The 144,179-nt window shown below is 40.4% G+C and overlaps 5 protein-coding genes and 3 pseudogenes across 6 annotated transcripts; 5 read left to right on the forward strand and 3 right to left on the reverse strand.

Annotated features, from left to right (window-relative positions):
• Positions 1-388: 388 nt before the first annotated feature.
• LOC116194437 lies at positions 389-5,904 on the reverse strand. The gene is made up of 2 exons (XM_031523245.1): positions 4,219-5,904; positions 389-2,043 (listed from the first exon to the last, which is right to left on the reverse strand). Exon 2 carries the CDS (start codon positions 1,931-1,933, stop codon positions 716-718), a length of 1,218 nt encoding a protein of 405 aa, XP_031379105.1. The 5' UTR covers positions 1,934-2,043; positions 4,219-5,904; the 3' UTR covers positions 389-715.
• Positions 5,905-31,422: 25,518 nt separating this feature from the next.
• Positions 31,423-34,874, forward strand: LOC116194440 (rho GDP-dissociation inhibitor 1-like). 2 transcript variants are annotated; one of them, XM_031523247.1, is made up of 5 exons: positions 31,423-31,840; positions 32,487-32,556; positions 33,218-33,448; positions 33,583-33,707; positions 34,487-34,874. In XM_031523247.1, the coding sequence occupies exons 1-5, from the start codon at positions 31,580-31,582 to the stop codon at positions 34,556-34,558; spliced, it is 759 nt and encodes a 252-aa protein (XP_031379107.1). In that variant the 5' UTR covers positions 31,423-31,579; the 3' UTR covers positions 34,559-34,874. The 2 variants fall into 2 exon arrangements, with proteins under 2 accessions (XP_031379107.1, XP_031379108.1); XM_031523248.1 differs by having other exon boundaries at positions 31,428-31,840; positions 33,221-33,448.
• A 2,136-nt stretch (positions 34,875-37,010) lies between these two features.
• On the reverse strand, positions 37,011-41,682 carry LOC116194439 (MACPF domain-containing protein At1g14780-like). Its single transcript, XM_031523246.1, has 7 exons — positions 41,154-41,682; positions 39,922-40,160; positions 39,106-39,301; positions 38,946-39,023; positions 38,677-38,860; positions 38,157-38,323; positions 37,011-37,917 (listed from the first exon to the last, which is right to left on the reverse strand). Exons 1-7 carry the CDS (start codon positions 41,448-41,450, stop codon positions 37,195-37,197), a joined length of 1,884 nt encoding a protein of 627 aa, XP_031379106.1. The 5' UTR covers positions 41,451-41,682; the 3' UTR covers positions 37,011-37,194.
• A 9,916-nt stretch (positions 41,683-51,598) lies between these two features.
• On the forward strand, positions 51,599-53,317 carry LOC116193791 (probable LRR receptor-like serine/threonine-protein kinase At3g47570). Its single transcript, XM_031522540.1, has one exon. The coding sequence runs from the start codon at positions 51,599-51,601 to the stop codon at positions 53,315-53,317; it is 1,719 nt and encodes a 572-aa protein (XP_031378400.1).
• A 20-nt stretch (positions 53,318-53,337) lies between these two features.
• Positions 53,338-55,007, forward strand: LOC116194441 (probable LRR receptor-like serine/threonine-protein kinase At3g47570). The gene is made up of 2 exons (XM_031523250.1): positions 53,338-54,250; positions 54,355-55,007. The coding sequence occupies exons 1-2, from the start codon at positions 53,362-53,364 to the stop codon at positions 54,726-54,728; spliced, it is 1,263 nt and encodes a 420-aa protein (XP_031379110.1). The 5' UTR covers positions 53,338-53,361; the 3' UTR covers positions 54,729-55,007.
• LOC116193793 lies at positions 54,996-56,537 on the reverse strand (annotated as a pseudogene).
• A 28,905-nt stretch (positions 56,538-85,442) lies between these two features.
• Positions 85,443-87,981, forward strand: LOC116193796 (annotated as a pseudogene).
• A 5,116-nt stretch (positions 87,982-93,097) lies between these two features.
• Positions 93,098-98,148, forward strand: LOC116193797 (annotated as a pseudogene).
• Positions 98,149-144,179: the final 46,031 nt, after the last annotated feature.

Consider the following 144,179-nt stretch of genomic DNA (forward strand, 5'->3'; position numbering starts at 1 on the left):
TAGTATTCAGGCTGTCTTCTTGTTGAGAATTTCCTGCAATGGGAAAAAAAAAACAATGAAAGAGCATAAACTGTTTAGGATTTCAATGCAAGAGTGTAGGGAAGCGAACTAGCCTGGTGGGCGTCGTGCGAGCGCATCGAGGGACGTATGCTGAACATTCGGCATGGGCAGGGAGAGATGTGCTCGCACGACGCCTAGTGAAGCGCTCTGTTGCATTGAGGGAGGTGCACAGGACAGGCCAAGAAACGTGTTGGAACATGTGGAGGCGTAGAGGAATGGTGAAGACTGTAAGTTATCTACCAGCGAAATTTGGCACGACTCACTTGTCATGTGGGAATGCGTGGTAGCTGCAAAATAATAAATAAACAGAATACATGCGATGCATGAGTTTTGAAAATACTAATGCGGTCATTCATATTGACTAGGACGATTCAAAGTACAATGCAAGTTTTGAAATTGAAGTCCTAAGTCGATTTTCCACCGCGCTCGGGGAGCAAGCAACCATCGCCATGGAAAGTCCTAGTTCAAGGGTCTGGCAGGGGTGTCTATCCTAGGGTGTATATGGACCCCCGCGGGTCCTTTTCCTGGACCTCTCCAAAGCGGCGTTTGCTCGTGCCAATTCCTGATCGCGCCTCTGTAGCTCGACACGAGTCTGGGCGAGCTCTCTCTGTAGTTGGCGCTGGTCAACAAGCTGCTCGTCCTTCTCTGCGACTTCTCAACGAAGACGATCTCTTTCGGCTCTGAGATGAGTGAGCTCGGCTTGGATGGCCATATTCGGAGTGGGAGTTGCGCCGGGTGACCCGCCATCTCCGACTCGCGGAGAGTTGACGAGATCCTCGTGTGCTGCTGGACCCCATCGGTAGAAGCGAAGGATGTATTCTTCTGTAACTTGGAAATCCCGCTCATCAAGGGTCGGATGCTCGGGGAAGTATGGAAGCTCGGTAATCACAGTTCGCCATGCATCCAGTATCTGATCGACGTTACTTTGGCGATCTGCGGGTGTCTGATCCTCCCGCCAAGTATGTTCAAATCTAGTTCGCGTCGTATCCTCGGGGACCGTTTGTAAGCCACCGAGCTGCCTCACTACTCGCGCCGGAAAATAAGTGGTGGACCCCGCATGACTCATGAGTGGGACTCCATAAAAATCAGGACACCTAAGGGCCATGGGTCCGGGTGGCATCCACGCGGCACGCCACTTGAAGCCCCTTGGTGCTATTTCACGAAAAATTTTGCTCCACTCAGAGACCTTGCGTTCTTCCACACGCAGGAGGGGTAGCAATCGAGAAATAATTGACTCTGGACCATTAAAATACATAATCGAGCGCACCAAACGCAGAGGGTTTGCGTGACTTTGGAGCCAAATTTGTAAAAGCATAGGGGATCCTCTTATCCTTCGGTCGCATGTTCTCAAGACGCGGTCGAGGGACCGGATGGTCTCAGCCACGAGGGCTACCTCATAACCACGCCCTCCGACCATTTGGAGGACAACGCTGGCCAAGGCCGCATCGATGAGACTATGCGAGCGAGGGAATAAGAGGATCCCAAAAATTAGCAATAGAACAGCATGACATAAATCCTTTCGAAGAAAATTCCCCTGGACCTTATGCGCTCGGGACTCAATAAAAAAGAGGAGTTTCTCGATTGCAATCTCCGTGCTGCCGGAGTATGCGAGTTCAGCATTCAAACGAGTCGTGGGAACCCCGAGTAGGCGTGAGACTAGGGTTGATCGGGCGGTGTGGAAGTTGGGTTCTACAATGCCGTGGACAACTGCGGTTCGACCGATAAGTGTCCGGTACTCCTCGATGTTTGGCGTGAGCTCGGTACCCTGTATGTCGAAGACGGCGCGACTTGGGTTCCAGAATGCGATGGCGGCTTCGAGGAAATTCCAATCAACTTGCCGAGTAGCCAACAAAGGGATATCCCCTACGAACATAGAGATGCAACGGCGGTCGACTGGGCATAATGCTTTTCATATACGGGTAATCTCCTCGAGCGGTGGTGTGACTCTGTCGAGGCGCGGGCAGGAGACCGGGCGTGACATCCCTTACCAAGATCAAAGGAAAATCGACTTAAAACTAGTCAATACAAATGACACCCTAATTTTGAAATTGGATTATGCATGCATGCAGAAAATAAAAAATGCCCACGGCTTAATGAATAGTATACATCGCACATCTCTCTCAAGAGCAGAAAATATTCAAATTGGCGCGCAGGCCGACTCAAGGACTGTTGTTGGAGTCCGGTTGGAGGATGGCGTGGAGCTCCTGCAGAATGCATGGTTTTAGTACTACAGGGATCGTGCTACGTAAGGATGGGGGCTCCCGACTCAAGGGTGTCAATTCCTTGAAATCGAGCGGGGATCTTTGGGGGCCTAATCGACGGTCCAACCGTGCGACGTACCCTTACTCCGAACCCCTATCTAACCTGTGTTTCCTAAAATTGGTCGTAGGACGCGACCCGTAGGTATCTGAAGCTAGTATGATATGCAATGTGCATGCGAGAAATAAAAATGCGTAAAGTAGATAAGCGGAAACTTGCAGAAAACGATAAATAAACAAGCAAACAAAGCAAGCGAGAATGAGCCCGAACCCTCTAAGTGTCCCCAGTGAAGTCGCCAAGCTGTGCGCACCCGAATTTTGTCTCGTCGGGGCACGCATGCGCGCGCCTAAATGCAACGCGGCTTGGGAGTGTCCACCTTCCCGGGGACGTACGACGGACGCACGTGAGAAAGAGTCGCCACTTACCATTTTACGACCCGAAGGTCGAGGGCTGACAAGTTACCCAGGTCCAGGGATACAGGGTACACCTAAAATGTTAAGGCAATGGTCTGTACGGAACCGAAAATTCCAAATTCGGGGGTTCTATTACGTGTGGGCCTATATTCCACATGCCCTTTCGGTACTTTAGCTTGTCTAGGTTGCCATTTTAATTTAATTACCGCTTAATTAAGTTTCGCTCATCTTATGCGTTTTGACACCGTAAATTCAAAGAAACACTCTGACCGTCCACTCTCCGACCGGGATTTTACATGATATATGTATAATATAAAACCTTACATTGTTCTCTCAAATAAATAAAAGACAAGCTACAATGACTAAATCCCGGTCGGTTCGCATTCGGCCATGATTTCACTCACGCTCACCGTATAGTTTTGGAAAAGACCGAAAATTAAATTAAATGCGCACTCGGTGTATGGGGGTATTGGATCCCGTGATCGACGGTTATGGGCGTTGGACCCAGTGTGAATCGAGTCCTAAGGGATCAGGCTCGATCCGCATAACAATCCAGTGCCAAAGATGTAACAAGCAAGCTTAGATAAACAATCAATGGGGTTTTGTTATCGCCGAATTTACGTGAATTAACTGATTATTACCCGAGGTATCTTGGTATACAAATCCTACCTTAAAACAAGCAAAAAAGAGTGATGGATAGGGTATGTAGCATCCGGCATTATTTTAACGGACCCGACAGACGTGATGTCCATAGTTAAGTCTCGAATGTGTGGGTTGTTTTTAGATTATTCTGTATCGTGACAATATAGCTTTTACAGATTAAAAGTATTTTCACCTAAAACAAAAAACCTAACCCTCTAATTGACTATTGCCCATGTTTGATTTAAGCTGAGTTTGTGATTAATTTGTTTTCCCATGTTTTGACCAATTATATGCACAAACCTACGCTAGGATCACGGCAAAACAAGAACCGGTAATCATGCCCTTGAATCGGTAAATATGTGTGTGTGAAAATCAAGATTACGTTGTACGTATCTCGGTACTTTTGAAATTGTGAATTTTGAAAAGGGCATGACTAACAGTTCTTGAACTGTCTACACGATTACAAATTATTAATCAATTCGTGCAATCCAATTAAAGAAATCAAGTGATTTAATTTAGCCAAATTTAACGTCCCGATTATCCCGTGTGTAGAATTTTAGGTTAATTAAAAACTTGCCGAATGCTTTATTCTACGGATTTCGAGTCGTCGGATTAGCTATTAGTTGACCGCCCGGTAAACTCTAATTTCCAACTGTCCTGAAATTAAATTCAATTTTTAAACTTGGTTTATATGATTAATCCGAATTCGTATGAGATTTTAATTAAATTATCAAGGAAACATCCAGACACACAAATCACGGGCACACAATCATGTCAGGCTCATCGAATTCACTCGTCGAACATCGAAAGACCTATCGCATGTTACTAAGATGGAGATTTATACCTGATCCCAAGAGATTCTCAGGATGAGCTAGCTCGGAAGATCCTTGACTACCACGGACCGGGGCGGCCTTCAAGTCGGGACTCAGCCTAAGCCTAGGTGAGTCTCCACGTCGTCTTGGATCTCCATCGGCATTGGCCAAATATCTTCTTATATCTCGCCTTTCTTCTCCTCTCGTGAGACATGCAAGACAAGAAACAAACACGGGAGAAGCGGGACAAAAGCAAATATGCGAGCCATGAACAAGATCGAGAATAAGGCTAATGAAATGAGTTCCAAGACCACCATTGAAATCTTGTCACGACTTTAAAGTCCCAATGACTCGACTTCCTAGCACCCGGAATGACATAAAAGGTTAAGAAAGTCGATACTAAGACATATGGACACAATAACAACTCATGTAATGACTTGAAGGCGGCCAAAACAAGTCTCTAAGGATCAAAATCTAGGCAGACCAGCAAGCAATGAAGTTACAGCACGTCCATAATCGTTCAAGTCAGCCGCACAATTAATTTTAACGTATGGCCTTCAATATTATGTCGAATGTGCTTATACCGAACAGAGAACCATCAATCAATTCAGTCCGTACCATAATCCCATCACAAATCATCTAAATTATGCTAAAGGACCTCAACCTGATCAATAGAGCATCATCTCGTTCAGCCCATGCCTTAGACCCAACCAAAAGTCAATTGATTCATACCAAACGAGCTCGAAACCATGAAAAAAACTGTATCATAACTCGGCCACTATATCAAAACGAGGATTTAAGCTCTTAGAACCATGCAAACTTCCATAAAGCCGTCAAAGAAAAAGAAATACAGCTCAGCCCATACTCTTAACGTAATCTCTAAGCATTGAAATCAAGCTAGAACCATCTTAATCGAACCAACAATCGTTTCTCAGCTCAACCACTATCATAAACTCGACCTCAATCTAAGGAAATCATGCTAAATGACTCCAAATTAATCAAGAAATCATTGGGTAACTAAGCCTTCATCACAAACATGTCTTTTACTCATCAAAATCGAGCCAAATGTCCTCCAAATCAACCAAGAAATCATTGCATATTATAGCTATACAAAACCAGCCAAAATAGAGATCGAATAAGCTCACCGGAGTTGCGGAACAGCACAGCCCACGAGCTGGTTGCAGCTGCTGGTCGAAGAAGGTCCCAGCGGGTGTGAGCTCGAAGCTGAATCACATCAGGTGCTTGTACAAACGTATCTTTAAAGCTCGTAGTTGCTGCTGTTGTTCTTTTTTTTTTTCACTGGGAGTCACCGAGGGAAGGAAGAAGAAGCTAGGAATGGTGTTGGAAATGCTGAGGTTACTCTCTGTTTGTGTTTGTGCCGGAACTGAGAAGGGGCGAGAGAGAGAGACGATCAGAGAGGAGGAGACTAGGGTCGGGTCTGGTCTGCCTACCGTTATGGAGCCCAGAGGGAGTTCAGGGAGAATCAATGGGAGGATTCGGGATCAGCCCAGGGGAAGTTCGGCTAGGGTTTCCGAGAGAGTGCCTTAGGGTTTTTGTTTTCGGGAATGAGGTGAGGGTTGAGAGGAAAGGAGGCAGCTGGAGGAGAGAAGTCAAGGTGCTGTCACCAACCGTCCATCAGCTGACCTGAACATCCCGAATTTTCCTCTCTTTCTCATGAACCTTTCGGTCCATCTGATATTTTTCCTTGATTTCTACCTGAGTTGGGCACATCCTCGTAAAATTTGAAGATTGTTCCACCTCGGGAAGTTCCCGAAACAATTTGTTTTTGACAGCTGGCCCGAACCGGGAGATTTGGTTATGATCTGTGAGAACATATTCGATTCTGTACTAATCTAGCCAAAAATATCTCCTATTTCTTTTTATTTTTTGAATCTTCAGTGAATTATGAATCCAATGACGTTGGCCATACTTGAAAATACGAAGAATTGATTTTTTTATGGATTTTCTCCCTCGACTGACAGAGTCTGTCCCAGTTTAACAGTTTCGGGCATGGTGCGCTCAAAAATTCATAACTCTCTCTCCGTATTGAATCTTGGAATGAACGACCCGTCAAATTGAACCTAACTCGATTTCCTAGGTCAAGCATATAGAATTCACCCTTTTAGGTTCAGGATTGACCGTGATATGATGCGTCAAATCCCCTGCTCGAGCTGTTGTATTCACTGTTTGGGCACCCCAGCTCCCACGAATTTTATCTTTTTGCTCGAAAGGGCTCTCGACGTGATTTTTGCATTGAAATGTCCCTAACTCACCAAAACTTGATCTAAAAATATCGAACGTAGTTCTAGGATCCACAAAGATAGTCGTTCTCATTGAAGAAAATGATACAGAGACGTGATTTTCCCTTTGTCCATTGCCTTCGGTTCGAATATTGATAATTCGTGCCTTAATCTTCGGGATCAATTGTGTGTGCTACAAAATTCTATATGTTGCCCTCGCCATTTTTTTGTTAGAGTTGTGGAACCCTAGTCGGGAGCCTTGTTGATGTCATATCCTAGAGCCGGTGGACCAAAATGGGGTGCTGACAACATGTGTTCAAATATTTCCTTCATCGCCTGAAAGCCGTAATACTGGTAGAGAGGACCTTCTGGGTAATGGTGCGTCGCCAGCTGGAGCAAGTGGACCATATGATCCTTCCTTGCCTCCTACCAAGAAGCCCGGCTTGATTAAGGTTAATAATGCTTAATTAGTAATCTTATGTTCTTGAGCAGCTGAAGAAAATTGCTTCAAATAAAGAAAGATTTCAGGGAGTATAAAAACATAAGGTATAGGGACCTCATTTGAGTAGCTAAAGAAAAATGTTACTGGGACTTCGCTGCGACTCATGGTTTTGCAAAACCATTCTGTTTTTGGAAGATTCATGGGTCCCACTTCTCCAAAGCACTTTTTCCCCCCATTTGTAATTCTATTCCCAACTACTGTCTGAAAATGGTAGCATAAGTAATGCTGCCAAACTACCTGAGTCATGTAGAAACAGCTACTTATTTTATTGCAAACTTTCACATGGATGAAGAAATAATTGGATTTCAGGATACCTCTAGTGGCGGAGTTCTAATGCTTGCAGAGGCAGAGACACAAACATCTGGTGCTAAAGCTGCCGCCTGTGGTCAGTTAGCATCTTTGGCTGCAGCTTCTGATAAAGGTGAGTGATATTGTCGCTGCCCAACATGATCAATTTCCTGACACTAGAAGACGCCATAATCCGATAAACCTGAAATTAACTGATGCATTGTCTTTTGGACTTTACATACCCAAGTATTTTAGTATTTCGATGCACCAGTGCTATGCGGGGAAATCGTACAACAGGAAAAGTTAAAAAACCAAATGGATACTAGAGAATTATATATATGTTGGAAATATAACTTAATTAGTTTACAAACGAATATAACAAAATATTTTTTTCAAAAAATGAATGAATTGATATTGATACATTACAAATTTTACAAGGAAGAATAGGAAAAGAAAAACCAATCTCTGAGATAAGTGATGAGGAGAATGTGGACACATAAAATATGAATACTTAAACCAATATGGGTTGTTTCAAGTTGTTCGGCGCTTGTTCCCCTTAAATAAGGTTTCATGCTAAGAAAGCTTTACCCCCTTAGTAAGCCAATTTAGCTTGAATTGGATTAGTCGGGGTTCGCTGGGCTTCGTATACCCGGTGTATCATCAAAAAAAAGAAAAAAAAAGAACATTAAATCAATACAGGAAAATGTAAACATTAAATCAATACAGGAAAATGTAAACACTAAATCCCCCCTGGTACTTGGTGGATTTTCTGCTTTCTCATCCCTTTCTAAGATTGAATCTCTATTTACTGCAATAGTTTACTTGCTTGTGATTTGCTTTCCTGTTAGTGCATCCGTAATTTTGTAGTTGTACTCGCCTTTCTTTGTTACGAGTTTGTTGATCTTCTTCACGATGAGTTGCTACAACTTATGTTTTCTCTCTTGTGCAGTCTATAGTGAGGAAGGAGTGCCTGCTTTTTTAAGGTTCCATCAGGTGCAGTGATACCTTTCGGCTCCATGGAATTGGTTTTAGAATGGAGCAGCTCAATGCACACATTCCTCTCCCTTTTGGATGAGCTAGAAAACGCCAAACTCGAGGATGGACAACTGGACGCTCTCTGTCTTCGACTTAAACAAACGTCTTTGCAGCGGGCAGAATTATTCGTTAAATAATGTATAATCAATGCTGAATGACTGAATTCCACACGTGTAGTGTGAGGTTATTTACATTATAATATATAGTTGTATGCACGTTCTATCTATGAAAACTATCTATACATGCAAGATTGTCAAAATCGCGATTCTACTTAAAATCGGTCGAGGGTAGTAGAATCGTGAATCGTGAACCGTAAGATTCTTCCTGTAATTAAAAAAAAAACATATATACATATATGTAGCATACTTTCCTAAACAAAAAAAATCAATTCTTATTCATTCAAATAACAGTGATTAGATTGTAAAATAATTATACACTAGGACAAAAAAAAGATGTAAATTCTGATGCAAATTCAATCCCATAATCAAAGATACACTAGGGAATGGCATTTGATAAGTCACGGGTAGAGAATCAGAACTCTCTTCTGAATCTCACAACACACAACAATGGAAGAGAGTTTGGAATCTAAAGCTCCACTGATGGCTGCACCATTCCTCTTAGCCTTGAATAAATAATTCAATCCTCTCTCAGTGATGATCTCCCGGGGGATAGTTACTAGGATCCCTGGAGGATACGGACATATAAGCTCCCCGGATATCCTCCCTATGCACTCCACGATGCTCACTCTCCTTTTTCTCGCAAAGAATGCCTCTCGGGGACTCATCCTTGTGTTGGTCTCAGCAAATGGCTCGAAACGATCGTTATAACTCCCCTTATCATTGATCTTCCCAATAGAGGACCCCACAAACAACTGCTTGATTCCGAAAACCAACCTCTTGACATGTTTTCATAGGCTCCGAGATTCAATGCGAAAGTAACAAAATCTGTTAAACTGATTGATTCTCAACGAATTCACAGACAACCCTGTGATCTCCATACAACACATCATCCGTTTCATAACCAGACAGACCAAGTTGCAAAAAACTGACTATCATAATCAACTCTAATATGTACATAATCGACTCTAATCTGTACATTATCGACTCAATCGAGCAAGCATGAGTTTGGGAAAGGGAGAATTAGAGCTCAAAATCAAAGACCGTACCTGCCCTGCCCCCAGTTGAAGCTCGAAGTAGCCGAGAATGTACTCGCCAGTTTGCCACTTGGAGAAGGTGGATGGAAGTTCAAACGAGCTAGCTTGTCGGAAGAAGCGGGTGGACCGTGGATCGAAGCTCGGAGAAGCAAGTGGATGGAAGATTTCATCGAAGACTCAAAGATTTAGGGGCAATGGTCGAAGGCTCAAAGCTCAAATCTCAAAATGCTTGGCTCAGGCATGGATGACTGGATTTGTCGTGAGATAGGTAGCATAAACATTGTTAGAATCGCGATTCGAATCGTAGAATCGTACGATTCTATGATTCAAGGGGGGTCACTGATTCCGATTCAGCTAGGTGAGTCGGGATTGTAGAATCATTAATGAATCGCGCGCTAAATCGTAGAATCGCAGAATCGGGTCGATTCCGATTCTGCGATTCTACATTCAGGCCGGATTCGGCCCAAGCCCGGGCCCAATAAGTGGGCTGAAGCCCAGACTCGAAACCCCTCTCCTGCCCGCCCTTTCTTCCTTCTTTCAAGTCTTTTGAACCCTAATTTCTCCCCTGCTTCATCCTTCTCCTTCCAGTCCGACCTTCGACCATTGCCCCTAATCTTCGACGAAATCTTCAATCCACTTCTACGAGCTTCAATTGATGGTCCACCACCTGCTTCTTTCAAGAAGCTGGCTTGTCTGAGCTTCCATCCTTGCAGTTACTTTCTCTGCATTTTCTAGGTACGGGAGGGACCGATCCATATTTTTCCTTCGGTAAGGGCCATCCATCCCTTCCAATCTAATATATTTTTCCTTAGCATTTACTGGCCGGTTGTTGAATGTGAATGGCTCGGTGCGAATCTGCTGATTCGCATTTTCCAGAATTGATGTTTGCTTGGCTTGTTACATGAGTCTGAATTTCATATTTCTGTATGTGAAAAGAAGTATAAATATCTTCATATTTAGAGGTTGTATTGTATGAAATCTTCTCTTTCTGCTTTGGAGAGATTGTTTTGGTCTGTACATTTTAATTGAAACAGATGTAAAGGCTCCAGAAAACTTGGTCGATGTTGTAACCTGGTAACATACTCATATTCTCCTTTTCTTTTGCGCATGATTTCGATTTGTAAAATCCTAGTCAAATTCTTTACATTAGCTTTGCTGAAACAGGAAAAGCACTTATATTCGAGGTTCAAGTATTTGTATTGAGATTGATCCGATCATATCATCTTGACTAACTCTTTTAATTTCTTTTATGGAATATTTTTCTTTGTTTCCTACAAAAATCTAACAAATTGAATACACTACTGGAGTAGGTAAATCTACTCTGTTGCAACTATGAAATTTCTACAAACCTATCATCTTGATTAAACCCTAATCCAAGTTATTACTGCAGTTTCGTTTTTCATTATGCCCCTTTTATGTGATTATTTTGAGATCACATTGGCGATGCAGAAGCAGAGAATATGTGCACACAAGAGCATGGCCCGGTTGATGACTTGGAGCTTCCTGAAGAAGATGAGTTTGATACTTTGTATGGTGATTATGAAGATTTGGATGAGATTTGATATGTTCATTTTATGTTATAATTATGACATATGTTGTTAACTTTTTATTTTGGGAGTTCGAGTTATGATATGGATTTTGGACCTTGAATTTCGATAATTTGTGTTTTTATGACTTATAGTTGATTTGTTGGTTTGTGTTTTTATTTGAATGAACAAGAATTTTTTTTGCTCAGGAAAGTATGTTACATATATATATATATGTTGTTTTTTTAATTACAGGTAGAATCTTACGATTTACGATTTGAATCGCGATTTACAATTCTACGACCCTCGACTGATTATAGGTAGAATCGTGATTCTGACAACCTTCGTACTAGAGAGTGGGAGGATGTCATAGTTGAAAGCCCAGCTTTCGAAATAGTGACTGCAACCAAATGATATCAGCTGTGGTATTGGTGTGCGCACCCGAATTTCGTCTCGGCGGGGCACGCATGCTGGCGCTTATGCAATGCGGCTTGGGAGTGTCCACCTTCCTGGGGACGCGCGACGGACGCACGCGAGAAGAATTCGCCACTTGCCATTTTACAACCTCAAGGTTGAGAGCCGGCAAGTTACCCGGTTCTAGGGGTATGGGATACACCTAGTTTGCTAAGGCAATGGTCTATACGGAATTGAAAATTCCGAATTCAGGGGTTTTGTTACATGCGAGTCTATATCTCGCACTCTTTATCGGTACTCTAGCTTGTCTAGGCTTGCCATTTTAATTTAATTACCGCTTAATTAAGTTCCGCTCATCTTTCGCGTTTTGACACCGTAAATTCGAAGAAACACTCCGACCTCCACTCTCTGACCGGGATTCTTACATAAATAAATGTACAACATAAATAAAATACAAATTACAACCACTGAATCCCGGTCGGTTCGCGTAAGGTCATTATTCCATTCGTGCTCACCGTGTGGTTTGAAAAGACTGAAATTGAAATCAAGATGCGCGCTCAGTGTTTAAGGGATTTGACCCCGTATGAATCGTATCCTAAAGGATCGGGCTCAATTTGCGTAACAAACAAGTGCAAGAATGTAACAAATGGACACAAATAAACAAACAATGGGGTTTTGTTATTACCAAATTTACATGAATTAATCGATTATTAACCGGGGTATCTTGGCATGCAAATCCTACCCTAAAGCAGACAAAAGTGGGTGTAGGGTATGAATCGATCAGGGATCAACCCGGAAGGGTATATTGCATTTGGCGTTATTTTCCGAGGACCTAACAGACGTGACGTCTGTAGTCAAGTCTTGTGTTTGTGGGTTGCTTTTAGGATTGTTTTATATTGTGACACTAAGGTTATTACAAGTTATTACTGAACATGGATTCCGCCCGTAAATCCTGGAACCTAGTGCCTACCCCACTATTGCTTGTTTTTGTCTTAACCAAGTACACAATTAGTCTGGTATTTGTATTTTGAGCCAATCCACCCGAACTAACTACCCGAGACTATACTAGAATGACAAAAACTCATCGGTCGGATAGAGCGGGCTATGCAGATGAACCTGCGCTTGGACAGGTAGCCCATCCCTACCCTGATACCGTAGTATTTCTCTTATTCTAACCCTAGGGGTATCACTAAGCTACAAATATATTATTTTTCCCTCGAGATGAAAATTATTTTCGGAAAAGAGAGACTACACGGTGCAGGCCACCTCGGCCTGTAACCGGCGCCGACCGATCCCCTGGACCTTCCAGGATTGTCAAGAACCCTAAAAAAGCCAAAGGACTGGTTAATCTATCCGGAAGTTATCTAAGAAGAACTTCCACGCCCCGACCTGAGTTTCCTGAAATCAGGTGAGGCCTCGAGTCAAGACGCGCAAATCCTTCCTAGACATCCATGTCACATCGAGCCACGTGTCTCGGGTTTTATAAAATTTGCAAGTTTTAAGAAGGGCACCAACACATGTTTGCAACCTATCGATGCGTGTTACTGGTTTATTACCAATTCGTGCAAAATTATTAGGGCCAAGCGAGTTAATTAATCGAGTGAACGTCCCAATCACCCCGTTAGTGGAATCGTTGATTAAATTAATTAATGTTTTGCCAAATGCTTTAAATTTGCGGGTTTCAGACCGTCAAGCCGATCATTGATGGACCGTTCGATGCGGATCCTAATTCCCGACCACCTTGGAATTTAAAAATTAATTTTAGGCCGAGTTTGCATGATTAAACTGATTCATGTGAGGTTTCGATTAAAACGAGAAAATAAAGCGTTTAAACACGGATCAAGAGCACATTATCACGTCAAGTACGATAAACATACATATTTTACACAATCGGTGCCGCCATGATCACGATAAACACATACAAACATACACAAACATAATATTAACGGAATCGAGAAAACGATACCAATTCATGGAAGCGAGAAAACATAAAAGAACACACATTGTCATGTTATATACATATAATAACTAAAACAAAAATATTTAAACGGGGCGCATACGTTGTCGGTCGGGAATAAAAGTAGGAAAGGGGTTGGGTATCTTTAGAAAATGTCCAGTGACTAAATTGAACAAATTTGAAAGAATAGGGACTGATTTGAAAATTCTGATAAAATTTTAGGGGACTGATTTGAAAATTCTGGAAAAATTCAGGACTGTGTAAAAATTACTGAAAATGTCCCAGGACTTTTTGAAATGAATTTGAAAGTTCGGGCTGATCTGAAAAGTGAAAAATGCCCCAGGGACTGAACTGAAACAACGTAAAAAGTTCCCAGAATTGGTTTAGAAATTCTGAAAAATTCAGGAATTGATTGAAAAATGCTAAAAATGGCCGGGACTTGACTGAAACGAATTTTAAAATTCGGGGCAGATCTGAAAAGGGCGGAAAATAGCCTCGGGACTAAAATGAAACAACTTGAAAGGTTCCTTGGGACGATGGAAAAATTCCGAAAAATTCAAGGACCGATTGAATGATGTTAAAAATGGCCGGGACTCGACTGAAACGAATTTTAAAATTCGGGGCAGATCTAAAAAATAAAAATGCATCCTCAGGACTGAAATGGGACAAAATGGAAAGCTCATAAAATCGAGTTCGGGACAAATCCGATCACCCACGCAACCCAAGAATGCTCATTTCATGTCATATCCATCCAAGCAAACATTAATATTCAGAAATGGAGCCTTAAACATGCCACAAAGTCGGGGATTTACCTAGTTCGAGAAGAATGAGGGTAGTTCTGTAAATAAATAGATGTTCGATGAGTTGGGTTACTGGGCGGAACTGGGCCGAGTGGGCCGGGACGAGTTGGCTGTTTGGCCGCGGAGATCTGGACTGGGCTGCGCTGGGCTGGGCCGTTGGTGGACTGGGCTCAGCAGCGACCGGGCTGGGCCGTTGGACGCGGGCTGGACTGGACTGGACCGCTGCTACCTGTGTTGACTTGGAAAAAAGAACTGACCCGGTTAGCCAAACACGAAGCACAGAGGGAGAAGGGAGGCGGTTTGGGCGGCCGAGCGTCTGGCAGGGGGGCGATAGGTGAGCTGGAGGTCGGACTGGGAGCTGAGGGAGCCAAGAACTGTGGACGAGAATCTCGAGCTGAGGGAGTTGGGAGGTCTGAGGGAGCGTGGGAGTTGAGCTCCGGGAGCACGCAACCCGGTCTAGAGCTGAGGGAGTACGGGGTCTCAACGAGCTCCGTGGTTTTCGAGGGTTTGAACTGAGAGTTTCGGAGTTGAGGGCGAAAACAAACGTCCGAGCTGAGGGAGTCGTCCGAACGAGCTGGGGGGTCCTTTATGTCTGTGGACGAGCTGCCGGGTATTGGAGCGAGAGCGAGTTGTGGGCCAATGGGAGAGTTGCCGGTTTTTTTTTGACACTGAGAGAGAGAGAGCGAGAGAGAGAGTTGGCGTGCGTGAGCTGAGGGAGTTTGAGCCGAGAGACCTTTTTTTGAGTTCAAGCTGCCGGTTTCTTTTTTTCTCCATGAGCTGCGAGTTTTCGAACCGAGAGAGAAAGAGAGAGAGAGAGAGAGTTGGCGTGCATGGAAGCCGTTGGCGTGTGCAGAGGGGGGTCAGGCTCGGATCAGGAGGCGCAGCAGGCTTGGTCCGTCACGGCAGGGAGGAAGAGGAGAAGAAGAAGAAAAGAAAAAAGAAAAGAAAAGGAAAGAAAAGAAAAGAAAAGAGAAGAAGAAGAAGAAGAAGAAGAAGAAGAAGAGCAGGGAATGGGCGGGAGAAAGGCAAAGTCAAGCAACGGTCAGAAGTCGTCTGACTTCTGACCAGCTCTGATTTGATTTGATTTTTTTTTTTCGAAATTAACGCGCATAGAAATTGAAAATTACATCTTCTTGGTCGGACGTCGGAAAAATAATTCGAGATCGCCACCGTACTCAGAAAAATTCGTTGATCGATATTATGCAATGAAATTATTTTCAATCTCGAATTTTGTCTCGGATTTTGAAAATTGACGTCGATGTACGCGAAATTCGAAAACGTCCCAAATAGTATTATTTTCGAAAATCATAAAATTGGTGTTAAATTAAGAAAATGTGCTATTTTCGAAAAGTCGTGACTACTCTAGTAATTAATCTGAAATATTTCTCTCATGCGAGTGACAAAATGATGATTTTGCTCCTCTAGAGCCAATGGATCGGAATTTGGTGCTGACAATTGGCTAGGCTCTTGTATTCTAATTCCGTGCTGGATCTGGCCACAATTTGTTGTTTCTTGGATCTCCAAGAAACTGGATTAGAATCGACAAAGATAATAAAACCACTTACAGAACATTGATCATCAAGATTCCCAACCCAAACAGCACCGAAAAATCCATATAGAGATTAAATAGGACCAAGACGAAGATGAAGTTCATAAGTGATGGTGCCCTTCAGCCCGTGTGGGGAACCGGCCATCATGGCCCGAGGAATCATGACGCGATGATGACAAACTGAACCTTCGATGCAAGAGTCTACTCCTCTCTAGGGCTCTTAGCCCGAATCGATCATTTCTCAACAAATTTATGGTGTCAAACCGAGTAAGACGAGAGTTGCCTAATCCATGCGGTAAACAAACTAAAAACAGTAAACCTCGAACTCGGAACTTTTGGTTCCGCAAGACCATATGTCTTAGCAACTAGGTGTATTCCTTACCCCTAGACTAGGGCAACTCATCGTCTCTCGACCCTCGGGTCGTAAATAGGTAGCGGTCACTCATTCTCACGCTCGTCCCTACGCATCCCTTGGGAAAGTGGATATTCCCAAGCTGTCTAATCGTGTGCACGCATGCGAGCCCGACGAGACGAAATTCGGTCCGTACACCAATCATTGGACAAATATGGATTTGCAAATAAATAAAACTCTAGTGTTTCAAATTATGAAATCCAACCAAATATGCATTTCAGGGTATGAATAAGAAATGCACAAGAAATCAGAATTTCCAAATATCAAATTCATTTTCATTCAAATTCTTTTATTCTTTGCAAGAGATTCGGTATTCCAAGCCTTCCAACCGCTCGTCCATAAACTTCCATCTCGAATCCTTGACCGATGAAAGTAGAAGACGTGCATTGCGTAGGAATTCATGGCCTTCGGCACAAGCTATGGTCATGAAAAACTACATGACCATCGTGGCTCAAAATTTCAGATTGCCGAGAAGTTTGTTGTGCGAATAAAATATGTTTTCAAAATAATCACAAACATGTTTTCATAAAAAGCCATTTTTAAACGTGTTTTCAAACCAACATGAACATTGTTTCAAAAAACTGTTATACATGTGATTTCAATTGAATTTGGCAAATAAAGGCATTTGCATGAAAAAGGACTTTGGTCCTTGATTTCAAACTGTGAATATATGTCTAAATCGGCCAATTACAGGGGAAGGTGGTACCCCAAATAAAGAGAGAAGGCTCACAGCCTCGAGAGAATGTGAGGATATGCTCTATTGAGGGGATAATCAAGTATCATCGAGCAATAACCAAGTGAATTAGGACAAAAGGCCAACTGCTTTAGAGAGAGGAGGCCCACTACCTCAAAAGTGGAGAATAATCATAAATGAATAAATAGGTTTCCCTCCACCATGAGAACAATAGGGCATTTTACGTTCAGTCAACATAAAAGTTTTGGCATTTCAGTAAGCCTCTCAAGAAGGTGATAACACGACCAAAAGGATCAGAGGATCCTTCTCCAAGCTCAAACACCAATATCCTTGAGTCTTATCGAGTCTATCCCAATGTTTCCTTCCCAAATAGAAATCAAGGGGTCCAAGTACTCAGTCTGATTAGGATTAGATGTATTAGCAATTAGAATGGGTCATTAAGATAATAAATGACACTTCTTTCATTCTCCCATACAATCATATCCATAGTCAGCCCAGGTTTTAGATCAAAGAACATTTTTGTTAAACCTCGTCCGAGTGACCGTTCCCCACAATGGGGCAAGTCGCGGTTGCATGGAAGTATCAATGACATCAAAATGCGCAAGGAGCAAAAGCATCCCAGGGAGGAATTAAAAAAAAAAATAGAGACAGAAAGAGAGAATAAAGAGAGAAGCGCTACAAAGAAAAGCACAATAAATTGAAAGCCGATGTAAAAGGAAGCGACCCAAATGATAAAGCACAAACAAAAACGAAAATTCGCGAAAAAAATACAACTGAAGCGATTTATAAGCAAAAGACATAATCTTCAGATAGAGATGTCAGCAAAGTCCTCAAAGAAGAATGAAGTGAAGAAGACCGCATGAAGATGGTCACCGGCTCTCTACCCCGTAAAAAATATTCATTTAAGCCAATAAAACCAATGTCTCTTCATTACCCGTGGCCTACCCTATGTTACAACCTTAAGAAAGCCTATTTAGATTTTTTACGCCTTCTAGGGTTTCTAAGGCAATTGATCAAGAAATTCTATTGGTTCAAGTGGGAAATTCTAGTCATTTAGGAGGATGCACGTGTGAATCAATAGGCCAGACATGATAAATCTTATTACAAAGAAGCCTACTACCTGCCCACATATGATCCTCCCCTTCTCAACCAAACATCACAACCCACATTCCCAAAAGAGGACCTATGTGATTGGTTGTGCACATTTATGTTGAAATTCGTGCAAGAGCACTCATCGTTGAAAGTCCTTGAAATGCCCTAATTAACTTGTCGCTTGAGCAATGATTAGGACGAGAGATAACCCCGCTACAATAAGCACGAGAATGAGCGATCCTATCCACGATGAGAGAAACCACTCCAATTCCTTGTATCGCATGGTGAGCTAAATTATCCTCATATAATGAGCTTGTGCGAGAGTGAGATCAACCAAGTGATTTCCGTTTTTGGGAGAATATCGATCTTCTCCCACGATCCTTGCCTACTAGAACTGACCATGAGGCATCGATTTATAGTCTCATCTCATGGCTCAAGAGCCTTTACGAAAAAGAAAAATGCCTTGCCGTTTAGGAAAAAGAAAAATTAAAAGAGAAGTCCCACTAAAGTGGGGAATGATTTCGACATTCTATCTAGCCAATGAAAAGATTTTTCAAATGATTTTTCAAAAGGACTCAAGAATGCATATCCCTTGAGGAAAATAAATTTGACAGTGCCTATTGAAGGTCATCCAAAAGTTCAGGTCGATTGCAAGGGTCGCCAAAAGACAAATCTCTTGAACTCCCTGTCAACTCCAGCCAAGTATGGCATTTTAAACATACCGACTAATCTCCTTTTACTCCACAAGTTTTTCGAGCCATGGTGGGGCGACCGAGTCATGAAATCCAATGGGTCAGGAGAGACACTCGTCGAATCATCAATTAAACAAATCTCAGTCTTCAAGAGAAGAATGAATCGTAGTATCCCTAGTATGAAGCCAATGGAGTTGACAAGAATGAATTGCAAAGTTTGTCACGGAAGTATAAGCATTGACGGAAACGAATCGCAACATCTGTCCAAAGCCACAGAAGCTGACGAATTCCCAAGCAGGAGAGCGAGGGGAGTAGATGGAAATGAATTGCAATGTCTGTCATGGAAATACAAACATTGACGGAGAAAATCGTAGCATCGGTCTAAAGCCAAAGAAGCTGACAGATCATAGTCGTGTACCCGAGCATGAGAGCTAAGGGAGTAGACAGAAATGAATCGTAGAGTCTATCACAAGGATACATACATTGATGGAAAAAACCACGACATCTGTTCAAGAAGCACAAAGCTTAGAGAAATTAATCACTTTTCTCCAAAGCCGTTTCGCACGTGACCAACTTTTGAAAAAAAAAATCAATCTTTCAAAAACATGTCATTCAAAAAAACTTGATAAGGGGGTGGAAGTGGTTCCCACCCGCAAATTAAAACCTTACTAATGGACGAGATGTTGTTCATAAGTCAAATCTCAATCAATGGGTAGAAGTGTTTCCCACTCACAAATCGAGATCTCGACTAGTAGACGACATGCGTTTTCCTATTCACAAGTCAAAACTCGATCAGCAGGTGGAAGCATTTCCCATTCATAGATCAAAACTCCGACCAGTGGACGGTATGTGTTTCCTCGTTCACAAGTCAAAACTCGATCAGCGGGTGGAAGTATTTCCCATTCACCGATCAAAACTTCGACTAATGGACGGCATGTGTTTCCTCATTCACAAGTCAAAACTCGATTACCGAGTGCTAGTGTTTTCCACTCGCATATCAAAACTCCGACCGATGAACAACATGTGCTTCCCCGTTCATAAGTCATATCTCGATCAGCGGAAGGCAACATTTCCCCTACCACAGGTCAAAAGTTTTTAGCCCCCAGTGTGGCCAAATCAAATCTTTGATCTCCCAGTGTGGCCAAACCAAATTTTCAAGTCCCGAGTGTGGCCAAAATAAATTTTTGAGCCCCCAGTATGACCAAACTAAGTTTTTCGAGCCCCAGTATGGCCAAACCGATTTATTACCCTTGCATGTTTTCCTCCAAAAGCGTGTATGCACGTGACCCATTTTCACTTAAGCTTCCAAATCGTTTCAGCCGTGAACCATTTAATTTAGTCTCTTTTAAAATCACTATGCGTGCCTTGTTATTTTATTTTATTTTCAGAAGTCCATCAGGGATGACACCTCTATTCAAGGAAAAGGGACAAGGGAATAGTGAACAAATGAGCAGCTGAGCTTGACCCTGGAACATGTCCTTTTCGTCTTTGGCCCATCACTCTATGGACTATCAATCGAAAAGGGGCATTTGTAAGCACCTCGTTCCGGCCTGAGCTATGATCATTGTTCGAGGAGCACATCAAACTAGAGAATTGATAAAGCGTTTGAGGGTTGCCTGTATGTACTGAGAATAAATAGATAAGTTCTCAAGTGCTAAGTACTTAATTTTGACTACTCGTGCCTATTTTCAAAATTTATACCAGTTAATTGGCGATATTTCTTTCTCCGAGGACACATATGTGAAATGGATTTCGAGAACGTGACGCTTACTCTCCGGAGACCTTGTTTTAAACCTAATTACTCGTATTTTTCATCTAAAAAGGCACAATAAATCTTCTCTGATTAAAACCATTTGATTCATATATTTTATTCAACATGGCAACAGTTCGAGACGGAGGAAAACAATATTCTCACATAGCGAAAATATTCATGTTGGTATGGTTTCTAATTAAAATTTTTTTTATAAACCCGAGGATATTTTCTGATAATTTTTCTCCGTTCAAATGTGTTTTAAAATCCTGAAAAAGCTGAAAATGCATGCTCCGTTAGGTTTCGCAATCATGTTTTTAAAATTTTAACTCTAACTTTAACTCTACTCTCTACACAACAAAAATCAATAACACAATTATTACTTTTCCCTTTTTCTTCAATTTTTTTAACCATTCAATTCAATTTTTAATACTAAATTATCTCAACTATGCATTACCTTTTCTACAATTCAACAATACAATCATTCCTTTTTTTCAACTATTTATTACTTTTTCTCATAATTCAACAATACAATCGTTACAATCCAATTAAAATCAAAACTTAACTTTACTTAATTCTAAAACTAAACACAGCAGTAATGTTTTTGAAAGTTTGAAGGCAAATATGTAATTTTTGCCCGACCAAACTAGTTCGGTTCAATTGATTCAAGTCAGCTCCCACCACGCCTGTAGGCCAGTTGTCCTAACAGATAGGTTCAGACAATTAGACCCGTTCGAAGCTCTCAAATAGTAAAAATATCGTTCCTAAACCTTCCGTTTTTGCAAACGACCCCCGACTCTCTTATGCTTATAAATAGGGGTTCATTTTCAACAAGAAAGGACGTTTTGGCAATCATGTGCTAAAAATCTGCCAAAATAACCCTAGGAATCTCTAAATACACCTAAGTTTCCTTACATATATATAGTAGGATTTGGTGGCTTGAGGGTGATTTCCATCAACTCCGAGCTCGTTGGACCAAATCGTACCGAAGTAAGGCAAGAAGGGCAACCTTTTGCCTATGTTCAGAACCGGGATGGAGCTCTTTAGCTTCCATCTTGATCATTTTGTGCATAATTAGCCAAGATATGTGTAGATTAGATGACTAGGTCGGTAAATTGGGTGGATTAGAGCTCATTTAGGATAAAATGAGTAGTATCTTGCTTAATTAGGATTAAATTTGGCTAATTAATCTTGATTGTACTAGGGAAAAGACTAATTGCATGTTAATTGGACTTGATTTGGTGTTAATTGAGTCAATTTGTGCATAATTAGTTGCAATCAGTCTATGTTTGTGCTAATTAGGATCTAATTGGGTTTAATCTTGCTTAATTGCTCATGTTGACATCCTAGTCATGTAGCAACTATGTCCAATTTGGGGTTAATTAGGCGAAATTTATCTCAATTTATGTATAATCGGACTAATTATGAATTTGGCCACGTGCGATTATGCTTGAATTAACTTAATTAGGTGAAATTAGCATGAAATTGAAGTTCGTAACATTCTTGAAATTTTTGTAAAATAAGCTTAGGTAAGTCATTTTGATGATTTGTTGTTTGATTAGGCCAAATTGCGTATAATTGGCTTTCCATTGCTTGTAATCTTGCTTGATTGGGTCTAATTAGTCTTAATTAGCTCTAAATTGACCCTTTAAGCATGCTGAAAAATTTCTGCTGAATTGATCCGAGTCTTAATTGATAGAATTAGGGGTCAATTAGACCTAATTAGGTGCTAATTAGGTTGATTATTCATTCCTCCGGTGTAGTAAGACCTAATGGTGGCCAATTCTTTCAATTTATGCTTCAATTGACGAGTGGACTTCATGAATGTATGAATGATGTGTAGGGCCAAGTGGATTAGGGTCCTATTAAGTCTGATTTCATTTAATTAGAGTCTAATTATGAGTAATTAGATCAATTTAGATGAAATTGACTTAATTGTGGTTTCGGCCTTAGGAATCGGAGTCCAATTGAGTCTAATCAAGTGTCTTTAGGCTTGATTAATATGGATAACTACCTTTGTGAGTGTCAGTTGAACTTGTGTGTGAAGGATTGAGTCAAAATTGGTCAAACCGTGAAATTGAAATGTTAATTTATAATAATCATGTATATTTGACTTAATTACATGGGCCTAGGGCTCATTAGATATAATTAGGATGTCTTAGACTCTTAGGAAGGTCTTCGTGACCTTGACGGTGGGCCATTAGCACCTGGGGTTCTCTAATCCGAATTAAAGAGATCACTCGGTTTAATCGGATTAGTAATTCAATTTCTTGTGTGAAAATGAATAATCATGTACACTAAGGCATGGTTGGGGATTGAAAATGCTTAGGAGAAAGTCAATAATACTGTTATGCCAATAGAAAATACGAATATGACCAAAATCAAAATTATTTTGAATGATGAAAATCGAAGAGTCAAAAAATTAATGTGTGGCCCATTAATGAGTTTCTTTCGAAAATTATACATGTATGATTTAGATTCAACTTGTTTGTTATACTTTAAATGGGTTAGTTTTTTTTTTTTAACTTACTTGGCAAACATATATTCAGAGCGTTAAGACAATTATATTTTAACTTCTTAAAATATAAAAAGCACATGCAATATTGCAAAATGAATTTTCAGGAAAATGTGCTTGGAAGGGGAGGAGAAAACATATGAAGATTGTAATCAAATATATAAGAAAGGATTATATAAATTTACAGTAATTTTTAATATGCAAAGAAAAATTGAGAAATTAGAAAAGAAAGGAGACACACTTGTTCCCGTGATATTCGCATGGACTTGTTTCGATTGTTTTAAAGATAAAAATTCTAGGGCAAATTACAAAAAAAAACTCAAATTTTGTAAAATATCTCAGTTTTGTCCTAAATTTTGTTTTGTAACAAAAAAAACCATAAGTTTTCTAAAATGTCTCAAAAATGACCTCCGTTATAACTTCCGTCAATTTTTGCTTACGTGTGACCTACGTGGACTGTTAAAGGGACCCACTAGCCTACGTGTGACCTACGTGGACTGTTAAAGGGACCCACCATCAGCAGCAAAAATTGACGGAAGTTATAACGGAGGTCATTTTTGAGACATTTTAGAAAACTTATGGTTTTTTTTGTTACAAAACAAAATTTAGGACAAAATTGAAACATTTTACAAAACTTGGGTTTTTTTTTGTAATTTACCCTATAATACTAGAAAACCTAAAATATAATAAGGGGTTGAGAGAGTGTATGAAGGCCGCAGTTGCCAATTTAATCTTAACTTGGCTATCCATAAGTTATTTGAAGGGTATTAGCAAAATAATCATGTGCATTGCACGTGAAAATTGTATAATTTGATATTTTGTTTTTCGTAATTTTTAAGTAAGTATTAGTTATTATTTAAGTATAAAATTTATACATCTTTTATTTTCTAAATGACAATATATTTCTAAGAACTTCTTATCTTTTTTTTTAAGATTTAAAAGTATTTCATCGACTAATTTATATATTCAATTTAACAAATACAAGTAACAATATAAATAAATAAAAATATTAATATGTATAAATAAATATAAATTGATAGAAAATATTCTTACAAGTAGGTTTTTTTATAGATAGTAGGGAAAGATTTTGAATATACAACGAATAACAAAATCACCCATTAGATACATATGTGAGAGATTTTTCTCTTATTTTATTAAATTTGGGATGTTAATATAAGAGATGGAAAGAAAAAAGCTGAAAAGAAGATTGAATAATATATTTTAAGAATGCTTATATTTGTTACATATCTAAATATCTGTAATTTCTTATCTAATTAAAAGTTATTATACACTAATTGGTATATGAAACATTGATTAATTTATTAGATATGATTACTAGAGCAATTTGCGATATTTTGGTTTGGGATAACTTTGAACGATAGCAGCGGTTCGAGATGAATCTCTGGTATCAATTATCAAAGCAAGTTGTGGTATTCTGGTTTGGGATAATTGCAACTAATGATAGTGGTTTGAAACGAATTTATAACATCAAATTCAATTTACTAAGAATTGCGAAAAGGGTAAAAGTGAAATTATAAAAAGTCAAAATACAATCTATTGACTATTGTGCTTGTATATTAGTTATAGATTATAGATATAGATATTTGTTGAACTTACCCTTTAAAAACACATTAGATATTTGATGCACCCAGACTTTTGGAACCTTGACATTTTCTCTTCAAGATTTAATATTTGCCAAAAAGACGTTACAGTGTTGTCTTTTGGTCACTACAAAGTCAGAAGCAATCCTCCTCTTCTGCTTCTGCAAGTAATGAGCTAGAACTACTAAAGCAACCATAACTAAAATAAACTAGCTGCCTTTTCCACTCGAGCATTGCACGGATTATGATTTGTGATAAAAATTTATATATTTCAATAATTAATTGATTCTTAAAAAATACAAATTAGTTTATAATTGTAAATTTTAATATTTAATAATATTTAAGTTAATAATGAACAAAAAATGTTAAATTCATCATTTTCAATTAGATCATAGAGTTGATTCACTTAAAAATATTACTTTATATATCTTACAACTAAAATTGGTAAAATTGAATGAATAGAACTATTTTAATCAAAATTTAGGTAATTAATTGAAACTTTTAGTAAAATAAAAGTTTTTTTAATTCTTAATGTTGGAAGTTAGGGAAATACTTTGATTTTCTAATGTAACATCTATTATGCAATTTAAATCACTCCTATATTAAAATATTTAAACATAAAATATCATATGTTTAGTTTGTATTAAATTTCCTTACCTTTTTATCCCATACATGATGCAATTTACTTAATATTTTTATTTATGCATTTTGCTTTAAGCACTGACATTTGAAATTTTATTTCCAAATTCTTTTGCAACTTTCTGTCTCGTTATTTTTTTTACTAATATCTATTTAACTTTTTATTCAAGTAAATGTTTTTAATCAATCAAATTAACGCCGCTTACTCAATTGTAAAAAACTTATGAATTATGAATAACATATTAATTATTTGAAAATTTTAATTACCATAATTATGCCAATCAGATTTCATATGTAATTTATGCCTCACGAAATAGATTTTTATTCACTAAGGATTGACAAAATGACCTGTAGAGTCAAATTGAACATTAATCGAGGTCAATTAAATTGTTACACTTTCTATTTATTCAAATATTATTTACTTGAATAAAAACTTAATAAAAAATTTTAGTAAACAAATAAAATGACCAAATCTTGCAAAGAGCTTAGAAATAAAACTATAAATATAGGTTTGGCAGGAGTCTTCTTGAATTATAAACAACGTATTTTTTAAAACTTTTAATTATTATATTATTGCTAATCGGATATTACATGCAGTTTATAACTCATGGAATATATTTTTCGTAAGAGTTAAAAAAATTGACTCGTAGAATGAAATACGATATTAATCAAGCTCAATAAAATTGTTAAACCTTTTATTTTTCAAAGATTATTTGGTTGAATAAAAATTAAGTAAAAATGTTAGTAAACAAAATAGAAAGAAATTTTATTAAAATTCTAAAAATATTATTGAGTGATAAATGCTCATTGGCGACATGTGGCGGAGCCTGGACACCTGGACCACATATGGCATGGGACTCATTGGCGACACTTGGCACAACTTAGAGAACCTAAAATGAAATAGCAGAATTTCGTGAAGTATTTTATATATTATATATTATATATTATATATTATATATAGATATTGGGAGAAAATGAATTCCTATTTCTTTTATGTGTATAAGAAATCTACTGGGATTGTATTCATGTTTATTTAAGAGAATTATCTGAACTAATAATATCACAATTAATTAACACAAAATATTTATAGTATCTTTTCGCGATATAAGGGAAGTGCATGGATCTAATATGAGAAAATATCAATCTAGATATATATCAGGTACAATAGTCTCATTGGCGAATTGGTTATGAGGAGATGATTTGTGTCGCACTACACTACATCACATTTCTCTAATATTTATAATATTAGTCTGAATTTGAGGAACCCAGAGGAGCTATGGAGCTAGCACTATGGAAATTTGGAAACAAATTTTTTTCCAAACTTAAATATACTCATTCAATAAAAATATATTCACTTTATAAAAGCATATGTTTATTAAATAAGGGCAAGCTCCTTTAGCCACTAAGAGGAATGATTGTTAGTACAGCGCAGCTGCGGATTAAATGTTTGATTCCTATCAAATGTTTGAAGGACCACTGCAACGCCAATGATTTATAGTTTTAGCTTTCGGAATGTTTACTTTTTAATGATTCCGACATGCATATTCTCTTATTATTACTCATGTGAAGTAATGATTAAAGCAATTTTTAGAAAATTCACACACTCCCTTTTGATCTATCATCGATCGCCAAAAGCAATTTTAATAGCATCCAACTGGAAAAAAAATTCACCAAAAAAAAAGTCATGGAAAAGAATAGTTTCAATTGGGTTGTGTTTCTAAGAAAGTAAACTTTCTTGCTTAAATCACAAGAACAGATCCCAATGCAACCAAGTTATTTTTTTTAATATAACATGGTGATTGTAAATTTTAGGGCAAATTACAAAAGAAAATCCAAATTTTGTAAAAAGTCTCAGTTTTGTCCTAAATTTTGTTTTGTAACAAAAAAAATCATAAGTTTTTTAAAATGTCTAAAAAATGACCTCCGTTATAACTTCCGTCAATTTTTGCTGCTGATGGTGGGTCCCTTTAACAGTCCACGTAGGTCACACGTAGAAAAAAATTGACGGAAGTTATAATGGAGGTAATTTTTGAGACATTTTCGAAAACTTATGGTTTTTTCTGTTACAAAACAAAATTTAGAACAAAATTGAGATATTTTACAAAATTTGGGTTTTTTTTTGTAATTTACCCTAAATTTTATCTAACTAATTCTCACCGCCAACGTGAACATCCTACAAGTTTACACCATAGATAAGTCTGGACATACAAAGCGTACAATTTACCCAAATAATTTATAGCATATATATGTATATATATATATTCATTGTGATTCAAACGTAGGACTTCGTCAATAACTTCTATATCAAAAAATCGACCTATTTTAAGAATTTACCATTGCTTTAAGCTTAATTTCTTACTTTTGACTGCTTCTGATAGATGTCAATTTTCCGGCAAATGATAGATATCAATTTAGTTGTACCATTTAATCATAAATCTATTTGGAGTAACGGGAAAATCGTGACACCGCAAGTGTCTGATCTAATTCTTTCCTTTTCCTGTGGCAAATGAATTTAAGAAATGTACGGATCATACAGCTAACATTCAAGAGAATTAATACAGTCAGACTCCAACCACAGCAGTGCTTCTGAATACATAAGGAGAAATCTCCAAATCTTGATTAAAAGTTTCTAAAGGATACGATGTTAATTCACGAATGTCCTAGATCTATTTGGATGAGATTGATTATAGTTAAACATCATTTTTGCCCTTTTCTTAAGATGCTTCCAATGTATTTTAAATCCCTATACTATATAATAGAAATTCAATTTGTCGTTGTGCCACATTGTTGTTGTACTTCAATATGATGTGGATTATCACTAATGTCGAATCCGATGTTGATTTGACAATAGAGACATTCTCTCCTCTCTCTTTTTTTCTTCCTTCTTTTGAAGAAATATAATGGTGATTTGTTGTTCAAGCAATATAAGATAAGGTACACTTATCATTATATGACTTACATTTATTTAAACGGGCCAATGCGGAAACTTGGTGGGATCAGAGGGTCCATGAGCATGCAATAATTGCGCTAATTAGTAAAAACCATCAATTATATATATAATCGCATTTTCAGTCAGCAGTGTCTCTTTTTTGACTTTGAATGGAGCCAACAACTATGTCATGATCATTCCAAATCCCTCCTGGCTAGTAGCACGCATATGTGCTACATGTAACTGAGAAAAATCTCGATGGATTTCCCATTTCGCATATAGCTAGAAGGCCAGTCCTCGGGCCATGATTGACTTCTGGATCAATAAATTCGCTTTGCAAATGGAAGAACTAAATCGTAAATTTTGTTGTCGAGTTTGAAAACACTTTTAGTCTTTTTACTTCAGTTTGTCTAGTTTGGATGCAGATTCTCTTTAAGTTCGTTCAGTTTCCTTCAAGTTTTGTATATATTTAAGAATTTTTCTCATATATATGAGACACACACGAAATACGCAGGAACGTTTGCAACATGTCCTTAGTTAAATATTATTGGCAGAAACAAGTCTTTTTTCTTTCTAAATTTTTTTTTCTCTTTAAGCTTAAGAAGGATTTTCTCTTAAGTTTTCAGTTAACTAATGGAATTGTATTTAGATAGATTTGGCCTTTGCCCGATTCATTTGAATCACTACACTACTCGATTCAAATGTATCTCGATTGAGATTTTATTTCTTACTTTAGAGTCTTAGTTAATATATAATATTTAGTATTTGTAGAACATGCACATATAGGTATATATATATATATATATATGTATATATTCTATCTTTGCATTCATGAGGATCTAACAAAATCGTCAAATTTCTCGGTAGGAAAATTCGTGGAATTTCTAATTTGATCAAACAACCGTTCATGAAAGTTTGGTGGCAAAGGAAGAAGAAGAAATTGGCCTAAATAATGGAGTGGGACAACAGGGTTGGGGGGTATAATCGCAAAGGTAAAATATATGACTGAGAAATATTAAAAGAAAAAAAAAAGGTCTTTCTTCAATTGAAAAGAAATTTTAAGTTTTAGCATAGGATTTGGTTCAATTCATCGAAATTTTTATATTTTTTATTTGAATCACTACACTACTCGTTTCAAATGTATCTCGATTGAGATTTTATTTCTTACCTTATATTCTTAGTTAATATATAATATTTAGTATTTGTAGAACATGCACATATAGGTATATATATATATATATGTATATATTTTATCTTTGCATTCATGAGGATCTAACAAAATCGAAAAGAAATTTTAAGTTTTAGCATAGGGTTTGGTTCAATTCATCGAAATTTTTATTTTTTTTTATTTCTTTTTCCTGTTGTAAAAGCGAGGGGTTCATGGTCTAGTAAAGAAATAGAAGAATAAAGAAAATAAAGGAACATGAGAACTATCGATGAAATTCAAATTCAAAATCTCTTAGTTCTGAATAATGGTGCATACACTGCACTAATGCACTCTTTCTATTTGTGATTTTCCAATTTTAAAAACCTTAAACTGAACCTTGCAGATGAATATCTCTTTCAGTTAAATCTTATAAACCAAACTGAAGTTCAAGAAATGGATTTCCCCCATTAATTATGAAGAAAGGATGTAATATAAGTGGTTGATGAATATGCTGTTGTATACATCATGAAATAATTATGTTGTGTTAAACTTAAGCCCACTCATGATGTTGTAGGAATTACAATTAAATTGTCGTGTTCATAAAAAATATTACATCTACTCATTAAACTTGAACCCATTCCTAATTATAATATAATTCTGTCGTAGGAGTTGTCATTCCTATATCGTAGAAGTCTCAATTTCTACTAAAACCGGCACACATAGTATCAGTGAATAAGTGTATCATTCCCATATCTAACAATCACAACATGTGTATTTACCTTTTTTTCCATTTTTATAAATCTCTCTGTTCATTTACTAAATGTATATTGTATGAGATGGATCATTGAGAACTCGGGTTGATATGCTGGCAGCTGGACAACACGTTAAATGGATTAAACCTAACACTGGTCATAACTTCTTTTTTTTTTTTTGCCCCCCATTTTGCTAAATCTCTCTGTCCATTTAGGTTATAGTATCATCCAACCCCACGCGTAACAATTTACAGATTGGGACACTTATGGTTGGCAATATTTCACACGACACGATAACACGATACGGAGGGTTTGGGTTGGACATTTTTTATAATCGGTCTAAACGGGTCCAACCCGTTTAAACACTATTAATAAGCGTGTCTTACCGGATTGAACCCGTGTTATCCGATTATACACGATTAAACCTGTTTATTTAGACATGTTTAATTGTGTTATTATAATCATGTAACCCGTTAACCCATTTATGTATTTGGATTTACCAAAATATCATTATGTAATCCTAACTTCCTAAGTCCCTAACCTAATTTCCTTTCCTTTCTTTCACCCAATCTAACATAGCACAACCGCACTTCCACTTCTACTTCTACTTCTCTACTACCCTCCCTCAGATCTCATCTACGATTTGATTTCCTTCTTCTCATCCATCAATGGCAAAGTTCTGCTTCTTCGCTCTCATTGCTCTTATCTCCGTGCACCTCGCATTGTCCATAGATCCGCCTCAGATCTCACCCTCCCCTGCTCTCAAGCTCGCCGCCTACTCCACTCCCACCATGTCCCCTTCAAAGCCCACCGCTTCGCTGGCTCCCGCTCCAGCCAATGCGCCTCATGGCTCATTCTCATCCTCGTCGTCGCTGCCTCCCTCGGATGCGGCTCCTGCCTCTTCCCCGCCCACATCCCCTCACCTCCATCTCAATCTCCGTGTTAACATGTTAACATGTAAACATGTCGTGTTAACATGTTCGGGTAAACGAGTTAATCGGATAAACATGTCGTGTTAATGTATCCGAGTAACTGAGGTGATCGGATAAACAAGTTGTATTAAAGTGTCCGGATAACGTTTATAATCGTGTCGTGTATACATGTACCTATTATGACACGTTTCGACAAACGGGTTTAAACGTGTCTAAACGGGTTGACACGAATATAAGCGTCTCGGTATGGGTTTTCAAAACCTGACCCGTTTAATAATCGTGTCGTGTACGGGTTATGATTTCGATGACACGAACTCGTTTAGACACGACACGAATTGCCACTCCTAGGGACACACAGTCGATCGACTTACAAGCAAAAGAATCATGGGTATAGATAGCTAACATATAAGAGATACCCATACTTCAAGGCTTTTACATTCGTATTATGATGATGAAGATGACGTGCTGAGAATCATGATAATTACTTGTCAATTTTTGAAATGTGCCCTACAAAAAAGTTGGTCAGTTGGCTGACTTTATGGCACAGTTCTAAAGTAAGTGAAAAAAAAAAAGCCATTATTCCTCTTGTTCCTGCCCCCTTGTCCACTTCACTCTTCAAACACTCATCATCTCGTCAATATTGTTCCTTCTTCTTCACACCATCCTCCCTATATATGCCCACAACATACTCTTCTCTCCTTCTACTCATCATCCACGACACCACATTTGATTATAATTAGTAAGCCATTCCCGGCATTTCCCGTAATTTGCAGAATGTCTGCAGCAACGGCAACGTTTTCCTCAGCATCGAAGGATGAGCAGAATGTTAATACCCCGAGAAGGTTATCTGAATTAGAGGAATTGGAGTTCAAGGTCAAGGAAGACAGCCGAGCTACCGTTAAAGGGTCTGTTCGACAAGAAGAAACAGAAGACGATGGTAAAGAGGAGGGAAAGCTGAAATCTGCCCAGGGTAAAGGAATATTAGAAGTTGGTTCAAATAAATTCTCCCTTAAGGAGCACATTGAGAAGGAAAAGGTACTACACAAAGCCTTTCTTTCTTTTTTTTCCTTCTATCATTTCTCCAATTTCTTCTGCATGAATTATTTAGTGAAAAAGACAATTTTGGTTTTATAAGTTTAAAAAAAAAATCAAATCAGTCTTACATGTTTGGTCTGTTAGACAATTTGGGTCAATTTCGTGACTAAGAATTACGGACTTGCTAACGTGAACTTAACACTATTAATTTTGTCCAAGTGACAATTTGTCATTGGTTGCAAATATAAAATATTAAAATTATAACCGTCGGCCTGGATTTTTGCCCCAAGCGGAGCCCCCCGAATCTAGTTCACCACCCCCCTTCTTTTAATTTAATTTTATTTACATTTTTTTACTTTTCTTTAATTTTTAAATATTTTTTATATGCAACCAATAATAAATTGCCTCATCGATAAAATTAATTGTGTTAGATCCGGGTCAGCAGCTCCGTAATGCTCAGTCACAGAACGGACCAAAACTATCTAACGAACCCAACATACAAGACTGATTAGACTTTTTTCAAATTTATAAGACTAAAATTGATTGAAGATCAAACTTATAGGACCGAAATTGTCTTTTTTCCAAAGTTTTTATATCCCTTTTGAGCCTGTTGATTTAATTTGTGATATTTTGTCTTGGTTTTTAGGGTGATGAAGGTCATAGAGGATGGAAAAAAATGCTTCTTGGAAGTTTGAATAGCTCTGCTATTAATGGAGGTACGTACAACTCATAAATTTCCAATTGCCCCTCACACTTTTACTCCTCTCTCAGTTATCCTCTAGAGTGTTTGAAAATTTTCCTTCTTTTCATATCAAACGCTTGATTGGATGTATAAATCAATTGGAGAACTCATATATATGCTCGGGCTTTCACTTACACTCGCAGCGAAGAAAGCCCATAAGTCAAAATTTTAATTCGACCCTTTACTGAATAGAGCTCTTGTCAAGAATTTAAACATAGTTAAAATTGAATTTTGAGTTTAAAGGTATGGAATGGAGATTTGGTGGGCACATTCAGAATTAGTTAAAACTTGAGAAAACTTTTTTCCTGGGTGAATTAGGTAATGGATAATAGAGGATCCCATCCCGTTCTTCTAACTCTCTAAAATAACTTTTACAAATGGAAAAATCCAGATTTTAGCATTTTTCGTGAATTTAGTTAAGTATTTTTCGATTAAAATGAACTTATAAGTCTAATAAAATGATAGTAAATAAAAAATAAAGGACACTGGCGAGAACCAAATTAAAATCTGTTCCTGAACAAGTAGTGCGTGCAACATTGCACTCCGCCAACTCAATCCTAGCTAGTACAGAGAACGCAAACTAAATATATTCTCTTCTTTCAATTATTTTATTTTTTTTTAATTTCAAACATAAGCAGGAAAGAAAGAATCGGAAGTGCAGATACTAAGCCTAGCAATACAGTGCTCGGGCAGATCAGATCTCATACTCCCCATCCCCATTCTTTCTTCAAATTATACGTCCAAGCGCACTCTCTTCGTTCTCAAGGAAGGATGCCGTTGCCGCACCAAGTTCTCTTTCAACGTCCTCAACAACGTCGTCTCCGGTCTCCGTTACACCTATGCCGTTTGGAAAACCGGCGTCAGAGGTGCGAATTAAGTTAGTGATTCGCCGGATTTCTTTCACTAGATTGTCCGACTAATAGGGTCATAGGCCGGTCCCTTGTAATTTCATTATAATATTTACTTATATTTTGTGTAATTGGTTTTGTCATGTGTATAGTGGGGAATACGAAGATAATGGTGGGAACATTTAGTCCAAGGAAGGAGCCTTATTCGTATGAATTGGAGGAAGAGACCATCCCTACTGGAATATTTGCTAGGGGCTCCTACTTTGTCCGAACAAAGGTACAATTTCTTAAACTGCATTGATTCAATTATATGGAATTATTATATTTCCTAATTAATTAAAATGCTCTTAATTAATATGAATTTTAGATCAATTTTTTTCCTTAAGGTCCTACCAAAACAGATTAATAAAAACTCTTTTGGTGCACTTGATTTTGTACTATGTTGTTTTTGTTATTATTTTTAGTCCAATTGTTAAATTCATTCAATGTAGAATCTATTATTATTATTATATATATATATATATATAAAAAGCGAAAGCATTTAAAAATCCTATGATGAAAATAATTATGTATTTTCTCGTAAATAATTATGTTTTTTTCTTCTTTTCTTTTTTAACTTTACCTCATTTACTAGTTATGAAGTAAGTTTTACTTTTATTAATTATATGAAGTAACTATAAGATGAGTCAAATTTGAATTCTCAAGGTGGAAAACTTTGATCCATAAAATTTAAAAAGATTTAAAAAGAGGAGTATTGCTTTTGGATATGAAACATCCTGTAACCACAGGAATAAAATGATGATGTAACCTAAGTACGTATAACTTTATTCACTCTTATTCCGTAATAATATATGGAAAATATTCCCGTGCATGCACGTACGGTTTACCGACCAGCTATATGAAAACATCAGCATCATCATTATTTGAGATAAATTGTCCTGGCTGAATTTGTGTCCTAATTGCATCAGTATTAAATTGCACATTCTTTGTTGCCAACTGATGAATGACTTGTTTTCTAACAAATTTTGGCTAATTTCTTTATGTCTTATGATTCAGTTCGTAGATGATGACGGGAAATGCCACTTGGAGTTCAGTTACTACTTCGAGATTCGGAAGAACTGGCAGTGACGTTGTTTCCGTGTAGTTTAACGTACTCTTATCAGAAATGGATTTGAATGTCACAATGTGATGCAATTCGAAATCAAGTACATGTGATTTCCCCCTAAGTACGTATATATATATATATAAATATATATTGGTGATAATGCCTTTTTCTCAAAATAGAGAAAAGGATCATAATAAATTGAAAAAACAGGGAAACCACATGACAGAGATCAGTGGCAACGGGTGGATGTGTAACTTTAATTTAGCAAGTCATTTTTTTTTTCACCTTCCAATTTTAAATTTCAATAAAATTATCCGAAACCTTCATGATTTGGTCTCACCTCATGCCTCTACGCACTCTTATATAATTGTCTTGCGTGTCTATTATATTGTCGGCTACTTTATGACACATATACATCAATATAACATAGGATACTAAATTTAATTAATTATAGTAAACTTATCATGGATTTTGATATGTTCCTCTCCCTGAGCATATATTGTCACCAATATCTCTTATATCTATGTATCGATCTCAGAAATTGGAAACCCAGGACCATCTAGCGGAGATTTTTGACTATTAGCGTCGGGAAAAATTTGATCAAATCATCTAGGCCTGGATGATTCGATCAATCTACACTCAGTGATAGCGGTACATAACATCCGTATACCTTATGAATTGCATTCATGATATCTGAAAATGCAATGAACCTAGTTCTATGAAGACTTTATAGTCCAAATGGAATAGTATATTGAGATAGTATTAGCATTGCTTACTGGTTTTCAGGGATACTTTTTTGTTTAACAAATCAATATCATATACGATGTATGAATTTTACTTTGCTATCCTTTATCCACTAATATAAGTACAAATTTCCAAAGATTTAGATTTAAATTTTCATATTCTGTGATATCATTGGTTCTATAAGATAAGTCATTTCTTAATAACGGCTCCACTACTTGATATACATCAACACAGTACATTTGTTTTGTTGGGGGTGCCCCTGTCAACCTCTCAACCCGACAGAGGTCGGGGGCAGGGTTTCTACTCATCGGAAACCTTGGTTGGGCAATGGGGTGGCCTACCGAGCCACCCAAGAAGAAGAAGAAAATTTGGATTAATTACATTACTTGAAAATAGAATAACAGCCGTTTGGATTAATTACATTACTTGAAAATAGAATAACAGCAGATCGGAGAAGAGGGTGGGGGAGACCCTTGTGGACAGAGGTCAGTGGAAGTCTGAGCCCACCAGCGATCTCGGTTGGGGTTGGTAGCAAGGGGGGCGCCCTTACCCCCGATTTGAGAGATCTCTCGAATTAGGGGGTGGAGGCCGCCCACGGCCAACCACGCCACCAGTCAACATAGGTCAGCGGAGGAGGGGCGAGGTGGCCAGCGGGAGGTGTTTTTGCCTCCAATTTAGATCACTTAATATTTTTAATAAGTAAAAATTACTCTTTTGCCTTTTTAAAAAGTCATTGTGATGCACTTATTTTTATTTTTATTTTTTTTATGGAAGGGTTGCACGTAAATTTACTTTGGCCAAAAAATAGACTAGATTAGCCAAAATGCCTATTCTCAAATTTTTAAAGATTGGGAAGAGATATTGCCTACTCCCAATGACCGAGGTGTTATTCGAATTTTAAATGGGAGCATACTGATCCATAAATTTTTATTGGTATCAACTTTAGTATTCGGAAATTCAATGAGTCACAATTAATCCATTCCTACAGGGTCAAACCCTCTAAGGAGTAAAACTCTCCCAGCAAATTTTTTTTTTTCATAAATCAAAAACTGAGGTGGAGGGCTTCAATTTCAGGATTGTATTACTCAAAAAGAAAAAAAATTCGGAGTTGACATATTTTGACTGAGATATGCATGGGCACGTGTCCTTTCAAGCTTGCATGTAGAAGACAGATCCCATTGGCAAACTCATGTTGCTTCAAGGAGAATTTTTTTTTTTCTAAAATCCCATAATAGGCAGGCGGTCATGCCTGCAATTTGCTTAGTCCACAAGGGAAGAGAGGAGGGGCCTCGCGTCCCGTTACCTTCTTTTGTTCTGCTTCGCCATAGGATGCGCTCCATCAACCTCCTTTCTTTTTAACCGGCACGGGTCGCTGACGTTTCGTCTCAATAATCTTTTTTATGTTTATATATATGCCTCCAGTGTCACCTAGAAATTATAGGAGCAGAAAGAAAATGTAGGCTCAACTCGACAAAATCATATTGCTCAAAATATGAGCCGAGTCCTAGCAATGTTTAATCCAATGGCATCGATCTATCAATGTGCAATTTTTCTGAAAATGTTTTCATGAGATCATCTTTTTAAAATATCCGTTAACCATACTTGACAGAACAACTTCATTACGCCTCGTTTGTGGACAAACTCCAGTTACTGGCAATGGCATGCAGTGTGGATTTGAACAACACCGAGATAACCCAGGATGGGAGTGAAATTGTGCCGAACAGGTTGGTCTTCAAACCCGAAAATCCCTCCACTTTTCATTCTGTAATTTGAAATTTTTACAAACTGAGGTCGATATCAGGTCACAACTTATTCTCCATCAAAAATTGCAGAACCCTGCAAAAATGAATAAATTGGACAAACAGATCGCTGACCATCATCAAATTTTGCGCAGAACTATATATACATGGGAGACCTACAACCTCTCAGGATAATCCAACAATGCAAACTTAACTTGCAACCCAATCTTCCCACCATCGGCAGCTAGCCTAGCAGCTATAATCAACCAGTGCCCTGGTGCATCATGAGGGCCCCGTGCCACCTCAGCTGTGTCCACAAACTTGAGGAGCTTCCCCCTTCGGGCAGATGAGGGTGGGCCGTCCGGATACACGCCTGAGTTCAGAATCGTAGCCTGGGTCTGCTTCTCCAGGCCTGTAGAAGTCCGGGACTTGAATGTGAACGTTGTGCTTATATTTGAGAGGAAGCCCATCTTGTGGGAGGCTTCTGGTGCAGCAGCCCACTGGGTCTTCCGGATCGTGCAATTGGGTGCATACGAGAAAAGCAGGCGGAGGTGAAGCGCGGTCTTGGGCCAGTTCCCCTTGCTGATCAACTGAGCGCCAGTCACAATGAAGACACCAGCGGGCTCCCCCACAAGCCAGTTTGGATCGTACTTCACAGGGGAAGTGCATACTTTTGAGTACCTCTTCCACTTGATCGGCTCAAGGAACTGGTTGCTGAACTCAACCTCATCGGAGCCTCGCCACCAACTTTGTCTCTCCATCTCGAGGTTTGTTGGAGGTGATGAGGTCATAACATGAGGTGGACTCGAGAGATGCTGCAAATGCAATGCCAAACGGTTGCATTTCTTTCCTTCCAAGTATAGGCGTAAGCCCACCACAGGTTTCTGACTGCTCGAAACCTAATAGAAATGGCATCTAGATCAGATACAAAAAGTAATTCTTGATCCAGGGCCTGTGAAGACACTACCACAACTCGATTTTTTTTTCCCTCTTTTTGTTAACTTTGATTTGATATTATCTTGCACAAACAACAAATATCAGCAAATAAAGCGATAGCAGTATCTGCTGTAAATATAAGAAAAGAAATAAGCCAAAATTTTCAGCAGACTTAAGAGAGCAGCGGAAGTTTGTCCCAGACCTGGGTAGAACTGACGTGAAGCTTAGGACCCATGAAGCTGAACTGAAGGGCAGGGCAAGAGGTTTTCTTCCTTTGATGCCTGAGGGGCAACTCGCAGAACGTTGGAGACCACTGCCTTGGGACTTGAAACTCCAAAAAGTACTCTAAATCCACCGGATCAGGTTTATCTGATGACCAAAGATACGTAAAACGGATATAAGGACTGCTTATGATAAGATAAGAGAACAGAAGGCTCTTTCAAACATGATCACAATATTGGAGACATCAACTCATAGAAAAATGTCCAAAATTCCCCTCATCTTATTTGGAAAAGAAAGAAAACATGAAAAATGTAGGCATGGCGCTTTAAATAAGGGCCTGTTGATGAAAACATCAAAGGTTGTCCCAGTTTTCTAAGAATATTGAATAAAAGTTACATGTTAACGCATTTTTCATGTTGGAAGCAGAAAATTGAAATCACTCTCAGGAAGTGAACATTTGATCTCTAGTATGCATGTAGTTTAACATGTTAAGAACTTACAGCGTAGATAGAGATTGATCGCGTGACTCAAATAACCACTGCCAGAGACCCCAGAGAGAAGAGAAGTAATAGGGACAAACTTGAATAGAATTGCTTCGGGTTTGGTGGGTACTGTTTGTAGCCATTTCGAGTGGCTGTGCTGGAATACATCACCTCCTCTCTTCGAACAAATTATCGTGAGCCCCTGCTCCACGTCATACAATGGGTAAGACAAAAACATACTGCATCATAGGAAAGATATGCTGTCTCATAGTTTGTTGCTTGCTTACATCTTTGCTCGATGTTTCAGTTGTGCTGCTCAACTGCAAGGTGTTTGACTGCAGAATACGTTCAAAAACCTCAGGCACCTGTAGATGTTTGGCACTTTTAGTTATTTTTGCTTTGGTGAATAAATCATACATCACGTCTCAGTGCAGCAAAAATGACTACCTTGTGCTTGCTAGCTTTCCCAGGCAACAAAGAATGGCTTTTTCCGTCCGAGAACAAATAGTCACCAATATCCTGCAAGTGTCTCCTGAGATCGGTAGGGTGAATTTGCGAAGAAGGTCTCTGCCTTATGCAAATTAAGTCTTGACCCCCAATAGCCATACCAACGATTATGTGCGTTCCATATGTGTGTATGAATCTGCCCAATAATTTCCCATTAGCATCTGTGTTTCTAAATGAACTTAAGATTAGCTCTCTGCATTTTAAGACAAACAAGGTGTTATGTTGTTTAGACATTATTTATGGAAATCATTGATCTCTGCTAAACGACCAGCTACTCCATCACCACCACCAACCAACACTCAAAACTTCTCCTGGCTACTGATAGCATCTCCTAGTTGTCGACACTCTGCTGCTACTTGCCGGAATTGGTTGTCGGTATTGACTACCAGAAACTACTTCAGATATAGAATTTGGCACCACATGGTATGTCAAAATCACTTTTAAATAATTTTCAGTGATAACTGGACTTTTGAACCCAGAAAAATGAAAACAATAATTGAACTTTTGCAAGGATTTTTTTTAATACAATCTTCAACAATAAATGAAGTTTTCAACAGAAAAAATGAAAACAATAATTGAACTTTTGTGGAGATGTTTTTTTTTAACAAAAGCAAAATAATCTAAAGAAAAAGTATAATCAATAAGAGAAATGCTTCCCACAAAATGTCAAGCTAAATTTGGTTTTCTTTCCCTTCTCCTTATAAAATATTACACATATCAGTAGAAGATGACCATGAATTAGACCGTAGGATATACCTGGCTAAAGAGGCCGGGTCCCAAGTGGGTGGAACTGAATTCTTTACTCTCTCTTGCAGTACCAAAGGCGATGAAGTTAGGTGTAAATAATAGAGCGAAATAAAGTAGCCATCAAAAGCGAGATATTTGGTGTCCGCGGCATCATGCAACCAATCTCCACTCAATTCAAATATGGTGTTAAGGAATCCTGAAGGAACTTTTCCTTGCACGGAAGCTTTTTGGTTCAGTAACTCCGACATCTACAAGGAATGGAAAAATGTTGCAAATTCAGCAACAAGTCGTGATAATTATGATTTAGAAGCGTCCAAAGAGGCTCAGAGTTTGTTACTGGACTAATAATGCACATTAACACAGAAAACTATTTTGCCTTTCACAAATTCAACACTATTCAAATCATGGGTGGAGAGCTTCCCAACATGCTGAGATAGCAAGAGTCATTAAATTAAAATACAAGAGTGCCAGACGCTGACACAAAAATATTTTAAGCAGTATAAGGCTTAAGAATTATTAAAAAAATAAAATAAATTGCACTGAGAAACAGGGCTTCTCCGAAATCGAATCACCACATTCCCAAACCATCTCAAGATAACCAACCAGATGCATGAATGGAAAACCAGAACCAGAAAGCTATTATCGGATCAATGCCCAATGCTCGTATCTCCCGAAACTCTCTTACCTAGTTCATCTAAAAACCTGATTCCTTTAGACTCACTGTCAAAGATGAATCTAGCAAATTATGTTTCACCAGTTGTTAACCAATGACAAAGTTTCGAATAATGTAAAACTCCTTTGCCGCTCCTTTAAGAAACCCAAATTCCATTTTGGAACCCCGAGACTTTAAAGAACTCACATTTCACTACAATGGGAAGAAAAGCTTCTATGTGCTCGGCAGCCGGTGTCCATAACCCTGAATTCCTTTTCCTTTTCGGCATATCAATTTTTCCCGACCAACCTTAGCTGTATTGAAACTCCTCCTACTTCCTATGTAAGCAGAACTAAGTAGTCACATAGTATGTACAACTACGAGCACCAAGACAACGATGAAATTGATGAACCTGCTATTTCCATTGAAATCATGACCCGCCAAGCAAGCTAATCTATGAAATTGAATAACAATCCAAGTCTCTAAGTCTAAATTTAGGATCTTGTACGTATTTTCATCTCATAAGTTAATCAACCACCAATCAGCTAATATGAAACATCGAAGGGGCTTAAAGAGACAATGAGTTCACCTGATTGAATTCGAGAACATCGGACTTGAACCTGATCCTGTCGCCCTTATCGCACTGAATATCCTCGGGGACATCCCTTATGGTTCTCCCACCGCTCCCAGGGATCACAATGTCTTTCTTACTGCTCTCATCCACGACCACCAGCCTCTCCCCTGCCGCGGCTCCGAACCCTTTTGCGAACTTGAGCCGGAAATCGCACGTGAGGTCGAAGCCTCGTCCGAGAGCCCCCAGAGCCCTCACCTCGATGGGCTTCTCCGCCGGAACAGAGGCCGCGGGCCGTTCTTCCATCGCAATCATTGCAAGGACGGGTCTGGTTCCGATGCTATCGTTACGGGGCAAGAATGATGGAGGAGGATAAGGGGAAGGGGAGGGGGAGGGTCCATGGGTTTGAAAGTTGGACAAATCAAAGATGGAGGAGGAGGAGGAGGAGAAGGTTGAAATTCAACAGTCAAAGGGATCGCCGAATTCAATCAAAGGGGACGCATTCTTCTTCCAAAGTCAAAGTTCACATTTCATCGTGACGGATGAAAATGGACAGAACAATACAAAAGAAGATAGGGGGGGCGGCTGTAGGAGACAGACAGAGAACGACAATTCAAAGAGTGGGGCCAGCGTGCGCGTTGACTGGCGGGATTGCTGTGTCTCCCCAAGTCAACGATGCTAACCTACTACCAAGTACCAAAGTACCAGCCAGCCCCTTTACTCATGTCCTTTATAATTTGTTCGTCTTTAGTAATCTACTCCAATTGTTGTTCGTCTTACCAAAATGCTCCCGATAATATATTGATTACACTCTAATTGATATGGGTAAAACCATTGAATTACTCACTCAATTCTCATATCTTCATTCCTAAATCAAACACTCCACCTATTTCCATTTGTAAATTTTTCAATCTATTCTACGTATCCACCTACTCAAAATTATTATTAAAATGTTTCTTAACTCAATGCAATAAATACAAAATAAATTATAATCTTGTCCAAGAAAATCAAATCCCACTTGTCCAGTGTTTCATTTACACATCTATCCCTTGGTAAGTGCAGAGTGGACGGCGATAGTGGTGGTGCATGCCAATGGAGGGGGAGCGGGTAATGATTTGTTTACACTAATTTTCCGTATTTCGCTGATCATAGGTCATGAATGGATGGCTAGATAAAGAGAGAGGAGCGGCCCAATGATTTTCAATCATGGGCTTGGAGGTCCAGAATCTCAAGGCCCAGCAGCGGGCCTAGCGCATCAGAGGGAATCAGTGATCCAAAAGGCAGAGGAAAAATGGGCAGACTGGAACAGCCCAGACGAGTGGCCCATTTTGGCTCGGCAAGACTGATCAGGAAGACCAATCCGGGATTAAGGGAAGTCAGGCGTGAATGGTATATTTGGCGAGAATGACTTTCGGTGAGTTTTTAATAGTTTGTTTTGTAATAAATTCTAACTTAATTTAACTTAATTTAATTTAATTTTTTTCTCAATTCAATAATATAATTATTAATTTTTTTTTCAAATTTTCTTTCATACTTTTTCTTATCTATTATTTAAATTAATTTTTTAACACTAAATTCTTTCAACTATTTAACATTTTTTCCTTAATTCAACAACACAATTATTACTTTTTATTTTCTTCTTCAAATTTTCTCGTATACTTTCTCCAACTACTTTTTTCCCTCTTTAAATCAAACTAAATTAAATTAAATTAGACTTAAGTCGTCCCAAATGCAATGTTATTTTTTTTATTAATAGTATTAATTTGCCCATTTTATGTTTTTTTTATTATAAGTGAGGCTTATGGCCTAGTATAAGAATAGAAATAGAAAAACTAAATTAAGGGACAAGGAAGTCCCACTGACGAGAATCGAATCCGAGACCTCATTATTTTCGAAAGACGACTTGTGTCACTGCACCAAATCTTTCTTCACCCCCATTTTATACTTTTTTATCTTTCATGCAATGATGGAGGATTTGTCTCCATTTAATTCTCAATTATTAGTTTATTTTTATATTTTTATTCTTATTTGATACATCCAGGACATAGGAATAATCATTAGGAGTTGCCTACAAAATCGTGGGAGGAGTGGAATGGATGATATAAGGGCTATGACAATTCGACAATTTGGCAATTTACATTCCCTTTGCACTTTTGTTCCAAGTCATCTAACGACGAGCTATCTGGCTGCGAAGCGATAGGCTTCGCCCGATCCATGGTTGTCGGCTTTCTTACTACTAACTGGTCAGCCAGTCGTTTTATGATCAGCTAATTGATTGTCCATATCCACTTATTCAAAAATCACAAAAAGAGTGATAAAGAATATAAATGGCCAAATCCTCAAGTCATGATGTTTGACGGTTTTTAAATCTCGTAAATGCACTGGCCATAACAAGTAATATAATGATGAATAAAGTATCGTTTGCACGAGAACTTGACTGAAAGCTCTACTAGCAATCTAAATTATCACAGCCTAATTAAAATCAAGCAAATTAATATCGGTTTTGAAAATATAAAGCAAATTAAAGATAATCGAAAAATCAATTGGTGAGACGACCTAGAATTACAATTTTCCTCACACTACGCTAACTCGATCTACCCCCTTTCCCTAATTCGAAAAAAGACCCACTCTACTAACCTCAAATTCACAAGTATTTCCCAAGTATTTTCCGAATTGCTTAAGAAAAATATCTAACTCAACAAATCCCTTATATTCCTATGGGAATTGCAAGGAATCTAAACTCATTAAGTTCCAAGTTGAATTGGCTACCTAAGGTGTGTAAACCCACTAATCAACTCGATTCCTCGAGATTGAACTTAGGCTACTGTATCCCTATTCTAAACCTGAAATTTATTTTCCAAGTTCATTCAGATTAACAGATCAATACAACTATTGATCATGCAATTGCTAGCACTAACCACGAGATAGAATAAATAGAATAAGATAAAAAAACTAATTAGATCAATATTAAATAAAGGGTTAATTACCTAGAAAAGTACAACATTTGCCCTTTAGAAAATAGCATAAAAATGCACGATCTTTGCATTTTTGCTTAAATGTAGAATGATCTTTGGAAAGTAACATAGAAATACGCGACCTTTATACTTTTTTTTCTAAATATAGCATGACCTTTAAAAAATAACACAGAATTGCACGACTTTCGAGTTTAGTTGCGATTCTATTAAAAACAAGATCGTGCCTGTAGGTCGTGCCTTTTTGCGCTATTTTTTAAAGATCGTCTATATTTAGGAAAAAGTGCAAAGATTGTGCCTTTTTGTATTACTTTCAAAAGGTCATGATATATTTAGGAAAAAATGCAAAGATCGTTGTCTTTTGTGCTAATTTTCAAATATCGTGATATATTTGAAAAAAAGTGCAAATGTTGTACTTTTCCAGTTGATTAAGATGAAAATAAACAAATTAACTACATGCGGGTTCACTGCAATTCTAGCATATGAATTTAGCCCATAAGGATTAAAGAATAAGCATAAGAGTTCAATATAAACATTGAAATCGAAGAAGAAATAACAGGAGTAATAAAAAATTAGCACAATTGTACCATGAAAAACAAAAACTCAAGTCTCCTTCTTCACAAGTTGTTCTCAGCTCCTTAATGTTGTCCACAGCCGATACTCATGCCCTAACCTTGCCTTTTATAATTGAGAAAGGTATCAAAATACTAAAAATCTCACAAAAATCTAATTTCCTAATAATTGAAATTTGATTTCCTATCTTCTCTTAATTTTCTTCGCTAGATATGCTCAAGACCCGCGTAAAGTCTCGAAAAAGTCAATTTACGGCCGAATAAACTGATATAGAGTGGCCTAGGCTTCAATATTTGTGACCTAGGGATCTATAAAATAGCACAGTGCACCAAATTTCAACTTATCGTATCTTCTTTGCCCGACCTCCAAATCACAAACCGTCTAAATCGTTGCTCTCCCTATTTGATAAGCTTTATATCCATATGCAATCTGCACCAAAAACTCAATTTCAACAAGTCCAAAAACATCAAGAACTTAGAGGCTACAAAAGATCGATCGACTAAATGACTTAAAATAAATTAAAATAGCACAAGAACTTACTTGGATCCATGGGTTTGTGGAATGTTCATGGACCAGGGAGAATAAACTCCTCAATATTAAAAAAAAATCATTTAGCTTAACGGATTTTATCTAATTACTCATCCTCAACTCTCACCAATCATAGTAAATTAAAATCTTACATACAAGTAAAATTAAGCTACTCAAAGGAAAAAAAAAGCATGGCATTAATAATCTGTGAAAGAGGAAAGAAATTAACTCACGAAGTTGTGGCTTCTGTCCTCGTAGAGTATGATGGTGTCTCCTATTTTCAGTCTATTTTTCTTCACAAATTCTCTTATTAAATTAGAAAGAGACGATTGCATTGGCTATATACCAAATTTTTGGATATTTACAAATCTCTGGATCATTTTTAATATTCTAAATTAACATTTTCATTTGGGCGATTGATAAATAAGGATTATACATATCTTTTGAACTTCTGCTTAAGCACTGAGCGATACTATACTTAAGACTCCATTCCTGTCAGATGCGGCCTCTCTTGTTAGCAGGGATCAGCCCCTACCAATTACCGCACATCTAACTGAAAAGTGAATTTAACGGGTTAGTTTATAAATGAAGTTGGATTCTTTCACGCTCTATAATTAAAGGGCACGCATCAAGGGTTTTCCACGTCATTGTAAAGTGAAGTTAACGCATCAGTATAATAAAATAATTTGGATTCTTTCGCGATCTATAGAGAAAGGGCAAGCTTCCAGAGTTCTCTTAAGTATTGATAACTGGCATTATAGCGCATCCTCCCGGATCATTGTAGTGTCTATTATGTTCTATCTTTTCATTTATTTTTCTCTCTGTTTTTTTTTTCCCACTCCTATCTTCGTGATTAGAGGTCAGGTGAACGGAATGGAAAAGAATCAATATCTCTCCGTTCATTCCATTTCAGTATATTGTGATTGCATTTGTAAAAGTTGAAACGATCATCCCATTAAAAAGACTGTTTTTCTTCAAGTTGATGCAATATCAACATTCCTTCAAAAAAGTTGATAAATTTTATTTCATCAGTTCAATAAGTTTAAGTAACAAAATGGAAAAGACGAAAATGCATGTTTTATTGTTTAAAATAATATCTTACTAATATCTTGATCCAGTGGTACAACACGCCGATTCGGAGTTCAATCCTCATTAGTGGATTTACGTGACCTTTTGTTTTACATTATTTACTATCTCTATACTAAGTCCACTGTCCTCTTTTATGACAAAAAAAAAAGAAGTTTTATATTGCATCACGAGTCCTATATCAACCAAGAAATTACTATTTTCCTTCCATATATGTAATATTTCATTCTATAAAACTAACTAATTTTATTCCATTCCATTCCACCTGGAGCAAATTCCTTCTTTTCTTTTTCTCTGTTCAATGAAAAATAAGGTCATTATTTTCTGAAAGTATTGAAGTAGATCTCTCATTGCCAGTGTGAAACCATTGTAACACTTTCCTCGACATTATATGATTTATTCTCTGGAGGAGCCGACCCTTAGGAGAAAAAAAGGGTGGTCTTCTATTGAGGAATACTTCAATGCCGTTCCTTAAGGGAAAAAAAGAATAAAAGAAAAAGGACTTTTCCGTAAAGGCATCAATAATTCTTGCTTTTATATTGGGGAGATTTCGACTTAGGTCACCCCTTTAATGTTTTCCTTGTCTTTTCCTTGTTTTGCCAAAAGGTTGCTTGGTGTTTTTATTTTCGACAATATTTCCTTTTATAATATCTTGTTAATATCATGTTACAGTGGCACAAGATGCCGGTTTTGAAATAAAAGGGTGGTCTTGTATTGAGGAATACTTCAACCCCGTTCCCTAAGGGAAAAAAGAATAAAAGGATGAGGACTTTTCAGTGAAGGCATTAATAATTCCTTGCTTTTATATTGGGGAGATTTCGACTTAGGTCACCCCTTTAACGTTTTCCTTTGCTTTCCCCTTATTTTGCCCAAAGGTTGCTAGGTCGTTTTATTTTCGACAATATTTCTTATTATAATACATGAATGTATTGGAACATATTTTCATAAATGGCATATATAGTGATGAATCTTTAGCACATGTCACTATATTCAATCATTCTCCGAAAGCTTTAACTTCAGATTTGATGTAAATGAGTAAATATAGAGATGTAATTGTTAATTCACATTTTCAATGAAAAATAAAGATTTCTTTTCTTAATATCAAAATTACTTTTCAATCTCCATGGCATCAAAATTTTTGAGTCAATATATATATGTGGTCAATATTCTCTCCCAGAGCAAGTTAGAATTGACACTAATTACTAGTCCTAGCTACCTCGTAATGAGTTGGTGAGGAAAAATAATTATGACAATAACTTAAGTGATTAACACTCATTTACTGTTCGGTGCAATTTAATTAGTATTTTCTCATTCCAAAGAGCAAGATAGGATTTTCGAATAATTTCTCAAAAATCACTACCTTTACTAGGAAAATCCTATTCGCAACAGTCATACATGACAATTTACTTCCCTCCCTGGTCACTGTAAAATGACAACATTCCACATGAATAGTAATAGAACATAATTTATTAATAATGATAATAGAAGAAAATTTATTAATAATGAAAATTCAATGGACAACCTTTCCATGCCCTTCACTCACGTAACTCTCAAGGAAATGGACAACCTTCATTTTCTTAATAATTTATTTTCAAACTTTTCTAATGACAAATTTTTTGAGGTCGTGACTTGGAAGCTCGATTGGATTGACAGAATTAAGCAACAATTATAGTAACTACTGGCGTGAATAACTCTTAATGAGCCCGTTTATTATAATTTAATTTGTGCTTACTCATAACATATGACGAGATAGAATCACCGAGAAATTTCTGAAGGCTTTTATTTCCATTGAGCAAATGGAGCCTTTTAATTTGTCGGTAGAAGGTGCAAATAAATTGAGCTATTAACTGTATAGTCTACTTCGAAGACCTAATAAATTAAGTCAATCGAAAGCGACACATTATGAGGAGTCATGGTACAGAAATGTTGAGAACCGAAATCAAAATCTCGTAGTTGCGTTTTCAAGATTGATAATTTCGATAGAAGTTGGTATATTGGTCATCTAAATTGATACTAAGAAATACTAATAATCGATTTATGATTGTATAATTTATTCTTTGATAATCTGAAAGTTACGTATGAACAGAAAATATTGATTTCATCCTATTGAGTCACCGCCATTAAAATAATTTATTTACTTTTAAGGACACTATTCTTTATATAAAAATGCACTAATTTTATATATATATATATATATATATATTGGAAACAAAGTAAATTACATTAAGAAAAACTTAATTTTGCCCGAATTCTAGTTTTGGCCAAAATATTATTTTGCAACAAAAGCTACCAGTTTTCATTTTGTCTTGGAAATGACATGCCATCCTACTCCGTAAACGTTTTCTGTCCATTTTTCAACCTGGACTTAATGGAAGTTAATATGGATCCACTTCTGCACACGCGGCATCACTCATTGCATGTCACCTCATACAAATTTTAAAAAAATTTAAAAATAAAAGAAAATTCAAAAAATAATTACAAAAAATCTCAGAAAATACAAGAAATTTAGAAATTAAATAAAATTGAAAAAGCCTAAGAAAAATTCAGAAAGTGCAGAACAAATAGGGAAAATTCTAAAAGATAAAAAAGAAAACTCCGAAGAAGTTCAAAGTTTTTCAAAAAATATTCAGAAATTTTTTAAAAAAATCAAGAAGTATCAAGAAAAAAATTAAAGAAATTCAGAAACTGATAAAAAAATTAAATAAAAACTCATAAATAGTTCAAAAACAATTGAATAAATTTAGAAATAAAATTTTAAAATAAGAAATTAAATAAAATTACCAAAATATTTGGAAAAAATAGGCGGAAAAGTTATGAATTGAGAATATTAATTCAATTTCATCCAAAAAAACAATCATGAAATGTTGCAGACTGGGAAGTTTAGTCAACGGTCATGAACCTCAACATAGACAAATCCCTTGACACCATCGCGCCGGTCAGTAGCTCAGGTATTTTGGCGCCATGAACCGGTCCCATCATGTCTCCACTCTTATATATACATATATATATATATATATAGATTGCTCTCTCTCTCTCTCTCTACACACACACATATATATATATATATAATGTGAAACTTCTTTTTTTTTTCCACAAAGGGGTGCTTACTCATAACCCATCATTTCACTTTTTTCTCAAATCTATTTTATATTTTTAAAATTATTAAAAATATTTCATAATTTATATTTTTTTCAAGTATATTCCGACGTTATATTTTCCGTAACGTAAGTAAGTTACAAATATATTCAATAATTTTAATTTTTTCTCAAATTTATTCTATAATTTTAATTTTTTTCTCAAATCTATCTCATGATTTTAGTTTTTTTCTTAAATCTACTCCGGATAAAGGGCCACAATGAGAAGACCGTTAAATATTGATGGAAGAAATAACGACGTGATAGATTTGAAAAAAAAAGTAAATCATGAGATATTTTTGATAATTTTAAAAGTATATGATATATTTAAAAAAAATATGAAATTATCGGATATATGACGTAATTTATCCTTCCACAAATAAGGGATTCACGCCCTGTCCATGTTAAAGCTTGTGTACGTATTTTCATATGCATATACCAAAATTTTGTAAAATCTTCGTGCTTCTTACATGATGGGCTGCAAATTGTGTGTACTGAATCTGAAAAATACTCTTAAATAGCAAAGATAACTCTTCTCTGCCACTGCTCACGAGTGCAAAGGACTCTAAATTGATCCATATGTCCCTTTTCGAATTGAAAAGTCTTAGATGTGACTGGTATACGATGTGATATGCATTTATTATAAGTTAATAGTTGTTTGACACATTAGAACAAATGATTGCAAATCTCTTACATAAATATGTTAAAAAATATGCATAACTTCTTTTTTCTTTTTTTGGATTCTATCTCTTATTTCTCATCCCTGTACCCTCTCTACTCTTGTTGATTGCTCTATCGTCGGCTCCCGCGGCTCCGACTTCATCCCTCTCTTTCCTCGATTTCGAAGAGAGAGAGGGAGATTCCAAGCACCTTTCCCAGCCACCAATGTGGTGGCCGCCTAGCACCTCCCCCCTCCCATCGCCTTTCTTTTCTCTCTCTCCGGCTTTGGTGCAATTAGGACCATTTTGTAAATTTCAAACCATCAAGGGGCAAATGTTTTAAAAAATCTGGGGTTGCCGAGCTAAATCAGTCGAAAGTTAAGTAGATGTGGGATTACTTAATCATTAGTCACTTTTTTAAGTAACTCATTAACTTAAGTCAATTTCTTAAGTGATGAAAATTTAATTCCAACACATAATTTAAGTAATCAAACACATAGTAAGTTTCCCATCACAAACTTGCTTTGATCATTTTCATTCTTCTTGGTCTAATTACTCTAACAACCATGCTTTCCGAACAAATTGGTACTGAGCTCGATTCTTGGGCAAGGTTGAAGAGATGTCTGGAGCAACGTTTGAGATGGAGAAGTTCTATGGAACGAAGACTACAACACAAATGAGTTAAGACTAAAATTTTACCACGTCTTATTATCAATTATATTTAATTTCTAAATAAAATTTCATATAAAGCTTGAAAAATGAGAAACTATCATGCATGTAGATAATCGCATATTATTAGATTATATTTTCTTGAAGAATTCAAATTTTAAAAAATATTTGGAAGATTATCACATTTTATGGATTATACATATATATGTGAAAACTAAAATTTCAAATAATTGTAAATTGAAAAAAGGGAAAATTGCAAATAGCCATAAGGAATTCTGACGCCACAAGCCGGTCCCACCATGGTTTCACCGTCATATATATATATATATATATGACAATGCGTCCCAATTAACATTTTTGCATTCGTACTTAGGATGGGAATGCCTAAGTCATCCTTCGTTAAAAGACGGTGAATTCGCATGTAATTTTTTTGAAATATGAAGGAAATGAATGGAAACGGAGAAAAAGTTGTATGGTCTCTTATAGACTCCCCTCCGGTCTCTCCTCTTCCCTCCGTTTCCTTCGATCCAAACAAAGGGTCAGGAAGGCTATTTCTAGTCAAGTTGATGCTGACTCTTCGCCAAACATGACGAGTCAAGCACTCATACCATTTTCTAGTAAGAAAAATACTTCAAGTTCTGATTGAAAGCTCCACTACTGCCTGGAAGCCCATTAATTATATATATATAGAAGGGAATTCCTTTACAGCAAAGTGTATATAGGCATGTTCTACCTCTTTCCCTCTCATCTAATATTTGCTTAGCCATCCCTTCTCTGCAAACTTCCTCGACATCTTCTCAGCTTTCTGTCCGAGAATGCTTCCATCATCTTCTTCTCTTTATATGACGTTTGTCCTACTCTTTTCGTTCATTGGCCTCTCTACTTGCTTGATGAGAGGAAATGAGACCGACAGACTTTCCTTGCTTTCATTCAAATCCCTCATAAGTGATGACCCGTCCGGGGCCCTCCATTCCTGGAACAACACCCTTCACTTCTGCCAGTGGCAGGGGATCACTTGCAGCAGAAGGCACCAACGAGTCGCTGTTCTAGATCTTCCATCCCTCAAGCTCATCGGTTCAATTGCGCCTCACATTGGGAATTTAAGCTTCCTCAAGGAGCTTCATCTTCCAGGTAACAAGCTCAGTGGTGAAATCCCATCTGAAATCGGGTTTTTGAAGAGACTGCGGAAGTTAAGACTGCTAAACAACTCACTGAACGGTGAGATCCCTCCCAACTTATCCAACTGCTCTGCCCTTGTCATCATCGATATTAGAAATAACCAGCTTCTGGGAGAGATCCCAAACGAGTTTGGCTCTTTAACAAAGCTTAAACAGCTCTCCATATATAAGAACCATCTCACTGGACACATACCTGCTTCCATTGGCAATTTGTCTTCACTGATTATACTCTCGGCATCATATAATAGTCTGTATGGCAGTATCCCATTTTCCCTCGGTCAGCTTATGAATATCCAGTTCCTTTTCGTAGCTGTAAACAATTTGTCCGGCACAATTCCTTTGTCCATTTTCAATCTGTCGGCTCTGACCTATCTTGAGTTCACTGAAAACTTTGAACTCCAAGGAAGTCTTCCTCCTGACCTGTTCACCACCCTCCCAAATCTCCAGTGCTTAACGCTTGAATATAATCAATTTTCTGGGCCGATCCCAGTTTCAATAACAAACGCATCAAACCTTTTGTTTTTTGATGCTTCATTTAACCAGTTCTCGGGGTCCGTGCCTTCCTTAGCAAAGTTGCATAAGCTTCAGAGATGGGATATTGCGGGCAACCGTCTGGGAACAGGGGGAGCCGATGACCTATACTTTCTCTCTTCATTAGTCAACGTGACGGGACTAGAGGTTGTCAAAGCCAGTGGCAATTACTTTGGAGGACGACTACCAGAAACCATCAGCAACTTTTCAACGAATCTTAGAGTTTTTTATGCTGGGAGCAATCAGATATCTGGAGAGATCCCTCCTGGAGTTGGATATCTTGTCAATTTGGAAGAGTTCTCTGTGCAGAACAATCGAATTTCTGGTACAATTCCTAGGAGCATCGGAAAGCTCCCGAATCTCGTTCATGTGTACCTTGACCGAAATCAATTGACTGGTCAAATTCCATCCTCGATTGGAAATTGCACAAAATTGGTCCTTCTTGGTTTAGGTGCCAACTTCTTGCAGGGGAAAGTGCCCCAAAGTCTAGGCATGCTGCAAGAATTAGCTGGTCTGGATCTTAAGATTAACAACCTTACTGGTCCTGTACCCCTTGAGATTTTCGGCCTTACATCGCTGTCAATATCGTTGGACCTTTCTGCAAATAATTTTGTAGGCAGTCTGCCCAATGAAGTTGGAAACCTGAAAAATTTGGGTTACCTTGATTTCTCAAATAACCAGTTTTTGGGTAATATTCCAGCCACTTTAGGAACTTGCGTAAGATTGGAGCAGCTCCTTATGGGGGGAAATAAATTGCAAGGGTCGATTCCAGAGTCTTTAGGTTCTTTGAGGGGCTTAGAAGAATTAGATCTTTCCCGTAACAATCTATCAGGTGAGATCTCGAGATCCTGAAGTTGCTGCTTGTATTGAACCTGTCCTATAACCACTTCGAGGGTATGGTACCAGTCAATGGGGCTTTCAAGAATGCGAGCGCAATTTTTATCACTGGGAATGAGAAGCTTTGCGGGGGAACAGATGAGCTGCATCTCCCCAAATGCAGCTTGGAAGAGTCCAAGAAGCGAAATCCGAAAACCTGGAAACTAGTGGTCTCAATCGTATCTGCAATTTTAGGAGTGTCACTGTTGGCACTCCTTGTTTTCTTCTGCTGGTCCAAGAAGAAAGCCAGAAACCCTCCATCCAGTAGCTCTGGTGATGCGTCCCTTTTGTCCGTGTCATATCATAATCTTCTAAAAGCTACCGACGGCCTCTCAGAGACAAGGTTAATCGGAGTTGGTGCATTTGGTTCTGTTTATAAAGGAATTCTTGATGAGGGAGAGGACCAAAAGATTATTGCAGTGAAAGTGCTTAACTTGTTGAAGAGAGGAGCCATCAAGAGCTTCTTAGCTGAATGTGAGGTCCTCAAAAATATTCGACACCGTAATCTCGTCAAGGTACTCACTGCCGTTTCAGGGATTGATAGCAGTGGTAATGATTTCAAGGCTCTCGTTTACGAGTTCATGGTGAATGGTAGTCTTGAGAATTGGCTACATCCGACACATCTCGAAGAAAATGGGGCGCATGAGACACGGAGGAACCTAAGTCTGCTGCGAAGGCTGAATATTGCAATTGATACAGCTTGGTCTTTGGATTATCTTCATCATCAGTGTGAATGCCCAATAGTTCACTGTGATCTGAAGCCAAGCAACATTCTTCTCGATGAGGAAATGGTCGCACATGTCAGCGATTTTGGCCTCGCAAGGTTTATTCCAAGACCAGTTGATGAACCCCACACCAATCAATCAAGTTCTATTGGGGTTAGAGGTTCCACAGGTTACGTTGCACCAGGTAAAAAACTGTACACTCCACATATCTATGCATTCTCTTTTTGTTTTTGTCACTAATAGCCCATTTACAGTGCTCTATATTACCCCTAAAATCACGTGTTGCAGAGTATGGATTGGGAAGTGAAGTTTCGACATGGGGTGATGTCTACAGTTACGGTATCGTCTTGCTAGAGATGTTTACCGGGAAGAGTCCGACTAATGAGATGTTCAGTGAAAATTTGAACCTTCACGAGTATGTGGAGAAAGCTTTGCCTGGTGGAGTTGAAGATATTGTGGACCCGATCCTTCTTAAGGAAGGACAAGCAGTAGAGCAGAGGGTAAGGAACAATACCCGAGTCATTGAATGTTTGGTTTCCCTGCTTCGAGTTGGGGTAGCTTGCTCCGATGAACAGCCAAAGGCAAGAATAGATATTTGCAACGTGGTGGCTGAGCTGAACTCAATCAGAAAAAAGCTTGTGGGAAGAAGAGGCCGGGCTTGATTGAGAGAGATGTTTCTTTTTAGATGGAATTTGAATGATCCAGCATTGGCACTCTTCCTTAGCTGAATTCGTCTGGAGTGCGTAAGGATTTCATGGTTGAGGGTTTCTTAACAGTTTTCTTAATCCAGGGTCCGATGTTGGTGGTATGTAAGATTAGGCCAAATTTTCCTGAATGTAGAGGAAACCAGTTATGTAGCCCGCGCATTGCGCGGTCGTTTTTATTTTTCGTTTTTAGCTAATACAATTATACAAGGATATATTTTCATGCTTGGGTCGAAACATATGACTTCTTCTATCAAACGTACCACAAGCGAAGATGTAGGATAGGAATAAATTATTCACGAGATAATGAAAATCTTATAACGGAATGAAGGGATTGATTTTAAGTATTGGAACTGAGCCCAATCTTCCTTGAAGTCCCGAGAAGCAAACTAATGCATCTAGTCCCTCATCTGTCCCAGCAGATCCTGCGGCTGAGACCACTGCTCCGTTTCTGCCCAAACTTGCTCCACGATCCTTCGCACTACGGCCTTGCAGTGGCCCGACAAGTAGCAGCACCCTCCTTGCGACCTGACATCTCCTGTGATTCATAATACCTTATCAACTACCACCGTCACCATATGACGATTTTCTATAATTTACACGATATCGGGGAAGAGCTCACTTGGTTGGCCTGACAAATAAAGGAAACAGAGTGGCCTAGACATTCTACTCGCTTCAATGGAGAGGCAGAACTTGAAACCGAACTGTCTTCTGTAGAAACAAATGAACTGTATTCCTTCTCCATCTTCTCCAACAGCATGTCCTTTGATAATCCCTCCATTTTTCACCTGAGAACATCAACCTACGGATCAAATCAAACAGTCAAAAAATGTCATACTACGACCAAATTGGGCTGATATGAGTTTTGGCTACTTATAGAATCACCGTTCAGTACCATGTTCTTGCCTTTGACTTTGATTCGAGAACTTGTAGTAATCGACTGGCTCTCTTCCGCCATCTTACAGATCTTCTCCACGCGCTTTCCTTCTGACAAGCTACCAAGTTTGTCTAGCCCTCTTTGGAGAACCATCACCTGCAGATCAAAATTGCTGCAGTTCCATGGCCCGGCAGTATCCTTAGTGCTAGAGCCCTTTCCGAGCTCCTTTAGCTTATCACCCAGATTCTGTTTCTCCTCTTCCAAAACTGGGGCCATATTCTTCCCATCATCAATCTTCTTCCTTCCCTGCAAACATTCGATTATGGATTAACTCAAGATGAAATGAGAATACTGCTCAGATTATTCCATTGTATTTAACATGCCATCCAAGCCCGACTTCAGAGAAGAGCAAGAGACTTAACGGAGATCAAAGCTTCGATAGCGGACCTGAGAGTCCGTTCAAAGTAGACCCGACCCCGGTCCAACTTTCTCCCTGCAATCTCCTTCTCTATCCTCAGAAGGTTACACTCCACCCTCAGCACCTCCGTCTGAAACGGCCACTACTCCTCCTCCTCCACCGACGCCCCCTTCCCTCCATCGCCTTCTCTCCGCCTCATCTCACCATCGTCATAATTCTCGAACAGAATAACAGGGACTGAGCCGCCCCTTCCTTTACCCTCACCGCCCTTTAAGAACACGCGCTCCTCATCGAACAGCGTCTCTAGCTTCGTTTTATCCTACCTGTCTCTTCAGCAGTCACGAGAGCTGGGCCTCCACAGTTGTGAAGCTTCCCGCCGTGCCTTGTGGCCAGGGAGGTAAAGGGTCCTTGGGGTCAGCGGCTGTGGGTGCTGCCACTTCTGCCTCCTCGTCCCCGTCTCTGTCCCCGTCATCATCGACCAGTTTTACGTGCCGAAAGGAAGCGAGTTGAACTGTAGAGAGGCTTAACCAATCAAAAGGGATTGACACTTGAGATGAACATATTCAAATGAATGACTCTGCATTGCTTGTTTCTCTTTTGTTTTTCATGAGCAGAGACAGACACAAAGAGGGAGGGAGAGAAAGAACAGAGTAATCGATAAGAGAAGAAGAGGTGCGAACAGAGTAATCAAAAGATGTCAGTACAATTCAATACATTCCACATATTTTTATGGAATTTATTCATTTTCATAACATTTATTGAATCTTGAATTTTCAAGCTTTTATAATATTTTTTAATTAATCAAGAAACTTTTAAATTTTTTATTTTAAGAAAATATTTACGAAGTTTTCCATACACGTGCATTGCTTGGGCTTTTTATCTAGTAGTAATTCTTTTTGATCCCTTCTTGTTGACGGAACGTTACATAATATATAAAAGCGGAAGAGCGGAATCGTGGGACTTCAATTTGAGAATCCTCATGTCACGACTCAAAATTTCAACAATTTCTCCTAAAATTCTGAATATTCAATTTCAAACATCAACTTGTTATTTATATTATAAACTTCCAAATACATAATTTGACCATCCAACTCTATAAATATACATATACACACATCTCAAGAAACTTGTCCATCTTGAAAACGTCTAATATAATCTTCACAAGTCACGACTGACTAAACAAAAGTTTTCCGATCGCAACGTATTTTTAACATTATACATAAACTTACTACATGTACACTAACTAGATCTAGCTGCAAAATTTTTCATGCTGATCCTCGATATAAAAAAATCTCTCATATGCTACTAGTCTAGTCTCTAACTCATCTGTAAAAGGAAAATATGCAAGGGTAAGCTGCATCTCAGTAAGTACTAAATTTCACGATAAAATGAAGCATTAGATTTATTCACTTATCCAATTAATATTTGGGTTAATTACATGATGGACGCAAAAGTTTGTAAAATGTAATACTTTGGTACAAAATGAATTTTTGGTTAAGATTTGATGCAAAACATTTGAATTTGTTGCAATTAGGTGCACTCTATCATCTTTCGACTAATGCTGTCACCACTTGCTGACGTGGCATCCTGACGTGTCAAAGGGCCATCTGACATGGCCCAAAATTTAAAGTAAAAAATTAGTTTTTATATTTTAACTAAAATAAATAAAATTAAAATTAAAAAATTAAGAAAAAAGGCCTGTCTCCTCTAATCTCTCAAGAAGCAGAGGAGCACCTCCTTTTGATTTTGTTTAAGGAGTCGACTCTCTCTGAAGCATGGCTATCAGTTCCGCAAAACTTTCAAGTTCTCAGAGTGATAGAACCCAAAATTGGACGTTCTTCAGCACAACAACATGTGGAAAGCGAAACAAGGTTCCACAGGTCTGTTTTTTCCCGAGTTAGCAGAGAAGGTGAAGGCAGACATGCCCGGCGATGTACAATCTGCACTTGGAATAACTGAAGGATCCCCTCGGAGACCCTTTTACACTCGGCTCCAGCTATGGTAAGAAACAATGATTGATTGATTGATCCAAATCGACTACCACAAATTTCTCCAATTTCTACTAGGCAGCTCCACGTCTTCAACAGCTTGTGACGGGCTGGATCGATTCTGGTCGAGAGGCGGATTAGAGTTCATCCCGGCTCGAGAGGAGGTTGGCCGGGCTAGAATAAGATTACTTCTTATGCAAGAGAAGATCCAATTTTTTTCTCATATATTTCGTTAGAAATTTTGAGATATAAGTTTTCTTTAGGGGTTCAATTAGGACACCGATATCCATATTTCGTACAAAGTAATTACATTTTTGTGTAATTGTTGGCTTATTATTTATAAAAATTTCATGCCCAATGCACGGGTTTTCATCTAGTTCCATCTTGAATCGGGAAATGACTGAATTGACCATTCTGGGTCTAGGTGTCAACTTTTTGCAGGGGAATGTACCCCCAAATTCTAGGCAAGCTCTAGGTTTATTGGCTCGATCTTCAACAAAACAACCTTTCTAGTCTCATACCCATTAAGATCTTCGGCCTTTCATCGCAGCCAATTGCCTTGGACCTCTCTAGAAATAGTTTTGTGGGTATGCTGCCCAATGAAGTTGGAAATCTGAGGAACTTGGGCTACCTTGATGTCTCGGAGAACCAATTCTCGTGTGACATCCCCGTCACCCTAGGAACTTGTATAAGACTGAAGCAGCTCTATATGGGGGGAAATAAATTGCAAGGGGTCATTCCTCAATCTTTAGGTTCATTGTGAGGTTTACAAGAATTAGATCTTTCTTGTAACAATCTTTCCGGTGAGATCCGAGATCCTTAGAGAAACTGAACCTGAATTTGTCCTACAACCATTTTGAGGGCATACTACCAGTCAATGGGGTTTTCAAGAATGCAATTGTCATTTTCATCAAGGGGATTGAGTAGCTTTGCCGGTGAACTGATAGGCTGCATCTGCCCAAATGCAGCTTGGAGGAGTTGAACAAGCGGAACATGACCTCGAGATTAGTTGTCTCAATCGGATTTTGCACTCTTTGTTCAACAAGAAAAAGAGAGACCTTCATCCAGAAGCTCCATTGCTATAAGCCCCTTTTGTTTGTGTCATATCATGCCCTTTTGAGAGCTACCAATGGCTTCTCAGAGGCAAGGTTGATCGGCGTTGCGAGGATCAAAACATCATTGCAATAAAAGTGCTTAATAACATGTTGAAGAGAGGAGCAATCAAGAGCTTCTTGGCTGAATGTGAGGCTCTGAGAAGCATCAGACACTGCAATCTCATTTACAAGTTCACAATCAATGGTAGTCTAGAGAATTGGCTACATCCAACCCGTCTCAAAAAATAAAAAAAGGGCCAAACGAAACACAGATGCACTTAAGTTTATTGAAGAGGCTGAACATTGCAATTGATACTACTTGGTCTCTGGATTATCTTCCTCAATGTGAACACCCAATAGTTATCACGACCTGAAATTTCAGGAGAACCGAAATTTCGGCAGAGTTTCCCCTAAATTTTCTTAATATCCAACAACCTGCTTTCCATAAACTCCAAAATATATATAACCAATCGGCAAGCTCTAATATGTGTGTGTAAAAATATATATATATATATATATATATCTCAAGAGAGTACTTTTTCTTATCCTCATCACCAAACTAACTAAATAAAAGTTTTAGATCGTGACATATTTATAGCATTATACAAGAACATATTGCTTATACTATGAGTGGGTCTAACTACAAAAATCCTTCACACTGATCCCCGATGTCCAAAAAGTTCTCATATACTGCTAGTCTAACTCTTAGCTCATCTGAAAAATATATATGTAAGGGCAGTAAGCTGCATCTCAGTGAGTACTATATTTCAAAGTAAAATGATTTAATATTAAGTAATAAATATATTTTTAAACTACCAAGTATTCATATAGATAATATTGACATACCCAAGTCCGTCATTTAATTCACCAACACAACATGATATACATTATACACAAATAATTACTAAATTGATTTTTAAACAATCAATCATCCTTATAACCATATAATATTAGTAGATTTAACCATTAACTCAGCACCACTTAACATTCATACACTGACTATATCCAGCTCTAGTAAACAACACGGCTTTCATAGAACAACTTCAAAGAACCTCAACAATCATCACATTATAGCAATCAAATCAAACAAACCATATACAACACAATCAATCAATATAGCCATAGGATCGCATTTCCTTGTGACAAGTTAAAATGATACTGTAACCCTACACTTCTCACTCATATCATCCTCAACTCCCAATATCCATATCTCATAATCGAGGGCCGCCTATTAACCTCTGGTATTAAGAGTTGACCTCTATTTATATTCCGTCGGGTCTAGCGGCCGATTAGGCTCCTTTTTCTATTTTGTTGGGTCTAGGCCGTTCAAGCCCCTATTTATATTTCGCCGGGTCCAACAGCCGATCAGGCCCTATTTGTATTCCGCTGGATCTAGCGGCCGATCTGGCCCATTTTGTAATTCGCTAGGTCCAGTGGTCCCATGGTTATAGTCAAACAACAATCACAATCACAATCATAATCAACTGCAACCATGCCATCTCACATCATATACCCATATCCAATTCTTATTCCCAAATTATCACAATATCTCCTTAAATAATACTCCGTATAATTTGTATTCATAATATATATATATATATATATCATTTCACAAAGGAATAGGGTACTCACATACAACTTCAAGAAAGATAGCTCACTGGGTCGAGCCTTCAGAGTGCAAGAATTTAGTCTCCTCGATCCCTATGATTTGCAAACATAAATTTAGAGAATAATTAACATTGCACCATTATGGGGCTTCCAATACGTCCAACGAATTTCTTTACAGCCCATTGTCACAATACAATGCAAAATTATTTATATCATATTCATTTTTGTCCTATGACTCTCTCATCTTTGTCCGAACACCACTTAAAAATAATCTCCATTTGACACTTTGTTTAAGTAAATAAACATAGGATTTCAAATCGATCGTTAATAAGATAATTCAATCAATAAAGGACTAAATTCATCAGTAAAATTATATTAAAGACAACTTCTTTTCATTTGGAGCAAGAACCAAAAAATTTATACTTTTGAAATTATATAATATGTCTACCCCTGTTCCTTCGAATCATCTAACAAGGCAAACAATAAAAGAAAATTTCATTTTACCTTTTACAAACTTCTTCACAGTACACACTCTTATCCAATTCATGAGAAAGATATGAACAAACAAAGCAAAAGCTCAACAACACATTATGACTAAATTTCGCACTAAATCTTAATAAAATCAAATTCCCCTACTACACACAATTATCTCTCTAGAGATAAGATATTCATGTCACGTCTAAGTCTTCTTGTTGGAACTAATAGTGCACTAAACCTACAAGTTACGAGCTTCTAAACCCATACCACTGGCTAAGAATTGGCCTATGCACCAAACCAATCGAGAGGAGAATTCTATCATACGTAAGGGAGACTAACGAACAAACCAGAGCAGCCAATATAAATTTCAATCTACCCAGCACAAAAGGATTCGCTCAAGGTCTCCCATATTTATTCTTGCAAATCCTAGCGCTCTTCAACCATATCAATTAAACAATCCAATTAACTGTTAATTCTAGATTCACAACATAAACAACACAATTGAATGAAAGAAGGTGGAAGAAAAGAATCAAGTACCAATCTAAACATGCCTATACTCGGCTCCAACTTGAACTCTGGCATAATTCCCTAGTTCACTCCCAATTCATAATCTCACTAACCATATACTCTTACTTTCACAAGAACACGATCAGATAAATTAAGTTTAAGCAAGAAAAATCAACAATATCAATTCTTCCCAACTTAATTTGCCAACGATTAAGAAAATTCGTGGCCCCGAGCCGTGTCACTAAGTTATCTAATTCAATAAACTAACCCGACGCCACCAAGGTAACACGAATACAATCAAATGAAAGCTTAAACAATCAAAATCACCATCTAGAAGCTAGTCAAGAGCAACCAAACCTCTTCCTGGTGGATTCCGATTTCCCTATCTCAATCTAACATCAGTCTTCTCTGTTGCACTCCCCCCTCTGTTCGTATTGTCAGCCTCCAACCTGCTCCTTTCCATCTGTTGGGGTTAGGGATGTACTCAACCAAACAATAACGCAGCGATTAATCTTCCTCCCCTTCTAGTGTAATCGAGATAGGAACTAATCAAATCAACCAACAAGCAGTAAAGTAAAACAACACCAAGAATTTTACGTGGAAAACCCCAATGTGGGGAAAAACCACGGGACCAACTCCGAATCAACGATCCACTATGAAGGTTATACAATGTCTTTCATCAAGGGTAAACCCTTGGATCACCAAACTCAAGAGAAACACTCTCTTGGATCACCCAAATACTAAATTCGTCACCCACACCGGGTGGTTCACAAAATCAGCTGAAACAGCACCTACAGAGCTCGAATAGAAATTCTGACCGTTCAGAAGTTAGCCCCACGTGTTGTGAAGCTGCTGTCAAAATTTCGTCCCAATCGGAGTTCGTTTGATGTCCCGATCGAGGTTTGATCTCCAGCTGCGCGCTGCCCCTGTTGAGCAGAATTCGGCTCTGCTCTTCCTTTGTTCTTTGTGCTGTTTTGCTGCTTGCAGCTCTTCTGCCGCTGCTGTCTACTCTAATCTGCAGCTGTTCTGCTGCTATTTATACCTCAGCTGATTTGCTGAAACAAAAACCCTAATAAAATGGGTTCTTGGGCTTATTAAGGCCCGATAAAAGCCCAATACAATTTGAGCCCAACTTCCTCCAAATTGGAGGGATACCCAACAAACTCCCCCTCCCGACTATTTGGAGGCTTCAAGCATACCGGCTATACTTCGGCAAACATGAAGTTTCTCCCTAGCGAGAGGTTTTGTCATCATATCAGCTCCATTCTCATCGGTGTGCACTTTGTCTAGCTTCACCAGCTTGGACTCCAACACATCTCTAATCCAATGAAGCTTGATATCGATATGCTTCGACCTCGAATGGAAAGTGGGATTCTTGCAAAGATGAATTGCGCTTTGACTATCACAGTGTAGAACATACCTTTCTTGCTTCAAGCTCAACTCCTGCAAAAACTTTTGCAACCACAACATCTCCTTGCAACCTTCGGTCACCGCAATGTATTCGGCTTCCGTTGTAGACAAAGCGATGCACTTTTGAAGCCTTGACTGCCATGAGATAGCTCCCCCTGCAAAAGTCATCAAGTATCCCGAAGTGGATTTCCGGGAATCGATATCTCCTGCCATATCTGCATCCGTGTAGCCCACTAACTCCGGCTTACCAGTGCCAAAGTGTAAACACACCTTGGATGTTCCTCTGAGATACCTCAGAATCCACTTAACTGCATTCCAATGCTCTTTCCCCGGATTGGAGAGAAAACGACTAACCACACCAACAGAATGAGCGATATCTGGTCTTGTACAGACCATGGCATACATCAAACTTCCTACAGCTGATGAGTAAGGAACTTTCTTCATCTCTTCTTTCTCCTTCTCACTTGTAGGACATTGCTTCGAGCTAAGTTTGAAATGAGAAGCAAGTGGTGATGAAACTGGTTTAGCATTACCCATGTTGAACCGATCCAAAATCTTCTCGATGTACTTCTCTTGAGAAAGCCAAAGTTTTCCACTTGATCTGTCACGAGAAATATGCATCCCAAGGATCTGCTTTGCCGGTCCCAAATCCTTCATGGCAAAGGACTTGTTGAGCTCCTTCTTCAACTCTGTAATCTTGCTCATATCATGACCAACAAGTAGCATATCATTCACATATAACAGTAAAATGATAAAATCACCATTCGAGAATTGTTTCACGAACACACAATGATCTGAAGTTGTCCGTGTGTAGCCATGGCTCAACATGAAAGAGTCAAACTTTTTATACCACTGCCGAGGTGCTTGCTTAAGCCCATACAAGCTCTTTCTCAGCCTGCACACCAAATGCTCCTTACCTTTAACTCGGAATCCTTCAGGCTGCTCCATATATATTTCTTCCTCCAAGTCACCATGCAGGAAAGCTGTTTTTACATCGAGCTGCTCGATCTCCAAGTTCAGACTAGCTGCCAGTGCGAGAACAACTCGGATCGATGACATCTTGACAACGGGCGAGAAGATCTCCTCGAAGTCAACTCCTTTCTTCTGGTTGAAACCTTTCACTACCAGTCGAGCTTTGTATCGAGGTCGCGAGTTCTCTGTCTTCAACCTGTAGACCCATTTGTTCTTCAATGCTCTCTTACCTTGCGGTAGCTTCACTAGGTCATACGTGTGATTTTCGGACAAGGAGTTCATCTCCTCATTCATCGCCTTCAACCAGTGCTCCTTGTACTCATGTGCCACAGCTTCATCATAGCACTCAGGTTCTCCCCCGTCAGTCAGTAGCACATATTCATGAGGCGGATATCTTGTAGATGATCGTCTTATTCTATCAGATTGTCTAGGTAGATCTGCAGGCTCTAACTGTAACTGCGAGCCTGTATCATCCGTAGTCACATCATCATCTACCTGAGGAATCTCACCCCCAGTCGTGGTTTCTTCATACTCACCAGGTACCTCTTCCATTGGATGCTCTACATCAACCGGTACAGGAATAGAGATCTCGTGAGGATTGCCTACACTGGCCTTCTCTAACTTTTGCAAATCCTCGATTGTCTGGTCCTCAAAGAAGACAACATCCCTGCTCCTGATGATCTTCTTGCTATCAGGGTCCCAAAGCCTGTACCCGAACTCTTCATGTGCATAACCCAAGAAGATGCACTGTTTTGCCTTGGCATCAAGTTTTGATCTTTCATCTCGAGGAATGTGAACAGATGCCCTGCACCCGAATACTCTGAGATGCTTGTATGATACTTTCTTGCCGGTCCACACCTGCTGGGGTACATCTCCATCAAGTGCAACTGACGGTGTAAGATTAATAAGATCAACCGCTGACCTCATTGCCTCGCCCCAGAAAGGCTTAGACAGTTTCGCTTGAGAAAGCATACAACGAACTCTCTCAACAATTGTGCGGTTCATCCTCTCTGCAAGCCCGTTCTGTTGTGGTGTCTTCGGTACCGTCTTCTCAAGTTTGATACCGTGAGTCCTGCAATAGTTCTCGAAAGAACCTCTATACTCACCACCATTATCAGCTCTGACACATTTCAGCTTCATGCCTGTTTCTCTTTCCACTGCTACATGGAAGTTCTTGAAAATCTCAGTCACCTGATCTTTAGTTCTCATAGGGTAAGCCCAAACTTTCCTGGTGTGATCATCTATAAATGTCACAAAATAGAGAGCACCACCAAGAGATCTATCCGACATAAAACAAACATCTGTATGCACAAGATCAAGTATATGATGGCATCTAGAGGGACGACTTCTAACAAAAGAAACTCTCCTCTGCTTACCAGCTAAACAGTGATCACAGGTGCTCAAGTGCATACCTTTAATGGGCAAAGACTGCTTTCTAGCAAGAATTTGAATACCTTTCTCGCTGATATGTCCGAGTCTCCTGTGCCATAGCTCGATAGGATAATCCTCAACAACATTAACCTGACCGGAGTTGTGTCTGGCACGCAGCCTGTAGAGAGTGTCGGTCTTCTGACCCCGTGCCACAATCAACGAACCCTTGGAGAGCTTCCATCTCCCATTGCTGAATTCATTACTGTAGCCTTCATCATCAAGTTGACCCGTCGAGATTAGGTTAAGGCGAATTTCTGGAACATGCCTCACCTTCTTCAAAAACAACTTGCAGCCAAGCTCGGTCTCTAGACAGACATCACCAATACCGACAATCTTGCATGATTGTCCATTCCCCATTCTCACATAACCATAGTCCCCGGTAGTGTAAGATGAAAAGAAATCCCGATGAGGAGTGACATGAAACGAGGCACCTGTATCTGCAACCCAGGTAGAGTCCTGACATGTGAAATTCACATAGGCTTCATCACAAATGATGTAGGTCTCTCCATCAGATGCCACTGCTGTAGTACCTTCTTCCTTCTTGCTCTCACCGTTGCCATTCTGATTTTTCTTCAGAGCTCTACACTCCCTTTTGTAGTGTCTCTCCTTTCCACAGTGATAGCAAGTGACCACTTTCCTCGTCTTCGACTTTGATCTACCCCTCGATTTGCCACGTGAGTTACTATGCTTGGAAGAGAAATTTCTGCTTTGACTTCTCCCCCGTTGTTCAGTAACCAAAGCTTCAGACTGAATGAAAATTCCCGTGCCTTTCCTTCTAGTCTCCTCATTAAATAAACTGTCTGTCACCGTAGCCAACGATAGCTTCCCGTTTGGCGCAGAATTGCTTAATGCAACCACGAGTGTGTCCCAATTATCCGGTAGAGTCCCTAAAAGTAGACAAGCCTGCAACTCATCGGGTAATATTATCTCCAGGTTCGTCAACTGGTTAATAATATCCTGGAAATTACTCATGTGCGCAGCCATATCACCTCCATCCTGGAAACGAAGATGAACCAGCTTCTTCACGAGGAATGCCTTATTTTGTGGTGTCTTCCTCGCATAGAGATTTGTCAATTTATCCCACAAAGCTTTCGCATTTGTCTCCTGAGCAACATGATGATAAATACTATTGTCTATCCACTGCCGAATCAAACCAATAGTCTTCCGATTTGTGCGTTCCCAAGCCTTGTCATCCTTATCTTTGGGTTTCGCGGAATCCCTTTCAATAGGATCGTACAAATCCCTGCAAAATAGAAGATCCTCCATCCGAGACTTCCATATAGAGTAGTTGGTTGCATTCAACTTGAACATAGATCCTGTAGATTCCTCCATCTCGAAAACACCGAAAAAACTCAAACTTCTCTAACCCGAAGCTTTGATACCACTTGTTGGGGGGAGGGGATGCACTCAACCAAACAATAACGCAGCGATTAATCTTCCTCCCCTTCTAGTGTAATCGAGATAGGAACTAATCAAATCAACCAACAAGCAGTAAAGTAAAACAACACCAAGAATTTTACGTGGAAAACCCCAATGTGGGGAAAAACCACGGGACCAACTCCGAATCAACGATCCACTATGAAGGTTATACAATGTCTTTCATCAAGGGTAAACCCTTGGATCACCAAACTCAAGAGAAACACTCTCTTGGATCACCCAAATACTAAATTCGTCACCCACACCGGGTGGTTCACAAAATCAGCTGAAACAGCACCTACAGAGCTCGAATAGAAATTCTGACCGTTCAGAAGTTAGCCCCACGTGTTGTGAAGCTGCTGTCAAAATTTCGTCCCAATCGGAGTTCGTTTGATGTCCCGATCGAGGTTTGATCTCCAGCTGCGCGCTGCCCCTGTTGAGCAGAATTCGGCTCTGCTCTTCCTTTGTTCTTTGTGCTGTTTTGCTGCTTGCAGCTCTTCTGCCGCTGCTGTCTACTCTAATCTGCAGCTGTTCTGCTGCTATTTATACCTCAGCTGATTTGCTGAAACAAAAACCCTAATAAAATGGGTTCTTGGGCTTATTAAGGCCCGATAAAAGCCCAATACAATTTGAGCCCAACTTCCTCCAAATTGGAGGGATACCCAACACCATCTTCCTCCCCCTTGAACTCATGCATGCCGAGCTCTGTGCCTTGCTCGCGTGCTTCCTTGCTCTTGCTCTAGTCCTCCCTCTCAGTCTTTCCCTCTCAACGTCTCTCTCTCCCTCTCTCTGTCTCATGATACTTCTCTCTCTCTCTCTCTCTCTCTCTCTGTTTTCTTTCTTTCGGTTTCCCCCAAGTCCAGAAACAGAGTAAAGAAAGAAAGAAGAAAGAAACAAATGGAATGGAAAAGGATGGCGGTGGAAATGGGGTGGTCTCAAGGGGAAATGAGGGCAACGCGAGGCCCTTGCCAACCTTTCTATCTCTTTTTTTTATCAGCAACATGGATATAATATATATATATATATATATATATAGAAGCATGTAAGTATATGTATTTATGCTATTTGAAATTAAAAAAAAATGTGAGGTCTCACAATAATTCACTGTGATCTCAAGCCCAGCAACATTCTTCTCAATGAGGAAATGGTTGCACTTGTCGGCGATTTTGGCCTCGCAAGGTTTGGTCCAAGACCCATGGATGAACTATGCACCAATCAATCAAGTTCTACGGGGGTCAGAGGTTCCCCAGGTTCTGTTGCACCAGGTAACAAACTGTACACTGTCTATCTGTTCTCTTTTTGTTTGTTTTTCTCTTTTCACTATTTATCAGTCCATTTACTATGGTTATCTTTTCCCTCAGAATCTCGTGTTTCAGAGTATGGATGGGGAAGTGAAGTGTCGACATCAAGAGCTGTCTACAGTTATGGCATCGTCTTGCTAGAGATGTTTACCGGGAAGAGGCTGACTGATGAGATGCTCAGCTAAAATTTGATCCTTCACGAATATGTGAAGAAAGCTTTGTCTGGTGGAGTTGAAAAATTATAGACCTGAGCCAGCGGAAATGGCACAGTCATTGAGTGCCTGATTTCAGTATTTCGAGTTGGAGTAGCTTGTTCCAGTGAACAGCCAAAGGAAAGAACGGACATCAGTGATGTGGTGGCTGAGCTGAACTCAATCAGGAGCAAGCTTGTGGCAAGGAGAGGTTGTTCTTGATTGAGAGGTCAGATTTCTTTTAGATGAATTCATGTGGAGTGAATAAGAATTTCACGGTACTCTCCTCTGTCCCAATGTATTTTTCAAGTCAAATGTTCATGTTATATAATTCCAATATGGTTTACGGCTTTCTAATACGATGCACAAACTGTCACAATATTCTCTACAACACGAAGAAAACGAAGTCAGCTCTAAACGAAAAAGAAAAAAAGAAACTGACGTTGGTATCACTAAGAAAGCAAAATAATTCATTACAAAAGCAACTCATGGTCACTGCCAATAACTAGTCAACTACTATTTTAGTTTTCTCTTCATCTTAATGTGCAGCTTTTGCAGAAAATGGAATGGCAAAGTGTAGTGCATCTTAACCACTGTGAAAGCTGAGATCATGGGACTTCCTTCCAACTTTCTTGAGACAGCTTCATGTGTCAGATGGAGATGTATCGCAAACCTGATACAAGTTGTGGGTGTAAACCATAGACAGGCATGTTGAAAGGGGACATAGCAACTTTGTTAGCCGCATAATACTCTCTCCTTCTTGCAATTTCCATAGCACGCAATCGTCCGCTCTGAAATATTACGCCTACTAGAAGAAAGTGTGAAGATGTGCAGCATATCTGAGACCTCAGGAGACTCGAAGAATGCAGCAGAATAGAGAACAGAGCACAGAACTCTCTGCCGAAAAGCATTGAGAGCGAGAGGAAGACGAGAAGAAAATCTATGGTACTAGATTTGGGGCTTTGGTGATTCTTGGAGCAATTGATCGAAGTGTACGTGTAAAAGAATTAATATATATATTTAATATTTAAATAATTTTATGTATATCGCCCGACTCTGCCGTGTATGCGCATTCGGTGAAATGAGAATTCCTTCTGCATTGATAACTGTTAACTTGATCAATTATATATAGTTAACAATTAGTTACATTAATTGTACCTAGAAATCAAATAATATCATTTAATATAATTTCATGCTTAATCATATCACTCCTACATACATACTAAGCTAGTGAACCCCTGCATTTTACGGGTTTTGAGAAAAAAATTATGATGAAATGTGAGATATGAAGACAATTATTAACATTGATTTTATACTTTGTAAAATTTAGCACAATAAATTTCACACTCACGTTCTATAATATTAATATTAGAGCTTATAAGCAAATAATTCATGTAAAATATTTCATAGATATTATCTCAATTATCAATCTAATTTATAAGAAAATAATTATAAAATCTAGAAAATATAAAATTCCTAACTTTAATTAATGAAAGAGATATTAATAATCATAGAGTTTATAAAATTTTAACATTGTGTACTCGCAATTTCTTTTTCTCACTCATATTTCATATATTACGTTTTATAAATTTGTATAATTTTAGATAAAATGTTAATCACTTTATTTAATTTAACTTTTATAAGGCTACAAGTGATTATAAAAGCTAATTAACTTAAGTTTAATAATATTTAATAAAATTATTTATATTTATTAAATAAAAAATAAAAAATTTCTTATAAAATAACAATAAGTGATCAAAACCCATTTTTAATGTTTCTTCTGCATTTCATTTCTTTAATTATAATAATTCAATTTCTATATAACATACTAGTTTATTAATAAATTGACTATTCTACCTCTATTAAATATGAACATTTACTATTCTACTATTCTATCCGTATTTAATAGGGTGAAATACAACTATATATATATATATATAGATTTAGATTTATACGTATCAATCTCCAACTTTGCTGCATATAGTAAAATAATGAATTTTGACCAACGTGAGTTGGTTCAAACGGTTCGACACTTATTCTGTTTAAGTAAGGTCTCATGATCAAGTCCTGGTAAATATGGGAACCGTTTACTCAATTAACTTGTTTGGCAAATAGTTCGAGTCATTAGCGCATCATGGGATGGAGTTTCTAGTATACCAGTTTCCTTCAAATAAAATATTAGTCATACATAAATATTAGTCTCAATTTATTTGAAGGTGCAAAATCAATTTTGGTCTTACCTACATGAGATGATGTATTAACAATTCATATATATGCCATGCCTTTTGTTTAGTATACATATACATATTTATATGTTATGTATATACATATTTAACAAAAACGTGAATTGAATGAATCGTTTAGCTTGAATAATTAGAACCAGGACTGCAAATTTACTATATTAGAAATTGATCATTAACAAAGATTACGAATGGTTGTGCAAGAGAATGGTGGCCTAATTGGACATATGCATAAGCTTCCTAAAAGGTGTTGTATTCAACCTTTGTCCCATAACATTAATTTGCTTATCCAAAGAGAAAGAGGGCGATAAAGCGGTAATGTATATCCTCGCTTGTCAATTAAGGTCATAGGTTTCGATTCTTATTGTGAGATTATCTATATCCGTTTATTAGCTATTAGGGATTCAATTTTATTGTATTAGCTCTATGGTTATCATGTAAGCGATAAAAAAAAAGTGTCATGTCAACCAAAGAAATTGTTCTTATTATTATGCATCAAGAATCCATTCTCCAAATAAAGGGCTTTTGGCATTCATAAGGCCTTATTATTCTAATCAAATATCCTTCACGAGCGAGGGTAGGGACCAGTTGGGATTAGGATTAGGAACCAGAATAACGCAACATGCATTTTTACGAGGTCCTTATAATCTTGTCCTTGTATGCAGAGTAGGAAGAGAAGATAATGTGATTGTCGCGGAAGGACTTAATGCACTGAGGTCGGGGGTTCACAGCTTGCCGGCGACCTTTGCGTTTGATTCAAGCTGCCTTTGTAGCTGCCACGTTGTCTGTCATGGCAGCAGCGAGTGACTTCTCTGATGTCACGGCTTTTAGGTAATCTTATAATTGAATAGATTTGGCTTTGTTGCGTTGCAACTACCTTGTTTTCTAATAAACGTTTTGTCAATTTTCTTGTTGCAGCCGCCGGGTTGTAGATTATCTAGAGCCTCTCGATGGCTATATTCTACATACATGCCATTCGAGAGGGATATATTTTGCGGTTTGTTCACATGTTTGCCTTGCACACTATTGGTGACGGGGTAAAATAAACAGTTAATTTCATTGCAATTACAATTGACTTACATTTTTTTTATCGCAATTTAACTCTCTTTTTCCTTCTTTGTAGGTTACCTCCGCACTTATGATTACCGCTAGATCTGTAGCAGTACTTAATAAAACCTCATTAAAGAATTATGTTGCGTTTAGTTTCATAGTAAGATTTAAAATCAAATTTTGATTTAAAAAGAGTGGTATAAATAAGGCTCGCCTTTTGATTTTGTATGAATTATTTTGTTTTGTTGTTGAAAAAGAGTGATATAAATGAGACACATTCTTTAACTTTGTATGAGTTATTTTGTTTTGTTGTTGGTAGAATTAAGTTAGAGTTGTAATTTTAAAATTTCGTTGTGAAACCAAACAGGCCCTTAGATTTTAGAACCTTATTGTAAGGATTCATTTTTTATTTTTGTTTAGTATGTATAAACATTTTTATATGTTATGTATATACATATTTAACAAAAACGTGAATTCAATGAATGGTTTAGCTTGAATAATCAGAACCAGGACTGCAAATTTACTATATTAGAAGTTGAACATTAATAAAGATTATGAATTGTTGTGCCAAAGAATGGTGGCCTAATTGGACATAGCGTAAGCTTCCCAAAAGGTGTTGTATTCCACCTTTGTCCCATAGCATTATTTTGCTTGTCCAAAGAGAAAGAGGGTGATAGCGCAGTAATGTATGTCATCGCTTGTCAATTAAGGTCATAGGTTTAATTCTTATTGTGATATTATTCATGTCCCTTTATTATCGTTGGATTTGCAGCGAGCATATCACGGTTCACCTCACCGTCTATGGCTATATTCTACATATATGCCATGCGGGAGGGATATAATTTGCAGTCTGTTCACATGTTCTCCTTGCACACTATTAGTGACGGGGTAAGATAAACAGTTAATTTCATTGCAATTACAATTGAATTACTTTTTTTTAATGCAACTTAACTTTTTTTTTTCCTTCTTTGTAGGTTACCTCCACGCTTATGATTACCGCTGGATTTGCAGCAGACGCTATCACGGTTCACCTCGAACATGACGGTCCAACGTGTAGGGTGAACAAGTGTGTCCGGTTAGGTCCAGCAGCAACCCTAACACTCATGGGCTCGGCTGCCGCTATACCTTTTGTCGTGACCGCCACTAGTCGCTGCTATCTACTGTCTAGTTCCGACAGTCTATTTGGGTTTAGCTTAGCTTTTATTATATAGACTGATATTGCATGCAGAAAGGCAGCCTTAGCAAGTCAATCAAATATATATATATATATATATATATGTAAACTATCTTTTCTGTACATTATTATAAACAACACGCTCGAAATATCTTAATTATATATATATATATATGTAATTAACAATTAATTAGAATTTTCCTGTGCGGAACGGTATATATTGCATGTGACATTAAATTTGAAGAATAGTTAATTTTCCTTTTCGGTGAATAATCGGGGCAATGCCAAACAAGAAATTAGCGAAGAATATAGTTCATTATGATTTTGGTTGATTATATACATTCTTTTTCAAACTTTTTATTGGATATTTTAAGTGTCAAGCAGCAAAATTTGACGAAATGTGGCCTACTCAGTGGTTTATACAGCAGAAGAAAATGGAAGAGCACAGTAAGATAATGAAGCACCAGAAGAAAGTCCTTAATAAAACTGCATTGCAGAATTAGATTTTAGAACCTTATTGTATGGATTCATTTTTTGTTTTTGTTTAGTATGTATATACATATTTATATGATATGTATATGCATATTTAACAAAAACGTGAAGTGAATGAATGATTTAACTTAAATAATCAGATTTTTTTCCTTCTTTGCAAGTTACCTCCATGCTTATGATTACAGCTGGATTTGCAGCGGGTGCCATCACGGTTCACCTAGACCGTGACGGTGCAGCGTGTATGGTGAACGAGTGTGTCCGGTTTGGTACAGCGACAGCCCTAACACTCATGGGCTGGGCTGCCGCTGTACCTTTTGTCGCGACCAGCTACTGGATGCTGCTACCTATTGTCTAGTTCGGATAGTCTATTTGGGTTTAACTTAGCTATTATTATATGGACTGATATTGTATGCAGAAAGGCAGCTTTAGCTTGTCTATCTCATAGGTATATATAAACTATCTTTTCTGTACTTTATTATAAACAACATGCTCGAAATATCTCATATATATATATATATTTATATATGTAATTAAAAATTAATTAGAGTTTTTCTTGTGCGGAATGATATATATTGCGTGTGACATTAAATTTGAAGAATAGTTCATTTTCCTTTTCGGTGAATAATCGGGGCAATGCCCAAGAAGAAATTAGCGAATAATATAGTTCATTATAAATTTTTTTCATTATATACATTCTTTTTCAAACTTTTTATTGGATATTTTAAGTGTCAAGTAGCAAAAATAAATTATTGAATAACAAGAAATAACCCACCACAAAGAAATATACAGCAGCCGGACCTTGTAGGTCCCACTGCTTCCTCCACTCGAACGCGTCGAGGAGTGCGAGTGCAAAGTTCCAAACGATGATAGCCATCATGGCATGAAGTAGAAAGCTGTCAAAACATGTTATAGTCAATATTGGTATCTGAAAAGAGAAGTAAAGTTTTATTTTTTTATGTTTTTGTTCTGCTCGCCCAATCCCCCGATTCCAAAATCTGAAATTCTCCCTAGTTTTATACTAATGAGTTTGACATTGCTTTCTTGAATGTGTATGCATTGAATTTCATTTGATTTCAAACATTGTACTTGTTCAGACTCCTTGTATTTATTATTGGATGGATAACTGAGAGGAATTGATCTATTTTGTTATTTCGTATTGATCTATATTTTTATCTTCCCAAATTCAGGGACCAAAAAACTCCAATTAGTTAGTGGTAGGTTTTTCCTCATCTCAAATGGTTAAAATCCACCCGAAAAAAGCCTAAGTCCAAAAAATTTAGCCAAAAAACCGACTTATCCACCCATTTTTACCTCCTCTTTTTTTTTTTTTTTTTTAAAGATAAGAAGTGCCATATCGTTAATAAATAGATAAGAATACAACAATAACAAAACAAAACATCCCCACGCATCTTCACATCAACTGTCCTCACTAGGACTGACAAATCAGATCAAAACCAGCAAAAGAATGTCTTAAAAGGCAGAGTAATAAACTGCCTAACTAATCCTACAAAACACGATCAAAACCAGCATAAACTCCTTAAACTAAAAATCACTAATAAAAAGTCCATGAGCCTCCATTGTAACCAAAGAATAAAAAAATCATTAATAAAGATCTTTCATAGGAGGAGGCATCAATTCAACCATTTTTACCCCTAATTTTAAGTTTTAGTAGATAGTGTCATATGATAATTGCGATGGTTAGTTATAATATGTTTTGCATGCTAATTGTCTTTTCTTTTTTGATGCCAGTGTTGATATGCCTTAGCTGGATTCCTTTAGTTCTTCTTCTTTTTCATCTAAGACAATGCCTAATCTGAACTTGACAGAATATTTTGCAGGTTTTTGTTTTGAAAAGAAGTTCTTATGAATCATGACACGGTTGAAATCACGTCTCACCTGTAAGCTGTGATACCGTTGAAATCCGTGGCACTGTTCATAAGTAGAGTAAGCCAACAGCAAACACATACTGGCTGACCCTGAGTGCCAGCCCGATTTGCGTTGCAGACTGCTATTGAAGAAATTCACTATTCATCTGATATATGCTTCTTCAAGTAATTATAATTAAGAACCATAGACATCATCCTATTAATATAACTTCTGTGTTTTTATAAATGTGTTTGCGTTTCTTTATAATATTATTTTATTTTATTAGATATAATCTATATTTATTATTAAAACAACATTTTTGTTAACATGAATAATAATATCGTAAGTTTTCTTAGTTGAAAATCAAATTTTAACCAAATCATAATATAGCAGATGAGGGTTGATAAAATCCTATAATGACTTATTAACGAGGAATTTCTTATGAAAAGCCAATTATAGAACTCCGCGCGTTGTAGGCTAGTTATTAAGAAGTGTCGAGTCAACGATGATAATAAGTGTCCTATGTGGAAAAAAGAGGTTTGCCGTTGTTCTGTCGAAAGCTGTAGGATGGTTTAGCAGTTTTTTATTTAATTATATATCTATTTTTTCCTTAACTAAAGGACACGGCGTCGCTCAACGGGTCCTTGATTTTGTCGAGCATATTGACCCAGGAAGATCATTTTCGTAGGGAAAATGGAATGGAAGATCTCTCTCGCGTTTGGTACTGTATGGTTCAATTTTGGGGCATCAAGTACATATATTTTTACCAATTAACCAATTTCACGGTTTTCATGTTCCAATTAAACCCGACTACAATACATTACTCTCGACGGTTGTGGCTGAAAATCCTTTGGTTAGCTTGATTAGATGTTCAAAGTATACCGCACAATTATTGACTCAATTTGTACCCGTTAGACAAATTGAAGGCTCGTGGTGATCCTATCATTGGCCATGCATGTGTTGTGAGAAACGCAAGTTAATCTATATAATATATAAAGTTGACTCCAATGTAATAAATAGGGGCAAAAATGTAATGTCTTACTAATTCATTTGTTATATGTTAATATAACATAACGAAATTAAATGATAGTAATTTATTATTACAGGTAGTAATAATACAAGTGGAAAAGATAAATTAAAGATTTATTAGATAAATTATTAAAATTAATTACATTTATGCAATTTTACGAAAACTTAATATATAAGAAAATGCATAAGAGAATATAGAAGTTCAAAGATTTAATGGATTTATAATTACTATTCTTTTACCGAAATAAATTGAGAATTGTGACTTAGAATTTTTTTAAATTTTTTTATTAGAAATTCATTGGTAATTGAAACAACAAAAATGTAAACGACTCTTTGGTGATAATTATTGAGTTAATTTTTTACCACTGCAATATAAAATTTACCATATTTGAATTCGTAGGGTAAAAAAAGACAAAGAGAATTGTAATATAACATAATCTCTCTAATCCATAGCAATCATTATTTTCATAATTAGTTTCTTATTATGAAAAGTTTTGAACAAAATTCGTGCAACATGGGTCCAACAACCTAGTTGTAGTAAATGACTTAGTATTAATCACGTAATTAATATAATAGTTATTGCTGTACATTTACTCACTACATTATTATAAGTAAGCATTTAAAAACATTTTTTACAAAGTTCACCAACTTTCCATTGTTGTTTGGAATACAATATGATTAAGAGGTTCATTGTGGTCAATGAGGAGAGTCGGTTATGATCTCCATAATTGCCGAGTTCACTTGGAAGAGGTTTTCGAAAAAGTTAAACAGATCTTCGATCGAAGGAAATATAGGTGGATACTGGAGCTGTGATGCGAACCCCGTCGAACCCGTCGCAGAACCCAGCAACAATAATATGGAATCAAATTCGGACCGTCCAAGATAGAGATTTCGAATGGTGGAATATTGACCCCGTAGCTATGTAGAGCTAGAAACCAATATTATACGAAGCTTAAGAACCACAGGTAATCGACTTGCAACCCTTGAAGCATAAGTTCAACAAGAACAATTTGGAGAATATCTCTCATACAAGATAAACAATGGCAGAAAGTTATCAAAAAAAAATAACCTAAGGAAGAGCTTATAAAACAACTAAGGAAAGCACCAGAGCATATTCCAATCAGATTTGGTGGCCAACTTCTAGAAGCCATATCCCAACCAAATTCCAACCAGATTTGGTGGCCATCTTCTAGAAGGCATATCCCAACCAGATTTGAGGTAGTTGTAATCATCATTTAATGCCCCGATGTGTACTGATGAGGTCCAGCACTCTTGATGACGAAAATCAGCCCCAAGTCGACTTGTTCATCTCTCAAACTGCGTGCCTCTTCCCGAATACGCGTCCATAAATTCTGCAAGGCTTGCTCCAATTTCTTGGCACGTGCTCTGGTGACCGATCCGATAGAAATATGCAACTTGTCCTCATGCTCGGAGTCCGGCTCAACCCTATCATTCTCCCCTTCTTCAAAAGGATTCGTCCTCGAATCTACGCCCACATCAAAGGGAGAAAGATCAGAAACATTAAATGTAGAACTCACTTGATACTCTCCTGGCAAATCGAGCTTGTATGCATTGTCATTAATCTTTTCTAAGACTTGAAATGGTCCATCTCCTCGCGGATTCAGCTTTGATTTCCTTTGGGTTGAAAACCTCTCCTTCCTAAAATGAACCCAAACCCAATCTCTCGGTTCGAAAGTGACATGCTTTCTTCCCTTGTTGGCTCGAGTGGCAACTTGCTCATTCTTGTGTAAGATGTGGTTCCTCGCTTCTACATGGATCTTCTTCACCAATTCTGCCTTATGTTTTCCATCAAGGCTAACAATCTCACCAATAGGCAATGGAGTTAAATCCAATGGGGTTAGTGGATTAAAGCCATAAACAACCTCAAAGGGAGAAAACTTAGTAGAAGAATGCATCGCCCGATTATATGCAAACTCAATGAATAGAATGCAGTCTTCCCAACTTTTCAAGTTCTTTTTAATAACAGCTCGCAGCAAAGTACCTAAGGTTCGATTTACAACCTCTGTTTGCCCATCAGTTTGTGGGTGGCAAGTGGTAGAAAACAATAACTTTGTTCCCAATTTACCCCACAAAACACGCCAAAAGTGACTTAGGAACTTAACATCACGATCACTTACAATGGTTCTGGGAATGCCATGCAAACGCACTACTTCTTTAAAGAAAAGTTCCGCCACATGAGTAGCATCATCCGTCTTCTTACAAGGAATAAAATGAGCCATCTTTGAAAAACGATCCACTACTACAAAGATAGAATCCTTACCATTCTTAGTCCTAGGCAAACCCAAAACAAAATCCATTGATACATCAGTCCATGGATGACTAGGAATGGGCAAAGGCATGTAAAGTCCATGAGGTTGAATCTTAGACTTAGCTTTCTTACATGTGACACATCTAAACAGATCCTTTCAATGTCTCGCTTCATATGTGGCCAAAAGAAATGCTCTCTCAAAACATCTAAGGTCTTAGCCAGACCAAAATGCCCCATTAAACCTCCCCCATGGGCTTCCCTAACAAGCAACTCTCGCATGGAACTTTGAGGAATACATAGCTTGTTCTCATGAAACAAATACCCCTCATGCTTATAAAACTTGGCAAATGCCTCTCTTTTACATTTAGAAAAGACTTCCTTAAAATCACGATCATGCAAGTATAACTCTTTGATATATTTAAATCCCAAAAGCTTGGCATCAAGAGTTGAGATAAGAGTATACCTGCGGGATAAGGCATCAGCCACTACATTTTCTTTACCTTTCTTGTATTGGATTACATAGGGAAACATCTCGATGAACTCAATCCAACGCGTGTGCCTTCGATTCCGCTTGCTTTGACCCTTTAAATGCTTCAAGGACTTATGGTCAGTGTGAATGATGAACTCCTTGGACCACAAGTAATGTTGCCATGTCTCCAAAGCCCTCACCAAAGCATAGAGCTCCTTGTCGTATGTGGAGTAGTTCAACGCAGCCCCGTTGAGTTTCTCACTGAAGTAAGCAATAGGCCTCTTCTCTTGCATAAGGACGGCTCCTATACTAATACCGGAAGCATCACATTCGATTTCAAAAGGTTTAGAAAAGTCCAGTAAAATCAATAAATGAGCAGAACTTAGCTTTTCTTTCAATGTATTGAATGCCTTCTCTTGCTCCTTGCCCCATCTAAAGCCAACTTCCTTCTTGATGATCTTGGTCAAAGGAGCAGCTATGGTGCTAAAATTGCGCACAAATCTTCGATAGAATCCAGCAAGGCCATGGAAGCTTCGGACCTCAGCAATGGTAATGGGTGTAGGCCATTCCCGGATTGCTCTCACCTTCTCTTCATCCACTTCCAGACCCCTGGAACTTACAACAAAACCAAGAAAAACAACACTTTCCAAGAAAAATTCACACTTCTTAAGGTTAGCATACAACTTCTCATGCCTCAGCACCTCAAGAACACACCTCAAATGATCCATATGATCATTCTTAGTCTTGCTATAAATCAGAATATTATCAAAGTAAACAACAACAAATTGTCCAATGTAAGCACGCAAAACATGATTCATAAGGCACATAAATGTGCTGGGTGCATTAGTCAATCCAAATGACATCACTAACCACTCATACAATCCACTCCTGGTTTTAAATGTTGTTTTCCATTCATCTCCTTCTTTCATGCGAATTTGATGGTACCCACTCTTCAAATCAATCTTAGAAAATATAGTGGAACCATGCAATTCATCAAGCATATAATCCAATCGAGGAATAGGATAGCGATACTTTACCGTTATCTTATTCACAGCTCGACAATCCACACACATCCTCCATGTGCTATCTTTCTTGGGAACAAACAACACGGGCACAGAGCATGGACTCATACTTTCTCGAACATAGCCCTTGGTCAGCAGCTCATCAACTTGCTTTTGGAGTTCCTTTGCTTCTTCAGGAGAAACCTGCATGGCCAAGAAAACTTCGAATGTCTCGAATGCTAGATGGGTATGGCAGATTTAAAATTAGATCAACCTTGGATTTATCAACCTCAATGCCTCTAGAAGATATCACATGACCTAGAACTATACCGTGAGTCACCATAACATAGCATTTCTCATAGTTAAGTACTAGGTTCGACTCAATACAACGGTGCAAGACCTTGGACAGGTTAGCTAAATGACAATCAAAAGAATCACCATAGACTGTAAAATCATCCATGAACACTTCTATGCAGTTCTCTATCATATCAGAAAAGATACTCATCATGCAACGTTGAAATGTTCCAGGGGCATCACACAATCCAAAAGGCATACGACGATAAGCAAAAGTACCGAACAGACAGGTAAAAGTTGTTTTCTCTTGGTCTTCTGGTCCTACCACTATTTGGTAATATCCCGAATACCCATCGAGAAAACAGAAGTATGACTTACCAGCTAGTCTTTCAAGCATCTGATCGATAAAAGGCAAAGGAAAATGATCTTTCCTAGTAGCCGCATTAAGTTTTCGGTAGTCAATGCACACTCGCCACCCGTTTTGCACTCTTGTCGGAACCAACTCACCCCGCTCGTTTTTCACTAAGGTGAGTCCTGTTTTCTTAGGAACCACATGTATCGGACTTACCCATTGACTATCTGATATGGGGTAGATAATTCCTAAGTCCAGGAGCTTAAGTATTTCCTTCATAACTACTTCCTTCATTGTTGGATTAAGCTTCCTCTGTAGGTCTCGCTTCGGTTGTGCATCTTTCTCCAATAAGATTCGGTGCATACACACAGAGGGACTTATGCCTTTGATGTCTGCGAGCGTCCATTCAATGGCTGTTTGGTTTTCCTTCAAAACCTGAATTAGTTGTTCTTCTTGTACCTTTGTTAGTTCCTTTGAGATGATAACTGGTAAGGTCTCCTTTTCACCCAAGTAAACGTACTTCAAGTTCTCTAGAAGCTTCTTCAATTCTAACATGGGGACCTGCACAATAGAAGGGAGAATCCGATCAGTGGAAGTCGGTAATGGTAAAATTGAACTTTTAAACCTTCTCGACACATCTATAAGTGATTTTAAAGGCTGAATTGAATCCTTTGCTCTTCCATCTTCTTCCCATTGGGCATCATAATCCTTGATTTGTTGGATTGCCCAATCGACCTCATCCTGCACAAAAATATGTTCTGCCACATCTCGAACAAACAAATCAATTACATCAACACAAGATATAGATTCCAAAGTATCCGGATGTCTCATAGCATCGAAAATGTTGAATGTAATCGTTTCTTTATCAAATTCTAAAGAAAGTGTCCCATTATGCACATCGATTTTTGTTCGGGCCGTTTTCATGAATGGCCTTCCGAGCAAAATGTGTGACGAGTTAGAATTGTGTGTGTCACCCATGTCAATGATATAAAAGTCTACGGGAAAAATGAATTCCTTTACCTTAATTAACACATCTTCAACCATCCCCTCAGGATACGAATTAGATCTATCAGCAAGCTGAATGATGATTCTAGTGTCTTTCAAAGGCCCTAAATTCAAAGTCTTGTAAATGGATAAAGGCATGACATTTATGGATGCACCTAGATCTAGCATGGCCTTCTCAATTCTTTTCTCACCTATAGTGCATGGAATGGTAAACATACCTGGATCCTTGCACTTTTGTGGCAATTTCCTTTGGATGACGGCCGATGCATTCTCCCCCACACTTATTTTTTCGTCCTTGCTCAGCTTCCTCTTATTGGTGCATAGTTCCTTGAGGAACTTAGCATATCTGGGCACTTGTTTGATCGCGTCGAGTAGAGGAATGTTCACTTCTACCTTCCGGAAGGTCTCGAGAATTTCTTGCTCTGCTTCCTCTTTCTTAGCTCTCGCGAATCGACTCGGGAATGGTGGAGGAACGACTATCTTCTGAATGGGAGTGTTAATGCTGTCTTCCTTCATCCCGTCGGCTGACTTCTCTTTCCTTGTTTCGTTCTCATCAGTTTTGTCTTGTACTAGATTTTGAAAAGGACCTGCAGGTTCCAACACCTTCCCACTCCTTAGCGTGATTGCACTTGCATTCTCCCTTGGGTTTATTTCCGTTTGGGATGGTAGCTTCCCTTTCGCACCTTCTAGTTTGCTTACGGTAGTAGCGAGTTGAGACATTTGATTCTCCAGATTTTGAATGCTTGCCCTTGCTTCTTTTTGGAATGAAAGGGTACTAGTTGCTAAGCTCTTGACGAGGTCTTCCAATGTCGTTGAAGAGTCCGATTCCTGGTTATGTGGAGGATCGGGTTTCTTATATCTGAAAGCCTGGTGATGGCTGTTGATTTTGCTGTCCGTATCTCAAATTGGGATGATCTCTCCATCCCGAATTGTATTGATTGGACTATGGATCGTACTGCCTTTGCTGATTTGAGAACCCGCTGATGGCATTTGCTTGCGGATCGGGTTCATCTTGTAGCTGTGGGCAAGCGTCGGTAGTGTGGCCTTGGAGGAAGCATATGCCGCATGTCTTGGTGCTCTGTACTTGGCCCAATACCACTTGCTTCATCAGAGTTGTTAATTCGGATATCTGGCCCTCTAGGTTCGAGCTTCCCACCTCGTTCACTTTTCTAGGAACTAAATCTTGTCTACCTCCAAATTTTTGAGAATGAGCTGCCATTCTAGAGATTAAATCTCGAGCTTCACGCAACGTTTTATTCTCTAACGCTCCTCCACTTGCTGCCTCTAAGAAGGTTCTATCCATAGGGAGCAAACTCTCATAGAAATATTGGAGTAGGAGCTGGTATGAGATCTGATGATTAGGGCAGCTCTCGCAGAGTTGATTAAACCTCTCTCAATATTCATATAGAGTCTCCCCCGAGAATTATTGAATGGCACCGATTTGCTTTTTGATGGTGCCTAGCTTCGAAGCTAGGAAGAATTTCTCGATAAATTGTCGCTTCAGATCATTCCATGTAGCGATAGACCCCGGCGGTAAGTAATAGAGCCAATCGTTGGCCTTGTCAGCTAAGGAAAAAGGAAAAGCTCGCATCTTAATCTGCTCCTCTGTCACCCCTTGGGGTTTCATCGTGGAGCACACGGTGTGGAACTCCTTGAGATGCCTATGTGGGTCCTCTCCTGAAAGTCCGTGGAAGGTAGGTAGAAGGTGTATCAGCCCTGATTTCAGCTCGCAGGCGGCCTCTGTTTTTGGGTATGTAATACACAATGGTTGTTGGTTCAAGTCGGGAGCTGCTAGCTCCCTCCATGTTCATTCTCTAGCCATTGTGGTTGCAGTCAATTCTTGTTCTTCTTCACTCTCACTGTCGCTGAAAGAAGAGGTTGGCTCCACAAGCCCGTCGGCTAGCCTTTTGGCTCTTCGATTTGCCCTTGCGGTCTTCTCGATCTCTGGATCAAAGATAATTTCACCTGTACGAGAAGAATGGGGCATATATTAGCTCAACAATTAAGAGAATTAAATTGCCTCCCCGGCAACGACGCCAAATTTGGCAAGGCCTGTCGAAGCCCCCAAAATAAAATCGGTTTCCCCAAAACTTGTAGTAAGAAAAGGGTGAGAGCAGAGTCGAAATCCCAAAGGAGGCTAAAGGATTCTCTAAACCAATGAGCTAGCAAAGTAACGATAGGGGAATTTTGATAATCAAGAAACTAAATTGCAGCAAAAATAATTTAAAAGTGCAAGGGAGAGTGAGTAATCAATAATCGAGAGACGTATGACTTGAGTTCGAAAACCACCTAGCGTTTGGTTGATCATAGAAGCATCAGAATGTAAATTTCAGCAGATAAGATTCGATTCCCGCGACCACAAGAAATCAACTAACATCTAAATTCTAACTAGTCAAAACACCGTCTAACTAGTAAGTTTATCAACTAATTAACAAGGTATCAACCGATTCCCTAATTAACTAAGCGACAACTTTAAGTGCAAGGATGCCTTAACCCGAGCGATTAATCGATTCATCAATTAATTGACTCGTCCTATCATTCTCTAACGAATTAGGGCAGCAACTACCGTTTGTTCCTAATTAGTCTTGCTTCGAATCGATTTCTACAAACACCGTAGTAGTCGTCGATAAGCTAATTTACAAATATCCTATTCACAACCATGAGAGAATACTTGTAACGATGACATCCAAGAATAAATAAGTGCTGAAATCGAAATATTAAAACCTGCTCCTCACAACCAAACCGTGAGGTTTCCGTTCTCAAGTCAAACGAAACGAATTAGCCACGCATGGCTATTCAGGAATCCATGAAAACTAATGATCGTTGGAGGAACACTCCGCAGCCGCCAGCCTCCTCTCCAAGTTTCTCTCCACAGAAAACTAAACTTCAAAGAAAACCTAAACCTAGCTGATCCATAGGTTTTTGTATCTCCCTCAAAAATAGGAAACAAATAATGAACATATCTTAAAAGATTTCCTAAAAAACTCCCATTATAACTGAAAGGGAATCCTAAGATTTGCAAATAAATCGAGAATTGATTCTGAACTCCCTCTCGGATCGGTTGTGCATGTGGTGCACCACTAACTAGAAGTCCTTGTATCCTTGCAAGTTCCATCTTGATACTTCAATGGTCTCCAATTCATCCCGAACATGCATCAAATTGCCTTCAATTCTTTTCTTGCACAAGTTTTCCTAGAAACCGTCATCCAAACATCAGATACCATGAAAACAACATAATACCGAGTCTAAATTTTACCCATTTCATGGACAAATCCTCTCTTATCACCAACCTTCTGGGAACAAGGGGAGCTGATGATCTAAACTTTCTTTCTTCATTAGTTAATGCGACGGGACTGCTGGTCATTGAAGCGGGGTATAACTACTTAGGAGAACGACTACCAGAAACCATAGGCAACATCTCAACCAGTCTTGTATTTTTTGGTGTAGGAAGCAATCAGATATTTGGAGAAATCCTTTCCAGAATTAAAAACCTTGTCAATATGGAAGTGTTTTCTGTGCATATCAATCACATTTTGGGAATAATTCCTTTGAGCATTGGGAAGCTCCAAAAGCTCGTTTACTTGCACCTTGAACAAAATCAATTGACCGGGCTAATTCCATCGTCCTTTGGAAATTTGACCCAATTGATTAGTTTGCGTGTCAGTACAAACTTCTTGCAGGGGAAAGTACCCCCAAGTCTAGGAAAGATGCAAGGATTAGTCGAACTATACATTGGGAAAGATGCAAGGATTAGTCGAACTATACATTGCATTGAACAACCTTACTGGTCCCATGCCCATTGAGATTTTCGGCCTTACATTACTGTCAAAGGCCTTGGACCTTTCTGAAAATAATTTTGTAGGCATTCTTCCTAATGAAGTTGGAAATTTGAGAAATTTGGGCCACCTTAATTCTCAGACAACCAGTTCTCGGGTAATATTCCTGCCACTTTAGGAACTCGTGTAAGACTAGGGCAGCTCTACGTGGGGGAAAATAAATTGCTGGGAGCAATTCCACAATCTTTAGGTTCATTGAAGGGTTTAGAAAAGTTAGATCTTTCCAGCAACAATCTTTCAAGTGAGATTTCGAGATCCCTTGAGGGCATGTTACCAATCAATGGGGTTTTCAAGAATGCAAGTGCGGTTTTTCTCATGGGGAATAAGGAGCTCTGTGGGGGATTAGTTGAGCTGCACCTGGCCAAATGCGGCTCAAATGAGTCCAAGAGGCGAAATCTGAAAAACTTGACCTTGAGATTAGTCGTCTCAATCGTATCCATTCTATTGGGAATGTCGCTGTTGGCTTTCTTTGTTTTCCTCTGCTTTTTCAAGAAGAAAGAAAGAGTCCCTCCATCCAACAGCTCCATTGATCAATCCTTTTTGTGCGCGTCTTATCATAACCTTCTGAAAGCTACCGATGCCTTCTCAGAGGAAAGGTTAATTGGCGTTGGTGCATTTGGTTGTGTGTATAACGGAATTCTTGGTGAGGGTAATGATGAAATGATTGTCACAGTGAAAGTGCTACATCTCCAAGAGAAAAGCAATCAAGAGCTTCTTAGCTGAATGTGAAGCCCTTATAAACATCTGACACCACAATCTCGTCAAGGTTCTCAAAGCCTGTTCGGGAATCGACAACAATGGTTATGATTTCAAGGCCCTTGTTTACGAATTCATGGTCAATGGAAGTCTAGAGAATTGGCTTCATCCGACCCACCACAAAGAAAATGGGGCGAATGAAACACCGAGGAACCTAAGCCTGCTGCAGAGGCTGAACATTGCAATTGATACTACTTGGTCTTTGGATTATCTTCATCACCAGTGTGAATGCCCGATAGTTCACTGTGATCTAAAGCCGAGCAATACTCTTCTCGATGAGGAAATGGCTGCACATGTTGGTGATTTTGGTCTCGCAAGGTTCATTCCAAGACCCAACATGAACTCTGTACCAATAAATCAAGTTCTATGGGGGTTAGAGTGTCACGACTCGAAATTTCACTAGAGTTTCCCCTAAATTTTCTCGATATCCATTATCACATAACTATTTATAGTAAAACTTGCTTCTACAAACTTTGAAATATATATGTAATCAATCCAGCAAACTCCAATATATATAGTTATACTTCTCAAGACATTACTTTTTTTTTTCCATCCACATTACTAATCCAACTCAACAAAAGTTTCAAGTCGTAATATTTTTCAAATACATTCTACACAAAAAGAATACTCATCAAATAACTAAAATCTCCACATAGTCCTCCGAGCTGATCCCCGATGTCCAAAAAGTTCTCTTATGCTGCTAGGCTAGCTCCCAGCTCATCTGAAAAATATATACAGGGTGTAAACTGTATCTCAGTTAGTACTATATTCCAAAGTAAAATGAATTAATATTAAGTAATAAATATATTTTTAAACAACCTAGTGTTCATATAGATAATACTAGCATACCCAAATCAGTCATTTAATTCATCAACACAGCATATTATGCAATACATACAAATAATTACTAAATTCATTCTTAAACAATTAATTATCTTTATAACCATACAATAATATTAGAATTAACCATTAAGTCAGCACCACTTAACACTCATACACTGACTAAATCAATCTATAGCAAGAACACGGCTTTCACAAAACAACTTTGTGAGACATGGGTTGATTTTTTTTTCCGACATGCATATGTACATATACATATACATGCTTACGTAATATACATGTAAATTATACACCATAAATTTTTGTGGCTAGAAAAAAAATAAAATAAAAAGAGGGGTAGCAAGGGGCCCCACGTGTGCTTCATTCTCTCCCTCAGTAACCCCACCGCCATTGACCTTTTCTTTTCAATTTCTTGCTGTGTTCCCTGCTGAAATAGTTGAAGGAAGAAACAGAGCATTACGGAGTAGAGAGAGAGAGAGAGAGAAGGATAGAAAAGAGTGAATGAGCTTTGGGTCTAGCTTGTGAGGAAGGATATATAGATCAGGGAATATAACGAAGATTTCGGGTTGTTGGGTTACCATTAGTTGGGTATGTACTGAAGATTTTCTGATTTAATCTTGTGTTGAGTTTATGTGTTGAGTTGCATGCTTTCTTTGATGAATTGAGAAATAACGATGGTCCAGTTGAGTAGTTTATTATCTGTGCTGTTGGCTGTTACTGCTTGTTATTCTCTCCGAACACCTGGGGCTTGTTGTTATGCCCAAACACTACTGGCTCGCTTTGTTTCTCCGGCCAGGGATATTGGTGTAGCTCATGTTGAGGCCCTTGTTACTCAGCTTCAATTCTGAGTTCTTCGTATTATGAAAATCCAGAAATTTTTTTTGACAAAGCTTTAAAGAAGGACAAGGATAAGAAGATTTTCCTACCCATGCCGGCATGCGAATCGCAGGTTTCTGGAAGTGCTTCTCATTGGAATTGTTGTTCACAATCTTTGATAATATTTCGTTGATCCTATATAGTCCGACCGATAAAACGACTTCTCATTGCAATCGGAGGAATTTTTCCAATGGATTTGGTTTGTATATTTTTGGAAAAAAATTTCCCTACTCATTTTTCTTTTACTGCCTATGCTTGTTCCGAATCAAATTGGGTCTTTTGGCGTGGGGAGTGACCTCCTCCAGATTATAATCATTTCTTGGATAACTATTCCTCCATCGATGTCTTGCTTGCAGTCATTTGAAATCGTTTTGTCAATTGTTATTAATGGCTCAATGAAATTAAATTAGCTGACTCTCAAACTTCGTGAAAAATTGGTATTTGAATTTTAAGGTCATTATGATGGGTGAAGTGGAGGCTTTGGTTAGAAGAGTCATTTTACTACCTTCAAATATCATTAAGTGGATTTGAATTCTTTTATTTGGGTGTGATCACTTACTGATCTGCAATTGTGGGGGTGAATAATCTTATTAAAGTCAACTTTATTGCTAGGAACTCATTGACAGATTTAGTGGAAATACATAAACATATATACATATTTATACTTGATTTTCTAACCATATTTACAACTTAATAGGGGCTGAGGAGATCGAGACATTACACGCAGAAGGCTTGACTCATTAAGTCACCTTTTTGAGGGGTCTTGTGAGTACTTTCTTCTATCGTAAAATGATAGTAAATATTTATATGTATTGTTATAGAAGTGTAGGTGACTAAATGATTGAGGAATATAGTTGATATATGTGTTGAATATGTTAGTATTATTGTGTGATTATAGCCATGAGACCGCTGGACCCGGCGGAATAGAAAGTGGGGCACAAACGGCCGCTGGACTCGGCGGAATAGTAAAAGGGCACGAACGGCCGCTGGATCCGGCGGAATAGAAAAAGGGGCCCCCTTATGAGATATGATGATGAAGATAGGCGTATAATTTACTTGAGATTGTTTGTTGAGTTAGTTGTATGAAAGAATTAGGTTGGTACTAGACTCGATATTGCGGTAGAGTATATAGATACATATATATATATTTTGGATTGACATTCCGAATAAACAGACCCCAAACTCGAGATATGGCAACTCTTTTATTAAATAATAGTAATAATAACTGTGTCGTGTAACTTCATTCAAAAATGAAACTCCGAAAAAAGAAATTATTTTTTTAAATTGTATCGAATCCATTTTTCTATTTTGGAACGATATGGGGTGGTCCCCTATTCTAAAGTTGCACGATTGAAATGGACAGCTAAAAGGAAAAAGTAGGGCCATTTAGGAAAAAAATCCCGACTTTCCTCAAGCGGGCTGATGAGGCCTGCTATGACAAGGGATAGATAGGCATTACCTCTAACAAGGTACTCTTATGGCGATATAATGCCCTCTAGATACCGCCCAAGAATCAACCATTATCTATCTTCCTAGTACCTTTGTCTGAGCACAGGTGACTCTCTTAGTTATAGTACTTGTTCAATGTTGATATACATAGTAAAAAAAAGGGTATGGTCATTACGCAGCAATATATCCCCCCCCAGGGCGCGTATGGTAATATGAGATACATCCTCTGGGCCTAAGTCGATCCTAAAATAGTCTCTTCTATCGGGATTCAGAGGCTTCATCTAAGTAGAGTAAAAGATGGGCAGTCCCAGCGAGGGCAAGATGAAAGAGGTGGTGGCATCATATAGTTGATGAAAGTGTAACCGCTTCAACAAATGAGCTTAGCTAGCTCAATCCCCTTGCACTTACTCGTCCTCACCAGATGCCATGTACAGAGATAGACTTTGCCTGTTCTCTGCGGGTCTTTCCTCCGTTGGTAGTCGCTTAGTGCTATTTCCCTTGTTTACTGTACATTGAGTCCTAACCAGACTCTGTGTACATCTAGATAAAGATACTTGATTTATCATCATTGAGTCTAGCTAACTCTAACTCAGTATCAATCTTGAAGAGTTTGCTTTCTTCTTTATTAAGGCAAGTTCTCTTCTAGCTTCGGGGAATGGGAGGTCGATCGTATAGTAAGATCCTACGATTTGCTTCAATGAGTATTTCGTGTTCAATGAGTGTGGTATCAGCTCTTGGGCTTGGCTAGCAACATCCGATATGTTCCATGGAGGTGCGCGTAAACCAAGCGCCACTAAGCGTGCCGGACCTCGCAAAGGCCGTAACTCCCTCTTCGACCGATATGGGGATGATCAACTAGTTGGCCACCAGCCCCGAAGGTCAGGTGGAAATTCTTGATGTCCCTCAGAGTCCCACCAATCATGAACAAGAATCGTTAGAGCTCGACCTATCCAATGAATCGGACCCTTGGGTCATTGAATACAAATTCATCAAAAAATTGAAAATTGCACTTCTCACTCCTTTGATAAAGGAGAATGCGAAAGCCTTTCGATTTATCAGAGAAACTCCAACTGCTATTGAATTTGTCAAAATTCTCATTGAAAAAGTAGGTTCCGAGAAGTAAAAAAAAAAAGGGCTACAGTCCTTGTGTTTCATGCCCTGACCTGACCAATCTCAAGCGTCTCTTAACACGGGCATGTCTTTCAGCACGGGAAGATAGCAAAGGGTAGATGAGTATAAACAATGGTTTCAGGGAGATTTTTCAATCTCTCGCCGAAAGGGGCTAAAGTTGCCTTATCTGCTTGAGTGCTCCAGTCCAACGTTGGAGTTCCTTTATGCAGCTAGAGGGCTTACTGGCTTTAGTTTGAAGGGGGCTTTCGCTCGCAACAAGGTAGCCGCCTGGATTGAATCCTAGTCTTTCGCGAGACTTCCAAATCAAAAAAAGGCAACCTTAAGCTCATCGATGTGTATTCCTCGGCTGTGAAAGAGAGGGCGCTTCTGAGCTAAATCAATCCCACACAGGTGATTCCCCGGAACTAACCACTCAATGGAAAGTCAAAAGGAAGAATAAGTCCGCTTTGAAAGCGATTCCAGAGACCATAAGAACGACTGGGTGGCGGGCGAAAGTAGCGAAAGCATTTAGATTTGCTTGTTTAGAGATGCGTCAAAGTATACCTATGAAAGTTGATTGCAAGGGTAAGGCACCAATGCATTACTAAAGAATAACCAACCGAAATAACTTTTAAGGGAGCATGGAAAGGAGGATTGGTTCTACTATCTATGGGCAAGAAAATTGCCTCGGAAAACAATCCCAAGGGAAGCTTCTCACTAGTGCGCCCCTCCCCCCCCCACGAATCTAGGATTGGACCGGCTTTCCTTTCTTAACCAGGCTTCAGGGAAGTTAGGAGTTGTTGAAGCCTTAGTATTAATTCATTTTACTTTGGAATATCGTACTCACTGAGATGCAGCTCACCCCCTGTATATATTTTTCCAGATGAGCTACGAGCTAGACTAACCACACAGGATATCTTTTTGGACAACGGGGATCAGCGCGGAGGACCTTTTTACCGTAGGGCCCACTCCTAGTATAAGTAGTAAGTTCTTGTAGAATGTTATAGTTATGTTACGACCTGAAACTTTAATTTAGTTGGGCTAGTGATATGGTTGTGAAAAAGTAATCCCTTGAGAGTTATATGCATATCAGAACTTGCTGAATTGGTTATATGCCTTTGTATAGCTTGCTGAATTGGTTAAATGTTTTGGGAGGTGGAAAGCATGTTATAAATGAATGGTTTATGTGATAATGAATATCGAGAAAACATAGGGGAAACTCTGCTAAAATTTTGGGTTGTGACATTTTTGGTATCAGAGCCAAGGTTATAGGATTCTGTAGACTTAGTGTGCCTGATCCCCGTTATTTTTTATTAGTTGCGGTCCCAAGACAGGATATATCTTATAATTGTGTTTGTTAAATGCTTGATTAACTTATGTTTTGCTTAGGAAAAATTTGCAATGGGGCCCAAGTGTGCTGGTCGGGGTCGACATAGGTACTGTGCAGTCGAGGGTTTAGCTGATCCAAATGCACCTTAGCCTATGACAAAAGATCAAGTGTCTCAAGCTCCTCAAGAAGTTGTTGCAGCTCCCATCGAACAAGATCCGCCAATCCATCAAACATTAGCAGCGATGACTCGCCTAGTTGAGCAGCAAGTGCAGTTAATTGAGCAACAAACGGCTTTCTTTCAAAGGCAAGCAGCACAGGTGAGAGCATCCACATCTCAGCCAGAGCTACAATTGATGCTATATGAAAGGTTTAGGAAATAAGGTCCATCTAATTTTTCGGCAAGTGCTGATCCCATAGAAGTAGAGAATTGGATAGTTGGAATGGAGAGGATTTTCTCAATTATGGAGATTTCAGACACCCAACGTGTGGCACTTGCGTCATTTATGCTAGAAGGGGATGCTCAGTACTAGTGGGAGGCTACCCTGAGACGACTGGATCCGAACTCCTTACACATTATCACTTGGATGGAGTTTACACAAGCATTTTATAATAAGTACTTTCCAGCCTTTTTCGGTGTACCAAGCAGCGGGAATTTCTGAATTTGAAGCAAGGGGAACTCAGCGTAGCTAAATAAGAATTAAAATTCACCAAGTTGTCACGTTTCGCCCTTACATTGGTAAGTGATGAAACTTCCAAATGCAGTAGGTTCTTTGATGGAGTGAACCTCAACATTAGGTCGCGCCTTTCAGTTTTGGAGATCCCATTATTTTCTGACCTATATAATAAAGCTATCATCGCTGAAGAGGACTTACGAGAGGAAGTTTCTCAGAGGGAACAAAGCAGAACTCGGCCTAGTAGCTCAGTTGTAGCGGGTTTACTCAGAGTTTCAATAAATGGAAATCAACCGATCAGCAGGGTCCGCAACGGTCTCACCAAGTTAAGGGCATGACAAGTCAGAGTGAGCGAAGCTATGGAGGAGCCAATCTTTCGAGACGTCAGAATTGTCAGAACTGTGGTCGAATTCATTCTGGTGTTTGCCAAATACAATCGGAGGTTGTTTTCATTGTGGACGTCGTGATCACTTGAGAAACAATTGCCCACAATTAAAAAGTGAAAATGTTACTTGCTTTAGATGTGGCATGAAGGGACATGTGCAGAGGGACTGTAGGCAACCTACAATATCGACATCTAGTAGTACTAATGTGGGCAACAAGCCATCGACGATGAGAGACCGTGGACAGGTGAGCAGTAATAAGATTTCTCAAAGCCGAGGGGATAGATCAATGGTGAGCTTAGCAGGCCAGGCCAGTAGACTAATGACGCAGGGTAGAGTGTTCACCTTAACGAAGCTAGATGCAGATGCTACTCTTACTGCAGTAACGGGTACGTTAAATCTCTTTAATAAGCTCGCTCATGTACTTGTAGACCCAGGTTCCACTCATTCATACATCTCATTGTCATATGCTATGCATTCTGATAGACCACGAGGGTCATTAGATAGTCGTATGTCAATAGCTACACCGACTAGGGAGAGCGTAGTGCATGGTTGTCAGAATCATGATTCGAATCGTAGAATCGTTCTACGATTCGAGGGGGGATCACCGATTCCGATTCCACGGGATGAGTCGGAAGAGGTAGAATCGGTTGTGAATCGCGCTACGAATCGCAGAATCGTAGAATCGGGCTGATTATGCTACTCTAGGTTCGTGGCCCGAGTTGGGAAGAGGCCTAAAGCCCAGGCCCAGAAGCGTGCCGAAGCCCAGGCCCAACCCTCTTTCCCTCCCCACCCAACCCTCTTTCCCAACCCTCTTTCCCTCCCCACCTAACCCTTTCTTCTTTCTTTCCAGTTGTTTTCAATCTTCAAGTCTTCCAATCCTCTGCCCTAAATCTTCGAGTCTTCGACGAGTTCTGCCCTAAATCTTTCGTTCCGACCAACTAGCTTCTTCGAGCTTCCACGGCTTCTCGGCTTTTCTGAGCTTCCACCTGCGATTCTCAACTTCTCCGAGCTTCGACCAGGCCAAGTTTCGACCAAGTACGATACTTTCTCCGAGCCTCGATTCTGAGCTTTAACTACTGCAATTGAGCTTCTTACTGGATTTGTATATCTGATTAGACTGATTTCCTACTATAGATTTGAGTTCTCTGTTTGTTGAGTTTGTGTAGTCTCAAACTTTTTCTTTCAGTAACCACCAAAGCTTCAGTTCGGCTGAAACTTTTGTGTGTATATTGATTTGCAATGTATTGGTTTTGCTTATAATGATTTGTAAGTTTCGACTGAAATTTGCTTCCATCTAACCTCAGGGCTATTGATTCTTGGATTCTTCCTTCATCAACATTGAATGGGCGATGAGATGGAGATGGAGAAGGAGAATAGGCAACGGCGTGATTGAAGAAGGAGAGTCAGAGTATATTTGGGATTTGGGAGGAAGGATATAGGCGAGTTTGCACACAATTTTCAATAAATTTTCATAATTTTCTTTGGTAGTCAGAGTTCTACATTATAAATTTTAAAAAAGGCCAAAAATAAAAAGGAAGAAATTAGTCTAATCAGAGATACAAATCCATTAGCTCAGTTCGGCTGAAACTTTTTCTGAGTATGTTGATTTGTAATGTATGGGTTTTGCTTATAATGATTTGTAAGTTTCGACTGAAACTTGCTTCCATTTGATTTTAGTGGGATCCGATCCAAGTAGGAAGACGATGACTCAGTTTCATCCATTCATTCATGCACTTCTCTTTACTGTGTTCCTTTTTGCTGAGCTTCTTCATGGGATATTCAATGCCCTCCTTTTTTCTTGATTTCATACGGAGTGAATAACACCACCCATAAATAATAAAACAAAGTTAAAATCATAGCAATGATGTATAGTGAATAAGGATTGATTTTTTTTTCTCAGGAAAGTATGCTACATATATATATAGATATATATATATAATTTTTTAAATTACAGGTAGAATCTTACAATTCACAATTCTACGACCCTCGACCAATTCTAGGTAGAATCGCGATTCTGACAACCTTTGCGTAGTGGTTGGGGATGTGTATCGGAGTTGTATGCTACAATTAGAGGATAAAGAGATGTTAGTAGATTTAATACCCTTAAGTATTCAGGATTTTGATGTTATCCTCGGGATGGATTGGCTTGCTTCCCACCATGCTTTTGTGGAGTGTTACAAGAAAGAGGTTATCTTTAGAATACCGGATGAGCTCGAATTTAAGTTTCATGGAGATCAGTTGAGTGTTCCGTTTAAGTTCATATCCTTCCTCAAGGCAAGTAAGCTACTGAAAAAGGGGTGTTAAGTATACTTGGCACATGTAGTTGCTACTGAAGTTGATTCACTAAAGCTTAGTGAAATTCCAGTGGTTTGCAAGTTTCCGGATGTTTTTCTTGATGAGTTACCTGGTCTTCTACCTGATAGAGAGATTGAATTTACTATCGAGTTAGAGCCTGGCACTGCCCCGATTTCTCGCTCACCGTATCGTATAGCCCCGTCAAAACTCAAGGAATTGAAAGTCCAGCTGCAAGAATTATTAGAAAAGGGATTTATCAGGCCTACTGTATCTTCTTGGGGTGCTCCAGTTTTGTTTGTAAAGAAGAAGGATGGTTCGCTCAGATTGTGTATAGATTATTGATAGTTGAACCGGGTCACAGTGCACAATAAATATCCTTTGCTTGGATAGACGACTTGTTTGATTAGCTCCGAGGTGCCACTGTCTTCTCGAAGATCGACCTTCGATCGGGATACCACCAATTGAAAATAAGGGACTCTGATGTGCCCAAGACTGCTTTTCGTACTCGGTATGGACATTATGAATTTCTCGTGATGCCTTTTGGGTTAACGAATGCTCTTGCAGCTTTTATGGATTTAATGAATAGAGTCTTCCAGCCGTATCTTGATCACTTTGTGGTAGTTTTTATCGATGATATATTGGTATACTCGAGAACTAGGGATGACCATGAAGAACATCTTCGAGTCGTGTTGCAGATTTTGAGGGAGAGAAAACTTTATGCCAAGTTTAGTAAATGCGAGTTTTGGTTAGATCAGGTGGGATTCCTCGGGCATGTGATTTCAGGTGATGGTGTATCAGTGGATCCTACGAAGATTGAAGCTATTTTGAATTGGAGTCGTCCTACAAGTGTAACAAAGGTGAGAAGTTTTCTAGGGTTAGTTGGTTATTATCGAAGATTTGTGGAAAGATTTTCCCTTATTGCTGCTCCTCTAACTCGGTTAACACGAAAGAGTATGAAGTTTGAGTGGACATATGAGTGTGAGCAGAGTTTCTAGGAGTTGAAGAAAAGATTGACTACTGCCCCAGTGCTTATTATTTCGTCTACTAATGAGGGGTTTGTGATCTATAGTGATGCATCCCATCAAGGGTTAGGTTGCGTCTTAATGCAAAATGGCAAACTGGCGGCTTATGCATCTCGACAACTAAGGAACCATGAGAAGAATTATCCGACACATGATCTTGAATTGGCAGCAGTAGTGTTTGCTCTCAATCTCTGGAGACATTACCTGTATAGAGCAAGATGTGAGATTTATATAAACCACAAGAGTTTGAAGTATTTGTTTACTCAGAAAGAACTCAACTTGAGACAGCGGAGATGGATGGAATTAATTAAAAATTACGACTGCACGATCAATTATCATCCAGGGAAGGCAAATGTTGTAGCAGACGCACTGAGTTGGAAATCATCAGCAAGATTAGCAGGTATGTGGCGTGTTCACGACACACTTATTAATGAGTTTAGGTCATTGGAAGTTAAACTAGAGACGACTGGATCTGGAGCATTGATGGCTATCTATGATGTGAAACCAGTGTTAATTGATTGAATTCGAGCAGCACAACAAGGAGATCCATTTTTAGTAGAGATGAAAAACAAAATAAAGGAGGGCAAGGTAAAGGAAGGCAAGAAATTCGAATTTCTCTTGAAAGAAGATGACACACTTATGTTCGGGAATCGAATATGTGTACTTGACGACATTGAGTTAAAGAGGGAGATTCTTACACAGGCCCATAACTCGTCATATGCGGTGCATCTGGGAAGTACCAAAATGTACTATAATTTGAAGGGGAGTTATTGGTGGAATAACATGAAAAAGGAGATAGCTGAATTTGTTGCTAAATGTCTGGTGTGTCAGCAAGTTAAGGCAGAACATCAACACCCATCCGGGTTATTACAGCCTCTTCCAGTGCTTGAATGGAAATGGGAAAGGATCACCATGGATTTTTTTACAGGACTTCCTCGAACACAAAGGGGGCAAGATTCCATATGGGTGATAGTTGATACATTAACTAAATCTGCTCGCTTTTTACCGGTTAGAACGACATTTGGTGCTGATCAATTAGCACAATTGTTCATTAAAGAGATCATGAGATTGCATGGTGTGTCGGTATCTATAGTATCAGACAGAGGCTCCTATTTTACTTCCAAGTATTGGAACAGTTTTGTTACTGCTATGGGTATGAAGCTGAATTTGACCATTGCCTTTCATCCTGAATCAGACGGGCAGAGCGAAAGGATCATTCAGACATTGGAGGATATGTTAAGAGCGTGCGTTATAGAATTTCAGGGTAGTTGGGATGACTATTTACCTCTGATGGAATTCGCCTATAATAATAGTTACCAATCTAGTGTTGGAATGGCTTCTTACGAGTCGCTTTATGGTCGGGCTTGTCGTTTGCCTTTGTGTTGGAATGAGATTGGAGAAAGGTAATTAACTGGACCGGAAATAGTTGACTTAACAGCTAAAAAGGTCAAGGTTATCAGAGAAAGATTAAAGACTGCTCAAGGGCAACAGAAGAACTTTGTGGATAAACGAAGAAAGGACCTTGAGTTTCAGGAAGGGGATCGAGTTTTCTTAAAAGTATCACCATGGAAGGGTATTATGAGATTTGGTAAGAAAAGGGAAGCTTAGTCCCAGATATATCGGGCCATACGAGATTCGGGAGCGCATTGGGAAGGTGGCATATCAGTTAGCTTTACCCCCTGAGCTATCCCGTATTCATAACGTGTTTCATGTGTCAATGTTGCGTAAGTATATGCCAGACCTGTCCCATATTTTGAGTTATCAACCAATGGAGTTGAATGAGGACGTGACATACGAGGAAGAGCCAGTAGAGATATTAGATAAGAAAGAGCAGATTCTTCGAACCAAGAGAATCCCATTAGTGAAGGTGTGGTAGAGAAGTCATTCGAGAGAAGAAGTCACTTGGGAATCCGAGGATTCCATGAGAGTTAAATATCCATATCTTTTTCCGATATCAGGTAAATAATTTCGAGGATGAAATTTTTATTAGTGGGGGAGATTGCGAGACGTGGGTTGATTTTTTTTTTCCGACATGCATATGTACATATACATATACATGCTTAAGTAATATAAATGTAAATTATACACCATAAATTTTTGTGGCTGGGAAAAAAAATAATAAAAAGAGGGGTAGCAAGGGGCCCCACCTGTGCTTCATTCTTTCCCTCAGTAACCCCACCGCCATTGACCTTTTCTTTTCAATTTCTTGTTGTGTTCCCTGCTGAAATAGTCGAAGGAAGAAACAGAGCATTACGGAATAGGGAGAGAGAAAGAGAGAGAGAACATGCGTGAGAGAGAGAAGGATAGAAAAGAGTGAATGAGCTTTGGGTCTGGCTTGTGAGGAAGGATATACAGAGCAGGGAATATAGCGAAGATTTCGGGTTGTTGGGTTACCATTAGTTGGGTATGTGCTGAAGATTTTTTATTAAATCTTGTGTTGAGTTTATGTGTTGAGTTGCATGCTTTCTTTGATGAATTGAGAAATAGCGATGGTCTAGCTGAGTAGTTTATTATCTGTCCTGCTGGCTGTTACTGCTTGTTATTCTCTCCGAACACCTGGGGCTTGTTATTATGCCCAAACACTGCTGGCTTGCTTTGTTTCTCCGGCCAAGGATAATGGTGTAGTTCATGTTGAGGCCCTTGTTACTCAGCTTCAATTCTGAGTTCTTGGTATTCTGAAAATCCATAAAATTTTTATGACAAAGCTTTAAAGAAGGATAAGGATTAGAAGATTTTCCTACCCATGCTGGCATGCGAATCGCAGTTTTCTGGAAGTGCTTCTCATTGGAATTGTTGTTCACAGTCCTTGATAATATTTCATCGATCCTATATAGTCCAACCGATAAAACGACTTCTCATTGCAATCGGAGGAATTTTTCCAATGGATTTGGTTTGTATATTTTTGGAAAAAAAATTCCCTACTCATTTTTATTTTAATGCCTATGCTTGTTTCAAATCAAATTGGGTCTTTTGGTGTGGGGAGTGAGCTCCTCCAGATTATAATCATTTCTTGGAGAACTATTCCTCCATCTATGTCTTGCTTGTAATCATTTGAAATCGTTCTGTCAATAGTTATTAATGGCTCAATGAAATTAAATTAGCTGACTCTCAAACCTCATGAAAAATTGGTATTTGAATTTTAAGGTCATTGTGATGGGTGAAGTGGAGACTTTGGTTAAAAGAGTCATTTTGCTACCTTAAAATATCATTAAGTGGATTTGAATTCTTTTATTTGGGTGTGATCACTTACCGATCTGAAATTGTGGGGGTGAATAATCTTATTAAAGTCAACTTTATTGCTAGGAACTCATTGACAGATTTAGTGGAAATACATAAACATATATACATATTTATAATTGATTTTCTAACCATATTTATAACTTAATAGGGGCTGAGGAGACCGAGACATTACTTGCGAAAGGCTCGACTCATTGAATCACCTTTTGAGGGGTCTTGTGAGTACTTTATTCCATCGTAAAATGATAGTAAATATTTATATGTATTGTTATAGAAGTGTAGGTGACTAAATGATTGAGGAATATAGTTGATATATGTGTTGAGTATGTTAGTATTATTGTGTGATTGTAGGCATGAGACCGCTGGACCCGGCGAAATAGAAAGTGGGGCACAAACGGCCGCTGGACTCGACGGAATAGCAAAAGGGGCACGAACGACTGCTGAACCCGGCGGAATAGCAAAACGGGGCACGAATGGCCGCTGGACCAGGCGGAATAGAAAAAGGGGACCCCTTATGAGATATGATGATGAAGATAGGCGTATAATTTACTTGAGATTGTTTGCCGAGTTAGTTGTATGAAAGAATTAGGTTGGGACTAGACTCGATATTGCGGTTGAGTATATAGATACATATATATATATATTGGATTGATTGTGAATTATGAGTGTATTAATTCATTTTACTTTGAAATATCGTACTCACTGAGATGCAGCTCATCCTCTGCATATATTTTTTCAGATGAGCTAGGAGCTAGGCTAACCGCACAGGATATCTTTTTGGACAACATGGATCAGCGCGGAGGACCTTTTTGCAGTAGGGGCCACTCTTTGTATAAGTATTAAGTTCTTGTAGAATGTTATAGTTATGTTATGACTTGAAACTTTTGTTTAGTTGGGCTAGTGATATGATTGTGAAAAAGTACTCCCTTGAGAGTTATATGCATATCAGAACCTGCTGAATTGGTTATATGCTTTTGTATAGCTTGCTGAATTGGTTAAATATTTTGGGAGGTGGAAAGCATGTTATAAATGAATGGTTTATGTGATAATGGATATTGAGAAAACATAGGGGAAACTCTGCTGAAAATTCGGATCGTGACAAACTTCGGACAATTTCAACAATCATCACATCTCTAGCAATCTCAATGATCATCACATCTCCAGCAATCAGGTCAGACAAATAATATACAACACAACCAATCAATATAGTCATAGGGTTGCATTTGCTCGCAATAAAGTTGTGATGGTACCGTGACTCCGTGCATCTCAAATAATTTATTAACATATCCTCATAAACATATCTCATAAGCAGGGGCCGCCTATTAACCTATGGCGGTAAGAGTTGATTGGTATTTACATTCCACCGGGTCTAGCGGCTAATCAGACCCCAATTTATATTCCGCTGGATCCAGTGGTCGATCTGGCCTATTTTATAATCCGCTAGGTCCAGTGGTCCCATGGTTATATAGTCAAACAACATCGGTATACACAAACACAATTCCAATCACATTACAATATCATATTATCATCATGTATCTTATACACGACCAACATATACAATTATACTGCATATCTCAAGTCAAAATGAAACATAAAAGAGTAATATCTCTCAAATCCTTTCACACAACATAGCTAGATCAATTCCTTAACTTAACTATCAGAATATTCTTTTTAAATAATTTATATCACTATAATAGATCATTTCACAATGGAATATAGTACTCACAGACAATTCCCAAAAGAATAGTTCATTGGCTCGAGCCTTCAGAACCCAGATATTCAGTCTCCTCGATCCCTATCCATTACAATCATAAAATATCACCACATATGCAAAATAATATGATAATATACGTGTTGGTTCTGTCAAACTACTATTCCACTTTAAATAAAGCTGAAAGATACTTTAATGAATAAGTCCTCCATCAATTTACTAATGAGAACATTAAAAATAAAAGGGAAAAGTACAAAAATCCCCTTATAGTTTGAGCTTGAGACAAATTACATCATGTGAATTTTCTAGGGACAAATAACACATTGTAGTTTATTTCATGAGACATAATGAATCTCAAAGTTAAATTTTTAATCACTTTTGGTCCTCAAACTTATCTTTTTTATTAGTACTCTCAAACTTTCAACTTTTTGCAATTTGATCCTAAAATTCGAAAGAAAAGGGGGAAGGGGCTTGGGCCATCGATTGGTGACCCCGACCATACCACAGAGATTGCCGATAACCATAAAGGACGTTGGAAACCTAGAAGGTGGGGTTAGGGTCACCGATTGATGGCCCTAGCCCCCCTGTACGGACCCGAAAGTGTACTCTCGTCAGGGACCGCATGTGCACTTTTGGATCGCGCGGCTTGGGAGTGTCCACCTTCCCGGGGATGCGTGACGGACACACGTGAGAAGGAGTCGCAACTTATCATTTTACAACTTGAAGGTCGATGGCCGATAAGTTACCCAGTCTAAGGGTATGGAACACCTAGTTTTGCTAAGGCATTGATCTGTGCGGAACCGGAAGTTGAAGTTCGGGGGTTCATGTTACGTGCGGGCCTATATCTTGCATGCCCTTTCAGTACTCTAGTTTGTTAGGCTTGCTGTTTTATTTACCGCGTGAATTAGGCTGCGCTCGGCGCACACGTTTTGACATCAAAAATTTGGTGAGCTAAACGATGTCGGTGGAGAAGCCGAGAGAGAAGTAGACCCGTATGTCGGGGAATCGATTCACAATCTTGCATTACAGCTCATCGAACTATGATGTTTGAATTCCTGCATTAATCGGATTAGCAAAATCTTGGGATTACTCTTGTCTGGGCAAGCATTGGACCGATTCGATTAGTTCGACTCTCGGACCGTTCGCTCATAGATTGGGACTCTTATAAAATGAATGTACAAAGTAAAATCCTTACAATGCTCTCAGAAAAATAATAAATACAAATTACAAATGGTCGAACCCCAGTAAGTTCGCTTTCGGTTACTATTCCTCTCCAACTTGCCGTGAGTTCAAGGAAACACCGAAAAATTGAAATTCAAGCGCTATCATTGAATGGAGCGTTGGACCCCGTGAATGATGGTTAGGACGTTGAACCCTAAGTGCAATGCGTCCTATGGGCCGGGCTAGACTTGCATGGACAAACAAGAGTAGAAAAATAATAAACAGCAATGTGAATTGCAGACAATGTGTTTGTTATTGTCGAGTTTACGTGGATTAACAAGTCATTAATCCAGGGGTTGTACGGACCCGAATGTGGACTTTCGTTGGGGCTCGTATGCGCGCGACCTGGATCGCACGGCTTGGGAGTGTCCACCTTCCCGTGGGGACGCGTGACAGACACGCATGAGAAGGAGTCGCCACTTATCATTTTACGACCCGAAGGTCGAGGGCGGATAAGTTACCCGGGTTTAGGGGTATGGAACACCCAGTTGTTGTTAAGGCATTGATCTGTGTAGAACCGAAAAGTCCGAGTTTGGGGGTTCATGTTACATGCGGACCTATATCCCGCACGCTTTTTCGGTACTATTGTTTGTTAGGCTTGCATGTTTTATTATTTACCACGTGGATTAAGTTGCACTCGGCTCGCACTTTTTGACACCGTAAATTCGATGAATTAAACGATGTCGGTTGAGAAGTCGAGAGAGAAGTAAACCCGTATATCGGGGAGTTGTTCACAATCTTGCATTACAGTTCATCGAACCATGGAGGTTGAATCCTTGCGTGAACCAAAACCGCGAGATCTTGGATTTACTTTCCTTTGGGCAAGCATTGGACCGATTCGATTAATTCGACTCTCTTTTTAGATCTCCGGCTCCATAATTCAACTTTCTTTTTACAGAAAGTTGTTCTGTATAGAGCAGATGATTTGCGAAAAGCGCTTGAAAACATTTTTCATCTTTTTGGCATCGATGTCGATTTTTGAAGTCCAATATTGGTTATTTTCCAATGGACGAGCGAATTATCAGAAAATAGGATTGTCCATGTGGTACACTGGAGATGCCGGTTTTGGACATTGTTGAGCTCTCTAGTCACTTTGTTGCCTTTTGGTGACCCCTGGAGTCCTTTTGTCATATGCATATGTTATCTGCTCGATTTTGCCGACTTGAAGATGAATAGTGATTTCTTGCTCTATCGAGCCGTTTTCTGTGATGATGATCAAGTGTGACATGGGTCACTGTTGATAATGTAGTTCAACTTGGTGAGCCAAAATGGGGTGCTAACAGGGGTATTTTGCAAGCAAATGCAATATGCTAAACAAGCAAACGTGTGTAAAGCATTTTGCATTCGGCTTTGCTTTGAGAACTTGACAAATAGAGTCAAATCTCGTGTGTGTGGATTGCTTTTACAGTTGTTCTGTATTGTGATACTGAATCATTACTCAATTAGCCAAACTCATATTTTGACTCTAGATTTGGAACCCAGAGTTCCCCTAACCATTGTCTAATGTTTGGTTAGGTCGAGTGAATGATTAAGCATTTTGCATGTTTTGTGACAGAGATAACCGTTCTAGTTACCTTAGTCTATAATAGGAAAAGACATTGCAGATAAACCTGCACCTGAACATGTAACCTATTCTTATCTTGATACTGTAGTGTTTTTGTCAAGCTAACCTTAGGGGTATCAATTGTGAAAAGAGGATTCTGTCCTTTAATTGTAAATTATTTTCAGAAAAGGGAAACATCGTAGTGTGGGCCACCTCAGCTTGTAGCCGGTGTCGACCAATTCCGTGAATCTTCCAGGGTTGTGCAAGAACCCCGAAAAAGCCAAAGAACCGGTCGATCTAACCAGAAGTGATCTGAAAAGATCTTATGTATCTTGACCTGAGTTATTTGAAATCAAGTAAAACTCAAGTTGAGACACACAAGTTCTTCCTAGACGTCCATGCTACATCAGACCGCGCGTTTCGGGATTTTGGAAATGCGAGTTTTGAAAAGGGCATTAACGTCATTTGACAACTCATCGACACGAGTTATCAGTTAATTGCCAATTCATGCAAAAGTTATCAGTGTGAAATGTGTTTAATCATGTGAGTGTCCCGATTAACCTGTTTGTGGGATTACAGCTTAAAATTAAATGCGAAATGTAGTAAATGTGCGGGCTATAGACAATCAGACAGATCATGAATTAATCCCTGAATGAAGTTTGAATACCCGAAAAGCTTAATTTAATGAAAACAATTCATGATACGACGACCAAGACGGGTCCATGAAGGTCGAGGATAATTTGGTCAAAATGACCAAAATATCCTCGGAACCCAAATGGCCTCGAAAGAGTCATCGATACATGAATTAATGTATTTTTGCTTTAAAACAACATTTTAAAGACATTTTAATGCAGGATTTACGACGATATTAAAATTGTAATTTGCACAAAATTCGAGAAATGAATTTCATCGAGGTAAAGAGGCCGTTCTTAACCCAAATAAGGTCAAAGAACTCTCGGCTCTTTCCTCTTGGAAATAGCCGTGGGTTTCCTTGATCCGTTTTGGATTTCAAGCGTTCTCTTTAACCCAATTTCGACTATTTCTCGCATGCTCAAATGTTAAACACGGTAAATAACACGTATTTAACAAAGCCGGTATCGCCATGAGCTTGAAAAACACATTTAAACATACAAACATGCCCAAACACGTTATTTATGGAATCGATAAAACAATACTGGCTCCATGGATCCAGGAAAGCATAAAGATTCGAGAAACAATTTAAATCGGGGCAAGAAACCAGTTATGACCCGAAAAACCAACAAAGAGGTCACGATTACCTTTCCTCAAAGGAAACCTGTGAGCCTCTTTGATCGTACGGATTTAAATCGATCTCATCGATTTTGATTTAAACATTTCCCGACATGCTAGCACGTTAAACGATGATAAACATGAATGATATAACATGAAAATTGCATAAAGATTAAAACTTGGAAGTAAAACATGCATAAAACCCCTTATAACTCTATAAACGTATCGAAAATGTAAAAGTCCTAGCACCTCTAAGTCGGGAATGTAAGATTTATCTTTAATCTAATAGCAATAAATTACGCAATAGAATAAACTGACCTCCAGCCATTGCTTTGATGACGTTGATGATTTTCCACGTGTCACACGATAAACCTGTAAAACAGATAAAACTAAAAGTGTCTTCTAACTCCTAACCTCTCTGTATGGGATGTCTAGATGGAGACACATGCCCTTTAATTAGGCGGAGCTAGGGACCCCTCAGAATATTATTTCCTTATATATCCTCCCATCAAAAGGATATTATATGGAATATCTCACTCAAATTACATAATATATTGTATGACATGAGAGCCACCTAATTGAGATATTATCTTCTTAATTATGTAAATACATAATATTTCTTACATTCTCCCACTTGGCCCCATGATATAAATATTTATGAGTGATAAACTTTATTTGGCCAAACTTGATATTCCCTGAACTGTGGAAACCTCCCACTTACCTTGAGAATGCTATACACAAACCATGGCGGTGATAGGTAAGAGAGTACTTCCTATCCATGTGTCACGATGTACAACACTCCCAAAATAAGCACCAAAGGGAAAAATTTGTAACTTACAAAATAAGTTACATGGGTTCTACTTTATATCCCAATAAATTCAATACTTTATTTGTGCAACTGATGGGAAATAGAATTCAACTTTATTCTCTAAAATAACAAAAGTAATACATAATTGTTCAAAGTATATCAAGAAAAACTACATTGCGTATAGGCTCATACTTCCAACATGACCAATTAACCGTTTTACCGGCAAACCTTTGGTCATTGGATCCGCAATCATAGCATCTGTATTGGCGTGTTCAATAATCACCACATCTTTCTTGATATACTCCCTCACACTGAGTTACTTGATATTGATATGCTTACTTCTACTGCCATTTTTGTTATTCTTAGAGAAGAACACTGTAGCTGTGTTATCACAATAGATCTGGATTGGTCTCTGTATGGTATCGACAACTTGAAGACCACTTATGAAATTCTTCAACCATAGTGCCTGTGTCGTGGCTTCATAGCACACAATAAACTCTGCCTCCATAGTAGATGTAGCCACCATAGATTGCTTGATACTCCTCCAAGAAATGGCTCCTCCAGCAAGAAAAAACACATATCCTGAAGTAGATTTTTTGGAATCTACACATCCTGCAAAGTCTGCATCCGAATAACCAACCACCCTCAAATGGTCGATATGCCTGTAAATCAATCGGTAGTCCTTAGTTCCCTGAAGATACCTCATCACTTTCTTTGCAGCAACCCAATGTTGCATCCCAGGATTACTCTAGTAACGTCTCAGCAATCCAACTGTCAGACATATGTCAGGTCTCGTGCAGACCTAAGCATACATTAAACTCCCAACTGTGGATGCATATGGGATGTTCTTCACCTACTCAAGCTCCAACTCATCCTTAGGTGATTGGTCATTATTGAATTTATCCCCTTTGATTACAGGGGCTGGAGAGGGCCGACAGTCTTTCACACCGAATCTCTGCAATATCTTATTAATGTAGGCTTTCTGAGACAGTCTTAAAGTTCTTTGTTTCCTGTCTCTATGAATCTTTATGCCAATGACATAAGAGGCTTCACCCATATCCTTCATTTCAAAATTAGTAGAGAGAAACTACTTAGTCTCTTCCAGCATACCTAAGTCACTGCTTGCAAGGAGTATGTCATCTACATATAGGACTAAGAAAATAAACTTACTCCCACTGACCTTAAGATATATACATTGATCAACAAGGTTCTCAGAAAATCCGAACAAAGTGATAACCTTGTGAAACTATAAATACCATTGGCGGGATGCTTGTTTTAGTCCATACATAGATTTCTTCAACCTGCACACTTTATTACTATCATCATTAAATCCTTCAGGTTGCTTCATGTACACCTCCTCATCAAGATCCCCATTAAGAAAATCCGTTTTCACATCCATCTGGTGCAACTCTAAGTCCATATGAGCCACCAATGCCATAATTATCTTGAGCGAGTCCTTCTTAGAAACCGGAAAGAAGGTCTCGTGGTAATCTATACCTTCCTTTTGAGCAAAACCCTTGGCAACGAGTCTAGCCTTATATCGTTCGACATTACCAGAAGCATCTCTTTTGGTTTTATATACCCATTTGCAGCCAATTGCTACCGCCCCTTCTGGTAATTCGACGAGATCCCAGACTCCATTCTTAGCCATGGAATCTAACTCATCCTTCATGGCATCTAACCAAAATGAGGAGTTATCCTCACTCATGGCTTGTGAAAACGTTGTGGGGTCTTCCTTAGGCCCAACATCGAAGTCGGACTCCACAAGGTATACAAGATAGTCATCAAAAATAGCAGGTCTCCTAGTTCTTGAGGATCTCCTTAAATCAACTTGTCCAGTGCCCTGAATAGTACAAGTTGGTTCTTCTGGTTGAACCATAACATCAACAAGAGCAGTTTGTTCCTAATTTGATTGCTCTTAATGATCGACCGATCGATTATGCTTTAATGCAACCAAAGGTATTGTAGGTACCGAAACACCTTCTCGAGCTTCTTCAAACTCAATAGTTCAAGTACCATTACTCCTACTAGGTTCAACATCCTCTAGAAACCTTGCATTATTTGATTCGACAATTCGGGGACTGTGTGAAGGGCAATAGAATCTAAAACCCTTGGAATTTACGGAGTAGCCAATGAAAAAACCACTAATGGTCCTTGTTTCCAATTTCTTCATGTAAGGATTATACACCCTTACTTCAGCAGGACAACCCCATACGTGTAAATGATTTAGACTAGGTTTCCAACCGCACCAAATCTCAAACGGTGTTTTAGGCACTGCCTTGGTAGGAACTCTATTTAATATATACATAGCGGTCTTTAAAGCTTCACTTCATAATGACAGTGGCAACTCAGAATGGGCAATCATGCTTCTTACTATATCCATAAGCATTCTATTCCTCCTTTCAGCAACACCATTTTGTTATGATGTGCCAGGCATTGTGTATTGAGAAACTATACCTTCACTTTCGAGGAATTTTGCAAATGGACCACTCATTTGTCCATTCTCTGTGTACCGTCCGTAGTACTCCCCACCTCTATCAGATCTAACGATCTTAATTTTCTTGTCTTTCTATTTCTCTACTTCTGCCTTAAATGATTTGAAAGTATCAAGAGCTTCCGCCTTTTCATTTAGAAGATAGAGATACATATATCTGGAATGGTCATCAATGAAGGAGATAAAATATCTCTGACCATTAAAACAAGGAGTAGGAAATGGACCACAAATATCAGTATGTATGATTTCGAGAAGCTCAGAACTCCTTCGAGAACCCTTGGATGTCTTGTTGGTCTGCTTTCCCTTTATGCAGTCCACACAAGTCTTAAAATCGGCGTCGTCTAGAGTCTTTAGGACTCCTTCTTTTACCAATCTCTTAATCCTCTCTAAAGAGATATGTCCCAACCTCTTATGCCAAAGTAGAAAGGAATTTTCATCCACAGGATTTCTCTTAATACCAACAGTTGCATGCAAACATAAATAATTCTGCTCAAAGTCGGGATGTAAATCAACTTTAAAGAGATTATCAATTATGGTGCCACTACCAATCTCAAAATCATTTCTAAAAATTGTCAATTTATTCTCAAATAAAAACTTGTAGTCAAATACAACCAGTCTAGAAATAGAAATCAAGTTTTTAGAAAAGTCTGGAATGTAAAAGACATTATTCAAATCTAAAACATATCCCGAAGACAGAATTATCCTAAATGTCCCAACTCCAACGACTTGAGAGCGTCTCTTATTTCCTGAGTAGACGAACTTCTCACTTTCCATCGAATTCCTTAGGTTGAGAAAGCCCTGCATGGTATTCACAATATGGATTGAAGAACCGGAGTCAATCCACCATGTATTCTTAGGAGCCTCAACGAAAAATGATTCATGACATACTAAAGAAATTGAGATACCTATCTTTTCAAGCCACTTCTTATATTTGGGGCAATCTTTCTTTACATGTCCATCCTTCATGCAGAAGAAGCACTTTTCCTTACTGCCATCCGTCTTGGGTGGCACCTTATATGCCTCTTCCCATGATCTTTCTTGCCTTTACCCTTTGGACGGGTAGCCAGATGGGCAACTTCAGGCTTGTCATGTTTCATCCTCTCCTCCTCTTGAACACACATGGTCAAGAGTTCTGTAATGGACCACTCCTATTTATGTGTGTTGTAGAAGATTTTGAATGGTCCATACTCAGCTGGCAAGGAGTTGAGAATGAAGTGAACTAAGAATGGCACAGAGATATCAATCTTCAGTGTCTTGAGTTGAGCTGCCAAGTCTCTCATTTCCGTAATGTGTGCACGCACACCCTTTGAACTATCGAAAGTCTTGCTAGTCAGTTTCTTCATCAGGGTACTTGCCAAGGCCTTATTTGATTTAGCAAATTGTTCCTTAATTGACTTCAGAAAATCCTTAGCCTTGGTCACCTCACCAACAGCTCCTCGTATGCTTTTACTCATACGAGACTTCATGAGCATGAGGCTTAAGCGGTTGGATTTCTCCCACCACTCATACTTCTCCTTGACCTCAGGCGCATTTGTATCCGTGGGAGCAAGTGGTTCTTCCTCACGAAGCACATAGTACAGGTCCATGTACCCCAAAGTGAAAAGAACCGACTCTTTTCAGTTAGAAAAATTTTGTCCATCAAATATAGGAATATAAGCAATATTTTCAAGAACAGATTGAGGAAGTGCTGCAAAAAATCAAGGACATCAATTAAGTGCTATGCAAAATAAGAAATAACCATATATAGTAAATTCCTCCTTCATTTGGGGATAGGCCGCAAAAAATGCATGAATTTACTAGTGAGACAAGCGAATTTGATAATTGCGATGAAATTATTCCTTAATCCTTTGGGCATAGAACAATCCCACCATAATACCAAAATTTACCTTCTCAGACTAATCTAAGTCCCAAGACTAATAACTACCCTTTGGGACAAAGCGATTAATCTCACGACTCGATTATAATTTGAAGCTAATAACTATATTGTAGTTTAACTATACGTGATTTGCCTTATATAGGGTGCTTTGGCTACTCCTATATCCTTAAAAACACACTACATAGCATCAAAACCGGACAAAAAATAGCTGAACCAGTCAGAACCGGTCAGAGTTACCCAAACCAGTCAAACCAGGATCTGAACCAGTCAAACTTGTCACAAGGCTGGTCAACTGAGTCAATTGGGCAGAGTTTGACTTAATGGGCTTGAGCCCAAGCCCAGCCCAGAAGGACTGAAGTGGGTGGGACATTCAGTTGGGCCGAAACCCAAACACTAACTCGGGTCGGACTAAAACTGGAACGGGCCGAGATTGGATCGGGTGAAACTGAAATCGACCCGGTCGGGTCAACTTCACCTTCTCTTCCCGACTCCTCACACCAAGCCAGCAAACCCTAGTGCTGCCACCTCCCATAGAACCTGAGAGCCATCATGCCCGCCGATCACGGCCAGCTGGACAACGACGACGCACGCGCGCCGCTGGCCGCAACTTTCGTCGGCTAGGTTTGGGCTCGGGAGAGCGACATTGATCGAAAAGAGGGACAGGATCGAGGAGCACCGAGATGGCTCGGGATTAAGTTGGAGCCAAGAACGGTAACCACGAACTGGGGAAGCTGTATCCCATAATCATGATCCCGACTCGGACGGACTGGAAGCGAAAGCTAGAGGCCAAGGTTTCGACATCCCATGACCGCTTGTACAACCCACGACCCTCAGCTATCCACAATCGCGCCGCCATGGCTAGGACTCAATGGCAGACCAAATAATCGAGGTTCTAGTACCACGATCGGTCTGATCTGAGTTGCTGGCGCCCGATATTGGGCTTGCAACTGCAGGCCAGCGTTCGTGGTCCCACTGGAGCGACCCTCTCTTGCCATAGGCAAGGCTGAAGTGCTCTGCGGCCGCTTCCTTTGGCCGCCAAAGGGTTGACCGCGACCATAGACGCCCATTGAAACCCTAATCCGACCCAATTAACTTTAATTAACCTTAATTCGACCCGATTAAGGCTAAATTCACATCATTCACAGAATACAAGCAACAATTGCAATAATTGAAAACCCTAATTGCATGAATCAAATTTAATCAACCTTAATCGACAAGTAAATCGCAAACCCTAATCGCATGATACTATAAAACCATCAAGCACAATTATAGCATCAAAGCATGGCATGAAGGTTGGCTCTGATACCAACTATAAGATTAATCTTTAATCTAATAGCAATAAATTACGCAGCGGAATAGACTGACCTCCAGCCATTGCTTTGATGACGTTGATGATTTTTCACGTGTCACACGATGAACCTGTAAAACAGATAAAACTGAAAGTGTCTTCTAACTCCTAACCTCTCTGTATGAGACGTCTAGATGGAAACACATCAAAATTGTGCTGGAGTTAGGGACCCCTCAGAATATTATTTCCTTATATATCCTCCCATCAAAAGGATATTAACTGTAATCCACAAGATCTGGAACATGGTTGTCAGAATCGCGATTCGAATCGTAGAATCGTACGATTCTACGATTCATGAAGGGTCACCGATTCCGATTGTAGGGGGTGAGTCGGAATTTGTGGAATCGGGCCTGAATCGCGCGCTGAACCGTAGAATCGCAGAATCGGGCCGATTCTGCGATTCTACGTTCAAGGCCGAGTCAGCCCAAGTCTGGGCCCAGAAGGGGCCGAAGCCCAGGCCCAAAGCCATTTCTCTTTTCTTTTCCCCCTCCTCCTCTCCCGCCCACCCTTTCTTCCTCCTTTCCAGTCATTTAACCCTAATTTCTCCTTCTTTCCAGTCCGAGCTTTGAGCTTTCGAGTCGAAATCTTCCATCCACCTGCTTCTTCGAGGTTCGATTAACGGTCTACCCGCTTTTCCGAGCTTCCGTTCATCTTCTCCAGGTGACAGAGTGGCGGGTACGTTCTTGGGTCTGGCGGCTACTTCGAGCTTCGACTGAGGGCAAGGCAGGTACAATCTTCGAGTCTGACCTCTCATTCTCCCTTCCCCAAACTCATGCTTGCTCGATTAAGTCGATTATGTACTAGGTCTGAACATTTGATGTGGTAATAGTCCACTAGGGTAACTCTGGTCTTGACTTGCAGTCTGGATGAGACTGGACTGTTTATACTTTCCAGTCTAAAGAATTTCCTTCTCGTGTTGTTTAAATTAAGTTATGTCCAGCTTCATTAGCTAATAATCTACCTGCACATCCACAGGCTGTGAAGTGTATAACCTTGGGACAGGGAAGGGAACATCAGTCCTCGAGATGGTTACAGCATTTGAAAAGGCATTTGAGAAGGTACTTCTTTCATTGTTTGAAGACACCAAATTTCTAACCTTGAGTCAGAATCATTGATCTTGTCAGCATGCTTATTACCTGTAATTATGATTAAGTAATTCAATGATACTGATGTTTTTTGTCCAATTGACATATATTAACTTTTAACGCAATTACTGATTGTATCGGAAACACATAGATTAAGCCCTGTATACTGGTGATAGTACTTCTTCGAGTTGACCGAAGTTTGTGCATATTCTTTTTGATTGCTCCCCAGACATGTATCGAACACTTTGTTCTGTACGCGGTATGGGCTCGAATTTCAGTCGGATACTGTTGGAAACTTTCAGAGTTTACCCGAGAAAATTTCACGAGTTCTTCGTTGTTGCATTGTTCTTTGATGGAAACTAGGTATATTGTCTTATGGAATTTCGTCATTCCTTGTGATGTTGGGATTGCAGATCTTAGGCCGGCTCCTTACATAGAAAACATGGTTGCCATATATAAGAGGATGGATATGACTTTTCATGCTAGCCTCTCATGGAATTCTTCAATTGGTAAATTTGCTTAAACTTCCATTTGAAAGCTATTTCTATAAGGGATCGATGTTTTCTTACAGTTTCTATCGATAATCACTATTCAAACTTCCTGCTTCTGTGTGCTGTTTAGGTGTTGCAAGTGTTCCTGACAACTGTATGAGTTCAGCTAATCAGGAAGTTTCAGAAGGGCCAGTTAAAATTGCTCGAGATTGTAATCTGAGTTGTAAACTCTGGCTTCAACGGCTTCTTCTAGTCATGTTGTAGAGAACAGGATTTTCATAAAATAACAACTTGGAGATTGGAATCGGGGATGTTCATATGTTAACATATCACTTATCAGAATTCAATTTACATCTTTTTTTTGTCATGATATTTTGTGTTTTATGACTTATTATTGATTTGTTGGTTTGTGGTCTTTATTTGAATGAACAATGATTGATTTTTTTTGGCTTAGGAAAGTATGCTATATATGCTGTTTTTTTTTAATTATAGGTAGAATCTTACGATTCACGATTCGAATCGCGATTCATGATTCTACAACCCTCAACCGATTCTAGGTAGAATCGCGATTCTGACAACCTTGATCTGAAATATCTCACTCAAATTACATAATATATTGTATGCATAAAGCCCCTTATAACTCTATAAACGTAATGAAAATGTAAAAGTCCTAGCACCTCTAAGTCGGGAATGGTTATACCTAGTCTTGGGATGCAGGATGAGACTGTAAAAAAGTCGAGTTGGACTGTTGGTGGGTCGGTTTTGGGCTGTTTTGGCTTGAACAGACCCGAATGGCAACAACAGACCCGGCTGGAAGCTGTCTCGACCTGACTGAGCAGTTTTCGGGTCGGACGTCACCATGGTGGCTCCCGACTTCTAAGAGACCCCGGAGATGGCGGTGGCAGTCGTTTGGTTCCAGACCTATCGGGTTGATCCGTATAGCCCTGTAAAAATCACGAATAATAGAGTACGTCTGGAAAACGGACCCAACTGGGAAGTTTTCGGTTCGGACGTCACCACGGTGTCTCCCAATGGAATTTTTAGGGTAAGGCCAGTGGCTCCAGACTCCTCACTGACCCTCGGAGGTGGCTGCAGTGGTAGTTTTGCGAAAGAGTCTCGGATCGATCCGATCTGTAAGAAAACTGCAAGAACAGTAAGAAAATTCGACCCGACTGAGCAGTCGGGCTGTTTCTTCGTGCTGGGCTAAAACCAACGGGTTGTTTTTGGATTTCTTCACTCCTTGACACCCTAGGGTTGTGTAGGGAGGTGTTTGATGGGTTTTGACAACTCAAACTGGTCCAAAAATGCTTGAAACCCGGGTTGCCATTTTCGACCCGAGAAGAGCAATTTTCTAGTTCGGTTCTGTGGTGGGTTGGATCTATGGCTTAGAGGCTTCAAACTTAAAATCTAAACTCGAAAATGGATAGAGGGGGTTGAAAACCTGTGGGATATGAAGTTTGGTGAAGTTTGGATTTAAGCTGGGATGGTGAATACCATGATTCCGACTTAAGTCTTTGGTGTTCTTGCTTGGTGTTGGCTGTTAGATTGAGCTGAGCTGCGGTTTGCTTAAGTTCTTCAGAGCATGTCAAGAGTGAGAAAGCTAGAGAGATAGCATGAAGTAAGTTGTGATTAAGTTAATGACTTAAAGAATATTTATAGGTAAAGATTAAGTTTAATTAAGTGAGAAAAAGCTTGATTAATGGCATGGAATAAGGGGGATCCGAATTTTTAATGAAGATGGGGATGAAGAATTCTTGAAATGCATTAATGAAGAAAAGTCGAATGCATTGATGGTGAAGTGAAGTTGGAGTGTTGAAGTAAGATTGTAGTCTTGATATTTTTGAAGAAGGATAAGGGCAAGTTGCATGGAGAGGAAAACAATGAGACATGCAGGCATTCATGAGGGTTACGGTTGGTCATGGAGGAGCCGTGGGCCCCACGGTCATTGAGGGAAGTTCAGGGCAAAGTTTGGGTCTAGATTGATTGCGTGTTCGATGTTTGTGCCTCAAACGAACGTCGAATTATCATTGTGCACGCGAAAACGGTTCAAACGAGCCTAAGATTGCCCATTTTGCCCGAAAGAATATTCTTGTGGTTTTTGGGCTAGGAAGCCGGCTTTGCCCGTTTTAGAGCAAAATTAGCCATTTCTGAATACATATCTTGTATTTGCATTCCGTATTGGTCATTTTGACGTGCATTGTCAATCATATCGAATAATTGACCCTTAAACCAGTATTGCAAATGTGAAGCCGGAGACGTCCTAGGAGTCCGAAGCTGGATTTCTCAGAATGTTTTCTGAGTTGCTTGGATGATCCGAAGATCACTGTGATCTTTGTTCGTTGAGAACAGACCCCGAAGAATTGAAAAAGTGCATATGAAACCCTAAAATAACTGTTTTGAGGGCCTAGATGGATTGTGAGGTTCCGTCTGAGGATTTCACATTGAGCGTTGAGATGAGTAGCACTGTATTGGCCAACCATCTGACATCAAGTTCTTGCCAAAAGAACCTCCGGTTATGAATTTCCGTTGAAAACGGTCTTTTCTGCCATTCAAAGGTCATTCGGGAAACTAAAAGGGATATTGCAGTCTGATTTGTCCAATTGCATCTGTCCGCTGTAGTTTTTGAGGCAATGCATGGCTAACTTGGATTGCCGATATTCTGTCAGAGCAGTTTCTGGATATGGTTTTCCTTTGAAGGGTATGCTTGTTCAGCTTCTTAGGAGTCATTCGAGGAGTTTGTGTGATTTCTGAAGAGCAACTGATGCGATGCTCATGCTCTGTATAATTGTTGGATGTGACTGCATTTGACATCGGGCATTAAGGGTGCGTTTGGATTCAGAGGTAAAGTAACTTTAATTTTGATTGTGGAAAATAACAAATGAGATGTGATTATAAATTTGACTTGGGAAACGTATTTTTTTTGTAGTGTGTTGAGTTAAATTTAAAGTTAAAATTTTTTACTTGGGAAATGTGTATTTTTGTTGTGTAGTGTGTTGAGTTAAAGTTAAAGTTAAAGTTAAAGTTAAAATTTAGTGTTTGGGAATCCAAACAGGCCCTAACTTTTCTCTAGTGAACCAGTATTTTTGGACTCCCACTGAAAAGTTATCTGTATATAGAAAATTGCTCTGTATAGAGCAGATGATCTGCGAAATGTGTTTGAAAACACTTTTCATCTATTTGGCACCGCAAGGGATTTTTGGAGTCCAATATTGATTATCTTATGATGGTTGAGCGAACCAACAGAAAATAGCATTGTAGGCGATGGGTTTTGAAAACATTGGTTTGGATGTTTTCTGGGCTCCATGTTTGCTCTGTATGTTACTGGATGATTTTGTATGCTCTTCTGTCGTGTGCTTGAATCATCAGTCTATCTCTGTTGACTTGAGAAAGAATAGCAATTTGCTGCTCTGTCGTGCTTTTTTTTTTTTTGCATGAATGCTCAAGTTGTAGTCTGGATTGCTGTTGATAGGCATCGCTTGAATTGGTTAGCCAAAATGGAGTGCTGACAGCTTGCCCTTCTTTGACTGCGTGCTCGAGTGAAGGATACAGCCAAAGACTTTCAGAAGCACCCCAATTTGATCGCAATGACCAACATGACAACTCTACTGACCGTCTTGTTCCTCTTGCTTTGGATGCGTAGGGATGTAGTGGCTGACATAGAAATAAAAGAAGGAAAAACAGATGTCAATAAGCTTTGCAACAAACAAGTAGGGTGCATGTGTAAAGAAAAGTGCTCAGTTGATCAAAAATGCCTTGTTTAATCGAAAATGTAGTGTTTAATGAAAGTGCAGTGCTGTGCTTAAAACATAGCGTGGTGTTTAATGAAAGTGCTATGCATTGTTTAAAGAAAAGTGCATTGTTTAATCGAAGATGTAGTGTTTAATGAAAAACGCATTGCGTAACGAAAGTGTGGAGCTTAATGAAAAGTGTGGTGCATTGTTTAATTGAAAGTGCGGTGTTTAATGAAAAAAAATGCATCGCTTAAAGAAAATGTGTTCGCAAGAGGCATGGGCGTCTACCCGGCGAGTTGCGTGATGCACGGGTGCATTGCCCCATGGATTACGGGGTGCACAGACACTTTCTCGGTGAGTTTTGCAATTTGCACGGGCGCATTGCCTTGTGGATTGGGAGGTGCACGGACGCTTGCCCGGCGGGTTTGCAATATACACAGGCGCATACTTAATGGACTTGCAAAGATCACGGACACTTGCCCAATGAATTTGCAATGTGCATAGACGCCTACCCCATGGACTTATAGGATGCACGGGCGCTTGCCCGGCGGATCTGCAGTATGCACGGGTGCATACCTAATGGACTTGCAAAGATCACGGGCACTTGCCCGGCGAATTTGCAATTTGCACAGGCGCTTACCCTATAGACTTGCATGATGCACGGGTGCTTGCCCGACGGAGTGCATTGCTTAAAGAAAGATGCCTTGCATTGTTTAATGAAAAAATGCTTTGTTTAATGACAAGTGCATTGCTTAATGAAAAAGTGTTTGCTTAATGAAAATATGCATTGTTTAATTAAAATGTGCTTGCTTAATGAAAATGAGCTCGCTTTATAAAAATGTGCATGCAAAAAGTAAATGCAAATGCTGGGGGTTTTCGAGAGGTGTGGAAGGAATCATTGTGCTTCATCCATCCATAAGCCCGTCTGTGTTGTAAATAATGCTGTCACAAAATGCTTCATTGTTTGTCATCTGATTGTGATGTAACTGAGTGCATCGAGTGCTATCCTACAGATTTCTCATCGGATTAAGGCTGTAGTGATGTGAGTGTGAAACCCCACTGCCGTGAAGCGGCTGTGAAACCCTGATTGCGATGGAGTGGGTGTGAAACTCAAATGCAGTGGAGTGGGGCGGATGCTGCCCTGAGAATTTTGATTCATCGGAGACCGACATTGTTGCTGGAGCGGTTGCACTTTTTCAGATGCTGGATTTGCTGTTGGGCCATTGTGCTTTCGTTGGCAATGCCCCGGCCGTGTGATGAGGATTTTACTTTTCGGGATGCTGTGTGCTGAAGGACTCGAGCTCTAGGGTGGAGCGCCTACGTATCCCGAGTGGTCGGGAATCAGAGTCTGCCGTAGTTCTTGCCATTTGTTGTACCAGTGATCCTGGCATTACTAGTAAATCACATGAAAAATACTAACACGAGATAGACACAAGTAAGCACGAAAATGTCGTTGCAACACACAGATCTTCAGTTTCAGGTCACCTAAGTGACCCATGAAGAATTTTGCTTTGACAGTGCAAGTGGGTCCCATTCTCAAAGGTCTAGATACGAGGTCTCCAGGGACACCCATTAGCCATGCATGGGCATATCGAGACTTCCCTGACGATGCCCTAGCAATTCTATCGTTTGTTCGACACGCCCGTCGGCTTTGGACACTTATCATCTGATTGTCGTAGGGCGACTGCATTTGTAACCCACATGGGAATTTCTGTTTAGAGTTGGTTAGACGTCGAACTGATCATTTCCAGAATACCATGACTAGACCCCGAAAAGGAATGTTTGGGATTTCGGCTTTGTGGTAGCCTGTTGAAGGGTGGCTATGATCCATTTGGAGTTATGCAAAGACAAAGACAAAAGAGAAAGCCTGGGAAACACGTTGCCCACCTGCAGCGAAATGTACGCCCCATTTTCTGTCCTGCTATGGTGTTGGCTCTCCCAAACTGCTTGGATGGCATGCTTGGTTACCCACTGCGCTTAAGAAAGGTTCCCTCTTGGACGGTTGAATGGTATTAGAGAGCCGATCGGGGATCGTGTTGGAATAGATATCCCTTGTCCGCACGATGTGTGAGAGACTAGGGGGTCAATTTTATCTATATCTCGTTTTGCTCTCATTTTGTTACGGTCACCCACCTGGGGACCACACCTCTCAATCTAAATGGGATAAGCTCTCCTTTTGCCGCGACCGCCCGCCTCGAGATTTTCGGTCGTACTTCTATTTTGCCCCAATTTTTGCCTAGGCCACCCTAAAAGGAGTTTTCGACCTAGCGGGCTTGATTATTTTATCTCTCGAGCTTGTAAAGGCAAAAGGGTTCGAAGGATTCGACCTCGGAGTACATTTTGTTATGTTTTCGTCGAGGAGTTGTGTCTGCTGCTCCCATTTTTTTAGGGGTTTGTTCATTTTTTTGAATTGGCGGTGTCAGAGTTTTAAACCTCAGCGGTGCCTTGTTTTGTTTGTTTGTTGGTGGGTTTTTCCTGCTTTTTTTTTCTCTCTCTCTTCATAGGCAGGTTTTTCCCGCTTCTTTTCGATTTGTTTTTTTTCTTGAAATCGGGATTTGTTTTGTGCCCCGTGTATTTGCTTGAGACTCCTCGACTTTGCATTGCCGAGGTCGCTTTGTGAGTTTCGCCTCTTAGAGACTTGTTGCGTGTTGTTAGCCCCATTTTGTGAGGGCTGACTTTCTTGGAAGTTTGACTCTTGTGCACTTGGAAGTCGAATTTCGTATCATTTTCCCTTGTAAGCTTTGCTGGTGAATTCCCCTATTGTCTAGAAAGAAAATACCAAATTGCCGCAATGTGGAATAGGGAACCGAGGTTGCCCCGGTGCGAATGTTGAACGGGGATGCCCCGGTCTTCATTTGTTGAAGTGGCCCGTGGTAGGCATCTTGTGCGATCGTTGTCCCCAATCGTATCTTGCTATTTCCGCAATACATGCCTCTTGGATGGTGCACGCTTCTGAAGCAACTGAATGTTCGAGGAAGATAGTTGTGTCGATGTTGGGCAATTTGCTCGATTGTTTGCGTCTTCAGCTTCGTAGGGGGTATCTCATCGTCAGACACCTCCCTTGTTGAAGTATGAGGAAAGGGTCGGAGACAAGTTATTGAGAAGCGCGAACTCGTGCATCACTCTTCACCTGTGACTGACGTGTCCTTGTGAAGAATGACAAAGAAGATGGTGCATTAGGTGATTATGCGGTGGAATATGCGATATGAAATATGGGGTGGACCCATGGGAAAATCCTTTTTTGCCCCGCTCGCTATCCATAGAGTGTTGCGTGTGGATGACATTTATTTCCGGGAATCTGGTTATCATTACTTTGGAGTGGTTAGACCATGACTGGGGTCACATAAGCATGTTTTCCCTAGTTGCGACTAGGTATGCGTAGCCGTCCTAGGGAAAGCTCAAGGAGCCGGGTCCCTTGATGACAAGTGAGTCGAACAGGTCCGATAGAACTAATAGGGCATTGCTGGGACTGTCCTAATGTCCTCTTTGAAGGGCTTGTTCTAGTCGGGAGCCCATTTGTGGGAATGCATTTGAATGAAAGCAACAGAGAGTTTAAATAAAACTGTGCGTGTTGCCTCAGTATTCAGTCAGTGACGACGGCGAGGGCGAGTGAGACCCATTCTTTGGTCGGAAGTGCGATGGTGCTGGTGCCTACTGTGGTGGGCGGGTGGGACATGCTCTGTTTTGTTGGAATAGTTGCTTGCAACCTTTGCGGAGGAAGAATTAGATTCGCTCCTAGGAGTATCGTTCGGATGGATTTAAATCCAAATCCATTTCAGAATTATGATGAGCCTGAAACGCAGTAAATGTGGGGTGTCAAAACCTGAAAGTAGTAAATGTGGGGCCGAGGCCTGATACAGGACCAAAGCCCAAAAGCAGTAAATGTAGGGTCGAAGCCCCATGCGGGGCCGAAGTCCAATGTGGAGCTGAAGCCAAAAAGTAGTAAATGCAGGGCCGAAGCATGATGCGAGACTAAAGCCCCATGCGCCGAAGCCCAATGCAGTAAATGCGGGGCCGAAACCTAAAAGCAGTAAATACAAGGCCGAAGCTCGATGCGGGGCCAAAACCAAAAAGCAGTAAATGCAGGGCTGAAGCCCGATGCGAGGTCGAAGCCCAACACAATAAAATGCGGGGCTGAAGCCAAAAAGGAGTAAATACAAAGCCGAAGCCCGATGCAGTAATGCGGGGCCGAAGCTCGATGCAATAAATGCGGGGCCGGTACCCGATGTAGTAAATGCAGGGTCCGTGCCCGATGCAGTAAATGCGAGGCCGAAACCCGATGCGGGGCCGAAGCTTGATGCGAGACTGAAGCCCAATGCAGTAAATGTGGTGCCTAAGCCCAAAAGCAGTAAATGCAAGGCCAAAGCCCCATGCAGAGCTGAAGCCTGATGTGGGGCCGAATCCCAAAAACAGTAAATGTAGGGCCGAAGCCAAAAAGCAGTAAATGCAGGGCCGAAACTCGATGCGGGCCGAAGTCCAATGCAGTACAATGCGAGGCTGAAACCCAAAAGCAGTAAATGCAGGGCCAAAGCCCGATACAGGGCTAAAGCCCGATGCGAGGCTGAAGGCCAATGCAGTAAATGCGGGGCCAAAGCCCAATGCAGGGCTGAAGCCCAAAAGCAGTAAATGCGGGGCCAAAACCCCATGTAGAGCCAAAACCCGATGCGGGGCTGTAGCCCCAAGTAGTAAATGAGAGGCCGAAACTTGATGCGGGCCAAAGCCCCAAAGCAGTAAATGCAGGGTCAAAGCCCAATGCGGGGCCAAAGTCCGATGCAATAAATGTGCTGCCGAAGCCTAAAAGCAGTAAATGCAGGCTCGATAGGAAAGTGCCAGACATGCAAAAGTAAAAGTCAATGATGGGGAATAGCGCAGGGCGCTGCAAAGCGGTGACTCTAATTTGCTTGCGATCTTTGTGGAGGGAGGGTGGGAACTCAGTGTCGAAATTCCAAGGAGTTTGACGAGAGACGTTTGCTGTCTCAATTGTGGTTGTTCAGTGTTCAGGCTACCTTCTTGTTGGGGATTTCCTGCAATGCAAGAAGGAAACAATGAAGGAGCATGAACTTTTCACAATTTCAATGCAAGGGTGTAGGGAAGCGAACTAGCCTGGTAGGCGTCGTACGAGCTCGTTGAGGGACATGCACAGGGTTCGTCGAGTGCATGTGCATAAGCGAGGTGGAGACGTGCTCGCACGACGCAGAAGGATGCGCTCAGTTGAGTTGGTAGACGTGTGTGCTCAGTCACGTGGTGACATGCTTGGTTGTAATGCGGGTTGGGTGGCCGGGATGAACGGCTTTTGGTCACAGCACGTCTCGTCATGAAGAGGTGAAGATCGCAGGTGGTCTACCCGCAAAGGTGGGCACAACTCGCCTATCGTGCAAAAGTGTTAGCTTTTATGGAAAACAATAAATGAATAGGATGCATGCGATGCGTGTGGTTTCAAAAGCTAATGTTGTCATTTACATTGACTTGAAAGGTTCAAAATACAATGTAAATTTTGTAAAATAAAGCCCTAAGTGGTTCTTCCACCACACTCGGAGTTTGAGCGAGCACAGCTTAGGAAAGCACCGGTTCTAGGCGAGGGCCTTGCAGAGACATCTATACTAAAATGCATGTGTAGGCCCCTGCGAGCCCTCTTCCTAGATCTCTCTAGGGTGGCGTTCGTTCAAGCGAGCTCCTGATCGCATCTCTGTAGTTCGGCACGGGTCTGAGTGAGCTCCCTCTAGGGTTATGGTTGGCCGACGATTTCCTCATTCTATGGCAGGTCGGTGAGGTCTTCGTGAGCTGACGAACTCTATCGAGGCGCGAGCAGGAGGCTGAGCAAGGCGTCCCTTACCAAGACGGCAGGAAAATCCGCTTAGGACTCATCAAAGTGAATGACATCCTAGTTTTTTTTTTTAAATTGCATTATGCATGTGTGCGAAGAAAGTAAATGCCCACGGCGTAATAGAAATTACAAGGTACATGTACACCGCTCTTGAAATGGAAAAGACTCAAGTGGCTCGCAGGCTAACTCGATGGACTGTTGTCGTTGTCGGGTAGAAGACTTGCATGGAAGCATAGCACGATGCATGATTTGGTGCTACAGGGACCATGCTTTCTAGGGATGGGAGCCCCCGACTCAAGGGTGTCAATTCCTTGAAATCTAGCGGGATTCTTTTCAAGGCTTAAGCGACAGTCGAACGGTGCACTGTACCCCTACTTCAAACCCTCGTCTAACCTGGATTGCCTAAAACCGATCTTGGGATGCGACCCATAGGTACCTAGTGCTAGCGTTATATGCAATGTAAGTGCTTTAAATAAAAGTGCGTGAAGTAGATAAGCGGGACAATTGCAGAAAGTGGTAAATGAACATGAAAGCAAGCAAGCAGAAACGAGCCCGAACCCACTAAGTATGTTCGCAGCGGAGTCGCCAAGCTGTACGGACCCGAATGTGGACTCTCGTCAGGGACCGCATGCACGCTTTTGGATCGCACGGCTTGGGAGTGTTCACCTTCCTGGGGATGCATGATGGACAAGCGTGAGAAGGAGTCGCTGTGCGCGCCCAAATTTCGTCTCGTCGGGGCACGCATGCGCGCGCCTAAATGCAATGCGGCTTGGGAGTGTCCACCTTCCCGGGAACGCGCGACGGACGTACGTGAGAAGGAGTCGCCACTACCTATTTAAGACCCGAGGGTCGAGGGGTATGGATACACCTAATATGCTAAGGCAATGGTCTTGTACGGAACCGGAAATTCCGAATTCGGGAGTTCTATTACGTGTGGGCCTATATCCCACACGCCCTTTCGGTACTCTAGCTTGCTAGGCTTACCATTTTATTTATTTACCGCATGATTTAGGGTCGCACTCGACTCGCCTGTTTTGACATCGTAAATTCGAAGAGACACTTGAACCGACCACTCTCCGACCGGGATTATTACATGAATAAACATACATCATAAACCATTACATTGTTCTCTCAAATAAATAAAAGACAAGCTAAAATGACTAAATCCCGGTCGGTTCGCATTCGGCCATTATTTCACTCATGCTCACCGTATGTTTTGGAAAAGATCGAAAATTAAATTAAATGCGCACTCGGTGTATGGGGGCATTTGACCCCGTGATCGACGGTTATGGGTATTGGACCCAGTGTGAATCGAGTCCTAAAGGATTGGGCTCGATTCGCATAACAAACAAGTGCAAAAATGTAATAAGCAAGCTCAAATAAATAAACAATGGGTTTTTTTGTTATCGCCGAATTTACGTGAATTAACTGATTATTAACCGGGGTATCTTGGCATACAAATCCTACCTTAAAACAAACAAAAGGATTAATGGATAGGGCATGTAGCATTCGGCGTTATTTTATCGGACCCAACAGACATGATATCTGTAGTCAAGTCCTGAATGTGTGGGTTATTTTTAGATTATTTTGTATCGTGACAATATGACTTTTACAGATTAAGAGTATTTTCACCTAAAACCCAAACCCAAACCCTCTGCTTGACTATTTACCCATGTTTGATTAAGCCGAGTTTGTGATTAATTTGTTTTCCCGTGTTTTTACCCATTCTATGCACAACCTTCGCTAGGATGACGGCGAGATAAGAACCGATAGTCATGCCCTTGAATCAAGAAATGTGTGTGTGCATACAAAAACAAGATTACGTTGTAGGTATCTCGGTGCTTTTGAAATTTTGAATTTTTTTAAAAGGGCATGGCTAACAGTTCTTGAATTGTCGACGCGATTATAGATTATTAATCGGTTCGTGCAATTCATTTAAAGGAGTCAAGTGGTTTAATTTAGCCAAATTTAGTGTCCCGATTATCCCATGTGTGGACTTTTATGTTAATTAGAAATTTACCGAATGCTTTAGTCTACGGATTTCGAGCCGTTGGAATGGCCATTGGTGGGCCGCCCAATAAACTCTAATTTCCGACCGCCTTGGGGTTAAATCCAATTTTTAGTCAACTTTACGTAGTTAAACCGATTCATGTAAGGTTTTAATCAAAGACACATTCAAACATCCCAATCACACGAATATGGACAAAATAATCACAAGTAAATTAATTCGTCGGTTTTAAGTCCAAGTGATTAATTATACCATTTTGATGTATCATTTGCCTTAGAAATTAGGAATTTATGATGTGATTTATTTAAATCTAACACATTTAACCTACGATTTATCGTTCGATCAAAACTAAACATGAAATACGGCTGCATGCAAACATATATCAATCACGACCATAACACGCATTTTATAAATTCCTCAAGGATCGAATTAAAATAATTTTGAAAGAACAGAGACTGATTTGAAAATTCGGTTAAAAATCCCTGGGACTGATTTGAGACAACTTGAAAAGTTCCCTGGACTAATTTGGAACGTTTGAAAAGTTTTGTGGCTGAATGGGAATTAAAAATGATCCGAGACCTGATTGAAACAGATTTGAAAGTTTGGGACTGATCTGGAAAAAGAAAAAAAAGAATCACAGGGACTTAACTGAAACGAATTAAAAAGTTCCCGGGCTTATTTGAATTTTCTGGGAAGTTCACTGGCTGAATTGAAAAATGCTGAAAATGGCTAGAGTTCAACTGAAACAAATCTGAAAATTTCGGGCTGATCTGCAAACGGTGAAAAAGAGCTGCAAGGACTGAGCTGAAACATTTTGAAAACTTATAAAACCAAACTTGAAAATGGTCCTGCTCATCATCACGGTTTGAAAGACTTACTTTATCTTTTGTTTCCTGGGTTATCGCGCAATCACATTAAGGGGGAGTCCTAGACATACCACTAGAATCGAAGAATTATACCTTATCCTAGGAGATTCCTGGGATCGATTAGCTTGGAAGATCCCACGACAACCATGGACCTAGGTGGCTTTCAAATCTAGTCTCAACCTAAGCCTAGGTAAGTCTCCCCGTCATCTTCGAGCCCCACTGATATTGGCCTAATATCTTCTTGTCTCGCCACCTTTCCTCTCGTGAGACATGCAAGAAAACAAGAAGAGAACGAGGAGGAAGAGAAAAAGAGGAAATACAACTCCGAAGGACTTGAGCCAACCTGAGACGAGCAAACATAAAAGAAAACAATAGACGATGATGAAACATGAAATTCGAAACAATCCCAAAACCCAAACAAGTTATCCAATATGATCTATTATATATTCATTGTACAGACCCGAATGTGGACTCTCGTCGGGGCCAGCATTGCGCGCTTTTGGATCGCGCGGCTTGGTCGGAACGTCCACCTTCCCGTGGGGACGCGCGTCGGACACGCGTGAGAGAAGGAGTCGCCACTTATCATTTTACGACCCGACGGTCGAGGGCGGATAAGTTACCCGGGTCTAGGGGTATGGAACACCTAGTTTGTTGTTAAGGCATTGGTCTGTGCGGAACCGGAAAGTCCGTGTTCGGGGGTTCATGTTACGTGCGGGCCTATATCCCGCACGCCCTTTCGGTACTCTGGTTTGCTAGGTTTGCATGTTTTATTATTTACCGCGTGAATTAAGCTGCACTCGGCTCGCACGTTTTGACACCGGAGATTCGATGAACCAAACGATGTCGGTTGAGAAGCCGAGAGAGAAGTAAATCTATATGTCAGGGAATTGGTTCACAATCTTGCGTTACAGTTCATCGAACCATGGAGGTTGAATCCCTGCGTGAACCAGAACCGCGAGATCTTGGATTTACTTGTGTCTGGGCAAGCACTAGACCGATTCGATTAATTCGACTCTCGGACCGTTCGCTCACCGACTGGAATTCTTACAGAATAAATGTACAAAATAAAATCCTTACAATACTCTCGAAAACAATAAATACAAATTACAAAAGGGTCGAATTCCAGTCGTTTCGCGTTCGGTTATTATTCCACTCTAACTCACAGTGAGCTTAGGGAAAAGACCGAAGAACTGAAATTCAATGGACGCTCTCACTGAATAGGGCGTTGGACCCTGTGAGTGTTGATTAGGGTGTTGAACCCCGTGCTCGATGATTAGGGTGTTGAACCCTAATATTATTCGGCCTAAGGATCAGGCTCGACCCGCATGGCAAACAGGTGCGGAAAGATAACACGCAGCAGGTTAATAACAGACAAGGTGTTTGTTATTTGTCGTGTTTACGTGTTTTAACAAGTTGTTAATCCGGGGTATTTTGGCATGCAAATCCTACCCTAGATAAACAAACACGTGCCAATGTTTTAGCATTCGGCTTTGTTTTGAGAACTTGACGAAGAGAGTCAAATCTCAGGTGTGTGGATTGCTTTTACAGTTGTTCTGTATTGTGACACTGAATCACCACTGAATTAACCAAACTCGTGTTTTGACTCTAGATTTGGAATCTAGAATTCCTCCTAACCCTTATCTAGTGTTAGGTTAGGTCGAGTGGAAGGTTAATCAACATTTTTTTGCATGTTTTCTGACAGAGATAACCATTCTAGTTGCCCGAGTCTATGTTAGGATAACAGAAACTCATCAGTTAGATAAGAAAGGGCTATGCAGATGAACCTGCGCCTGAATAGGTAGCCCATTCTTATCCCGTACTGTAGTGTTTCTGTCATGCTAACCCTAAAGGTGCCGCTGAATTGTGAAAAGACGATTTTGCCCTTTATTTGAAAATTGTTTTCAGAAAAGGGGAAAACATCGCAGTGCGGGCCGCCTCGGCCTGTAGCCGGTGTCAACCAAATCCCTGGATCATCCAGGGTTATGCAAGAACCCCGGAAAAGCCAAGGAACCGGTCGATCTGCCCGGAAGTGATCTAGAAAGATCTTCTGTATCGTGACCTAAGCTACCTGAAATCAGGTAAAAACTCAAGTTGAGACACAGAAGCCCTTTTTAGACGTCCATGCTACATCGGACCGCATGTTTCGGGTTTTGAAATTGATAAGTTTGAAAAGGGCACCAACGTCCTTTGACGACTCGTCGACGCGAGTTATCAGTTAATGTCCAATTCGGGTAAACTTTATCAGTGTGAAGTGGGTTTAATCATGTGAGCGTCCCGATTAACCCGTTTGTGGAATTAATGCTTAAGGGTTGTGCCGAATGCATTAATTATGAAAACGATTCGTGATTCGACGACCAAGACGATTCCATAAGGATCGAGGATAATTTGGTCCAATAACCGAAACTACCCTCGTAACCGAATGGACCCGAATGAGTCATCGATACTCAAATCCATGCATGTTATGTTCTGAAAAGACATTTTCATGCGATATCGTGACAATAATGTAAATTGTAAATTACACGAAAGCCGAGAACGGACTCAAAACGGGAAGAGGAAGCCTTATGCAACCCGTACGAGTCTAAGAGGCTCTCAGTTACTTCTCCTTGGAGATAGCCGAGAGGTCCCATGGCCCTAATGGGGTTCCACGAGGTTTCCCCGTCTCATTTCAAATCATTCCTCGCATGCTTAAACGTCAAACATAATAAATGACACGATTAAACGAAAGTCGGTATTGCCATGATTTGAATAACGCATTCGAACATGCAAACATGCACAAACAAGTTATTTAAGGAATCGATAAAACAATACCGACTTCATGTGCGTGAGAAAATACGATGAAACTCGGGAATCAAGCTTGGATCGGGTCAAGAAGATCGTTCCTTGCCCGAAAGGAGCAAGAGAGCATTCGGTCGCCTCCCTTGGAGGGAAATCCGTGAGCTCTTTGCCTTTCCCGGGTCGGGATGTTCTTCTCGACTACGATCCAAGTGTTTCCCGACATGCTAGCATATAAATCGAGGATAAATATGCATGGTATAACATGGAAAGTGCATAAAGATTAAAACTTGGAAATAAAACATACATAAAACCCCTTATAACTCCATAAACACAATGAGAATGTAAAAGTCCTAGCTCCTCTAAGTCGGGAATGGCCATACCTAGTCCCGAGATGCGGGATGGGACCTTCAAGAGTCGGGTTGGACCGTTGATGGGTCGGATTTGGGCTGTTTTCGTTGAACAGACCCGAATGGCATCAAACAGACCCGGCTGAAATACTGGACAGACCCGAGTGGCACAAGTCGGGTCGGACGTCGCCACGGAGGTTCCCGATGGAATTTTGAGGCAAGGTCAGTGTCTCCTGACTCCTAACTGACCCCCGGAGGTGACTGTGGTGGTCGTTTGGTCCCAGAGTTATCGGGTCGACCCGTATAGCCCTGCAAAGATCACGGAAAACCGAGCATGTCTGGAAATTCGGACCCGTCTGGCACCAGTCGGGTCGGACATCGCCACGGAGGCTCCCGATGGAATTTTTGAGCAAGGTCAACGGCTCCCGACTGCTAACTCACCTCTGGAGGTGGCCGTGATGGTCGTTTTCCGAAAAGAGTCTCGGATCGACCCGATCTGCAAGAAAACCGCACAAACAGTCAGAAATTTCGACCCGACTGGGCAGTCGGGCTGTTTCTTCTTCCTGGGGTTAAACCGACGGGTTTTGCTTGGATTTCTTGACTCCTTGACACCCTAGGGTTGTGTGGGGAGGTGATTGATGGGTTTTGGTAGCTCAAACCGACTTGGAAAGGCTTGAAACCCGGTTTGACAGTTTTTTACCCGTGAAGGACCAAATCTGTCCAGATTTTGTTCAAGGCTGGTTCTATGGCTTAGAGGCTTCAAACTTAAAATCTAAGTTCAGAAATGGATAGAGGGGGTCAAAAACATGTGGGATATGAAGTTTGGTAAAGTTTGGATTTAAGCCGGGATGGATTCCGACTTAAGACTTTGCCCGGTTTTGCTTGGTTTTGCTTGCTGGAAATAGCTGAAGATTGCTGCGGTTTGCTATGGAGTTTGAGAGCTTTTGGAGAGTGAGAAATGCTAGAGAGAGAGTCCTTGAAGGTCCCCCCCTAAGTTAATGACTTAGAAAGTATATATAGGCTATGCTTAAGTGCAATTAAGTGTGAAAAGTGCAATTAAGGGGCATGGATTAGGAGATCCGAATTTGTTTAATGAAGGAAGAAGATATTCTTGCAAGTGGCATTGATGGAGAAGAGATAAAACATTAATGAGCATTGATGGGGAGTTGGAGTGCAAGAATGAAACACTTAGATATTTTAGGGGATAAGTGTGCAAGTTGTCTTCTTATCTTCATGGAGATGAAGAAGACCAAGGAGAGGACACCTAGGGCAAGGATGGGGCGGCTAGGCCTAATCCGTGGGTCCCACGACCTAAGAGAAGAATCCGGGAGAAAGCTCGGGTCTCGATTGGTCGCGTATTCGAAGTTCGTGGTTCGTGATTGAACGTTGAATTGTCGATCTGCGCGAGAAAACGGGTTTAATGAGCCTTAGATTGGCATTTTTCATGGAGAAATGTCCCGAAAGCATATGAGGCTCGGAAGCCGGTTTTGCTCATTACAGATGACCAGAGCGAAGTCGTCCGCTTCTGACAGCATATCTTGTGTCTGCATCTCACGTTGGTCATTTTGACATCAATTGTCAGACAACGTGAACAATTATCCCTTAAGCCGGTAATGCTAACGTGGGGTCGGAGACGTCCTAGGAGGTCGAAACTGGATTTCTCAGGATGACTTCTGAGTTGCTTAGGCACTCCAGAGATTACTGTAATCTCTGTTTGTCAAGGTCAGACCTCCAAGGACTTGAAGAGTGTATCTGAGACCTCTAAAGCACTGTTCGAGAGATCTATATGAGTTGTGTGATTTATTCCGACGATTCCACATTGAGCCTTGAGAAGGCTAGCATTGTGTAACGTAAGCACTCGGCATCAAGTTTCCCCAAAGAGGACCTCCGGATATGGATTTCCGCTGAAAATGGTCATTTCCGCTCCTCGGAGGTTACTCGGGAAACCGTGAAGGGTTTTGCCGTCTGTTTTGCCCCATTGTGAATGTCTGCTAGAGTTTTCTGGGCAATGCGGTATGAACTTCATTTGCCGTAATTCCATCAGACCGTTCTCCGGCTATACTCTTCTGAAGAGGGGTATGCTTGTTTTGCCGTTCGGAAGTCATTAGAGGTATCTGTGTGACTTCCAAGAAACAATCTGAAGCATTATTCATGCTCTATGTGCTGATGGGGCATGGCCGCGTCTGATATTTGGCATTAACTTTTCTCCAGGAAACCGGCATTTTTGGACTTCCACTGAAAAGTTGTCTGTATACAGAAAGTTGTTCTGTATAGAGCAGATGATTTGCAAAATGCCTTTGGGGACACTTTTCATCTATTTGGCATTGAAGTGGATTTTTGGAGTCCAATATTGGCTATCTTCCGATGACCGAGCGAACTATCGGAAAATAGTACCGTCCATGTGATATACTGAAAATGCCGGTTTTGGACATTGTTGGATTCTTTGGTCGCTCTGTTGCCCTTTGGTGACCCCTAGAGTTCTTTTGTCATGTCCATGGGCCGTTTGCTCAATTTTGCCAACTTGAGGATGAATAGTGATTTCTCGCTCTGCCGAGCCGTTTTCTGTGTTCTGCTCAAGTCGTGGCTTGGATCATTGCTAATATCATTGTTTGGAATGGTGAGCCAAAATGGGGTGCTGACAGCTTGCCCCTCTTTGACTGCTTGCTCGAGTAGAGGATGCAATCAAAGATTTCAAAAGCACCCCAGTTTGATAGCAATGATCAAGGTGGAATTTCCTATATGTCCCTCTCCTTTTTGCTTTGGATATGTAGGATGTTGTACCTAATAAAAGGGAATACGGTGAGATGCGCACAATAGACATGTAGAGTTCGAAACAAAGCTGAAACAGGCAATTAAAGTCAGGACTGACCCGACGGGGATTGACCCCAATGCAAGAAAAGTAGTCGGGACTGACCCGAAGGGAACTGACCCCAATGCAAGAAAAGTAGTCGTGCAAGAAAAGTAGTCGGGACTGACCCCAATGCAAGAAAAGTAGTCGTGCAAGAAAAGTAGTCGTGCAAGAAAAGTAGTCGGGACTGACCCGAAGGGGACTAACCCCAATGCAAGAAAAGTGGTCGTGCAAGAAAAGTAGTCGTGCAAGAAAAATAGTCGGGACTGACTCGAAGGGGACTGACCCCAATGCAAGAAAAGTAGTCGGGACTGACCCGAAGGGGTTTGCAATATGCACGGGGCGCATACCGAATGAACTGCATAGTTCAAAGGCGCCTACCCGGTGGACTTGCGAGGTGCACGAGCGCTTGCTCGGCGGGTTTGCAATATGCACGGGGCGCATACCGAATGAACTGCATGGTTCAAAGGCGCCTACCCGGTGGACTTGCGATGTGCACTGCAATCCTGAGAGGGTGCACGCTAATTAAAGTGCATTGCGGAAATAAATGTGCACTGCAATCCTGAGAGGGTGCACGCTAATTAAAGTGCATTGCGGAAATAAATGTGCACTGCAGTCCTGAGAGGGTGCACGCTAATTAAAGTGCATTGCGGAAATAAATGTGCACTGCAGTCCTGAGAGGGTGCACGCTAATTAAAGTGCATTGCGGAAATAAATGTGCACTGCAGTCGTGAGAGGGTGCACGCTAATTAAAGTGCATTGCGGAAATAAATGTGCACTGCAGTCCTGAGAGGGTGCACGCTAATTAAAGTGCATTGCGGAAATAAATGTGCACTGCAATCCTGAGAGGGTGCACGCTAATTAAAGTGCATTGCGGAAATAAATGTGCACTGCAGTCCTGAGAGGGTGCACGCTAATGTGCACTGCAATCCTGAGAGGGTGCACGCTAATTAAAGTGCATTGCGGAAATAAATGTGCACTGCAGTCCTGAGAGGGTGCACGCTAATTAAAGTGCATTGCGGAAATAAATGTGCGCGAAGTAAACGCAAACACTGAGGAGTAGTGTGAGGTGTGGAAGGAATCATTGTGTTTCTTCCCTCGTTGATTTCGTCCATGTCGCAATCGATGCTGTGGTAGGACGTTTCATTGCTCGCCAACTGATTGCGATGTAACTGAGTGCCTGGAGTGTTATCCTGAAGGTCTCTCTTCGGATTTAGACTGTAGTCTTTGGCATAAGACAGACATGCATTCGTCGAAGAGAAACTCTTTTCGGGGTTCAAATCCTGCTTCCTGCATCTAGAATCAAAAGGGCTAATAGTGGTTGTCAATCCTACTCTATAGCCATAATGAAGATGTATAAAGAAGTCTGAATAATAATGCTTTGGGGATTTGAACATGATGACCATTTAAAGGGGTGGTCGTTTCCCGCTAAATTGTGACTCGACAGAAAGGCTTATGTTTACAGAACGGGCATGACCCGTAGAATTTGCATTAGGGAAAACGGAGGGATTTTGGGATCCTCCACATCAAGGATACGACGATTCGACTGCATGTCGAAACGTGTCTTGTGCTGTGAGAGTCAAAGAGAGTTTGCTTGCATCGGAGACCGCCAAACTACTACTTGTTGTCGCTTCACACTGAGTGTAGCTGTCATTTCATAGTCGAGCTGCCGAAGGCCCCTAACTTTTGCCTAGGTCGCAAGATGCGTGACGACCTAGCGGGGTATTCTTTTAGACTCTTCTCTCATTTAGAGCTCACCTTTTGCTATGACCGTCCCACTTGGATCTGGTCATACCTCTCGGTTCCTCTAATTTTTGCCTAGAGCACCCTTTCGGGTTTTCACTCTAGCGAGGATTTCGTTTTGTACTCTCCTTTTGCCACGGTCCCCCTTTGGCGGGATTTTAAACCGTGCCCCTCATTCCCTAATTTTTGCCCAGGCCGCCTCAAAGAGGTTTTCAACCTAGCGGGAGATTTATTATTTTTCTCTCAGGACAAGTTCAGAGAAAGGGGAAGAGCAGAAACGGGGAGTGTATTAATAAGCAAAAATGAAAGTGCTGGGAGATTGTACATGCGAAGAAAGTTAAAAAAATGTAATGTTCATTTGAGGAAAACGTCCACAGTGGAATGAGAGAAACACCATCACGGATAGTATTTCTTGAGTGTATCAGCGTTGACCGGAAGAGCGTTCTTGTTCCCGTCCATATCATTGAGAATGATTGCCCCCCCGTCAAAGACTTCTTTAACAATGAAGGGACCGTCGTATTTGTAAGCAAACTTGCCCCTGGAATCAGGGGCGATATGCAAAACTTTCCGCAGGACGAGGTCGCCGGGGCTGAACTCGCGGGGACGAACTTTCTTGTTAAAAGCTCGGGCCATTCTTTGCTGATAGCACTGACCGTGGCAAAGTGCTGTTAGCCGCCTCTCATCAATGAGATTGAGCTGTTCGTAGCGTTGCTTCGCCCACTCTGCTTCCTTGAGCTTGGACTCGGCAAGGATCCTCATAGAGGGGATCTCTACTTCGATTGGAAGAACTGCTTCCATGCCGTAGACCAAAGAATATGGGGTTGATCCAGTGGACGAGCGGATAGAGGTCCGATACGCCAAGAGTGCGAACGGGAGCATCTCGTGCCAGTCTCTGTAATTAACTGTCATCTTTTCAATGATTTTCTTTATGTTCTTATTTGCTGCCTCTACCGCGCCGTTCATTTGCGGACGATACGGAGAGGAGTTGCGGTGTAGAATCTTGAACTGTGCACAGAGCTCGTCAATGAGCTTATTATTCAAATTCTTGGCGTTGTCTGTCACAATTGTCGCAGGGACCCCATAACGTGCGATAATGTCGCGTCTGAGGAAACGTGCCACGGTTTTTGCAGTGACCGATGCAAGGGTGATAGCTTCGATCCATTTGGTGAAGTAATCGATAGCTACCAATATGTACAAGTGCCCATTGGATGCTTTGGGGTTAATAGGACCAATCACGTCCATGCCCCACATTGAAAAGGGCCACGGAGCAGCCATTGGATGCAGCTCGTTGGGTGGTGCTCTGATCTGATTTGCGTAAACTTGACACAAGTGACAATGCCTGACATGTTTGACGCAGTCAGTCTCCATGGTGGACCAGAAATACCCAAGTCGCATGAGCTTCTTTGCTAGCATGAGCCCGTTCATTTGAGGTCCGCAATTTCCCTCGTGCACTTCTTCCATGAGGCGTTGTGCCTCATTCTCATCAACACACCGAAGCAGTGTGGCATCGAATGAACGGCGGTAAAGGGTTTCACCACTCAGGAAAAAATTTGCCGCAATGCGCCGAAGAGTCCTCCGGTCATGTCGATCGGTGAATGCTGGGGATTGACCCGTTTGTAGCAAGTGTTTAATGTCTGCGTACCACGGTTTGCCGTCGACAGCATCGATTACATCGCAATGGGAAGGACCCTGAGCAATCTCAAACTCGAGGGGCTCGATGAGATTCTCTTTTGTGATGCTAACCATGGAAGCAAGTGTTGCGAGTGCATCGGCGAATTGGTTCTTCATGCGCGGTGTGTATGTAAATGAGATGTCCTTGAAGTTTTCTGTCAAGTCTTCAAGGTACTCATGATATGGCACCAGTTTTGGATCTTTCGCCTTCCACTGTTTGAGTGTCTGAAAGATTGTGAGCATGGAATCTCCAAACACTTCAAGCGCCTTGACTTTGAGGTCGATTGCAGCCTGCAAGCCGAGGATACATGCCTCATATTCGACTATGTTGTTGGTGCAGGGGAAATCAATCTTCGCTGCAACAGGAAAATGACGCCCTTCCGGGGATATCAGCACTGCGCCAATCCCTGATCCGGTGGAATTGACTGCCCCATCGAAATACATCTTCCATCTGGTTACTTCCTCCTCACCACTCATTTGGAGGATTTTTTCGTCTGGGAAGTCAGAGTCGATCGGTGTGTCATCGACAATCGGGAACTCTGCTAGATGATCTGCTATCGCTTGGCCCTTGATTGATGTGCGCGACACATATTCGATGTCGTACTCCGCCAGTTGGCAACGCCATTTTGCTATATTCCTCATGGAGGACGGAGTGCTAAGTAGATATTTCAAAGGGTTTGTCTTCGACAGCAGGCGAATAGTATGGTAGAGAGTGTATTGCCGGAGCCTCTGCATGACCCACACAAGTGCGCAACACATTTTCTCTATCTCAGGGTAGTTGGACTCCCCTTCAGTGAACTTTTTGCTTAAATAATAAATTGCTCGCTCTGCGTGAGATGACTCGTCCTTTTGCCCTAACATGCATCCGATGGATTGTCGGCGCACCGTCAAGTACAAAATGAGAGGACGATCAGGTGAAGGTGGAACTAACACCGGCGGCTGAATTAGATATGCCTTGATGGTATCAAAAGCTTTCTGACACTCATCATCCCATTCGACCGCTGCATTTTTGCGAAGCAGACGGAAGAGTGGTTGGCACTTGTTTGTCAAATTTGCAATGAAACGCGCGATGTAATTCAGTTGTCCTAAGAAGCTCCTCACTTCGCGCACTGTCGACGGAGGGGGTAATTCCATGATCGCTTTAACTTTGTCAGGATCGACCTTGATGCCTTCCTCACTAACTATAAACCCTAACAATTTCCCTGACTTGACGCCAAATGTGCATTTTGCTGGGTTAAGTCGGAGTTTGTATTTCTTGAGGCGGTTGAACAATCGTTTGAGGTTAACCAAATGATCTTCTCCTTCTTTGGACTTCGCGATCATGTCGTCGACATAGACCTCGATCCCTTTATGCATCATGTCATGAAAGAGAGTGACCATTGCCCGTTGATAGGTCGCCCCGGCATTTTTGAGACCGAAAGGCATGACCTTGTAGCAAAATGTACCCCACATCGTGATGAATGTGGTCTTGACTTTGTCTTCTTCGGCCATTTGAATCTGATTGTATCCAGAGAAACCGTCCATGAAGGAGAATTGTGTGTGGCGCGCTGTATTGTCCACCAAGACATCGATGTGTGGCAGCGAAAAATTATCCTTTGGGCTAGCCCTATTGAGATCTCGGTAGTCGATGCAGACTTTGACTTTCCCATTTTTCTTCTCCACTGGAACAATGTTCGCTACCCATTCAGAGTAATTGCATACCTCCAAGAATCCCGCATCTACTTGCTTGATGACTTCTTCCTTAATGCATAAGAGAAGGTCAGCTCGTTGACGTCGCAAGTGTTGGCGTTTGGGTGGGAATCTTTCAGTATCGAGTGGGAGGAAATGCCTCACGATTGAGGGGTCTAGGCCTGGCATATCGGCGTAGGACCAAGCAAAGACCTCCTGATACTCTGTCAAGAAGTCGATCATTCGGGCCCTCTGTGCAGGGTCGAGCCCCGTTCCGATTCTAAGGGTGCGTGGTTCGTCTGCCTTGCCTATGTTGATGTCTTCGGTTGGCTCGACGGAAGTGAGTTGATGGTTTTCGAGACGATGCAAACTCTCTTCTATCTCGGGCACGCGACCGTCCTCGTCAAGTCCTTCCCCGAAGTATATGGGTAGGGACTTTCCGAGATGTGTTTCGAGTGAATCCGAATCGTTATATCCATGATTTGGATTCGATTGGAGCACATCGGCAACTATGGCCGAGTAGAGCGGAATTGAAGTCCAGTTGGTAAGCTCCTCATCTTCCTGCACAGGGCGGATATGAACCTTAGAAGATGTCTCCTCAGTGACGGCATATATGGCTGGCAAAGCCAAAAACGCTTCAACTGCATCCGAAGAGAAGTCATCTGTTTCCGTGATCGAGTTCTCTGAGGTGCCTCTCATGATTTGTGGTGGTGTTGCAAAAAACTGTGAGAGTGGTGGAAACGGCATGCTCCTATAGAGCTTCTCATAATGTGCAACAAGGCGGTGTAGATGTTTTCCACGACGAGCTTGCATGATCTCATGGCAGGAGGGGCGAAAGCCCAGTCCCCTCCTATTGCGGTATTCCTCCATTTCAATCGGTCGAAGGATTCCCTGTGCACGTGCCCCGAGTCCAGTTCCAGGGACATAATTGTTCTTCAAGAGAACCTTTCCAATCATCCGATCAGTTCGTGATGGACTGACCTCTCCGTAATCTCGAATTACGGAGATCACGTCGAAAGAATGGAAGGGAAGATTCTGATCTTCTCCAATGCTAATATAAGGGATGGTCGTTTCTTTATAGACTGCATAATCTTCCTCGCCATTGACAGTGATGAGTTTGCCTTCGGCAAAGAATTTCAACTTCTGGTGCAATGATGAAGGAACGGCGCCGGCGCGTGAATCCATGGCCTTCCAAGTAGGAGACTAAAAGCATTGGGTATTTCCAGGATCTGGAAGGTAATAGAGAATGAGCAAGGACCCACATCGATTAGGAGATCAATTTCGCCGTTCACCACTCTCTTAGAGCCGTCAAAGGCTCGAACGGTGGTCTTGCTTGCACGAATGCGACTCATGTCCACGTTCATCTGTTTCAACGTGGAGACGGGGCAAACGTTAAGAGCAGAGCCGTTGTCGATCATGACTCGACCAACGACGTGGTTGTTGCACTTGCAAACTATGTGCAATGCCCGCAAGTGTCCTTGTCCTTCCGTGGGAATTTCGTCTTCCGAAATGGAAATCTGATTCGAGAAAATAGAATTCACCGTCTCCTCGATTCTATTCGGTGCAGTATCTTTCGGGACTTGTGCCGCAGTGAGAACTTTCAGCAAAGCGTTCCGATGAGGTTCGGAGTTTAAAAGCAATGCGAGCAACGATATATGAGCTGGTGACTTGCTCATTTGCTCGACCACTTTGTATTCGCTTGCTTTGATCACCTTCATGAAATCTTCGGCTTCTTGATCGGTGACCTTCTTTGTAGAGAATGACACGGCTTTTGGAGCGATTGAGAACTCAATAGCGGGAGCCTTTCCTTTGTCAACAGGCTCTGGACCCTGATAAACCCGTCCCGAACGCGTGATTCCCATCGCGCTCATCTCTAGTTCTGCACTGGCAACCTCGCTCTCATATGTCCAGGGAACTCGACTATCGTGATAAGGCTCCTTTGCAGAAACTTCTATAACGAACGGGACGGGAGCGAATGCGACTTCTACTGGAGCATAGTTAATGGCAAATGGAGTTGAGGCCTTTTGCGTGTCTTCTTCCTCCTCAATAGCAGCAATGCTAATCATGTTCACAGAAGGTCCTGAACCTGATCCATGATCAGGAAGAGGATTTGCACGGACATTCGGCGGTTTCACCTCATTAAAGGAGATTTGTCTTGCATCAATCATCTCCTGAATTTTATCCCGGAGTCTCCAACAAGTGTCCAAGGTATGACCAGGAGCACCCTGATGAAATTCGCATCGAAGATTCTGGTTCTGCATGGACGGATCGAAACGGGGATTTGGTGCTTCTGTTTTGATCTTGTCGCCTGCCAGGAGCTGTCTGAATATGTGAGAGGGAGGAGCCGGTAAATTGGTGTATTGCTTGCGTGAACGCGGTTGAGCAGCACTTTCTTGTTGAGTTCTAGGAGCTGGGACACGTTGAGCCGGCTGAGGAGGTCTCGAAGCCGGGAGTCTAGCTTGTTGAACTTGAACAGGAGGGTACGGTTGCGGAGGTTGCGACTGGATAACAGTGGGCGGGGTTGAGAAATAAGCTTGCGGCGTTTGATGAGGTTGCACATACTGCACGGGATGCGCATATGGCTGAGAAATCGGTAATGCAGGGGTGTAGTCCACCGACATCGGGTGTGAAGCTTGATGCCCTGAATTGACGATGCCAATAGTCGCGTCTTTGCCTCTTCTGGATGTTCCGGCAGTTTGTTTCTTCGGTGTCTCTGTGTCTTTCTTCCTTGCCGGATCTTCAATTCTTCCTAACTTAACTCCCATGTCCAACTTCTTTCCTGCCTCAATCAGGTCTGAGAAAGAGGAAGTATGAGCCAGGAGATGTGAGTAATATGTGCCTCTGAGCGTAGAATGAAACAGTTGAACTTGCTGACGCTCAGTGATTGGAGGTATGTGCTTTGCCGCTTTTCCCCTCCATTCCGTTGCGTATGCTTCGAAAGTTTGACTTTCTTTCATCTCTGTCATGCTAAGATCAAGAAGAGTCGGAGGTGTCTCTGCACAGAATCGGTATTGGTCGAGGAATTTCTGAGAAAGATCTGTCCATGTAGGGATGTCGCCGGCTTTCAGGGTCATAAACCAATCTAGCGCCGATCCCGTAAGACTGTCTTGGAAAGTCTGGATGACAAATTCTTCGTAATCCCAATACGGAAGCATTTTGCTATGGTAGTGACGGAGATAATGCCGAGGGTCTTTAGTCCCATCGTACCTCTTAAAATCTGGAATTTTGATCTTAGGGGGTAACAACATGCCCGGAAAGAGATTCCAGTCACTGTCACCGAAGTCAGGACGAGACGTGCCTGCTTGGAGGGTTCGAATGGTTTCCTCCATTCTCTTCATTCTTTTCTCCTGTTCATTTTCAGGAGGAATGCTCGTCGGTAGAACTGCAGGTGCGGCATGAGTAGGCGTGTTTGGCTCAGTGGGAGGAATATTTAGAGGCGGTGGAGTTTGGTAGGAGAAGCTCATTTGGGTTTGTGGAGCTTGGAAGGAAAAAGGTTCCGTAGTGGGAGCAGGGATTTGCGTGATCGCGACTGGAGGAAGCGTCGGTGGTGGAACGGTATAAATTGGAGATTGAGTAGGCATGGTGAGCGGCGGCAAAGTGATCATTGCGGGCTCTGTTGATAGGAATGCCGTGGGTGGAAATGGCACTGATGTAGGAGCCGGTGGTGGTGGCATAGGATCACTGACTGGGCTGATTGTCGGCACATATGTCATTGCCGGAAAAGACATATCTTCGCTATCAGTCACATAAATAGGAGGGTCGATCGGATTCCGATGAACAGTTGTCCTGCGTTCAGGAGGCGGAGTGTGGCTCGAGGAAGCTCGGTTTTGATCCCGAAGCATAGCCATGAGCTCTGTCATATTGGTGTTCATGTTAGCAGCCAACTGATTAACGATCCCTTCAAGTGCAGCAAAACGTACGGGATCGACAACATTGGATGCCGCCTGTGCAGGAGAAGAGAAATGCGTTGGAATAGCACCGGAATACGCTGTAGATGCTGGGGATGATATCACGCGTGTGTCTTCCGGAATGGACTGTGCAGGCATCGGTGGCGCGTCTTGCTCCGAGATAACAGGTTGTTGCTCTTCGGCCATTTTTCCGCGTGCCCGAGTAGGGTATCGATGCAACGCCAGTTGTTAGTACCTGTATATGTGTAGGTGTATAAGTGCAATTGTTGTGTGTTAACCATCTTCGAGATGTAAATGACAATATATGAATGCATGAGATGTATGAGTTTAAAAACACTAATGCCATTACATCAGCTTGATTCACGTTTCTTAATTTACAAAGGCAGTCTGTTCAAAAGGAAACATAAACATTAAACCGCCAACTGTTACGACCCGTAGCTGAGTGAGCGCTACGCGGATTCTGTACAGGCAAAAACGCTCAGGAAATGAGCTCAAGGGTGGGAGATCCTGCGCGCTCTTGCCTGCGCTCGATCCAGCGTAGCGTTCAAACGCGCTATCTCCCTGTCTTGGCCGGCTACGCGTGCACGAGTTTGAACCAACTCGCTCTGAAGCTCTCTGTGATCAGTGAGTTCTGCACGAATATCCACTAGCTCACAGCGAAGACGATCTCTTTCTGCCCTAATAACCTGCAACTTTGTGCGCGCGACTCCTCGGACTGAGCTCTCTGCATTTGAAATGTCTGCGTGCAATGTCGACAGCATCTGTGGCATGCGTAGCCGACGAACAGGTGCGAATCCATATGGATGGAACTGCATCACATACGCTGCTGTAGCTGCGAAAGCTCGCTCCTCGTCAGTGGGATGTTATGGGAAATACAGTTGCTGGACGATGCGCGTGCTCCATAAGCGTCGGACCTCTCTAACCCGTAGAATCCTATCCGGGAGTGAAATTGTGGTGTTTGCCCACCTGAAGCGGTGTGAAGTGCGATCTGCGTCTATAGGAATATCTTGTAGCCCACCGAGTTGTCTGATGACTCGGGATGGAAAGATAAGTGTGCTCCCCAAATGACTGATTAAGGGAAGTCCTATAACCGAAGGACATCCCATGATCATGGGACCGCCAGGATTCCAACGTGTAGTCCATAAAAACTGTGCTGGGGTGAGCTCTTCCATAAACCGCATCCAGTCGGTGTAGTTACGGTCGGAGGGTCGAAACACATGAAGTAAACGAGCGATGAGTGATCGTTCGTCAGTGATACATGAAAAAGGATGAGATAAGCCGAACGGTCTAATGTGTGCTAGAAGCCAAATCTGAAGCAAATGTGGAGATCCTCTCATTCTGCCCCGTCGATTCCCTCGTACATAGTCAAGAGACCGAATGGTCTCAGCCAAAACGGCTTCCACATAACTATGGCCTCCTACCACTTGGAGGATGACCTGAGCAAGTGCCCCGTCTGTGAAGTTCGACGAGTACGGGAATAGCATAGTCCCGAAGATGAGCAAAAGAAACCCGTGACAAGCGTCCCGCTGATAAGACTCTCCCGTGGCATTCAGAGCACTGGTTTGTATGAAATCTATGAGCCATGTAGTCCTAATGCTGTGCTCCCCTCCATACTGCAACTCGCAATGAACTTCTTCGTTGCGGAGACCTAAAAGGACGGCTAGTCTGTTCTGTATCGTGGCAAACTGGTTAGGCACCACGATGTCATGAATCGGTGTAGACAGCTGAAAAAGTGTCGCATATTCTTCTACTGTAGGGGCTAACTCTGTCCCATGAAAGCTAAAAACGGCTCGCTGAGTGTCCCAGAAACTAATAGCAGTTCTGAGTAGGGTCCAATCAACGGGAGAATCGGCGAGTAATGGTAGGTCTTGTACGGACCCGAATGTGGACTCTCGTCGGGGCCCGCATCGCGCGCTTTTGGATCGCGCGGCTTGGTCGGAACGTCCACCTTCCCGCGGGGGCGCGTGACGGACACGCGTGAGAGAAGGAGTCGCCACTTATCATTTTACGACCCGAAGGTCGAGGGCGGATAAGTTACCCGAGTCTAGGGGTATGGAACACCTAGTTGTTGTTAAGGCATTGGTCTCTACGGAACCGGAAAGTCCGTGTTCGGGGGTTCATGTTACGTGCGGGCCTATATCCCGCACGCCCTTTCGGTACTCTGGTTTGCTAGGCTTGCATGTTTTATTATTTACCGCGTGGATTAAGTTGCGCTCAGCTCGCACGTTTTGACACCGTAAACTCGATGAATTAAACGATGTCGGTTGAGAAGCCAAGAGAGAAGTAAATCTGTGTGTCAGGGAATTGGTTCACAATCTTGCGTTACAATTCATCGAACCATGGAGGTTGAATCCCTGCGTGAACCAAAACCGCGAGATCTTGGATTTACTTGTGTCTGGGCAAGCATTAGACCGATTCGATTAATTCGACTCTTGGACCGTTCGCTCACCGACTGGAATTCTTACAGAATAAATGTACAAAATAAAATCCTTACAATGCTCTCGAAAACAATAAATACAAATTACAAAAGGGTCGAATTCCAGTCGTTTTGCGTTCGGTTATTATTCCACTCTAACTCACCGTGAGTTTAGGGAAAAGACCGAAGAACTGAAATTCAATGGACGCTCTTACTGAATAGGGCGTTGGACCCTGTGACTGTTGATTAGGGTATTGGACCCTGTGCTCGATGATTAGGGCGTTGAACCCTAATATTATTCGGCCTAGGGATCAGGCTCGACCCGCATGGCAAACAGGTGCGGAAAGATAACACGCAACATGTTAATAACAGACAAAGTGTTTGTTATTGTCGTGTTTACGTGAATTAACAGATTATTAACCCAGGGGTGTTTTTGCAAGCAAATGCCATATGCTAAACAATCAAACATGTGCCAACGTTTTAGCATTCGGCTTTGTTTTGAGAACTTGACAAAGAGAGTCAAATCTCAAGTGTGTGGATCGCTTTTACAGTTGTTCTGTATTGTGACACTGAATTACCACTGAATTAACCAAACTCGTGTTTTGACTCTAGATTTGGAATCTAGAATTCCTCCTAACCATTATCTAGTGTTTGGTTAGGTCGAGTGAAAGGTTAATCAGCATTTCACAGGTTTTCTCACAGGGATCAACTGTTCTAGTTACCCGAGTCTATGTTAGGATAACAGAAACTCATCAGTTAGATAAGAAAAGGCTATGCAGATGAACCTGCACCTGAACAGGTAGCCCGTTCTTATCCCGTACTGTAGTGTTTCTGTTATGCTAACCCTAAGGATGTCGCTGGATTGTGAAAAGACAATTTTGCCCTCTATTTGAAAATTGTTTTCAGAAAAGGGGAAAGATCGCAGTGCGGGCCACCTCGGCCTGTAGCCGGTGTCGACCGATTCCCTGGATCATCCAGGGTTGTGCAAGAACCCCAAAAAAGCCAAAGAACCGGTCGATCTGCCCGGAAGTGATCTAGAA

Source organism: Punica granatum, chromosome 2, assembly GCF_007655135.1.
Source record: "Punica granatum isolate Tunisia-2019 chromosome 2, ASM765513v2, whole genome shotgun sequence".
NCBI lineage: Eukaryota > Viridiplantae > Streptophyta > Magnoliopsida > Myrtales > Lythraceae > Punica > Punica granatum.

Excerpts from the sequence above, each read along its gene's own strand:
- LOC116194440 (XM_031523247.1), top strand. The coding sequence starts at position 31,580 with ATGTCTGCAGCAACGGCAACGTTTTCCTCAGCATCGAAGGATGAGCAG. Across the intron at positions 33,449-33,582 it reads TTGGAAAACCGGCGTCAGAG|TGGGGAATACGAAGATAATG; the intron begins GTGCGAATTAAG and ends TCATGTGTATAG. Across the intron at positions 33,708-34,486 it reads CCTACTTTGTCCGAACAAAG|TTCGTAGATGATGACGGGAA; the intron begins GTACAATTTCTT and ends CTTATGATTCAG.
- LOC116194441 (XM_031523250.1), top strand. The coding sequence starts at position 53,362 with ATGGTACCAGTCAATGGGGCTTTCAAGAATGCGAGCGCAATTTTTATC. Across the intron at positions 54,251-54,354 it reads CACAGGTTACGTTGCACCAG|AGTATGGATTGGGAAGTGAA; the intron begins GTAAAAAACTGT and ends CACGTGTTGCAG.
- LOC116193791 (XM_031522540.1), top strand. The coding sequence starts at position 51,599 with ATGACGTTTGTCCTACTCTTTTCGTTCATTGGCCTCTCTACTTGCTTG.
- LOC116194439 (XM_031523246.1), bottom strand. The coding sequence starts at position 41,450 with ATGATTGCGATGGAAGAACGGCCCGCGGCCTCTGTTCCGGCGGAGAAG. Across the intron at positions 39,302-39,921 it reads GACCCGGCCTCTTTAGCCAG|ATTCATACACACATATGGAA; the intron begins GTATATCCTACG and ends ATTATTGGGCAG. Across the intron at positions 39,024-39,105 it reads GGAAAGCTAGCAAGCACAAG|GTGCCTGAGGTTTTTGAACG; the intron begins GTAGTCATTTTT and ends AAACATCTACAG.
- LOC116194437 (XM_031523245.1), bottom strand. The coding sequence starts at position 1,933 with ATGTTCGTAGGGGATATCCCTTTGTTGGCTACTCGGCAAGTTGATTGG.